The 125045-nt window shown below is 39.3% G+C and overlaps 3 protein-coding genes across 7 annotated transcripts; 2 read left to right on the top strand and 1 right to left on the bottom strand.

The window, feature by feature from the left end:
* The first annotated feature begins 5199 nt into the window (after positions 1-5199).
* On the top strand, positions 5200-42075 carry LOC104550607 (RCC1 and BTB domain-containing protein 2). Of its 4 annotated transcripts, XM_061994646.1 has the most exons (13): positions 5200-5274; positions 15007-15070; positions 17999-18157; positions 18623-18773; positions 20700-20866; positions 21553-21711; positions 23202-23309; positions 25954-26096; positions 27702-27892; positions 31973-32099; positions 34343-34479; positions 35097-35227; positions 38946-42075. In XM_061994646.1, the coding sequence occupies exons 2-13, from the start codon at positions 15029-15031 to the stop codon at positions 39084-39086; spliced, it is 1656 nt and encodes a 551-aa protein (XP_061850630.1). In that variant the 5' UTR covers positions 5200-5274; positions 15007-15028; the 3' UTR covers positions 39087-42075. The 4 variants fall into 4 exon arrangements, with proteins under 4 accessions (XP_061850630.1, XP_061850655.1, XP_061850639.1 ...); XM_061994655.1 differs by lacking the exon at positions 15007-15070 and having other exon boundaries at positions 5240-5274; XM_061994663.1 differs by lacking the exon at positions 5200-5274 and having other exon boundaries at positions 15008-15070; positions 17968-18157.
* Positions 42076-43805: 1730 nt separating this feature from the next.
* On the bottom strand, positions 43806-117509 carry RB1 (RB transcriptional corepressor 1). Of its 2 annotated transcripts, XM_061994692.1 has the most exons (27): positions 117305-117509; positions 116992-117109; positions 109892-110004; positions 107784-107918; positions 105259-105297; positions 104541-104608; positions 103011-103121; positions 100640-100788; positions 99838-99915; positions 97226-97335; positions 96184-96261; positions 92280-92367; positions 91444-91560; positions 90700-90756; positions 90580-90611; positions 90423-90499; positions 89990-90192; positions 53469-53587; positions 52882-53027; positions 52209-52354; positions 51182-51286; positions 50100-50213; positions 49842-50008; positions 48628-48658; positions 48138-48280; positions 47621-47670; positions 43806-45822 (listed from the first exon to the last, which is right to left on the bottom strand). In XM_061994692.1, the coding sequence occupies exons 1-27, from the start codon at positions 117394-117396 to the stop codon at positions 45749-45751; spliced, it is 2760 nt and encodes a 919-aa protein (XP_061850676.1). In that variant the 5' UTR covers positions 117397-117509; the 3' UTR covers positions 43806-45748. The 2 variants fall into 2 exon arrangements, with proteins under 2 accessions (XP_061850676.1, XP_061850669.1); XM_061994685.1 differs by lacking the exon at positions 51182-51286.
* Positions 72422-75357, top strand: LPAR6 (lysophosphatidic acid receptor 6). The gene has a single exon (XM_010195856.2). The coding sequence runs from the start codon at positions 73039-73041 to the stop codon at positions 74059-74061; it is 1023 nt and encodes a 340-aa protein (XP_010194158.1). The 5' UTR covers positions 72422-73038; the 3' UTR covers positions 74062-75357.
* Positions 117510-125045: the final 7536 nt, after the last annotated feature.

Raw genomic sequence — 125045 nt, forward strand, 5'->3', positions numbered from 1 at the left:
TAATCCTAAAAGTGGAAAGGGCCTCAACAGGTCATCTGATTGACTTCCATGACTTGAATTCAGATCAACAAAAGTTACTTTATTTCTGATATACAATCTCAAATGATGGAAACTACAACCTCACTCGGTAATCTATTTCTAGCTTCATTATTGTTACTGTGAGAGCAGTTTTCCACATTGCCAAAGCTGAATCTCCTTTACTTCAATTTTTCTCTTGATCACACAGGGAAAAAAAATCCCATTCCTCTTTGTGACAGAATTTTAGAATCTTCAAAATGTTCTTTTCCCTCAGTTCTTTCTTCTTCAGAAGCCCTATTTCTTCAATCCTTCCCCATCTGTTTTAAGCATTTATTCAGTTTAACTTACCTTGAACTTTTAGTTCCCTTATAAATTTCTCGAAATACAACTTTCCACAACTGTTCCATAACTTTCTGGACCTCCCATAACCAGGAGTAACATTCCTGTGACATTTTCTCTGAACCCAGAAAAGGGCAATGCTTCTTTTCTATCTTAAGATACTATTTTTAAATATCCTAGTATGATGTTTACCCGTTTTGTAATGACATGATGCTACTGTACTACCTAAAATCAGACTGCCTTCCAGTACACTGACCGAGCTTCAAATCAACAAAAAACGTAATGAGTATCATCCAGGTCATTAATGAAAATACTGGAAACAACTGGACACAATTAAATACATTCATTTGGATAGAGAAACGCTGCCAACTTCCATGACCAACGTTGTTGCCACATATGGCAATGAATTTTCTCCTCCTATTAGTTGAGTAAGATCCAGAGCTATGAGCATCTATAATGAAAGATATTCTGATGTGAAATGTCCTACATATTATCAGAAGCTATGGAATTTCTGTGAAATATCCCCTCTCCTCTATATTTCACTGGTGTAGCTGTCAAATTATAGAATCATAGAATGGTAGGGTTGGAAGGGACCTTTAGAGATCATAAGTCAGTTAGCAGGTTAGAAGCAAAAAAAATTGAAGAAAGGCTAGCACTGCTAATTTTACATACTATTATCTTTGCTACTTTTGGTTTAGTTTATGGCAGTGAGCTATTAACAAGGCATCGATTAACAAGGCAAGCAGCAAGGAACAAAGCAGGGTAGCACTCAGATAATGTAATTAGAATTTTAAGGGTTGCTTGGATCTTGGTCAAGTTGAGAAGAAAAAAAATACTAAAAGGCAAAACAGTCAGCTACTTAACCACAGTAAGGCATTTTGTTACAGCAAGAGTACATGATGTATTGATCCATAGCAACGATAAGGTACTTCATGCTCAGATATTTCCTTGAAGAGAAGCAGGAATGTGGTCAGGACAGAAAACCAGACTTCATGATTTTGAAGTGGACCCACCAGCATAACTGAGGCTTCTTAGCCTTTATCTGCTATGACGCTTTTTGCTGTCAGGAATGGAACCAATCCCAAAGCACATTCAAATGTTTCATTGCTTTTTTGGATCTTCGTGCTACAGATGAAGACAACTCTTGCTAAGTATCTGCTTCTTGGCAACTTCCCCGTTCTTTAACTTGCTTTGTCTGCTTCAGTTCTAAGAACTTTATATAAACACAGTTCTAAATCTCTCAAACTTCCTCTCATCTTGCATCAGTTGACAGAAATTAACAGCCTACAGTTGCCTTCCATTTACATCATTTTGCTTCCACAAAGGTTAAAATGGGCCTCTTGTGCTATCTAATAACTCTGCAGTCAGCAGCAGTTTCCCTTGATGTTCATAACTGAATGTCACTCCCAAAACCCACAACACAGATAATGGGGATGCTGCTACTGAGTTCAGAAGCTGATTTTATTTGGACCTAAAAGGACTCCTACCTATCTCCTGACAGAGAACTGTCTAATAACATAACAAAAGGTTTACTCAGCACCTTTATTTTGCAAACAAATTTAACAAAGTCTGTACTTCTGCCACCTCTGCCCAGTAGTGCAGTAGTTGGGCTCAAGTACAGAATTGTAACTATTGAATAAGAACTATGTGTTTGTAGCAAGCTCCAAAATGATGTATCAGTCCAAAGCTTTGTCATCTAGGAGATACAGAAACCCTTCCCAAAGCTTCAGGGAGATCGGTTAATGGATGTCAGTTAAGTCTGTTTGTAACCACATTTGACAGAGCTGGATGGATGACAGAGACAACATTCACAATAATATTTTTGATGTGCTCCAGCCTGAATTCTATTGCCAATTTGGAGCATCAGATTACTATGAGTACAAGATGATAGGAGAAGGTGATGACTCTGGATGCTACTGTGGGGGGACAGTTTGCATGTTAGAAGAGCTTATGTTACCATTCAGATGCTGCAGATAATTTTATTAAATGTTTTTGAAAAAAACCCCAACAAACGTTACTTCCTTCAAATATTTTCAGTTTAACCAACTGGGTCTCTAAAAACACCTTCTCTGCTCTCTGTTTCCCCTCTTTGGCTTCCTCTGATCCTTAGTAGTAATCACTCCATACTTGTGTTATGATTACAAGGTGTAGCAGATTGACTACTGTAAGCCAAGTGTTTGGATGCAATATTTCTCCTGCCCTGAACTACATGGGCTAAGCCCTTCCTTTTATTCCTAGAGAAACACATGGCTATGCTCTACGCTGCATCTGCTTTTGTAGTCACAGAAAAGCATGATCTTCAAAAACACCTGGCATGTATCTGTAGCCTCCTACATGGGAGGCTGCAGCACTTGTACTACAGCTCAAGCCGGCCAGAATATCTGCCCAATGACTGCTGGGGGACCTGCAAAATGCATGTTCTGTGAAGGCAAGCAGTCCCTGCTTAGAGAATTTGCCTCCTGAAACATTGCTGCTGTGCTGAACTGGTGCTTAGACACTGAAAATATAAACAACTTCCTACTAAAGACATGGTACTGAAGAGAAGCAACTGAAATCACAGAATCACAGAATGGTAGGGATTGGAAGGGACCTCTAGAGACCATACAGTCCAACAACCTGCTAAAGCAGGTCCACCTAGATGAAGTCGCACAGGAATGCCATCCAGGTAGGCTTTGAAAACCTCCAGAGAAGGAGACTGTGCACCCTCCCTGGGCAGCCTGTTCCAGAGTTCTGTCACCCTTACAGCAAAGAAGTTTTTCCTTAAGTTTTAGTGGAACTGTTTATGTTCCAGCTTTTGTCCATTACTCCTAGTCCTATCACTGGACGCTACAGAAAAAAGTGTTGCCCTCCTGTGCGGAGTACTTTGGCGCTTCAAAGATAAGTCAGTTCACTGATTTACAATTGTTTATGATTCCTGCTACATTCTCATTTAATGTCTAATTCTATTTTTACAGTGTACAAAATAACCTGATGAATTAAAGTAAAATAAATATCAGTTGATCAGAAGGGACAACCAGGTCAACTTCAATCAAGTTATTCTGAAGAGCATGGGGAAACACAAAAATTCAAAAATTAAGAAAGAGATAACAAAGCTCCAACTCCTGATGCCAACAATACATTGTCAATGGGAAGATGCAGTCCTGGTACCTGCCCACAAGAATGCCAGCAAGATAGGAGAGGCACAGATTCCCTTCCATTCAGTGTTGTTGTGTTCTAAATATGGCGTTACATCTAGAAAAGAAGAAAAACAAACTGGAAGCAACTAAAATGAAATGGAAAAAAAAATGAGAAAGGTCCAGAATAAGCAGCATGTAAGGAAAGGCAGAAATAATTGGATGAGGTTTTCACTTGAAGACACAAAAAATGGAAAACACTTTCCACTTTCACTGTCAGAAATTTGTGCTCCATTTCTGATTTAAATTCCTGTGCCTTCAGTTTCTCTCCAGTGCTGTTTCTTATAGTTTTTTTCCATTAAATTAAAATGCCACTCAGTACCCAGTGGTTTTTCATTGTAAGGGACCTATAAAGTGTAATCACCTTTACACTGTTTTTAATAAACTAAATAATCCTTGTGTTAACTCTTAGTTTCAAATCATTTATCATCTTCATGTAGTCTACCCCATTTTCAACGTCTCTGTCAAAATGTATAGCTGCATTATATGCAGTGTTCCACTAGCTGGCTTAAAATACTAATTACTGGGAGAAAACTACCTTTTAACTACTCTTGATTCCTCTTTTTATACATTCATGAATGAGATTAGCTTTTTTCACTTCTACATCCTCTGGCATTACACCTGCAGTTGTTCACTGACCTCAACTCTTTAGCTAAATGTTCCAGAACACAATTTCTCTGCTTATAGACTTACATCCACTGCATCTAGATTCAAGAAGGTCACTATATTAAAAACTGTTTTGTTTCAGTCGGTCAAAGACACCATGTGTTCCACTGATTCTAAGTGTGACCTTCAGCCTAACACAGTGCACAGTGTTAGAGCTGAGCTACAGGGCATAGCTTCTAGAAAAATATCCAATACCCTTTTCAAATGTTCACTTAAGAATTAATGAACAGCTCGTAGCCAAAGATTAAACTTGTTTTAGGGGACAATTACTCTTTGCATTACTGCCAGTCTGAAAATGAATAGCTTCAACTTCCACTGGGTTTTGTTACCACTGTCAGCTTCAATTAAGCTATCTGGTATGTTATTATATTTCCACACGGATCTTGTTCAAGAAAACAGGAAACCGTGAAAGGAACATGGCAACAGACAATAAGTTGCTTTCTGTTATGAAGTGATTATTTGACTCTGGATAAAGAGAAAACTTTAGGAAAACTTTTCAGATCTATCCTCTTTAGGAGAGCTTAAACATAACTCTTAACAGAAATAGAAAAATCCCTACGTCCTTTCACTTGCCCGGGGAAAAATATTTATTCTAGCATGTTGGAACAGTGTAGCAATATCTGACGTTCCCTTAGCAGCAGAAACAGTCTTTGACCACTGCCCAGGCCACCGCTTTAGGCTTAGTGGAAATCAGTGTCATCTCCCTCGATGTCGTGCTCGCTCTGAGCATCGAAGTGTTCCCAGAAAAGTACCACCAAAAGACACAGTCCTTGGCAGAGAAGATACAGACGAGGCGCTCTCGGCCTCTCTTCGCTTCAGCTCAGGGTGCAGCTCTCTCTGGTACAAAGCCAGACAGCATGCGCCCAGAGCCAGCTGCCCTCCCTGCGCTGTGCTCTGCGGCCGGGCGCCGCAGCCGCGGCTGCTGCGGCAGGAGGTGGATCCCTGGGAGGCGCTGACCCGCTCACCCCCTTCCCTCCTCCCCGCTCCCGCCCTTCGCGGCTGAGGAGGCGCCTGAGCGCGGCGGCATCTTCCCGCGTCTCATCGGCAGGAGGAGGAGCCGCCGCCGCCTGCGCGGAAGGTAAGCTGCGAGGGAAGGGGATCGTCGCCGCCTGCGCCCCCACCCCGCCCCTCCCGCCTTCCCGCGGCAGCGCCCTACGCGCCGCCTGGCTGAGGGGAGCGGAGAGAGGCGCGGCGGCCGAGCTCGTCCCGCGGGGCTCCGGCCGATCGCCCCGCCCCGCCCCGCCCCGCCCCGGCAGCCTGACCACCGGCGGGGGCGGCGGGGGTAGCGGGCGGGTGCTTATCGCCTGTGTCTGGCGCCGTTGGCTGCGCCCGTGCGGCGGGGTGGGCCCGCGGCCTGCGGCAGCCTCGGCTCGAAGCCCGCCTGTGTGGGGCTACGGGGGCTTCGCGGTGCCACCGTCCAGCCACCCCGCTCGTGGCCACAGGTGGGGAGGGAGTAAGGGGTGAGGAGGGGTGCTGAGGCCTGTGCCGTGTTCTGTGCTCCGGTGTGATGCCATGTTCCCCCGGGTTGCGTTTCCCAGGCACCCGGTTTATAAAAGGCTATAAAAGCACAGGGTGTGCAAGTTTTGTCAGGAGTTAAATTTGCATGGCGTTGGAGAGCTCTGTCCGCAAGTGTGTGAGGAGGTGTGAAGCTCACAGTGTGCTAGGCGAGCCTGTCTGGATGGATAGTTACAGTTTTCAGGATGGGAAAGAGCGTTTAGGAGACGTTAATATGTGGGACATGGGAGGATGGCGTTATATTTCCTTGTGGAGGTGAAATTTCTTATATGGGTGGATCAAACAAGAGGGCACAACTAACAAAGAGATTTCATGCCAAGTTATGAACTGATTAAGGTCTGTAGACAGTTGTGTTTGTGCACTCTCAGAAAGCATTTGGGCTGGAATAATGTTGAAGGATGTGAAAACAGACATGGGGTAAGGAAAACATGGGCAAATAATGATCCTGCCTAATGTGGGCTAGGAGAGCTTAACCTATCCAGGTATAAGAAATAAATGTGACAGAATGACGTGTGATATGAATAATGTGATGGACTGTAAAGTAACAGGAAGTGGTTGTGAGGATAAAAAGAGAGTCAAGCGTGTCAGTTGCTTTGAGAAAAGAGAATTCTAAGACCTTTTAATGGTGTCCATCATACACCAGAGGAGTTGGATTTTGATAAAGGTACCACTTACTGAGAGATGCTATCAGAAATAGGCCACAGCTGTATTTCTTTCTTAGGTAGAAAAAACAGCATCATTTGGAAAGGACATAGAGCAGTCCAGTTGTTCTTATATACAGCTGGTGTAAGGTTACCAAACAAGCACTAAATTGCCTTAGGCTTACTCTCAGTAACTAGTCTGAGAATTTCTGAGAAGTGGTGGTTTATTAATCAAATTGTGATCTTGGATCACATTTTGAAATACATTAAATAAATAGAAATAAAATAGAGGGCTAAACAGAGACAGGTTTGAAATTCTCAATTTTAGAAGGCCAGACTGAAAAATCAGGAGAAGTTAGGTGTATTAGAGTCGTATGGGCCTTGGAATCAAAGAAGGTATGAAGCTCTTTTATGCCAAGGTTAGAGTCTGTTTGGAATTTATGTCCAAGAAATGATAAAAGGTCTATTGAAAAGAACCTTTGTCTCAAAAAGGATTTTGGGAATAAATGTTAAAAAATGGATGGATAAGCAAAGAAAAATATGAAGGATGAAATGGAATCCTAAAGTGAGCATTTGCAAAAGTAATTCTGAGTTGATTTTAGGCTGAAGCTTCTTTAATCAGGTAAGTAAAAACAGGAACAGAAGTAAGATCACTGAGTGATAAAGTTGAGGTAAAATAACCTTGGCATCATGATGCATACGACCTGTTGCAGTTTGGAGGCAGCTACTACAGTGGGTAGGTTTATTCTTAGATGCTTAAACTGATACTACTAAGAATAACCTTTTACCTCTTGTTTTTTAAGAGTTGGGAAACCTCTGTGTGTTATGTCTAATCCAAAGCACTTGTCACTTAATGTTAGTCAGTTCCGGTATCAGAGGACTGTTAAAAAATACCCAAATGGATGGTTACACAGTCAGAGGAAGCAGACTGACTTTTCTTCCGTATGTATGTTATATTTATGTTGTATCTCTTCTATAACACATGATACCTTCTTATGCAGATAGATATAACTATACAATTTAAGCAATTGGAATTCTCGGCTTCAGATATGTAATACCTGTTGTGTGAGTGTATGCATATATTTATATATTTTTAGATATGCATTTATGTGTCTGTATTTGATGTATTGTATCCAGGCAAGTTCTGACTTTGTGTCAGGGAGAGATTGCACCCCAGACCCAGGCACTGTGTGCTGGGCTCATGGGAAGTGCTCTAGCAAGTGGCCAGTCTTACAGGGAAGTGTAGCTTCAGCGAGATTCATGTTAGAGCCGTGATGGTCATCGTCTTGATAAAACTTCTCTCAACATGTAACCTCCTTAACTGTAGGCAGGAGCCCTTATCCATAGACCAAGGCTCCAATGCACAGAACAACTGTGCTAGGAAGATGTGGTTTGGTAAGGCTTAGAATGTTTTAGCAGATACGTTTTATAAGGTAAAGCTTTTAGTCTCGCTGAGGCTAGAATGAACTTCCTTGAACATCTAAAGAAGTGGTTAAAGCTTAGAACTTAGAGACTGTGAGTATTTCTTCTTTAACAGCAGACCGTGAGGTCAAAGATCCAATAGCTAGGCCTGAGCTAGGCTCGGTGTTTGGCAGGGTCAGGTAACTACAGACTGCTGACATTTTAGGCTATATCAGATCTACTGAGTGGAGGCATAACAACATGTGTGCCTTTGTGACCCGTGTTTCTGTGAACGCAGGGTAGTATTTAGGATTCCACAATCACAGAAGGGGTTCTTACCGGGCAACGCTGTTCCTGTGGCATTGAACTGATGTCCAGTCAGGCTCCCACCTGCAGGAGCAATGCCACCCAACATCTGAAGCTTCCATGTTGGTTTGTCCTGAACAACTTGATGACCTGTTAGTTTCTTAAATTCTTAAGAGCTTTAATAATTTCTGTACTAAGACTCTTTAAGTTTCTAAAGATACAATATCCATTTCTTTCACTTATTTTTTGCATTATTTGGAATTATTTTGTTCTCTTACATAGTATTTTTAATAAAATTCTTTTCAAACCAAATTTTTTGAATAGTTTTTTTTCCTAAAGCTGGTTCCTCAAACTCTCACGTCAGAAAGTCAAAATGAAGAACAACCTTCAATTTTACCAAATCAGTTATATGATAAATTAGATTTTACATAGCATTTGCAATAGACAAGAGCTAACAGTTGCATCACTTGTAGTTTATTATGTTTGTGTGTACAGATTACAGGAACTGAAGTATCTTTAGAGTTTGACTAACAATTCAGCAAAGAGAAAGATTTTTTTTTCGAGTCTGTTTTTTGGTTTTTTTCTTTTTTTAAATCTTATATCAGCCACATTAAAAAAATAGAAACAAATGTTTTTCTTCAGCATCTCAGGTTAGGTTTAGGTTACATTAGATGATGTTAGGTTAAATTTAGATACAGGAATGACGTCCTGTTCCCAAGAGACTGTCTAGCAAAATGTTTGATTATTTTAAATGCATTTCAGGATCTAGAGATAATGCTCATTTTATTTTCTTTTTATTACTGTAGAAGGAAACCACAAATTATGTGAAAATGACTCCAGCATTCTCCTATAATGCTTTTCAGGACTGGATGTAGTTCTTGCATTGTTTCCGTTATCTGAAACACTCCATTACCTTCAAAAGGAATTTTTGTTCTTCTAGGACAAAGTGAAAATATATTTTGATTGACACCTTCTTACCAGTTTTTTTAGCTGCTGGCCTAGACATTTCAGTGAGTCTATCAGAGGCATAATTTTACTGTAAACTTCACTAACATTTCCTAATCTTCCTATTTCTGTATTTATTAGTTTGCTACATAGTTTCTCTTTCCTGTCAGTTGTAGTTGTCTTATTGAAATCCTTATTTTTTTTGTTAAGTAGATGGATAGTCGAAGCTTTAAAATTATTTTTTTAGAGTGGCTGTAGAGTTCGTAGAATGAGAAAAGAATTTGGGATTGTTTTTATTTTCTTCTGCTTTAAACCTTTTCCCTCTGGTGAATGATGAAAAGAAAAAACTATTTCACCGTGAGGGTGACGGAGCAGAGGAACAGGCTGCCCAGGGGAGTTGTGGAGTCTCCTTCCTTGGAGGTCTTCAAGACCTGCCTGGACATGTTCCTATGCGACCTGATCTAGGTGACCCTGCTTCTGCAGGGGGGTTGGACTAGATGGTCTCTAAAGGTCTCTTCCAGCCCTTACCTACCATTCTATGATTTGATGATTCTATGATGCTTTTTTTTTCTGTCACTTTCACTCTTGTTCCTTGTTGGTAAACAGTACACCATTTTCCATCGCTGACAATGACAGAGAGCAGCTCTGAGGGTGAAAAAAAGTAATTGGAATTGCAGAGAAACAAAGAAGCTTAATACGAGCAGTGATGATTTTATAAAAATTAAATTAGTTAAAAGATCTTCCTAGCCCAAAACCCCAAGTTGTTTTTTAGAGGTGAGGGAAAGGTGTCCCAGGAGTCTAAGTACATTTTTTTAAAGCAGTTTTGTCAGGACAGAAGTTTCACACCAGACCCTAATGCTTATTTTGAAACCATTGGAGAGTTGAAAAGTTGTGCCCTCCGTTTTCTTTCCCATCTTCTCACTTCTGTCAAAACATTTTTCCCTAATGTATTTTCTCTTTATCACAGGGGAGTTGAAACTGTATTGAAGAATAGCGCTAAGCATGAATAGCAGAACAGTATTCACACTGTCTTCCTTGTATTTTCTGTGCTTGTGTTTTCTATTGTGTCATCTTTGTATCTTATCCTGATTCGCTTTTGTCTTTAGACACTGATTTCTTTTTGGGGGTGATGATGTTACTAGAAAAACAAAACAAAACAAAAACGCCCTTGTGAATAGATTTCAAGCATCTAGCTCCATTACAGCTTATAGAAGACTTCAGTGGGGCCATGCTGGAGATCCATCCCTGGAGCAGTCAGGTGGAATTGGATGTCATGCCAAAAGAGAGGTGGTGTATGACAAGATGTTGGTTAAAGTTTTGTGTCTGGAGATTGAGACAATAAAACTCTCTTAGCTCAGATAATATAAGAAAAAACTGTTTCACTGTGAGGGTGCGGGTGAGGGAGCCCTGGCACAGGCTGCCCAGGGGGGGTTTGGAGTCTCCTTCCTTGGAGGTCTTCAAGACCCGCCTGGACATGTTCCTATGTAACCTGATCTAGGTGAACCTGCTTCTGCCGGTGGTTTGGACTAGATGATCTCTAAAGGTCCCTTCCAACCCCTACCATTCTGTGATTCTATAATATCAATTAGAAATTTATATAGCAGTTACCTACCTTGCAAGGTCAAGGATATCAGCCTTTCAGACTGTAAATACTCCAGTCTTTCAGAGTTTCTTGAATCTAGCCTCTAACTGCATGGAGATTTGCTCTTGCAATTAATAGGCAGCCAGTGGAGCTTGCAGATGGAGCCAAGAAGTCACAGCCTGGTGTCAAGAAGCAGGAAGGGAAGAAAACTATGCTTTCATTGGAATTAATAATTTTTCAAACAACTACTTACTGTTTCTCAAGGCCTGTAATATTTTGGTAATGGAAAATGCTGCATCAATGGAAAAATGAATGACAAGCCGAGTTCTGTCAATTTATTGTCAGCACTGGATGGAGTAGTAACATTTCACTGTACAGGAAGAAGATAATTTTTAAAACAGCCTTCCTAGAAAGGGAAATGTGACTTGTTCAGTAGGAATAACTGTTGACAATGTTATTGGTCTGTCCTTTCCTGCAAGATCATTTGAATACTTTAGCATCATTTCATGACTTATGCAGTGGAAGACTGCTGAGAAGTCAAGAATCTCAGCAGTAAGGATCCTTTCCTAAAGGTTTAGGCAAGTCTCTTTTTTCTGTGGCTTTTTCCTCCTAATTTTTCCTGAGACTGTGATTAGAGTCCTTGGGGAAGAAGCTCCAGACAGACCTTTGTTTCATCAGATGAGATTAATACACACTCAAATTAAGTGAGAGGAAATAGTAAGTGGAGTTCTGAAAATTTTTGTTTGTTTGCCAAGTTCCTAGAGAGAGACTCTACAATAATATTTACATTTTCATGAATCAGTGAACCTTGTTAAATATTTATGATTAAATGATCTTGGACCTTTAAGGAGAACTTGACTGTTAGAACTAGTCTTCAAGTTCCTTAATCTTATCTGTACTGCAGAAGTCTATGTGCCTTACCCAAAGATCTGTCATGGTCAGACTGTAACGAGGGTTGGAACTTTCAAATTCCAAAGCCAAAACTCAGACTGTATGCTGTCCAGTTTCTTAATTGTACTTGGATTCCAAATAAGAGATTTGTGAGTGTTTAATATAAATATTTCTGTATTAAAGTGCTGTGCACTTCCTCAAGAAAGAAATATTTACAACAATAAAGTTTTCTCCTTTAGATCTACATTTTAGAATTATTTTTTTTTGGAAACAGAGCTTTTGGAAATGTATATTAAGTTTTAATACAGGAGAAATATTTCTTGCTATGTATTCGGAGTTTTATGTAACAGCTAGCTATTTTTAAAGTAAGGTTTCTTAGCAATTATATGCAATTATATTCATTAAATTAAATGATATGTGTTAAATCATTAACATTTATATTTCATGTATTCTTTATCCTTGGCCTAGGTCTTATGGCATGAAGTCTTACATAAGAGGCATGTCTAATAGTGAGTCAGGTAGTGGTATAAAGCTACATTTGATACTTCTTTTAGTGTACTATTCCTCTGAAAATAACTGAGAAAAATTGAAGGCTAGAGCCCTTCTGGAATTAAATTTAGACAGGGAGGTTAAGGACAGTAATAAAGCATTTTTTAAGTACATCAGCAGCAGAAGGATGACGAGGGGGAATGTGGGCCTGCTGCTAAACACAGAGGGTGCCCTTGTGACCAAGGATGCAGAGAAGGCCGAAGTATTGAATGCCTTCTTTGCTTCAGTCTTTACGGCCAAGGCGGACCCTCAGGAAGCCCAGACTGGCAAGGATAACAGGATGGCCAGGACAGCAGAGGACTTGACCTGGGTGGAACAGGAAGAGGTTAAAGACTTGTTGGCCAAGCTTAAGGCTCATAAGTCAGTGGGTCCTGATGGGATGCATCCAAGAGTGCTGAGGGAGCTGGCTGATGTGATTGCTAAGCCTCTCTCTATCATTTTTGAACAGTCATGGATGACAGACAAGGTGCCTGAGGGCTGGAGAAAGGCCAGTGTCACGTCAGTCTTCAAAAAGGGCAGGAAGGACGACCCAGGAAAGTACAGGCCAGTCAGCCTCACCCCCATCCCTGGAAAGGTGATGGAATAACTCATCCTCAATGTTATCACTGAATATAGGAAGGATAAAATGGTTATCAGGGGGAGTCAACATGGCTACACCAAGGGGAAATCCTGTGTGACCAACCTGATAGCCTTCTACGAGGACATAACTGGCTGGCTAGATGAGGGGAGAGCAATGGATGTCATCTTCCGCAAGGCTTTTGACACTGTCTCCCATAGTATCCTCATCAGAAGGCTCAAGCAGTGTGGATTGGATGAGTGGACAGTGAGGTGGATCGAGAGCTGTCTGATTGACAGAGCCCAGAGGGTGGTGATCAATGGCACAGAATCGAGTTGGAGGCCTGTGGCCAGTGGAGTTCCACAGGGATCAATTCTGGGGCCAGTCTTGGTCAACATCTTCATCAACAACCTGGATGAGGGAATAGAGTGTACCCTCAGCAAGTTGGCTGATGACACCAAACTGGGAGGACTGGCTGATTCCCCAGAAGGCTGTGCTGCCATTCAGTGGGATCTCAATCGGCTTGAGAGTTGGACAAAGAGGAACCTCGTGACATTCAACAAGGACAAGTGCAGAGTCCTGCATCTGGGAAGGAACAACCCCATGCACCAGTACAGGCCGGGGATTGAACTGCTGAAGAGCAGCTCTGCAGAGAGAGACCTGGGAGTCCTGACTGATAAGCTAAATATGAACCAGCAATGTGCCCTTGTGGCCAAGAAGGCCAGTGGCATCCTGGGATGCATCAAAAGAGTGTGGCCAACAGGTTGAGGGAGGTTCTTCTCCCCCTCTACTCTGCCCTGATGAGGCCTCATCTGGAGTCCTGTGTCCAGTTCTGGGCTCCTCAGCTCAAGAGGGACAGAGAACTTCTGGAGAGAGTCCAGTGCAGGGCCACCAAGATGATCAGGGGACTGGAACATCTTTCATGTGAGGAGAGGCTGTGGGAACTGGGGCTGTTCAGTCTGGAGAAGAGGAGACTGAGAGGAGATCTTATTAACATTTACAAATACCTAAATGGTGGGTGTCAGGAGGTTGGGACATCCCTTTTTCCTATAGTAGCTAGTAACAGGACAAGGGGTAATGGGATGAAGCTGGAACACAAAAAGTTCTACTTAAATATAAGAAAAAACTATTTCACCGTGAGAGTGACAGAGCAGTGGCACAGGCTGCCCAGAGGGGTTGTGGAGTCTCCTTCCTTGGAGGTCTTCAAGACCCACCTGGACATGTTCCTATGCGACCTGATCTAGATTGTCCTGCTTCTGCAGGGGGGTTGGACTAGATGATGTCTAAAGGTCCCTTCCAACCCCTACCATTCTGTCATTCTGTGATTATATGGTTTGTTTGTTGGATGTTACTCTGCTTGTAGTCAGAATTTTACAGACATTTAATTTTGATTGAAGAGAAAACAGATTTTTAGCATTGGCTGAACTAATGTACCTCAAAAACAATTCTGTGTACAACTTTCTCACTTGTTGAGTGAAAGAAGCTTGCACAGCTTCACAACTGTTTACTCCTTTTTATAGTATTACTGAAAATGTAGTTGCGTGGCTTTGTCTTAGGAAATAATTTAAGGATAGTAGAGTTGTGCAAAGTGAAATCTGTTTCTATTGGTAATGCATGTCATAGAAATTATACAAGTAACTTACCAGGTTTGCAACATTTTCTGAAGCAGAGTGAATATTTCAGCAATTCTCAGTAAACCTGAAACGACTCAAATGTTTTTCTGACATTGTTTTTCAGAATGAAACTGGAATAAGAGCATTTGAAGGCTTAAGCCAGAGATGGAAAGCTCTAACGAGTGTACTTTTTCTTTGCTGAAAGAAATGTCTGGAAAAATTATGTCAGCAAGATTCAACTTTTATAGTTACTGACATAAAAAGACATTGAAGTCTTGTGTTTGATAATGCTTCTCCCTTTGCAGTCAGCCTGATTAATTTTAATACTTATTTTTTTAAAAAACACTTTGTCCAAGAATTATTTTAGTTAAGAATACCTAAAGAAGAGGAGCAGAGTCTGTCTTAACTTGTCACTATACAGTTGAATATAAACCTCAAATTGTCTGAGCTTTGTATTTCTTGTTTTTTCACCCCACAAGCAAATAGTTCTGACTTAATATAGAATCATGGAATCATTTCAGCTGGAAGAGACCTTTAAGATTACCAAGTCCAGCCTTTGTCCCAGCCCTATCAACTGTTAGACCGTTTCCCTAAGTGCAGCATCCAACAGTCTCTTGAACACCTCCAGGGATGGTGACTCCACTACCTCCCTGAGCAGCCCATTTCAATACCTGACAACCCTGTCAGTAAAGAGATTCTTCCTCATATCCAGCCTGAACCTCCACTAATGCATATAAAGTGTGTTTAGGTCTGTAAAATGTTGTTGTAGCAATATGATATGGTGATTTTAACCACAGTTCTGTCTTTGCAGGGTGACACAAGCACAAATCCATATGGAGGATGAATCTCCTCCATCTCAAGGAGTCAGTGTCAAGGTCAGAGTCTGAATTTGTATTGAGAATTGCACACTACTCTACTCAAAAGGATGAAGCTTAGTCTCATTTAGCAGTAGCTTAGGACATGTTGGTAGCTTTCAAGATAAACAGAAGACCAGAGGTATAGGTATAAAAATCATACTAGCAAAAGAAATGTTTAGTGATCCACAAAATATTAGACAAACAATAGATTCATTTTAATTAGGTTGTATTGTTCCTTTGGCTTACAAGGCTCATTTTATTTGGTATTAAGTTCTAAAGTTAATTGTTCCAGCCTAATGTTTCAAAACAAATGCTAGAATTAACTTATATAGCATAATTTGAGACTAAAGCTTCCTCCCATTTTTCTCTTTTCTTTGAACTTTCTGCATGTAAAACTTAATGAAACATCATTCAGAGTCTGAGATTAATGATGATGCCTTTTAAGGTGATCTGTATGACATGACTGGATAACCATCTTTCCTATTGATTGTTGAAGTCAAATGTAAATGTTGTAGGAATTCTTGAGACATAATTGATACACCTTTACGATAGGGAGCTGCACCATACGAAATCTCAAATGCTGGTCTAATTCTGTCTGTTATTACTTTGTGCAAGATAACGAGGGAACTGATCACATATGAGACATTAATATTGGCAGGCTGATAGTTAAATCTGTTTTTCATATTTTGTGGACAAAATATAATGTAAAAGAGTTGAAGGGGAGAAAATATGGAAAGTTGCAAGAATATCTCTTACTGAGTTGAATATTACTAAGAATTCCCAAGACAACATTTAGATGGTGAATATTTTTGTTCTGATAAAATTTCCTGTTATTTCTTTCATTTAAAAAAAAATCAGTATCCTAACTGTATCCTCAGGTGCTTTTTACAATGGCAGTTTTGGTTTATTCCTTTGATGTATTATTTTAGCATTAAGAACTGCTACAGTTTGGGTTTTGTTTAACTTGTTAATTATGAGAGTGGAACATGAATGCTTTTTAGAAAGAGGTTACAGAAATAAACCTTTTCGATTCAAGATTAATGTAGTTTTGATCCTCTGTGTACTTGGAATTTACAGCTCACATTTTAATGGAGCCCTGGCAAAGGCTGCCCAGGGAGGTTGTGGAGTTTCCTTCTCTGGAGGTTTTCAAAACCTGCCTGGATATGTTCCTGAATGACCTAATCTAGGCAAACCTGCTTGAGCAGGGGGGTTGGATTGGATGATCTAGATGGACTAGAGGTCCCTTCCAACCCCTACCATTCTGTGATTCTGTACTAAGTTATTCCAGTAAGGGAATCTGTACAATTGAAGGACACCCAGACTGTCCTTTTCAAGGTTGAGTCTTGAACAAAAGTGGAATGCAGTTTTCCTGATGCAAATGGAAGAGAAGTCTGTGATTCTTTCAGTATTCATTAGCATATTTTAAAATGCCTAGAATCCTCCCTAGAATGAATGCTAGTCTCTTGACATGAAACAGATTGTTCTGCAAACAGCAGATGGATGATGCCCGATTCCATTTAGATTCATGTCCTTTGTCTGTTAAAACCCTGCTATATCTCATAGAGGACAGCATTTGCTAGGACTGGCTTGGACCTACTTGTTAGCAGATTTATTTTGTAACATACATGTCTGATTGTCTGTCTGCCTTCTGCCCAATGGATTGTGGCAGTGGGATCTTACTTCTATTTTACTCACAAATTTGGCTGAAATTGATCAGTTACTTGGTGCGAGGAGATGGAGAAAGAAGTGGTGTGAGCAAAACCACAACTTTTCTTTAGTGGAGATAACCAACCTTACTGTCCCTTTCTCAGGAGTATACTATGACGAAATGTGTGATTAACTGCTATTTGTTTAAAGATGTTAATCCAGGATTAATTTAGGGTTTATTATTGTATTTTCAAATGTTATCTGTGTCTCTGTATTTTCTTGTAGTAAGTGATACTAATCAAAAAAACAATATCCTTGTAACTGATATAACGTGCTTCAAACTAGAATTTATTCACAAACTAGAGTTTATTCACATCTTTGTTTCAGTCAGAGGTGGAAAAAAATAACACTGGTGCACGGTGGACTGCTTAGTGTCTGTGACAGGCAAAGTCTTTTCTTGCTTGCCTTCTCATCTGGCAACGATGTTTCAGGTCCAGAGCCTGTACATCAGTTAAAAAAGTTCCATGCATGCTCCATGCAAAATTTACTATCAAATTTTGATACTGCAAAGTTATTCTGGCTTATGCCATACTAAAACAGTAGAAATGTTGCATGAGATGCAGACATTGGCTTGATGAGTTTTAATATCTGGAGAGACCCATGACTCTTAACTATAAACTTGCTGTTTGTCCTTGGATAATCTGGAAAATGGTCAATTAGCTTTTTTCTTTTATTATATGTTTACTTACATAAAATACAGATATTCTTAGGAAGTCCCCAAAGATTCAATAATTCTTAAAACCCAGAAGAAAGGGAAAATTTTCTCATATTTTCTCAAGTTTTCATCTTAAATGCATGATGAGATGGGAATATTTTACAAAGAAAAGTTTATTCTTCAGCAGATTTTTTTAAAGTTTTCTTCTTTTAACAATAGTTTTAGCACCAAAGGAAAAAAACCAAATTATTTTCAAGTTTTGGATATATACTTAGCACTTTATATTAGAATCCTGTATGTTGAATTCTAGAAGCTAGCAGTTATGTAGTATGAATATAGTGAAAATATTACCTCAACATTTAACTTGTTTTATGGTACTTTACTTCATACATATAGATCCTTTCTTTCTGGATCATGGTGTAGTTTATTTGTTTATTTTATGTGTTCAAATATTGTTCTAGATTAAAATACTGATTTGTGTTTGAAAAAGATGATGTTTCTCTTTTTTTCCCCCCTTTTTACTGTTCAAAGGTATACATTTCTCTCTGTCTAGGTATTTGATACCATTTTTTTAATAATATCAGGTCTTGGATGCAACATTATTGTCAGCCCTGAAGATGCTGGATGTTGGGAAATGGCCTATTTTTTCTCTCTGTTCCCAAGAAGAGCTCAAACTAATTCGTCAAGCCTGTGTATTTGGCAATGCTGGTAATGAAGTGTTGTATGCAACTGAAAATGATGAGGTAATTGTCCAAGAGTGTGTATGAACATGACACGTTTAGTCGTTTATGTATCAAGTTATTTTGAAAGCCAGTACTATGATAATATACCTAGAAAAAGTTGCATGTAAAATACCTGATTCTTTTGATTACTACTGAAGGATTTTCACTTCAAATTAATGTCTTCCTTCTGCAGTCAGAGGATAGTTAGACATTTCTTGAAGATGCATAGTTACAGGATGAGAGGCAATGGACATAAACTGAAAGATGGAAAATTCTGATTCAGTATTAGGAAAAATATTATTATGACTTGTTTAAATCCTGGAGGGATTGTGAGAACTTTTCTTTGGAGGTGTTCAAGATTCAAGTAGACGTGATCTGGGGTCTACTGCCTCTTTAGACCTTTGTTGAGCAGGAGGTTGGACTAGTTGAGCTTTGAAGGTCCTCCATTACAACCTAAGTTATGATTCTGTGATTCTTCTATAACAGGTTTTTGTGCTTGGCATGAACTGCAGTGGGTGTTTGGGAACAGGTGACATGCAGAGCACTATTGAACCAAGGAGGTTAGATTCTCTCTGTGGTAAAAAGATAGCCTGTCTGAGTTATGGAAGCGGCCCACATGTCGTTCTTGCTACAGAAGGTAAGACATGATCTGAATATTGCTTTTTCAGATAGTCCACTTGAATTAGTCCAGTAGATGTGAAAAGTCTGAGCTGGTAATGTAAGAGAGAGTTGGAATGGACATTTCAGACTATCCAAGTCCAACATATTTTCACTGGTGATTATGACATATCAGCTAGCTCTGTTCATAGTTCTTTTCAAAAGTTTTTCAAGATCTGTTTTGTTCTTGTTACTGCTTTCAGAAGTTTTTTTTTTTTTACTTTACAGTAAAGTTTGGAACTTCTGATTGTTTTTGAAATGCATTAGTGACTACATTAGCCCCATATGTTCTTGTGCCAATATTGTCCTTTAGCTCAAACGCGTCTTTTCCTTCCCATACCTACTTTGGCTATGCTTTAAAGATCAGTTATATTCCCTCTGAGCCTTTTGTTTTCTGTTGTCTCATTGACACTCTACATCATACTATGGCCTTTCAGTTCATAATCATGTACATTATTCTCAAAGACAAATGACTAATATTGTGTTCTCAGTTACATTCCACCATTTTCTCCAGTCTTCAAGGTAGATCATTCTGTATGTTTTTTATGTATGAGTCTGTATTCTTCTGAGCTTTGTTGCTGCCATATCTCACTGACATGTTCACACTTCTTACCCAGATGGTGAACTGAAGTATCGCTAAAGAACAGGTCTAGAACTGATCCTTGATGATTTTTACTCATAACTCCATTTGCATGAGTAACTTCCATTCATCACATCCTCTTTTAACCTACCTTTCAGACAGCCATTAAGTATCTCACAATTCTTGTGTTAATTACTGTCATTTCCAGTTTGTTGTATGTTTCTTTGTGGCTTTTTCACCTGTTTACTGAAATGTGTATTCTTGTACTGGTGAAGCTAAAAGAAGGTTGTTTGCTTTTGCCAGGATGAAGTAATTTAACCTGTTATTGTAGAGAAATACTGGTTTATTGTAGCACATTTTACCTTTGTAGTTCTGAAGGAACCCTTCATAGGGATGAGTTAGTGATCTCTTCAGAAATCTGATGGACTTGTACGTCAAACTTAGCTCTCCTGCCATAACTGTGTAATTTGGGTTAAGAAAATGATGATGATGAGAGACAAGGTTAATGTAGGACAGCTATTCTTCAAGTCCTGCACTACTGTATCTAGAGAACACTTGATTTAAAACAAAGGAAAGTGAGTAGGAAAAGTTGTTAGCATCACAGAAAACAATGTACATTAAAGAGATTGGGAAGTAGCTGGTAATAACTGGACCCTAGTGATTGTAAATGCTTAGGAATTGCAAAAAGTGACCAGCCCCATGCTTCCCTTAAACAGCAACTTTTTTTTCTATGGTAAGTTGGAGAAAGACCAATGAAATTGTCTTGTGTGAAATTCCAACCCAGTCAGATGTCTCTTGCATTTTTAATTTTTCTAGAATGTTTCTCCAAATGCAGGACATGAATAATACGCTTAAATAATAAGCAAATAACAGTATGGTTATTAATAAGTAATAATGATGTTCTCTTACAAGCATCTTCATGTATATTGTAAAGCAATGAAAACTTGTTATTTTCGTTTTCCAAAAAGTGGGAAACAGAGTTGTGACATCGACAAGAAATTTTGATTGATTGTGAGTAACAGAGAAACTGAAATGGGGACTCCTGACTGTCATTTCATCGTTGTCACTTCTGTATTGCACTGTCCTTTGAGATTTGAGGTCTACACCATGTGAAGTAGCATTGGTATGTCCATGGATTTAAGAGACCCAAAGGACACACACACACACACGTATATATATATATATATATATATATATATATATATATATATATATACTTAAATATGTATATTGTTATTGAATTTGACTTTTCAGTTTGTAACTTTATGTACACAGTGGGGAAAAAAAGAGATAATTTAAACCAGCTTTTTACTTTTTTTTTTATAGAAGGAGAAGTGTATACATGGGGTCATAATGCCTACAGTCAGTTGGGCAATGGTACGACAAATCATGGTTTCATTCCCTGTCAAGTCTCTACTAACTTGGTGAACAAGAAGGTCATTGAAGTTGCTTGTGGCTCACATCATTCTATGGTGTTAACATCTGATGGAGAGGTGAGAATAGCTGGAATAAATCTCTCTTTTCTGTTAATGAAATTCACATCTGTGAGAAACAGAAAAATGTTCTGCACTAAGAGCATTAGACCTTGCTTCTTGCCATCCTTACGGTGCTAACGCAACACAAATGTTTGATAAACCTCTTAGGGTCTATCCACTTTGGAGTGCATGCAGAATATTGATTTCTGTGCAACATCTGCTTGTAATAACAGATTATAATTTCTTTAAAGAGGGCAGCCAGTTCCTTCCTATACTATACTCTACTGTCAATGCTTAATTGCCTTAAAGCTGACATTAATCTAAGTCATGTTCATGTAAGGAGTTCTACCCACCAAAGTAAAAAGATATCTGTCGTTTGCTTTGAGGTGCCATTTGTGTCCAGTTAGCCATTCTGTTTTAAATTCTGGAAAACTAGCAATGGATTCTTGCAGCATTACTGCAGCTGTCGTCTTTCTTCTTACCTTTGATTGGAGGACATAAAAGAAGGGGGTATATAAATACTATAAGTGGTATATTTTTTATACAAACAATTAAACTGTAGACCTATGTATCTGCCTGGATCTTTAAAACAATACATCCACTTGTACTCAAAATGAATTTTTTGTGCAGATAACTTTTTTCTCTCTGGAATATGAACCTTATATGTTATATAGCCTTCTTTTATGACAATTCTCTTACAACAGGTATATACATGGGGCTATAATAACTCAGGACAAGTTGGGTCTGGTTCAACAGCTAATCAACCAATTCCTCGAAGAGTTACCAGCTGCCTACAGAATAAAATAGTAGTTAATATAGCTTGTGGACAGATGTGCTCTATGGCCGTGGTGGAAAATGGAGAGGTAAGAAAGTGAATCTTCTGACTGAATTTTATTTTATGTCATATTGTGGGATCTAGATAATATCAAGCCTGTCAGTAATTAGCTACTACTCAGAAAACAAGTATACCTTTCCAGGGTCCCTCAAATCTACCTGCTTATACTGCTTATAAAACCCTTTTTCAGAATCTTGCACATTCTGACATATTTAAGCACATGTTCCTATCTGTGGTGATTATAGTTTCTTCTCTAGAAAGGAGGTAGAGTGAGACAGGGAAATTTGTTCACTAACATTTGGTTACTCCTAAAATTTAGCAGCTATTACTTTTCATCAACCGTTGAAGTTGGCTTTGAACTGAAGGAATTCAAGTGTCAAATTTCAAGTTTACTTGAAAATATAATACTGATGTAAAAATAGCAGACTTTTACAAGTTTGGATATTAAATAATATCTATGTATATATACTTAAAATTTCACGCTAGCTTCATTTTTTCCATATGAAAACAACCAAGTATCACTGATTTACTTGTTTTTAGAGCTGCTATTACATTCCACCAAAAATGAAAGTGCTGATTAATATGTCATCTCACTGCTGCCTTTGTCATTCATAGAAAAATTAATCATTGTCTATACTAGACTCTTATTAAATATTAAGAATGTGAGAACAATTAGTGATGCTATTTTAACCTTCAGTGCTCATACATGCATGCCTCATCTCAAGAGAAAACAGAAAATAAAAGTATATTACATCTATTTCTTCTATGCTGGTACTTGAATCCCTCTCATAATTTTTTTATCCTCATTGCAAAGATACAAAGAGGTTGTACTGTTATTGTAGTTTTATTTCATATAAGCTTAAGCTTTGAGGCAGCCTACATCCTCTCTAGCTCCATGGCTCCAAGCATTTCACTTTACCTATTTAATGTACCTATTGACTGCATTAGAACCTATGTCATTCCAATTATCATAGCTCAGTATTTTCCCCTTTTCTTATGTTTAGAATAAAGCTGTTAGCAGCCTACTCCAACTGTTGATCATAGCTTCCAGTTTATACTTGTTTCAGTGTGTTTTCTTTTCTGTTAGAGGATTTTTGAGTGAGAAATGAGCTCTTATAAAAGGAATTACTCATGCTGGATTTGTTCTGTGCTGGGAAACAGCCGCATGAATCACTTATTTTCTACTCATATTCAAATATTGTAGTCTTGCATTATCCAACTCTTAAAAGAGCAACACAAACAGGGAGGTTTTGAATTTTAGATGAGCCTGCAGTTGATATTTTAAACAGAGGCAGCATCCAAAATTTCTGGCACAGGAAAACATACACGTGTGTGTCTATATGTACGTATATACATATGTATATACAGGTACGTGCATACTTGTGTGTGTGTTTGATCCTGAAGTGTGGGGATGGGAAATACTAAAGTAAAGTATGATTGTAGCTCTGAAGTTGTTCAGTTGCTTTCAAAAGGGGCAGATAGTAAGAAACAGTTAACAGCCCTGTGTCTGTTTTGAAGGTCTATGTCTGGGGTTACAATGGTAATGGGCAGCTTGGACTGGGCAGCAGTGGCAACCAGCCGACACCGTGCCGAATAGCAGCTCTGCAAGGCATTCGCGTGCAGCGGGTACGTGCCTGATGCTCCACCTCAGGTCCTTTCTCAACAACTCAAAACGTGCTGGGACAGAGTCTGCATTTAAAGGAGTCCTTTATCTCTTTGTTTGAAAAAGGTGCCACTTACCAGAATGAAAACATGTGTCTTAATCTGCAGCAGAGAAACTGTGACCCTGTGGAGTTCAGTGGGAATTTTGCCATTGACTTCAGTGAGATCAGAATTTTCCTCAAAGAGGACTAGGCCATTAGAAATGCTTGGTCTTTTTTTTTTCTTCCTGTGAAACTGAATTAAAACGATTTCCTATTACATTAGTAAATAAGAAACTCTTCATAGGCAACCCTCATTCTTCATTAACCCCTGTCTTCTTTTCTGGTAAAATGCTGCAGTTTAGCATTTTCTCTTTCTGGCAGACTGAATATCACTTTTAGAATTGCACTCCAGCCACAGTGACTCACTGGTGTTTGGAGTCTCAACAACTGCTTTTGATCAACAGTTGGTAAGATTCCATGGTTAATCTTAAGCTGGGGTGGTTATTACACTTTACCAAATAGGTGGGCTGCTGTTGGTGTAACTAGCAAACTGATAACTTCTTTTGACTGAAAAGAAATATTTAAGGTAACTACAGAAGCGATACATAACATTTTTAATTGATTAATCCAAAATAGGAGATACTGTTGGGAAAATAGCACATTCTGCTAGAAAATGTTGGGTTTATAACCTAGTGAAAATTTACAGGAGTGTTTTGATCTCTGGATCCTATTTATTGCATTTACTCAGGGAAGTTATGGATTTTATAAAACTTTTTAAATAAACTCATTTAATTACCTAGTTTTATGTTCAGTCCCTACGGTGTAGGCAGTAGCTTGGAAAATAATGTAATAAAGTTTATATATTCCGTATCATTATTTTATGGATTTTATATTATTTTTTTACAGTTTATATTATCTTCCCTTGTATTTTTCCTCCTATTTAGAGAGTGTGAGTGCTCTACTAAGTTTGACCTAGATGCTATTTCAATCCACTCCATTTTGCTTGATATCGATTAATACCAAGCTCTAGACCTCCAATCAGTAAATAAAGATTTCTTTCATTTAAGGCACATCACATGTTTCATGGATGTCAGTGAACTCCAAATACTTATGGTCTATCTGCTTTGTGGATTGTATCCACAAGATAGGTGAGCTAGTTCTGAGGGAACTAAATTGGTTATTGGTAGCCATCTAGCTATAACAGGTTACATTAACTCAATGCAGAGTTACATCAACTCATTACCAGACTGTTGCTGGTAATTTTGCCACTGTGTATCCACATGTGCTGCCTGTATAAACTGTGAAGTGAATATTCAAGTAACCTTATGGGGTGTAGCAGAATGGGTAGCTCAGCGTGACTGGGTGGGTTTCCACAAGAGGGTACGAGCTGACACAGTTGTGTGCTGCCGTCAAGATGGGGAGTTTCATCTCTTCCCTCTTCCATCTCTCCCCATTGAGCCAGCCCTCGTGCCCTCGTGGCCAAGAAGGCCAGTGGCATCCTGGGATGCATCAAGAAGAGTGTGGCCAGCAGGTCGAGGGAGGTTCTTCTCCCCCTCTACTCTGCCCTGGTGAGGCCTCATCTGGAGTCCTGTGTCCAGTTCTGGGCTCCTCAGCTCAAGAGGGACAGGGAAGTGCTGGAGAGAGTCCAGTGCAGGACCACCAAGATGATCAGGGGACTGGAACATCTTTCATATGAAGAAAGGCTGCAGGAACTGGGGCTGTTTAGTCTGGAGGAGACTGAGGGGTGATTTCATTAATATTTACAAATATCTAAATGGTGGATGTCAGGAGGTTGGGACATCCCTTTTTTCTATAATAGCTACTAACAGGACAAGGGGTAATGGGATGAAGCTGGAACACAAAAAGTTCCACTTAAATATAAGAAAAACCTATTTTACTGTTCAGGTGAGGGAGCCCTGGCACAGGCTGCCCAGAGGGGTTGTGGAGTCTCCTTCCTTGGAGGTCTTCAAGACCCGCCTGGACATGTTCCTATGGGACCTGACCTAGTTGGACCTGCTTCTGCAGGGGGATTGGACTAGATGATCTCTAAAGGTCCCTTCCAACCGCTACCATTGTATGATTCTCTTTCCTGGCTGGCTGCTCCTGTTACGTGCCTTAGGCCCATCTTTGTAGAGTTCCCTTCTGGTGATGTAAGTTATTTCAGCAGAGGGTCTGGTGAGCACTAGAGCTGGCCCAGGGAAGGGGCAGTTTGATGTGGCCGGCAGTCAGGGAAGAGAGATGGGGAGCAGATGGGGAGACCCTTCCTGGTTTTACAGCACTAAGCAATTCACATTGCCCATAGAGCAAGGTCAGTGCAAGACAGATGATCTGCCTTTTTTCTGCATTTTTTCTGCAAACTGTTCATATTTGTCACACAGCTTTCCATCTTTCTCAATTTCTAGCTAATCTTTTTCTGTACTCTTGAAATGACTTATCCAGGTTCCTCACTGATACCTTTTTTTCCCCTCAGTTAACCTCATCTACTTTCCTTGCCTTTGTAATAAGCTTATCTGTATTTGTAATTTTTACACGGGTATGGAATCAATAACATGTAGCATAACGTGTCTGTCTGTATTAACTTTCTGTTACATAAAAATGAGATTTTTCTTTTTTATTATTCCTTATAGGTTGCCTGTGGCTATGCACATACGTTAGTGCTAACAGATGAAGGTCAGATTTATGCCTGGGGAGCCAATTCATATGGCCAGTTAGGTACTGGGAATAAAAATAACCAATCTTACCCTACAACAGTTTATGTGGATAAGGACAGGTAATACTTACAGTCTTGCAGTTAGACATTAGTTGGCATGCTCTTACAAGAGCTACAGAAAATTCTGGCATCTTTAATCTGCTTTTTTGGAAGAAATAGCCTATAATTTTTTTGCAATGGTTCTTCTGCTAAATGTGAACAGAATTTTCACTGAAAGTGCTTGAATCTGCCCCATAACCATCGTTGTGAAAGAGAAACTGGATGTTCTGAGCCTGAGTGTACTATTTTCTGCTTCGGCTCATGCTGTACTTTACAGGCCTTAATTGCAATTTCTTTTCAGTTGTATAGTTTCATTGTTTGAAGTCAAAGCTAAAAGCTTTATTGTCTCTGAACATAAATTAGATTTTAATATGCTACTTTTGACAAGGAAATACACACAGAAAAAGTGAAGAGTGGACGTCTGCAATTTGTGTTGTTTCTGCTATTAAATCTGGCTCATAACCCAAGAGAGAGAGAGGGGAGTTCTTTCTTGGAATTATTGCCTGAAAATTAAGCTTAGATTTTTTTACAAGTTAAACTTTTTCCTGTAAGTCTTTGATGGACTTAAGGAATTTATTTCTACGGCTAATGTAAAGCACTGTATATATGTAGCCAGAAATTTGAATCTCTTTCTTACTACTGAGGTCTTGATTTTGGATTTGTTATTGTGAATAATAAGAAAAGTGAGAAGTCCCTCTTCAACTTGTGTCTGTGTCTGTAAGGAAGAGGCAACTCCTCTGTGGTGATGAGGCACAGCTTGTTTTTGAAGGTTGCTGTTTCTTTGTGTGCTCGTGCTTTTGCTTAAAATGCAACTCAAGTTTTTCCAGGCCCTTTGGCTGCACTTAAAATGTTACCACATTTTAATCCAAGTTTTAATGTTGTGTGCTGCTTTTCTCTTTTGTTGTATGCTGCTTTAAACAAATTGTTTCCCAGCTCTTTTCCCTAGGCATCTGGGAAAACAAGTAAACAAGCAGCAGTTCAGTCTGCAAAGCAGTGGATTGTGTAATGTTGTACATAGTGGGAGTTTTGAAATCCTGAATCAACTTTAGGATTAATGAGGTGGCCTCACATAGATAAAATATGTTTAGAAACAGCTTTTAGAGCTGCTTGACTCTGATTTTGGCTTTCAAAATTAAAATCTGTTAAATTTGGCATTGTAGTGAAAAGAGGTATATCAAAATTTTTCCCTGTTTTTGAAGCACTGCTTCCTTGTTTCCTCCTTCATCTTCTCCAATTACTTGTTCTCTACAGCTTAATGCAGCCACTCACCTCACTGCCCTGCACCACCGAGGATATCCAGAGTCTTGAAACTCAGTGTAGCCTTGTTTGAGGGACCCAAGGGAGTTCGTAGAGCATGTGCTGCAGCAGATATACTGCTCTGCTGCAACAGTGTCTCCTCACTCCCAAGATGGTTTTTCACTGAGAAGCTTTCTAAGTGAAGAAACTTTGATGGCCTTTTCAATTTTGCTGTGCATGATAAGAAAACGTTCCTGCAATTGTAAGCATGTGCACACTTACAAATAGCTTTTGCACCAGAGGAAGACAGGAGGTAGCGAGCTTCTTCACTGCATTTTGTTCTTAGGAGAGTGACTTGCTTTTTTTTCTTTTGTTTGCTTATAAATTCAGAGTTATAGAGATTGCAGCCTGCCACTCGGCTCACACGTCGGCCGCCAAGACGCAGAGCGGGCAGGTGTACATGTGGGGCCAGTGCCGGGGCCAGTGCGTGGTCCTTCCCCACCTCACTCACTTTGCCTGCACTGACGACGTCTTTGCTTGCTTTGCTACCCCTGCTGTCATGTGGCGCCTGCTCTCAGTAGGTGAGCTTAAATATTTCTTTGTTTTAACATCTTCTAGGTAGGATCGTTAGTGCATAAAAAACACTCGCATGTATTTGAAGCCTAAACTTAGTTTTTTGCAAAAATGTGTACTGGGAAGCACAGTTGTGTATGACATAAGTGTAAACAGTAATGTGGATTTGTATAAATTCCTAAGGCCTGATGTCAGTGTTAAATGATTGTCTGTTTTATTGGTGTGGTTTATTTCTGTGGGGAAGTGCCTTGGGTTGGGGAGGGGTTTTTCTTTGTGTAACCACTGAATGTTACTGTGCAATGGCCATGGGTAGAGAAACTGAGTTTTAATTTGGAGACTTGAGGGAGCCATGGAGAATGTTTAGGAACCCAGAGGCATTCTTTGATGCCTTTAAGAAGACTACGAAGAACTGAGGAAGCCAAATGCCCATGTTCAGAACTGGCCACAGGCACTTTGAATCTCATCACAAGTGATCGTGACCTGGCCTTCTGAAAAGACAAACTGCTGGATCTCAGATATTCCATTAAGGTCAGTCTTCCAGGCCTCGACTAGAAAGAGTTAAGTATTTAGCACTGTATAACTGAGAGCTCATTCTTCAGCTACAAATTCAATTCCATATTGGTTGCTAATGAAGTTACCGGCTTTGCTGACCTAATCAAAGATGAGACTCTTGAGGTTGTCTGTAGGTGTCACCTGGGAGCTTAACTTGAAAGCTAGAACGCAGCAACTTGTTAATTTGTAATTTGAACTGTACTGAGACCATCATGCTTTCATTCCACTTCTGTATTGCCTTTGTAATTGCCTTTGTGTTGCTGTGTGCTTTTGTCTGACAATTGTAGAACAGTCTTTGCTCCCTTGGTGCCTTTGAGATGCCAAGATAAGGAAGTTCTGTTAATAAGCATTTCAACTTAGAGAGGCTGGAACATTAAATGGAGAATCCTGTTCTCAGGAAACTGCTTTGCCAAAATTCATGCTTTAGGACATGGTCCATGGACTCCCATTTTCTGTAGGTTGAGGCTGTTGTGCTCTTTAGGGTGGCTTGTTCAAAACTGTAAGATATATGCTCAGTTGCTGTGGAAATTCTTAATAGTCCTAATATTTGCCTGTTATGAATTAGATGTAAATTGTGTTACTACACTAAAATCCCAGGTGATGGGATGGTTCACTCCATCTAAATACGTATTTGTCAGTTGTAGGTTCTACATAACTGTATCTGTACTGTGTGCAGATTTTTCTTTCATAAGAATTGGTTATTCGATGAAGGAAATAAGGCAAAATTAGTATATGTACCTTAATCATAAATTCAGTTACATGTATTTTCTTATGCACATTAGCAGGGTTCTGGGGCTCCTGAGCTTCCGTTTCTTCTTTCATAGTTGAAATAGTACTTCACGCTATCAGAATTTCCCCTCCACTTTTTCTCTTGCTTTTTCTTCTCAGTTTAGTGCAGAGTATTGAGAATTTTTCAAGGGAGAATGGAGGAAGGCAAAAAGCAAAAACTACCTCTTACCTTATTTTGTTCCTCACGGGGAAGGCAACAGCTTGAGCGAGACTGAACCTGTTACAGTTTTTCAGTGCTCCTTCCTGTAAATTCACCTTTTCTTTTCTTCTTTTACAAGTGCTGGTGTAGGTCAGAAATATGGTGTTAGGACAACTCAAAGAGTCCTGAGTGGGATTATACATGATCACTCATGCAATTTTCACCTTTATGCTGAAAACTTCTGAGTAACTCATTTTATTAATCAATGTGTTGCTCAGTAATACTTAGAGATATTCAGTCTTTTTGAAACAGCGTGGTTAAGACTACTTGCATAACTATTTCCCAACACATCTTTTATCCCCACCTTCATTGTCATGGCAAACAATACACCCAGCCTTCTTGCACTGCTTCACACCTTGGGAGTCTTTTCTGACTGTAACAACTCCTTTTATTTTGGGGTTTTGGCCTTGACTTCTTGGTCCCTTTGGGAATAACATTGCAATGCTGTAGCAACATTTTACCAGAGCTCAAGGTGAAACCTTACAGGAGGAAGAGGTTATTTTATTTTAAAACAAAACTAGTTTTAGATGCACTTTCAAGGCGGTGTTCTCGTATGTGCCAAGTGGTGTATTCAGATGGTCTGAGCTGGGATCCTGGTGATGACACAGGATAAAGGATGCTGGCTATCAGGCACTCGTCATGTCTTTTGTATTCCTTTTAGTTAGATGAGTCTGTGCTGGCTTTGGATGTGCCTTTTTGAATGCTCTAGGAGCTAAGAGTGACTAGTCTCTCTATCCTGTCCCACCTTGGTAGGTCATCAGGACTGACTCTTTGTTGGTTTTCCCCTCATCTGTATGTGGTGAGCATCATTAGGCAGCTGCATCCTGGCATCTTAACATGGACATCTGGCATGCTTACAGCCCTTCTCTGCCCGTTGTGTTCTGGTGTTTCCACACACAGACGTTCCCATTCACTCCCCGTTTCTGGCAGTTCCAACATTTCTATTACAATTACCATTGGCTGCTAAGGAGTTTTCTTGGCTTCATGCCTTGTCAGTGTGAACTGCCTCTTAATTTCCTTTCTCTGGTTCCCGTTTCACAGCTGTAACAAATAAAAGCACCTGCTTTCCCTCTAAGAATTTTCTAAGTGACCATCACTATATTCCGTTTACCTCTGTTGTCTGTAGAGGTTGATTGCAGATGTATATTGGTGGACATCTGAATTGCCAGTTAATATTTGAAGAAGAGCTTCAGCTTTGCTTTGGTTGTTAAGGTTGTTGCTTATTTGAAGAGTAGAGTTCTGAATTAAATAAGCCACGTTATACAAAGAACTAACAAAGTATTGTACAGTAGCATTGTTTCAGAAGGAATTTTGATTGTTATTACATTGGATTTCTCCCCTCCCTCCCCATCTTTTTACCTGTAATTCAACAGCCCTTGATAATTATTGCCCTGGTTGGGTATAACTGAACATGTGACATCCTCTAAATGAAATGAAAAATAATTGTGCTAAGCAAAGTGTAATAGGAGCAAACTGTTTGTGTGTGTGTGTGTGTGTGTGTGTTGTGTGTATGTGGGTTTTTTTCTAGAGCTTGTGGTGCAGGTCTTTCTATTTCCAGCAGAATGCTTTGCTTATTTCTAGCTTGGTAGGTTACAGGACCTACCATTTATGTAATTTTCTGTACAGAACAGCTCATTACTGACCCACAAAGTTTATATAAACCAATAATGTGTATTTATATGGTAAGAAGACAAAATGCTTTCTGGGTTAAGAATGAGATTTGAGGGGTTTAATTTTTTTAGTACTTACAAAGAAGATAGCCCTCTGAGACCACCAAATATGATGGAGACTTGGAAACAGATCAAGAGACAAAAAATTGCATGCAGATAATGGATGATTTTTCAAAGCTGGCTGGTAACTTTATAATGGAAATATCACATGCACAGTGGGATACACTGTGACACAAACAGCAATGTACAGACATTCACACAGAGTGCTTCTAACCCTGTGAGTCTAGAGAAAACACTCTTTGAATAGCCTTGTAACTATGGTATTTACCTTTAGGGATACTGTACTGGGCAGTTTGACTGCAGCCAAGACATTGGTTACGTAATACCTTTATTTTGGCTGTAAGAGACTGTGTCCTCATGGGAGTATTTTAGAACATCTTATTGTGTGAGCTTTTGAGGGGTTTTTATTGACCTTTTGGGTATCTTATAGTAACTATCACTTTCCATTTACAATAATTTTAACTAGTAACAACTGATAGAAGTGAATGGTGCATCTGACAGCAAACGCTAAGACTCTGTTAAATTTTGTTTTCTGGCCGTGTTTAGATGAGTCAGAGGAGTGAGACATTTTTTGTTTTCAATAGAGATATTTGTTTGGATCAGGAAACTGCAAAGAACTGACGCAAGGTGCAATTTCTTTGCCTCTCTGGGAGTTCATGCTGAACACAGTCAGTTGAGTTGTTTTTTTACTAGCCTTGAAGTGATGTATTTATTGTAGTTTGTAGTAGTTTTGAGAGTGTTAATTGCTGACAGATACCCAGGATGGTGTCATGGGAGATACTTGCACTACTTGCTATTAATTCCCCTTTTTATTCTAGAGCCTGATGACCATCTGACAGTAGCCCAGTCACTAAAGAAGGAATTTGACAACCCTGAAACTGCAGACCTGAAGTTTCTAGTGGATGGAAAATACATTCATGTTCATAAAGTTCTTCTCAAAATTAGGTAAGGCACAAACTGTATAGCTTAATCTAAATTAAACTGTATAGTGTAGTCTACTGTACTAATTACTGCTCAAAATTCTTGACTTGCCCTCAGCTGTGGGATTCATCTGCTATTCTTCACTATTACTCTCATTTTCTCACTGCTTGGAATTACCAAACACACTGCTTTCTGCCAGCCCCTTCATCATTTCTCTCTAACGTGTGTTCTCCTTTGTGCTACCTAAATAGCATTCACCTGATATCTAATAACCTTTCTCAGCTGAGGAAAAGGCTCACCTCTTTCTGCTGCCTTTCCAGTAGTTTGAATCAGTTTTTCCCATTTAGAGGCCTGGCTCTTCTCTGCTGGCATGGTTTGAGGGTCTTGTGTTTATTCTTGCCTTTCTTTCTTTCTACAGGACCTTCCAGTTGTTTCAGCATATGTTTTGGGGTTTTGTTTTTGGTCAGATTTCGTATCTGACTTCTTTTAAACCTTATCAGTGAATTGAAATTTTACGATGGCTTCTCGTGTTGTTTTTACAGCTTTTTGCAAGTTAACACCACTTCACAGTAATTTTTTTTTATACACATCTACAGAGTAATCACATTGTTATAAACTTGCAGAGATTAGTTATCACTGATGCAGTTTTTACTGGGATATTTTAGAGACACTGCTTCACAACTCTTCTGTCTTACTAACTGCTTCTGCTTCATCCTCCTCACTATTACAGTACTTTTTTTTTCTCTTTGCTATTTTCTTTCTCAAAATGATTGGCTCTCTTGTTCTGCTTTACCACCACTTTCATCTTCCTGGTTTTGCTCCTGAGTCTCATTAGAGATTTCTTTCCCCTTTTTGGACGTTTTTTGCTCTCCTCTTAGTATTCCAATGATTTGTTACTATTTTCTTCCTTTTGCTGGTTTCATTGCTTTTATGTTCTTTAAAAATTTAAAGGGAAAAAAATACCTTTAATCAGTAAAATCAAATGAGAAAAAGGTAAATTAGGTGGTAAAATACATAATAATTTTTAGTTTGTATCTAAGTTATACTGTCTTTAACATTTGCAAATATCTATAGGGTGGATGTCAGGAGGTTGGGACATCCCTTTTTTGATGGTATCTAGCAACAGGTCAAGGAGTAATGGAGTGAAGCTGAAACACAAATTTCCATTTAAATATAAGAAAAAACTATTTCACTGTGAGGGTGATGGAGCAGTGGAACAGGCTGCCCAGAGGGGTTGTGGAGTCTCCTTCCTTGGAGGTCTTCAAGACCCACCTGGACATGTTCCTATGTGACCTGATCTAGGTTGACCTGCTTCTGCAGGGGCGTTGGACTAGATGATCTCTAAAGGTCCCTTCCAACCCTACCATCCTATGATTCAATGATTCTTTGCAATGTAGACTTGTTCTAGCATCATTAAAAGGAAGCCCATCTATCTTTTACAGGAGCGTTTTAGTAAAAAAGTACATTTTGATGTGCGAGAGTTAGAAAGCAAGTAGTGTGGTATAAAAGAGTTCAATTAAATTGTGACTGCTATTGGAAAAGTTACCTGAGATGGTGATTTTATTTCCATCAGCAAAAATTTTGAAACCAATTCAAATGTTACAGGATGATTTTCAGGGAGCAGTAAGTTACTGACAGTTGCAGAACACAGACGCTAAGGTGGTGCTTTGTCCTTGTGTGTGTGTCTTTCCTCACGGAAGTATTCAGACTTAGAAGGAAAAGGTCATGAAAGGTTTGGATGAGAGTGTCTTCACTTTAAATATTTTCATCCTCAAGTATATGGATTAAACCTAATGCTGAATTGTGTATGGACTCTGGGGATTAAGCCTACTGTATGGATTCTGACACTGGAATAAATATTATCTAAAATATTACTAAATTCTCTTCTCACTAGATCATGCTGGAGGAAACAGGTTGAAATGTGAAAATGGTCTGACTTAATTGTAAACTTTATCTGTTATAAGCCAGGTAGTAAAATTGATAGTTAATGTGTAACATTAAGGAAACGACATCAAAACCACACGGATGATCCTTAAAGATACTGTAAGTAGAAGTGAAGCCTGCTCTAGAATGATAATAACAGAGCTAAAGGAACATTCTGAATGTTATATATAAGGTTGATAAGCCTTAAAGAAATAAACATCTTCAGACCAAAAAATCATGTAGCTAGGTTTCATGATTGTGTGCTTAGTCTGTTATGACAGATTCTTGCTGCAGCTCATCTTTCAAGCTTAACTCAGTGTACAATCTTTGTCCATGTTTTGTAGGTGTGAACATTTTCGTTCCATACTGAATAATGATGATGAAACTATAGAAATGAGTGAATTTTCTTACCCTGTTTACCGAGCCTTCCTGGAGTACCTCTATACAGACAATATTAGGCTCCCTCCTGAAGATGCAATAGGTATTTGTCATCAACAGAAATAACTCTAGGGGACTGTTTCTGAAAAGTTCAATTTGTCTATCGTAACAGGGTGAGGAAATCGGGTCTTTAGTTTTATTTGCACTTAAATCTTGAGTTTGGCAGATGTCAGGAAGAAGGAAACATGCAGTAGCAGGAAACATGCCCCAGGAGAATGAGTGCTGAGGATGCAATAAGATCAAAGATGCAAAATGTTTAAAAAGAACTCATTGTTTCTCATATTAAGAACTTTGGGTTTTCTCCTTAAAAGGGCACCAGTGCTATCCTAAAATATTCTTGTTTGGGTAGCTGTGGCAATTTCAGCATGAATGAAAAGGGACCTGTTCCCTGCAGGAATTGAAGAGAGTGTAAGTCACTAATTGATACCTAGAGAGAGATACAGCACAGTGAACAAAGAGACAGAACACTTGGGTTCAAAAAGGATTCTTTTTTGATATGTCTTTTGGGAACCTTTAAAAATGGCACACATCATCTAGGGGGAAAAAAACCTGACCAAATCTCTGATCAGTTCGGCTTAGAACAGTAGGGTAATTGATTCATTTGAGAAGAAATGAACATGTTTTGTACCAGGATACTTAAAGCTGTATGGATTTTCACAGGCCTGCTAGATTTGGCAACGCTATATAGAGAAAACAGATTGAAAAAGCTTTGCCAGCAAACGATCAAACAAGGCATTTGTGAAGAGAATGCCATCGCTCTTCTTTCTGCTGCTGTCAAATACGAAGCTCAGGTAAGGAGTTCTCTTCAGGCAAACAGTTGTTGTCAGAGCCGTGAAACTGTTTAATATAAACATAACTGTGTTTGACCCATGAGGCACGATTGCTGCCACTTCCCCTTCTGGCTTCCCAGATGTTTGTGTTTCCCTTTTTAAGCTATATTTAAAAAAAAGAAATACAGCTACTAATGTTCTCTTCCTGACCTTTTGACTCGCACCTGTGAGTCAGGAGTCTTAATCTGCTTCCTGCTTTGTCATCTGGCACTGGCTTGGCATGCAAATTTCTCACTGTCATTTACTTCTGCACCTTTGGATTTTGCATTGCTCGTTCACTTCCCAAGCTCTTCACCTGCTTCATTTGTCTGCCAGTCATTCTGGTACCACTTTTTACAGGCAGCAGGAGAATTTACCTGCAGAGTCCCTCCCTGTTTTATGTTTGTGCTCATCTAAAAAACCCACTTTCCTAGTGTTGTTTACAGTAACTGTGCTGACACACAACAAATTACCTATTGTTATTCCTCTCCCCATATCCTGTTGTCTGGTCTGCCCTTGGCTCTGGAATGTTTCACTAGTGCTCAACCAGTTCTCAGCAGTACTGCAAGTGCTTTTTTTTTTTTTGGTAGACAGACAAATACTGACAAAGATGCTTTTGTTTTCTCAACTTCTTAGTGCTAGGCTGAGTGTAGAAATAATGATGTGGGGGGGTTTATTATTCAAAAAGTCTACATATGTATTTTAGACTCAGTGGCCATTGTTGCAACTCAACATCTTCCTGTTCCAGATAACTTCTGCTTTACAAGAATAAAATTAACATAGCCAAACAGAAGGTCACCTATTAGAAGAGCCAAAATATGTAGCTGGTAACAATGTTTTTTAAAAACACTTGATTTTTGCTTTTGCCTGGCTGTGAAGTGTAGGATAAAGTTTTAGAGGGGCGGCTAGAGGCATAATGATGGAGTGACAAACAGCTCCAGGTATAGGAAGCAAGTGGAAAGAAAGGATTGAAACAAAATCTGAGGTAAAGTTGTTGTAATAGTACTAGATGAGATTAATTTGTGTTAAGAGTTGTAAAGAGGAGCCCAAAGGCTGTGGGTTTTGTACTTTGAAAGAGGAGATAATATCAGATTAGGTGATAATAAGATCAGCTGCTGATCACCAGGCAGTTGTAAACAAGATATCACTAATGGAAGGTATGAACAGCTGAGGGGAAGAGGAGTTGTATTTTCAGTGTGTTGTGGTGGTAGAAGCCCAGCATATGGGGGAACACTGGAAAGGGAGGGAGGACTCAATGATTTCTCCTTACAGCAGAAGCTTTCATTAGGAATTTTCTCTGGAGTTTCTCCTCTTACAGGCTTTTCAACAGGTTTGAACATCTTCAAAGCACAAGTACGTTTAGTTGAACTGTGTCCAGTGAAGTAGTTAAAGAGGAGTTAAAGATACATTTAGGTGTATTGAGAAGCAGTAAAACTAGCCTGGACAAAGTACTAGAGTTTATAATGGCTGAAACACAGTAAAAGGGATGGGCTTGATGACTAAATGTATGTTATACTCATATTGTATCTATGATTCAGTGTTTTATTCCGTATACACAGTGTTCTTCCAAAGCAAATCACATTTTAACATGACCGTCAGATGAAGAATTGCTTCACCTGCCTCAAGTGCCCATAGTGCCAAACTCAGGAGCTCACTGCTGTCCTCCTTCCCCACATCCACAGCTCAGAAAGTGGAACTCAGAGCTCAGTATAGCAGAGGTGCTTCAGAGAAGCACAGCAAAGCCTCCTTTTACCAAAGACCTGGGATGGTCTCACTCTAAGGAATCAGGATCTTTTAGTCTACTCCATTAGTGTAGCAAAAATGGGTTTGGGAACCATGTGCAGCATACGAGCACTTCAGCAGAAAACTGTCCAAAGGTTTATGAACGAGGGTTCATATTTTGGAAGTTTGAAAAGATGAAATTCAGTTGTGTGTCATTAAACGTGAACACTTCAAGTGAAAGATTGTTGTGCTGTATCATCTGACGTTAACGTATCAAATCAACTGAAGCCTGATGGCTACAATATGCATTCTGTCAGGATTAAAATTTGCTTTATAATAATTTATCCTATCCTCAGAAATACAAAGGGTTGCTGATAAAAGTTATTTTAAAGCCTATTTATCATCTACATTGTAGCAAAATTTAGATGAATAGTCTTCTGTGTCACAGAATTAAAAGCCAATGTTTCTTGAAACTGCAAAATGACTGACCAGGATTCTAGGATATCTATGGTCCTCTTCATAGCTCAGTACCAGAAAAGGCTGCTGCTGTTCATTTCTTGTGGTGTAAAAGTTGGCACATTGACTGTAAAAAAACCCAGGTTCTGGCAGTAGCATTTCAGAGGTCACTGAAACAAGCTGTCAGTGTCTTTGATGTACTGTTTTTTCCTTCTACTTTTTTATTCCTTCTGTTCTCTTTCTTTTTCTCGCCTTCCCAGTACTTATTGATGAGGTACAATTGTTGCTACCTTATTCCTTTTTCAAGAATAATTTGTGCTGCTTGGCCTCTGTTAAAACTTTAGCTACATCTTGACAGAGGCAACAGATAAAACATTCAATCTAAGGAAAAGGTTTCAGAGGGAAATGCACAGATTTTCTGCTGAAGAAGGTAGATTTAGATAAGATATAGACAGTGAAGATGATGAGGCACTGACACAGGTCACCCAGAGAGGCTGTGGATGCCCTTTCCCTGGCAGTGTTTAAGGACAGGTTGGATGGGGCTTTGAGCAACCTGGTCTAGTGAAAGGTGTCCCTGCAGGTGGGTTGGAGCTTGGTGATCTTTAAGGTCTCTTCCAACCCAAATAATTTCACAGTAAATTCCTTTCTGCTGTTAATCCCTGGCTGCAACGTTTGTGTAGTTAACACAGAATAAAACGGGCATGGATTAAGAGACATCCTTTTGCTGCATCCCTTGAAGAATTTATGGGTCATAGTGCCAATGTAGATTTACTTTCCTGCTGGATCCAGAAAGTAATTACTTTTCTTTCAACAGCAAGTTGCTGCATAGGAACCAGCCAAAGGCAACTGACCCAAGGCATGGAGAGGATTGCCACTACTGTGAGGAGTCTCAGCAGCCAAAATTTGCTGTGTGAAATCACAGTTGTATGGCTCAATGGCTTGTATCTATCCTCTGCTCAAATCTGAACAGCCTGTTTCAGCAAGTCCAGGAAATGACAGAACCATTTTTGCTATCGAGGAATCCCAGTTCCTAGATATAGGGACACAATTCCTCAGCTTGCCATGAAAAGCACATGGAATCCCAACATCCAGTTTGTGTTTAACGACCATCATGGCATGGTGCATCGAATTTTACTTTTATTTTGGGCAAGGTTAGGATATCTGCTGTTTTTCACAAGACTGCTACTGAATTCAGTGCAGGCAGGAAAAGGAAGGAGTTACTGATGCTGTAGTAGGTCAATGTGGGGAAAGCTGATGGTTTCACCTAGTAATAACTTTTCTATGAGCTCAGTAAATGTGAGGGAGTTGTAGTTGATTGAGTTGGCTGCTCCTGTTTTCTTGGAGGGCGTTTATGAATAGTTTAGGTGAACAAATTTCATCTCATCCCAATCACACTGACCAGAAATGGGATTGGTCATGGAAACAACCCAGTATATGCTCTGCTAATCAAATTACAGGTTTGAAACAGAAAAATAATACTGTTGCTCTCATTCATATTACAAAGTGCCTTATTTGTTCCTAGGATTTGGAAGAATTTTGCTTCAGATTTTGCATAAACCATTTAACTGTTGTAACGCAAACTCAAGGCTTTGCAGACATGGACCACGACCTCCTGAAAAACTTCATCAGCAAAGCAAGCAGAGTGGGAGCATTCCGAAACTGAGGTCTGACTACCAACCACGCTGAAGAGCACATCCTCTTCCCTCCTGAAAATACTTCTGCTTTGGACAACTTACCCATGGTCAGAATGCGCAAAGGTTTGGAAAGAAAGACTCAGTGTCCATCAGTTATGGGAAAGTGTAAATGTCTGTTACCAACACCTTTTTGGTAAGGACGGCTACAGCATCCATGTGTGCTGAGAGTTCATTGCCAACAGACAGAATTAAAACAAAAATTGATTGCAGTAACTACCCTCTCCCATTTAAAGTCGAGTAAACCAAGCTATCAGTATCTTGTCTGTCTTTTCCTTTTCTTTATTTTCTTGGTTGCTTTGGGTTTTTCTTTAAGAACTTACATTTGGATATCACAGGATGGTGACTTTTTTGCTGCTAAAACTTTCATAGTACACTTTTCTCACCAAACTACGTGAGCTGCTTTGTGCCTGATTTATCATCTGGTGAAGATGATAAATCCATTGTTCCATTGACTGGAACATCTTTCATACGAGGAAAGGCTGCAAGAACTGGGGCTGTTTAGTCTGGAGGAGACTGAGAGGGGAATCTCATTAATATTTACAAATATCTAAAGGGTGAGTATCAGGAGGTTGGGGCATCCCTTTTTTCTATAGTAGCTAGCAACAGGACAAGGGGTAATGGGATGAAGCTGGAACACAAAAAGTTCTACTTAAACATAAGAAAAAACTATTTCCCTGTGGGGGTGAGGGAGCCCTGGCACAGGCTGCCCAGAGGGGTTGTGGAGTCTCCTTCCTTGGAGGTCTTCAAGACTTGTCTGGACATGTTCCTATGTGACCTGATCTAGGTGACCCTGCTTCTGCAGGGGGGTTGGACTAGATGATCTCTAAAGGTCCCTTCCAACCCTACCATCCTGTGATTAAGTTCCACGTGAGCTTTGTTTATTCCTGTCTTACTACCTATCCCCAGATAGTTCACCTTAAGAAAATAGTTTTGAAGTGACAAAAGTGGATCTTAAATGAAATCATGAGCGACACATTATTTTCCCCATGGCAGTAAGGACACCTTGTCCACGGAACAGCACTCCAGGTTCTTCTCTGGTCAGTGCTGCAAGGTGACCTTAACACTTACCTCATGTGCCTGCTTTGGGTGAGAGGAGTTGCCCTTTGGACATGGTGCCTCTCTCTGAGGGTCACTGACCATTGAAGGCACTGATGTCCAAGGCAGAGCAGTTGCTTAATTTCTGAGTTGAGATGAACCTCCCCGCGCCAAGTGCTGCACAGAGAGTGGTATTTGCCCCATTACAGAAGCTGCTGAGCTCATGAAGCATCAACTTAAACTTTGTAATAGGCAACGGTGAATTAACTCTGAGACATAATTTCTCTTAAAATTTTGACTGAGTCAAGTGGCTCTAAGTATCTTGTGTAGTGTTTTACAAAGAGAAGACAAGAAGCTGAATGGCCAAGCTCCATACGCTGATTACAATTAGTCACATGACCTGCCTTCAGATACATGCTGTGTCAGCCCTGGATGACTCCTCCTAATCTGCCGATGTGGTTTCCAAGAACCTAATTCCCTTAAGTGACCACAGCCTAATTTCCTCATTTCTAAAGTAATAGTAACAGTTCCTTATTACCGTGGAGGATGATGTCTCAAACAATCCTGTTCCTTGAGGAGGAGGAAAAGGAGAAGCACTTCCTCAGAGATGAAGATAAGTAGTGAGTAGTGCCTCTCTTCGCATCTGCCCCTGTGGGTGCAAGTGGAAGAATGAGGGATGCAGACAGTAGAATTTACTTAGGGAGAGGGCCATAAGCAAATTAATTTGCAATCTGCTGTGGTAAAAAATTACCTGTGTTTGAGGCATTTAGAAATATACAGAAATAAATTAGGTCATGTACTGCAAACAAGCATGTTCTGCCACCCCCTCAGTGACTCGTACAACTTCCTCCACCAGCTTAAGCCCATGCTGCAGCAGCTGTGTCAGTATTTTTTATTCAAACAGAGATGGTAAAAAACTTTCCACTATATAATGCAGCTTCACCAAAACCATATCCATATAACATAACACTTCCCTGGGGAAAAAAAGATCAGTTTTGGTAAGTGTGTGTTGGAAAGCACACTTGACTCAGGCACATAGACAGGGGTTCATGCAGACAGGAAAACAATACTGTGGTAGAGCACTTGTCTGCAAACCTTGTATGACACAGCCCAACACTGACCATGCCAACACATAGACATAAGGCAATTCTTCATAAGCCAGGGCTGGGTAATTGTAGATTTAGGGTAGGTAGCATTACATTCCTAGAGGCTTTTATTTATTTACTTGTTTTAAACTTCCAGTGCATGCACTTTTCTCAACACTTAAAAGTCGACATTTAAAAAACCATATTGGCTTAGGTGGTTAACTGTGGATGTGTGTGTGTAGCAGGAGGTGCTTGAAAGCCCATCCTGGGACATTTTAGAATAAATCAAGGATGCCTTTTACTGTTTATACAGGTAGTTTGCAACAAACCAACGTTTGTGGCTCTTGCAGGTAAAGTACTATTTGAAGTATGCTAACCATCTTTTCTGGTTTTGGACAGCAGAGACAAAAAGGTCTTTGTTAAAAAGTGAAAATAAGGTCAAGCATAAACTGTATCTGGGGTTTAAACAAAGGAGGATGTTCAACTTTACAGAAAGGGAACCAATGGAATCTGAAAGAAAAAGAATTGTCAAGGGTAGGGTCATTTAAAGCTTCTCTTCAGGTTACTGAAGCTAACAGCCAGCATTGCATTGTCATCTAGTAGCCATCTCTAGAGTTTTGTTACAATGCCTGATAGCTAAGCTGCTGGTTTTATATGATCTGATGTTTCCTTGTAACATAAAGCATTTATTTACCCCACAGAGGCAGGACTCACCAGCTACCACCTACTGTTGGAAAACATTTACAGCCTGAACATACAAAATATGTTTTGATTTCTTGTTTCTTTGTAAACGTGTCTGGTTTTAATAAACTATTAATAAAAATGCTGTAATATTTAACAGGTGGGATTTTTTTTCCCCTCTCTTTTTTTGATAGAAGTGAAGAAAGTCTGACACTTGCAAACTGAATTGAATGTGTAGTTAGTACTGTGGGGGGAAAATATAAAACAGAGAGAACACTTCAGAGAGATATTTTAAAGGCTACTTGTGTTCTTCAGGAAATAACCACCCTCTGATAAAGTTATTTGTAAGCAGAATGAAAAGTGAGTCTGCAGAAAAAAACCAGAGCTGGAGAAACTGCATATGTGTATTTCCACCTTTCAAAGAAATGAATGCCCTAGTGACTTCATGATTGATAAAACTGTCCTCAAAACACCAAGAGGCAAGTATACATTGTGACCAGCTTACATGTTGAGATGTTTCAGCTTGTACTTTGCACCAGTATCACATAACCTTCTCCAGCTGTTTCACAGTTGGCACGAGCATCTTCCTGCAGCCACTCCTGTACCTGTAAACATTCTGTGACGCGTGAGAACCATCAGTGTCTGGAAGTGGGGGACAGCAAGAGATTGAAGTACAAAACTGCAAATAAAGATGGAGGTTATCTTTTCCTTCACATCAGTGGAAAGAAACATCCATCCCCTTGAGGCCATTTGCCTGACCTCATTTGACATGTGCAGCTCCCGTGGAGGCAAGTTTTCTCCACAGCTGTTTCACTGCTGTGATTGGAAGCTTTGGATGAGTGGTGCAATCCTTACCATCAGGCACCCGAAACACCTGTCCCACTTTGTCCAGCTCCTCTGCTCTGATTCTAATTTGCTTTTTACCCAAAGCAGTTTGGGTATTCTGTCCCATTCCGAACACACAAGGGCTCACTGTAAGAGAAATACCCTCAAACACAAGATGATTTCCAAATCTCATAAAAAGACACTACTCCCATTGCACAGGTGTTTGCATATGTATCTGCTTAAAAATAAGACTCTGAAAATGTGGTTTTAGAAAGGGCAAAGATGGGCAGGACAGCCAGTGCACTCAGTGCTCTAAGCCCTCTCATGAACACCAATGCTATAAATAGCACTGTGAATTGCCCAGAGTCCCCCCTGAGCCACAGGCACCTATAGACTGACAGAGGCAGGAGAGGGAGCCTTGCGAGGCTGATGGGCCTGCAGCCAGAACCCCAGCCCAGAGAGCCACGGTGACACCTTGGGCTGTTTCCAGAAGCTCCAAGAGCAAAAGAATTGGTTGTGACAAGTGGGGTAGTGAAATGATGGGAACATTTCCAGATGCCAACCCTTTCTCTGGAATAACTTCTCAGGTAGCTCTGCAAGGACAGTGACAGTGACCCAGACCACCATACAGGCCTGCACTGGCCAGAAGCCATACTGGTGCTGAACCTGGAACAAAAGGAGGGGAGGCTCCTTCTCTAGAGGTTTTCAAAACCCACCTGGACATGTTCCTGTGTGACCTGATCTAGGCTGATCTGCTTTAGCAGGGAGGTTGGACTAGATGATCTCTAGAGGTCCTTTCCAATGCCTACCATTCTGTGATTCTATGAAAAGGCCTGGTGAGAATGTCGCCAGAATGTCCAATGCAAACTTCTGAAGGTAACTCTTTGCCCAACAGTGAAACTTTCGATCTCTGCACCAGTAGGGAATCACTGGGATGGGGTGACCTCTTGCCTGTACCAGCTGCAGAATCCTGGTGGAAGTGTGATACAGCAGGACAATTACCATGTTACAATTACCATATGGAGTCACCTTCTATCTAATAAAAGAAAACTAACAACTCTGTATCTTTTAAAAGCTATTTTATTTATTTTAAAAGGAGAGAAACTGATTAGTTGTATAAAATATTATGGTACATTTGATGTAAAGCCTTCAGTCTGTTTGAACAAAAAGACACAGAGTCGCCATAAGGAGATAATAAATGTGCTTAGGTACTGGGCTCTGTAACCTCACCCCTCAAGGACAAAGGATCACAGAAGAACTTCGATGGCTCTAACAGAGCTTTCCATCAGTGTAACCCAATGTTAACGTATATTCTGTCTGTAAAATACTGCAAAAAGTGAGAAAATAAACATAAAGTACTCATAACACTTCGCTATCTTTTTCAGGACAAAAGGTGAAGCTGTATTGAGACTAAAAAAATAATTCATTCTTATTTTCAAGTTCATTGACTAATCAGTGTGCTGCTTGTAGGATTTTTAATAGCTGTAGGATTAGCTTCCATTCAACTCAAGAACTGATCTCTAAAAATGTACCAGTGTAAGCATTCTAGGTCCAGCTAAACAATCTCTACGTAAGCTGCCTGGAGAAGGTGCGGTTTAAAAATCTGTGTGTAACGGACAGCATGCTTTTCCATTCTGTTTTAAGCAGCTGCAGAAGCTAGATTTCATTAAAAATGGGTCATCTTAAAGCAGAACATCATTTATTTACCTATATGCTAATTCACCAGAAGTAAAACATGTGCTTTCCTTGTCTGGCTCTTTTGCAAAGCCTTTATCGTTGCAAGGAAAATTCCAGTTTCTGAATCAGTAACTTAGAAGCACATCCATTGAAAAAGAAGTTTTGGGTTGCTTTGGGTTTGGGTTTTTTTTTCCTAGTTGCAACAGTTCACAAGTTGCCTATTAAACTCTGCCTCTTCAGGAAAATAAGGCAGAGTGATTTTCCCAAGGCGGGCTCAGCAGGTTCAGCTTTTGTGCAGAGGCTGCAGTAAGGCCAATGGAGATGCCCTGGGGTGCTCTTACCTGGAGCCCAACTGGAGACACTCAGCTTTCAGCTACAGGAAAGAGGCCTGGTGCTTGTTTCTCGAGCTATTTGGCTTGGCTACAATTAGGTGAAAACGTGAAGAAATCAAGAAAATTCTACATCAGCAGAATTTCAAAGTCTCGAGTGTACCAGGTGGGATTTGGGTTTGGGGCTCCTTTTTCTTTTAATTATTGAGATTTTCCAAGATAAGAATATGCACCCATCAAGGGGGCTGCATCAGGGAAGAAGCTGCGGCTTTGGGGAAGGGTCTGTGTGGGATTCTGGGAGGAATCTCTGTGGGATTCACAGCCCATGAAATTCAAGGTGATGGATAGTGTCACTGCCCTCTGATATTACACTGAGGTGAGAGCTGGGGAAGGGAAACTACAAATGGCCAAGTATTGGTTTCAGTAGTACAGCTAGAAAAAGGAGTTTGCCTTGAGCTCAGGTTGCACTTGTAAGGTGAAACTTTGACTCAGCAGGCTCTGTGGCTGACTGCTGGGCAGTTCAACCTCCTGGGAATTTGATGCACCCAGTTACACACAGAGACAGGAATCATTGCAGTATCTGGCCCCTCATTTTTGAATTCTGCAAGTAATGACGAGTCTAAAAACAAACTCTAAGAAACAAAATCAGTGCATCTCAAATCGTTCTATCTAACATTTTGGCTTTAGACTGAAAAATTCAATCCAAGGGGATTGAATTGGCTTAAGTCAGTAATGTTGCAAGAGGAAACTAAGACACCTTCCAGGTCTGTTTTTAAAATCCTCAAAAAATAGATATAAATTAAATTCAGTGGCTTACATTGTATATATGCTACATCATAAGTATCATGAAAAACATTTAAAAACTTTAAAAGTCCAAATGCTTTCAACTAGCAGTTCGGAATAAAAAGCAACTAAAAAAAGCAACTCAGTTAATGAAGGCTGTAAAACAAAAACAATCCACGAGGGCCTGCAGTGCAGCCTCTGGTCCTGAGAAGATTCTCACTTTTCTTCACTGGCTGAGGTATCATTTCCATCGTTCAGTTTCTGCTTCTGCATTCTTGTTCGAGTGGATGCTAAACAAAAACAAAAATACCCTTTCTTCAGAATTCCTTTGGGCATGACTATTGATTGTAAACATTTGTAATGACACAAGGAACAGAAATACACTATTCTAAATAATAGTTAATAATAGTAATAGTTGATAATAATATTCTAAATAATATCATAAATAATAATAACAACAACACTATTCTAAGTAATAACTCTAAATGTTTGTCTTCCTTATGAGGAAAGGTTGCAGGAACTGGGGCTGTTTAGTCTGCAGAAGAGGAGACTGACGGGAGATTTCATTCATATTTACAAATATATCTAAAGGGTGGGTGTCAGGAGGTTGGGACATCCCTTGTACCCCTTGTACCTAGCAACAGGACAAGGGGTAATGGGATGAAGCTGGAACACAAAAAGTTCCATTTAAACAAAAGGAAAAACTTCTCTCCTGTGAGGATGACGGAGCTCTCATGGCACAGGCTGCCCAGGGAGGGCGTGGAGTCTCCTTCTCTGGAGGTTTTCAAGACCCACCTGGACATGCTTCTATGCAACCTGATCTAGGTTGACCTGCTTCTGCAGAGGGGTTGGACTAGATGATCTCTAAAGGTCCCTTCCAACCCCTACCATTCTGTGATTCTATGAAATAAACCAAACCCCTTGTTTTAGAATAAACATGTAATTCTGAGTTGCTTCGGCAACTCTTGCTTAAATCTCACACAGCTTAAGAAATTCATTCCACCTGTTCTCTCAAGCCTCTCCTTGTTTTTCTGTACCCTCACTTTGTCTGTTCTCACCCCCAAGGCAGGCAGATAGACTGCATCATGAAGGGATCTTGTGTTGCTGCCAGGCAGATGCTGTGGGCTGAGCAGTCCCCACATCCCAGGGTCAGCCTGCCCAGGAAATGCCTTTTCACCCCAGTGACACACACACTAAACTAACACAACTGGATATGAGAGAGAGAACATCCTTTCTTAACCCATGCCACAAGTAAACACTGGAACATTTTCCTTACCCTAAAATCAGTGAGAGTGCCTGGGTCTGTACACATACCTATCTTGAAAAAAAACCTCCACTTGCTAGGTAAGAATTTTTAACAGGCAAATCTGCTCAGCTCCAGAGCTCAGATTCCAGCAGAGGGTGAGAACACCTGCTCAGACCAAGCGCCCTCCTTCTCGGGAGTGGAAAATACAACTCAGAGGTGGGCATGGGGCTGGTTTGCTTTTCATGAGGTAAGATTTCAATTTTATGTGAAAACCAGAAAAGTGTTCCCAAAAACATCTGAAAGAAATGCTGATCTGCAGGAGAAGAAAAAGCCATCTCAGGCATTTTAGTACACGAGACAGCAAAGCAGCTTACAAAACCACATACAATTTTCCTGCTTTTATAATTTCCTTTTACTATACTGTAATCACCTAAAAAGGTGTTCTGGTCAACTAAATGCTGCTGCAGTTATTACTGACTTCTACCTGCGAGCTCTCAGCTAAGTTCCAGTCTGGCACTGGAACTACAGTGAAAGCCTTGACAAGCATTTAATTCTATTTCAAGAACTGTAGTGTTTAGGAAGAATGTGTCATCCTCATCTTCTTATTCACATGTAATATGGCATCTTCTATGCTGCTGAGCCATTTAACATCCTCAAAAGGGCTTTTGAGGATTTCCATTTTATATTTTTTTCAAGATTAAATGGAGCAAGTACAAAAAAAACCTGAGCAAGTTACTGAAATGACATCAGCACTGAGCAATGTTTTTATCTGAGTGGCCACAAACTGTTTCATCCAACGCACTCTCTGCTGTGCAGTTAATGAAAAAGTAAACAATACTCACTCATTTCTGCAAGCTTTTGTTGGAACTTGGACTCCTGGGGTAGGTGTTTGCTGCAGAGAGAAAGCAGGTCATTAAGCAAAAGTTTAGAAAGCATAGCTTTATCCTCACAGCTTAACTCTACATCAAGGTTAGTTCAGTATAGTGCTTCAAAACCTTCGCTTACAAAAATCCAAACTCAAAAGTCAAACTTTTTTTGGCCACGCTGAACTCAAGAGTTGCTTGATTTCTCACGTCTAAAAGATTTGGGTTTTGTCTCTTAAAAGACTGACTAAAGACCTCAGGATGGTTCAGCACTCAGCAGTAACACTGGGATGCTGGATGTACAAGCAGTGGATATATCCTTGCTTCTGACATTGAACCCTGTAATTCATAAATGTGACGCTACCACCAGTCATCTAAGGTATTTCTTAACGTTCACAAATGAACAGAAGTCAGGATGTCAGGAAGAGGTTAGGCAGGAAGGCCTAGGGAACCAATTCTATGTAAGATTACTGAAAAGCCACGACCATCCTCTCACCTTCCATCTGCCTCATCTTGCCCTTCTATGTCGAAGCGCAGCCTCTTGAGCGGCTTCGGGGCAGCGCTCCCTTCAGCGCTGCGCTTCAGCTGGCACTCGCTGTTACACACCATCTGGTTGATCTTCTGAAACTTCTCGGAAGTCTGAAATTGTGAGGAAAACAGGGAAACATTTGCCAATAAATCCTGAAATGGCTCAAGCTTTCCAGAGCAACCACTAACAAAAGAATAAGTGAACTGGTAAAACTCAGCAGCGCAAGAGTTCTGTCTCCTATCAAAGCTATTGGAATAAAATGCAAAACGTTTGGAAAGTGAAGTCTGGATATCTGAATGGAGCTCACAGGACACCCCTGAAATCTTTGTGCTTAATGATTCCATAAAATACTACACTGAATGAGGGACAAGTTCTATGTGTGTCAGTCAGCAGGCTACCACATTCCTCCAAAAGCTATGTGCATTCAAGGTCAGACATTACAAATGTTAAAACTCACCCCAAATGATTCACCAATTGACACCAAAATCCTGCCAAATGAAGAAGAAAAGTGTTTAAGGTTAAGCTGTATTTAACACTATTGATATCCACTAATTTGTGCAGCCTAGCATAGGACACCAACAAAGTGTCTTCCTCTCTCTCTGCGTTACCAGTGCTAACCCAGACCATGTTTCACTGTGTGACAGTGAGACACAGGGGACAAGGAATGCTGAATGGCCAAACCAACCATCCCACACAGATAGAAAAGAAACTTTAGATTGAGTGCAGAGTCCTGCATCTGGGAAGGAACAACCCCATGCACCAGTACAGGCAAGGGGTCGAACTGCTGCAGAGCAGGTCTGCAGAGAGAGACCTGGGAGTCCTGATTGATAATAAACTAAATATGAGCCAGCAATGTGCCCTCGTGGCCAAGAAGGCCAGTGGCATCCTGGGATGCATCAAAAGAGTGTGGCCAGCAGGTCGAGGGAGGTTCTGCTCCCTCTCTACTCTGCCCTGGTGAGGCCTCATCTGGAGTCCTGTGTCCAGTTCTGGGCTCCTCAGCTCAAGAGGGACAGGGAACTTCTGGAGAGAGTCCAGTGCAGGGCCACCAAGATGATCAGGGGACTGGAACATCTTTCATATGAGGAAAGGCTGCGGGAACTGGGGCTGTTTAGTCTGGAGAAGAGGAGACTGAGGGCAGATCTTATTAACATTTATAAATATCTAAAGGGTGGGTGTCAGGAGGTTGGGACATCCCTTTTTTCTATAGTAGCTAGCAACAGGACATCCCTTTTTTCTATAGTTGCTAGCAACAGGACAAGGGGGAATGGGATCAAGCTGGAACACAAAAAGTTCCACTGTGTTCCAAAAAACTGCTTTCTCTTTGAACAAGCATACAAAGCTCATCTATGCCTGTCATTAGTGTCATCCAGCCGCTGAAGCCAACAATATTAGTAACTAGATCAGAAAACTCCTCTTGGATGTGACTATTCTAAAAAAATGAAAAATACTTAAAACCAAACCCCAAAACCACTAAAGTCCTTCAGCACACTGACTCAACTGACACAGAAAGCATGAATAAAGGTTCCAAATACAGGACACAAACTTTTAACCAGAAAAGATGTAGCAACCGCAGAGTACTGACAAACTAGACTGCACGATTTCAATTTGCTTCCACTAAAATCCCTCAAATACCTTTTAATTTAGTCAAAGAAATTCTTGTCAACAACCTACCTAGACCTCGGAGTCATCTTTGTGGGCGACTGAAATCCATCAGAGAATTTGTATGGGCTCTTCAGGGGTGAGATGTAGATGTTATTGCCAGCGGGGACACGCCGAGGGGAGTTGGAGAACTGGTACGGGCTGCGAGGAATGTGTGGGATAGGTGACAGAGTGGGAGGCTAGCAAAGCAATAAAACAATCATCAGGTTTCATTGCCTCTGTATTCCTACTCTGTGAAGTACTGAATACTGAACACAACTCACAGCTTACCCTGTTGGAGGCATACTGCAAAATGTTCGTTTTCAGCTTCTGCATAAACACTAAGTTGTAGAAGACTATAATGGAGTCGTACTGTTCTTCCCTGATGAGAACACGTTTGAAAGTCTACACAGAGTGGGAAAATCATACACAGGTTAGAAAACAGAGAACAGGGATGAAAATTTCACATTTGACAAACTCTCAAAACCATTCATAATGACAAGTCTCTGATAGGTAAGAGCTAAGATGGGTATTTGTGCAAGTACTTGTGGAACTATTACTTAAAACTGTTCTAAGTGGATGTGGGTTTTTTCCAAATATGTATCAACATCAGTAGAAGCATCTACTTAATTAACTGTCACAGTCCCTTAAACTCCATTTAATTTTACACACACACAATTGTGGCTACTGTGCACTCCTTGGAAGGCTACAAAAGTCCTCACTGAACTGATGAGGATGAATCTGTTTCTTTAGGCTTGGAGGCAAGATCTGGAGTTTAGCCAAGATGCACAAATAAACCATGAGAAATTCTACTACTAAAAGGATGTCTGCACTTTAATTACCTCGTTGACAGTTTGATTTTCTATTGATTTAATTATCATTTTGTGTGAGAATCTAAGTACAGTAAGAAAAGTACAAAGAAAGGAACTTATTAACCTCAGAATTAAGCCTGCAACATACACATGTTTGATATATAACCCCACATCTCTGTGTGGTATCTAATCTGCTTGTCTCTCCTTAATGCCCAATGGGAGTTAGGTAACTTCTTTTAAAAGAACTTGGATTGCTTTTGAAAATCCCATTAGCAGTACATCTGAGTCTTTCATAAAGTCCACAAATAGAATCACCACAAATTATTTACTATCTTTAAGCAAAAAAAAAATGAATGAAGTTTGCTTTCTAAGGAGAGTTACCAAACTATTTGTGTGAGATGTTTAGAGAGGCATTTAGAATCAGAGCCAGTTTTCTCCTCCACAAAATGGAGATGCAGTGAGGCAGAAGTTTCCTTTGTCATTTGGATTTTTTTGTTTTGAACAGAGACAATCAGTTTATAACATTTTTTATGGATGCATAACATTAAAGAATTTCCATACCTCTTGATTTGTGTTGGGAAGCTCCTTGTATGCTGAAACTATTGTTTTAAACCTCAGATCTACATTCTTTACTTTGCATATGCCATACATGGAACACATCATGATCTATTAAAGAATGAAGAAAAGACAACTGGAAATGCAGAAAATTAATTCAGCTCCTTCATTTCAAGTTAAGAAATCAACTGATGAGCTTTCTATTACTGATTGTGCTCTGTAAACTAGCATGCAACTCAACTTCTAGAATATAAGCCAATCATTGTTCCCTCCGTTTCTGTATAGCAACCAACTAATTGGAGCTACTAATATCTTCTTAAACGTGTTTCAAATGCTGCAATTGTAGGGCAGAAAACAAAACATTTACCAGTGACATATGTTGTCTTCCCAAAGAAAAATCAGTATTTTCTCATGCAAATTATTACAAAATGTGGTGTGTCCCCATTATTCTGAAAATAGCTGAAAATGGTATTTGGAGATCTCATAGTAAGCAACTGCCAGTACTTCAAAAAACTGAGATGACAGGCTTAGCTCTAAATTAATTTCTCCTTTGAGTGATCAACAGAGAAATAAAAACTCAGTTTACAGTTTCTAATGGCTAAAGACTGTATAGGAAACATTTTGTTGGCTGCAGGAACTGGGGCAGTTTAGTCTAGAAAAGAGGAGACTGAGGGGAGATTTTATTAACATTTACAAATATCTAAATGGTGGGTGTCAGGAGGTTTTTCTATGGTATCTAGCAACAGGACAAGGGGTAATGGGATGAAGCTGGAACACAAAAAGTTCCACTTAAATAGAAGAAAAAACTATTTCACTGTTGAGGTGAGGGAGCCCTGGCACAGGCTGCCCAGAGGGGTTGTGGAGTCTCCTTCCTTGGAGGTCTTCAAGACCTGCCTGGACATGTTCCTATGCAACCTGATCTAGGTGACCCTGCTTCTGCAGAGGGGTTGGACTAGATGATGTCTAAAGGTCCCTTCCAACCCTACCATTCTGTGATTCTCTGATTCTATGAAAACTGTTCTGTGAACATTACCTGGTCCAAGTGCCTGTCTCTCATAAGCTCATACTCATTTTGCAGTGTGTGCTGGAAGAGGGTCCAGATCAAGGGTTCCAGGTCAGGATGTTCAGAGAGAAGCCGAAAGAACAGGGTATGTAGTCGATTATAAGCCAGTAGATACACTTCAGAAACAGAGAAGAAAGCCACGCTGACATTTTAATAAAAGAGGTACACAAAATAAAAGGAACATGATGGAGGATGGACAGGAATTGACCTTCACCATCTCCCACTATAAAAACTAGGAGTCACCAAATGAAGGCAGTGGAAAATGGGATCAAAATAAATGGAAAAGATTCTTCATCAAGAGGCAGTGGACAGGAAAGCATTGAGGGGAATCACCACATATGCTTGCCCAATTCTTGGGCTTCCCATGACATCTATTTATGGTCACCTCTGGAAAAATGATGCTATGATAGAAAAAAACCTTCATCTGAGCCCATGTGGCCATTCTTACAACCAGTAGGTAAGATTTCAGTTTGAACTCACAATGTGTAGAGGATGTGAACGTGCTTGCACCATTTCACTCTTTCTTCCCAAGGCAGCTGAGGGTTTGCATAATGTTTACTAAGAAATGTTGAGCTCCAAAACCCATAAAGGATAAATAATGAGAGAAAACTTTGCAATTTCAGCACATATAGAAGGGACAAACCTTTTTTGTAGAACAGAGAGAGAGAGGTAGATTTCTGTGGCTTCTGTGTTTGAGGGGTCGCAGTTGCCTGAGCATCTGGAGTGGAAGTAGCACTTGGAGGAGGTCCAGATGTTTTCTTCTTAGGAGATCGCACAGGAGAAAGGTAGCTGGAGATTCAACAGATATTAAGCACTTAACCTCACAGGAAAAAAGAACAATTTTATAAGAATAATACTTGTAGGAACACTCCCCTCTTCCCCCATTAGAAGAAATTCATTGCTACTGTAATCTGTTATTCCCATATCAGGAATTTTAAGGAAACCAAACAAGTTATTGATCAAACACTTTATCAAGGCAATTTATTTAGTTATTCTTAGGCAAGAAAGGTAACAGTTTGCAATTACAACTTTCATAGGGCTTGGGAAAAAACTGTTTCAGAATTTGACTTAGCTAACTTTATATGTATAATAAGTAGCAGCAAATATAACAGTTCAACATAAATAAAGTACCAAGCCTAACAGGAAAACAGAATGCAAGTGACTTTAAATACTAAGGGTGATTGTATTAACCTCTCACTTCACTAGAGCTCAAGCACATGTGTCACTTACAGATCTGCTGCAGTGTGATTATGTTGGAGAGGCAGATTGAGAGTGCAAGTGGACTCAGGCTGATCAGTTTGGCCTTCCCGTTCTTTTGACTGCTTGATAAGATTGAACAGAGGTGACCCCTAGAAAGTTGACAGTAACAGAACATGAATGACACTGAAGAATGGACAACCACACTGGATGGCTTTTGTTCCTCATTCACTAAAAAACAACCCCAAAATATGATCCTACAATGAAGATTAACGCTTTGAAATACTTCAGAATGCTCTTATTTTGCCAGATAAATTTTAACTCTTTCATTGACAAATTTTAAGTACCCCAGACACTTTTTCTGTTTCAATAGCAGTCCATTAGATAAAGGCTAACTGCAAAGTTGAAACATAGTTGTACTCTAGAATCTCCTACTAGTTCCTATTAAACAGCCACTCCTGAAGAGTAGATAATACAAGAAAATACAGAAAAGGTCACATTTTAAAAGGAAATTAAATAAACAAACCCCCCCACTGGTGACTGAAAGGTACTGCTGTCCTAATGTCAATCCATTTCTGCTACAACATCTACTCAGTATTTTACATGTGATGAAATACAAACCATGGTCATAACTCATCTAAATTGCACTAGGGAATATTTCAGTCTCTGGAGAATCACATCCCAGAGAAACCTTTGCCACGGGTTATAGTTGCTCTGGATGCTTTAAGTCTCTGTCTTCATGCCCCAAACCTATCAAAAACTACTTTGATTGTAGGTCAATTATCAGTACTTTAGGCAAGGAAGCTGGAATAAATCTGAACCTCCTAAGAGCTTGAGGCAGGAGGTGATGCAGAGAGGATGTAAGTGGAATAGAAAAGGTTCTAGCTGAGGCAACATTAGCAGTACTGCTGACAGCAGCAATAAACAGCAGTCTTGCAGAAATAAAATCTCAGGCTTTTGCTGCTTGTGTGTCACGTACAGAGTAGAATTAAGCTGAGACAGCAGGACTGCATGGGAAAACATTTGGGAAGCATATTTGTAATTAATTTTTAAAACACAGGGGTTTTATCTGCCTTCTCAGGATAAAGCAGTGTCCATAAGACTGGGAATAAAGTGGGCAAAACCTGACATTCAGCATTTTCCTCCAAATGACCCCCTAAAAGACACCAGTAAAATCAATTGGTGCTACACGTAAAGTCTATAATGCATCATCTGATTCACCAAAGTGTACTTGATCCTACAAATGCATGTAATGTATTAAAAATATATAATAAACAAATGCATTATAAATATTACTAATACATCATAAAATATGATGGCACATGTGACAAATCTGCAGGCACAACAGGAGCACAGCATGCACATAAAGCAAAATGCATCATTTGGCTAAGGCAATAAGAAAAGGTGTAGTAAAACTAGACTAGATTTACTAGAACTAAAACTGGCACTAAGATTTTCCTCATTTAGCCTTACTACTGAAAAAAAGAACACTTTTCTTCTGAAGTGCATCAACTAAAAGTTCAGAGCAACAAGATGAGAGTGACCTGAGATTTACAACTTTTCACACTGTGTAATATTTAAATGATGACTTCTGGCAATCCTGGAGCTGTTCCATCCATAACAGAAAAACATCAGTTACTGACTCATAACCACATAGTTATTTCTCCATCATTTCTCAACTAGATCAGCTCTTGGGCTGGTTTACATCATCTTTCCCTGTACTTAGGAGTACACACACTTCTCACTTGTTTCTTTCAGTGCTTCCCTTGCTGGAAATGCAGACATATGACCTTCTCCATTTCCTACTTTTCTGGCCACTTGGCCTCTTCCTTTCTATTATTCCCATCACTGTTTGACTATGCTCTGAAGAATCAAAGTTTCTTTCCCAGAGTGGATCCTGCTTCTTTCATTTCATGTTTTAGCTATTAATGACTGGGAAAGTATTGTTTTTAATGAAGCATCAGTAGGAAGAAAAGGGGCTGATAAAGCAGGTGTCCTAGCCACAAGCCTGTTAGGGGTTTTTTAAGTGCAGTTTTCTCATGTTCCAGTTTCTTATAAAATAAAATCATTACTGCATCAAAAAACTAATAACTGCCCTCTGTTCTGGCACACAGGACCCATTGTGGAAACATGGAACTGATTTAGGCAGTCTCTAGTGTATATACTTACATTTTTATATGAAATTAAGCCTGTCTAATAGCAGAAATGAAGATTTCCTAGCAAAAGTTATTTGAAGGCCTAGTGAAAAAGGAGGTCAAATTTCTTTGGTCAGAGAAAGAAAGCCAGGTCACCACAGAGAGTTTACACACCTTAAACTTGTGTTGCTATAAATAATGCAACAAATCCATTCTCTTTGCATTTTTGCAGTAATCTAGTCTCCTTTAAAAGCCTCTGGAAAGACCTGTCTAACCTTGGAAGAGTTCAGAAATTATTTCAGGATCATGGATATTTTCAACCCCTCTACTACCAAACTGGCTTATCACCAGATGGTTTAATGTTAACCAATTATCTATGGTTTACAGGGTGTTTTACAGGGCAAAGAACCACAAGGCCACCTCACTGCTTGTTCCAGGCACCTCAAGCCATAGAATCATAGAACAAGAGAATGGTAGGGTTGGAAAGGACCTTTAGAGATCATCTCGTCCAACACCATTGCAGAAGCAGTTCCACCTAGATCAGGTCACACAGGAACGTGTCCAGGCGGGTCTTGAAGACCTCCAAGGAAGGAGACTCCACACCCTCCCTGGGCAGTCTCACAAATCAGTCATGCCTCACAAATTCTCAGGTTTCTTATCTATAGCCATCAACATATCTTTGAGTGGGGTGATCCTGTAGGAGACCTCCAGATCTTCAGATTATCAGAGCCTGTGACAGGCTCCTTCAGGTAAGGCTCTTCAAAGAAAGTGCTGCCACAGGGCAGATGGCATTGCACATACTGGTGGATACTGAAAGTATGAACAGTCAATTTTCACAGTGGAGGGAGGTTATCAGTGAAGTCTCATGCTCTCTGCTGGGACTACTGCTGTTTCATGATTCAGCATTCACAAATTACAGGGAAATGTGGCAGGGCAGGGAAGTGAAGGTTGCTAAAAGCACAAAACTGTTCAGTTTTAGTAAAAAGAAACTCACTGCAAAAAGATCTCATGACTTTCAATGACTGGATAACAAAATAGCTTTTGATAAAGCAAAAATATTGAATTGGGGAAAACAACCTTAACTTTGCATTTTTAAGAAGTGCTCTACCTTTACCACTAATTTGGTTTTCAAATTTAAAAACAAAAATCAAAGTCAATATAATTCTGAAAACACCAACTCAACACTCCAAAGTCAAAGCTTAAAGAATTACCAGCAAAATTGTAAAACAGAGTTATCATTATGCCAGTATAGTAGCCCATAGGTTATCAGTCACCAAACTGAATTATCAGGCAACATGACTGAATGTCAAACCCAACAACTGTATTGTACAGCCTGAGCGTTCAGCTGTGGAAGGAATTGCTACAAAATGTGAATGTGGAAAACCTACTCTGCTTCAAAAGACAACTGCACACAAAGCACTACAGAATACCATGATCCTTACAATGTATGTTTTGCTGAATATTATTGAAGAAAATAGCATAGTGGGCTCGTCCTCCACTTTTTTCTTCCCCCCAGAGTAACTGCTTCAGGCCTCTTCCAGATGGATCTGTGGTCTGTACTGGTGGTAAAGAAACAATCTATAGCTGAAGTAATTAGCATGGTTATTACCTATCTCTCCAGAGGTAGAATCGTAAAATCATAGAATCATACAATGGTAGGGGTTGGGAGGGACCTTTAGAGATCATCTAGTCCAACCCCCCTGCAGAAGCAGATTCACCTAGATCAAGTCTCATAGGAACGTGTCCAGGTGGGTCCTGAAGACCTCCAAGGAAGGAGACTCCACAACCCCTCTGGGCAGCCTGTGCCAGGGCTCCCTCACCCTCACAGTAAAATAGGTTTTTCTTCTATTTAAGTGGAACTTTTTGTGTTCCAGCTTCATCAGGTATCAGGCTTCAATATGACTAACTCTTGGGCAAAGCTTACTTCTCAAGATTTTTAGGTGAAAACCAAAGGTCTCAAAGACAAACTGAACTGGTATCAGTTTCCCTCCCCCTCTGCACAAGAAACTGTGTGCAAGACATAAACTAAAATCCACGTATTGTGAACCATTTGACTATCAGAAATGATAACATGTCAGCAACAAAATGTCCTGCCAAAAATCTTGAGGTTGAGAACTCTATCAACATCCTTCAACTGTGAAAATTCACACTACGGTGCGAAGACTTTTTCAGTACAGGAAGTAGAGGAGAGATGCTCCTCTGTAGAGAGTTGTAGAGGACCATTACAGTAACTGACATCACACGGTTTTAAGAACAATACTTCTAGAGTTATTTCCAAATATGACACATTATTACACTCAGAGGCAAAACAGTCCTCAAGCACTTACATTCTCCAGAACTTTTGGGTCGCAAAATACCTATCGCGGTAAAGAGAAACTATTTATGTATTTAATATTACAATCAAACAAGGTTGTCAAGGTACCACATCAGTTTTGTTTCTAATTGACTCACACAGTCCCAGTTCCCAGAATAACAGTTAAGAGCAGTTCCAGGAATTATTTTTCCAAGTACAAGTAGAGACACAACAACAAAGTGCTTCTGAGATTTTTGGTTAAAGCCACTAACTCAGCTTCCAGTTTTGTGTTCTTTCCAGTTTCTCATTAGCTGGACAAATTTAGGTACAATGCACTATCATCAGTTCTCTTAATCCAGCTAAAAGTAGTAAATCTGCTAGGAAATTTTGTAGACAGCAGCTTTTGAAAGAGCAAGACAGTATCTTTTACCAACATAACCAAAGAGTCAGTAAATTATGATTTCAACACAAAGGGTACGACAGGTAATCTGCAGAGGATGTGGATGAGCTGCACATACAGATAAAAATAATGCTTCAGAAAAAGTAATATTACCTACAAGATGGTACACGTCCTGAAACTCTTAAGAACAGACTGCTCTATGATATTTAAAATAAAAAAGGAGTAAAAATATCTCACAATGTGCTTCATATAATCTAAAAGAGAAAAAATAGGACAAAGAAACTGGAGTTCCAACAACAGTTTGCCCTGTTTCATAACCAAATATGGCAACAAGAGCATTAAAACTGTTTTATGTGTTGGATTTATCATTGACTTTTAGAAAATATTTCCATCTGAAGAAAATTACACATGACAAAGAAGAAAAAAACCCTAAAGCTATAATAAAACCATCAGTGTAACAACACTTTTGGCATAGACCCATGCTTTAAGCAGAGTTTTGATACTCATTCGAGCCAATACTTTTGTCACTGCAATTCCAGAGTAGCTCAAGTTCAGTTACCTTGGTTTATTATTAGTATTTGCTCATGGCAAAACCTGGTAGCCATCATGTTGTGCTTAGCTTTCAAAACAGAAGTATATGCAGAGCTTCTGAGCAGTCAGTTGACAGAATTTAACAGATGTCTCCAGTTAAACATTTCTGCCCTACAGTTATTTAACAATCAGACAAAACACGGTATAATAGAGGTAAGGAATAGTGCACTGCAAATCAGATTAATAAGAAAAGATTCAAGAAGTCTTAAGATATTGTTTGGTCTTTGTTAAAAATGCATTCCTTCCAACCTGCAAATACATAATTTAAGTGTGGTACAGAACAGTATAAAAATCACTCAAAAGACCTCAAGCTTTTCAAATCTGACACAAAAACTTGAATGGCACCAGGATCTATTTTTTTTATGTCACTACTTGCTTTTTAGTAATTTTACAAAGCTAGTAGTTTAACATTTACTACATGGTTTTTCCTACTGCCTTCTCTCAATGTTTTGCAGCTGGTTCTGATGGAGGTACTACAGTGCTTTCTACTAAAAAAGGTGCTGATCTCCTTACTGCCACAGCTTTTCTCTGGTTATCCCTTCACTCCCCCCTCTCCAATCAAGGATAGTTTCACTGATCTGCAGCATTAGATGGCTTCCTTAATCGGAAACTGTAAATCTGGATAACCATACCAGCAATGATTCTAAAATTGTCATGTTAGCATTAGCTTCTCATGGATCTGAGATGGCAAAAAATCAAGTAGCAGTCAAACATATGGAGTATCTTACACTAAAACATGTGGAGTATCCATGAAGTTACTCTAGGATCCCTAAAAAAGACTAAAGAAACCTTAACAAAATTAAACATATTAGCTTTAATTTTTTCATTAGAATCTGAGCTAGCAAAGAAGGGCAAAAACACTAAAAAGGGGCAAAAACCCCTAAACATCTTATACAAGATCTCAGCAAGTGTGTCTATGTGGTAAACCATAGCTACAGCTACGGTCACTTGGATCTTAGCAACATCTGCAAGCTCAAGCTAGTGTTTCCCCAAATTAGGCCAGTGTTATTTTTCATAAGATAATGCAAGACATGATATTCAGTGCCTGTGTTGTCATGGCCACACATAAAAATCATTTTGGAAGACTGATCAGTGAAGACGAGTTCAGGCTCTGGAAAAACATGATGGAAGGCAGGACATTTTCCCTGTAGGTATTTAGAGCAAAATGATACAGGACAAAAGTGATCTATGGTGCTTTAAAACACTTTGTTTCCAGTTTATGACATAAGGTCAAGCTTAAATGGTTTTTTATGTAAATACAACAGCCTCATTCACCATGTCTGATTAGTGGATGTCATAAACAACAATTTATATAAAATGATGTCTGAGCACCTGTCTGCCCATGAAAAGTGGGGAATTAATCCCTTACTTTGCTTGTGTGCACAGCTTCTCCTTTACCTATTATGCTGCCTTTATCTCAAACCATGAGTTTTCTCCCTTTTCTGATTCTTTTCCCCATCTCACAGAAGGGAAGAGTGAGTGAGCAGATATGTGGTGCTTAGTTGTTGACTGGGGTTAAACCACAACAGATGTTTTTTGCTTGATGCTCAGGTACCCCTGAGCATAGGGAGTAGTTATGTTTATGAAAATCAAGACATTTGCATAGCCTCTGTTCTCCCCTTCCTCTGTGAAACACTTGCTCCTTGACCACTTATCTTTCAGTTGTATTTCTATTGATCTATAATTAAAAACTGCAACACGTACAGAAAAGAATGTGACTCTTGCTGAAGTAATAAATCAGTGAAATTAGGCAATACAAGGAGAGCACCTATCAACAAAGCTGTAAAAGTGACTTAGCTGACAAGGTATGTCAAATTACAAAATTATCAAAACCAGTGTTTCCCTTGATCTGATTAAATTACAAGTATCTTCCTCTTTCCACAAGAAAAATCTGAAATCCTTCAACAACAAAGTGCTTTTCTGTTCAAGGCACTCTGAATTTTTATTGTGGGAAACTGTCAGTCATTTGTAAACAGCGCAAAATCAAAGTTTGAATGTTTCTGATGAAACTACTATGTTTTATGTCCTATGTTGAGAAAATTGAAATATCTTGCTCCCAGTTTTACTTCTTGAAATTTAAGAAAACTAGCTTCTCTTTTTCTTTTAACTCAGTTTGCCTCTCTGAAAGAAATTTCACTGAAACGTATTCCCATTAAAACCTTACATTTTGCCAATACGTTTTCCAAGAAAGATCATTTCAAACACTTTCTGCTAGTATTACAATCAGGTTGTGGCATCTCTTTCAGTAATTTCAAAATAGAAGCTCACTGATCAGTGTTTCAAAAGGCATCATACTAATTTTAGCACTTTATGCTGCATTACAACTCCAGCTACCATGGTATGTGCACGACTTAACTGAAGTATTTGAACTTTGTTTCACTGAAGTTGCACACAACCATGTTGAACTTGGCACCATTTACTTTCTATGGCTTAAGCAGGTGCAGGAAAGTTGGGATGACTTAGGAGGTTTCCTTGCCCTCCAAGGAATTTTAAGCCAGGCTTAGAGAAGTCCAAAAGATTTCTCTTTAGCTTTCGAACTCCAGAGTGTGTAAAGGTCACACAATATGCAGAGAATGATGCAATTCAAAGTCTGTTGAATTTTACAGCTTCTCCTATTATTTGCACTTGAAAAACAAACCTGAACTGCAGCTTAGCCATTCCTCCTAAACCTATCTTCCACATAGTTTAGACTTTGATCATTTCCTGTCATCAGCACAGGGTGCAATACTCCAACTGCATAGATGTACAGTAAAACCTACCTCTTGCAGGCATGAAGACTTCAGCTACATCTATGGCCTTAAGCACAGCTATGGCAAAAACAACTAAAAGTGCATTTTGACTGACAAGGTCTGCGCAGGAAGAACAGTGTGGATGCACAGCACAGACAGAACAAACAGTTTTCAATCCCAGTTACACAGATCCTCAAACATCTTTCTTCCTCTCACCACAAATTGAAAATCCTTTTAAAGAAAGGCTGAGGGATGGAAATAAAGTGTTTAATTAAAAAAACAGACACAACTCTGCTATAGAGGTGAGCTCTGAAAGGATTACTTTGAAAGAAGTAAAATTCCCATGACATTAACAAGTCGTAGCTACCATAGATTTAGATTGTATTTGAATTAGGAAAACCTGCCTGCATCAAGCAATTTAGAGGATAAAAGGAAGACTTAAAAACACATTGCTTCTGGTAAGGAAACAGAACATTTTCACACTGACTTAGGTATGTACATTTAAGTTGTCCTGTGCATCTATACATATCAGTGTTCTGCTATCTCAGAGGAAGATAAAGAAAGCATAGAAACAGCTGTGAAATTTAAAGGAGTTACTTTGTTCTGGATGCACTTTTACTCTGCTGTCTTCACTCTCTCTGTAGAGAAAATGCCCATTTCTGCTTTTGGTTAGTGTGGTATCTGTTATGGGCAGCTCCACTGACTTCACTATAAATACACTGATACAAAACTCACATAGAAACAAAAGCAAATATGTTAAATATTCCAGTCTAACGTGTGCCCACAAGCACAGCAAAACAGCAGACAGAAGCCTTACATATAAACATCCCTGACTATGAAAAGCTTGTTCCATCATCTCAAGTCAGATGCAACAATCTGTAGGAGTTTTGCTATGTAGATTTCTCTATTTTTTTTAAGTATCTTACAAGTTCCTCATTTGTTATTCAGTGGGTATTTTCTGAAGCACATAAACCAATGACTAAGCCATAGTAAAAACAATACAGGTTTTACCGTTCCTTTTCATGAAACGTGAGGCTGCAAATTAAAGCATTTCTGAAGTTAAACCCACAAATGTCAACCTCAAAGAACCTGAATTTATCTCCCTGCTTCCCACTCTCTCTTCTGTCTAACTGCAGGTGACATAAGTACCTGTAGTGTATTTGTCTACAATTTTACAACTCTCTAGAGCAGTTGACATGAGCCTTTAGGCTGTAATATAACAAAGAAAATGGAAACCAAGACCAATATTGAAAACAGTTGAACCAAAGCATCTACCACCCTGAAGTCAGTAAAAAAATTGACAGCATCTTCAGTGGAATATGGATCATATATTTAAAGCTGTGATGCTTTATAACTTTTATTCATCTCAAACAGAAAAACTTGACTATGCATGGTATGTTTGCACTACTGCTCATTTTTATCCTCCTTTGTCGAAATATTAATCAAGCATATATGGCTTTCTTTTATTATGTTGTAAATACCACTATTTCAAACCACCTACATGAAAATTAATTATAGGGTAGTAGACTAGAAGCACAGATCTCACTCTTGAGCTTAGCAAAGGCTTACAAACCTCACACAGCCAACAGTAAGTTAATGTCTGGCTGAGACTCAAAACAATAAAGATTTGAAAACACACCACAGTTTCACAATTAAATCAGTCTAAGTGCACTGGTGCTTCTTTAAGTTCCACACTGCACTTTCTGCTTCATCCCTTACTTTAGCAGTAGCACACCTATGACTGTGGAAATTACATATGTCATAGAATTATAGGATAGTAGGGGTTGGAAGGGACCTTTAGAGATAATCTAGTCCAATCCCCCTGCAGAATATCTCTCTTCCTACATGACATTTTACAAATTCCTTCCATCCCATTCCTAGCCATTGAAAATCATGTTGCTAAGACTGTTTGTTGATCCTTTTATCCATTTTCCTGGGAACTGCTGAGGAAAGATTCTGTCCCCAATGCAGATACTTTTTCTGAAGCTAAACACCTTGTTTCAGAGGATTCATGCTCCTCTAGCAAATGATAAGAAATTCTTCATAACAAGAAAGTGAGTTCTTGGCTCTACAGCCTTCCCACTCTTGCCAGGGTCAAAGACAAACACCCTGCCCCTTCCAGGAAGATTATTAACACAGATTCAAGTGAAAATTGTCCTTTTGTGACAAATGTTCTTTCAACAAACCTCTGTAGAAGCTTACTTAGCTGAAGGAAAACTGGCTTTTACTTCCTAATGTATACTATGCTGTTTGCATTTGAGAGTCTCACTCTAGTCCTTCCAAGATTTCAGCAGAAAAATCTTAAAACATCATGTGAAAAGGCTGTCCTTTTGTCCCTCCTCCCAAGTTTTGACTTTTTCTTTCTCACCTTTTAGGTATTAGCTGATTGCCACACTTTAAATGTAACCGTTGAGCATGGTCAACAACATAACTAAAAAGTTCACAAAGTACTGAATTTGCTTCACAAAACTTCAGAATACAGGCTGGAAGGAAAGAGCAGTTGTAGGGGAAAGTCAGCTGAAGTACTTAAAATTGCTGTACTAATGTACTAATGATATTCTAAACAATCATTTAAGTGATCTTACCATGCAGAATTTAAAGAAGTTATTTGCTGGCTTACACATTTAGAAAGTAATAGCTCTTCACATCAGTCGAGTTCAAGTTCTGTTTTTTGGAAGCAGTTCTCCCCTGACAAGCATTTTCATGTTAGTATTTATCTATACTAATTAGCTTACCAGCTTGAACAACTCTTGTGAAACCTTGTTTTCCCCTAACTTCTTACATTCCGGTTTTTGAAAGAAACCAAATTAATACTATAGGATTTTTTAAAAACTACATGAATTTACATAAATCTTATGGAATGACTATGGTGAATTCCTTCAATAGCTTCACATTCTTATCCTCTATAATAAAGAGAACAGGAATGTGCTGTCTCTGACAAGCAGAGGTTAAAATCCTCTACCACATTCAGAGGCCTCTATTTGGCCAAAACTGCAAGAGGCTGTGAGCACTTGATGCAGTAGCTGCAAGTAATTTGGCATGGAAGTGAAATACATCCTCGAGAAATATGTGGATAAACACCAGTAATCCTGACAGGATCAATCCTGGCCAGAGAATACATGTCAGGCAAAAACTAAGAAATCTGAAAAAGCAATTGCCTTGGAACTAAACAAATTACAAACATCCTTCTACAAGTTCTGTTCCTCTGACCCATTTCATCCTGTATGTTTTAAATAGCTTTCAAAGTGATTCACGAAGCTTCTTTCATTTCCTTCCTATCATTCATAGTATTTGCTTACTGTAGCAGCTGATTTGTTTTTTTAATATAAAACAGTCATGTTTTGCACTTGCAAAGTATTTTGAGTAACAATTTTTAACCATGGAGCATTTGGCAAAATTTATGTCAACTCCAATGAAACTTTGACTTTCTAACCCTACAACTAAGAAGGCAAAAGTTTGAATAGAGCCAGAATTTGCCATGGTACTAGGGAAAAGCCATTTAACTTATTTCCTGCATATAAGGTGAATAGACACTTAAAATACTGACATTGTTTCAGCCATGTTTGCACAGTGATTGAAAAAAATGCTTTTTTTTTTTTTAACTTAAAAAAATACAAATGAGTTCAGAAACCCTTTTGTTGCAATTAACATAGAATCATAAAATGTTAGGGGTTGGAGGGGACCTTTAGACATCATCTAGTCTGAATCCCCTGCAGAACATCTCCCTACATGACATTTTAGAAATTCCTTTCATCCCATTCCTAGCCATTGAAAATCACATTGCTAAGACTGTTTATTAATCCTTTTTTTCCATTTTCCTTCCCTCTGAACAATGCCAATGTCCATTTTTCAAGTTTTTCATCTTTATGATCCTTTACTTTGCTTCTTAGCCAATCCCTTTTAAACTACTCAATCCATAGATTAAAGCTCAAAAAGATCTCGTGTTATCTCTCTTTTACTAGCCTTTGGTAAGGTCAGCTAGACTTACTTATATGTCATAATCATCTGATGTCTAACATACACTTCCAATGCACAATGCCATGTTGCCTCTTTTCCAGAAAATATACCGGGGCGCACACAAAAAAGTTTTCCTGAATTAATCTATAAACTCTGAATATCACCTCAGGATGTATCTGGACACCTCTATAAACTGCCAATTCTCCCTGTCACTTTCCCTAACAGTCTACTACATGTATGGCAGAGCTTCTGTGAAATACTGTACTACACAGCAGCAGAACCATCTTCAATTGTCTGTCAAGAGTTTCTTGTCTTGCCAAATGGGCTCATTAAATTACTCCAAAGATGCAATGGAAACTGATTTGTTCTTCATGCAAAGAAATTTCTCCCTTCAGGTGAGACTACATAACGGGTCAGTCTTAAATCAGCAAGCCCTACCATACACACATGCACACTGTTCATGACTACAGAAAACTAAGAATTTAAAGTTGACGGTGCAGGTAGCGGTAAGTAGGTGTAGCATTTCTTACCTGCTCTTGTGGCATATATTAGAGGGAGGTGGAGGACATCATTTTAAATGTATCAGATAACAAATGGACGTTTTGATAATATCCAATTACTGCTTGCTCCCTCTATATGGCCTTATAATCATATTCTCAGAAAAATTTACTTTGCACATCACATTTGAGAACGTTAGCAAAAACTGCTTATAGGACTTTCTATGAGTTACACCAAAATGTGACTCAAGAACCTTCATGCAAGTATATTTGTTAGTCATCTGATAGCGGCTTAAAACACTGCTTTAACTGCTCATGTGTATTTACAATCCAACCACCCATCTGCATATTCCAGAATATCATTTACATAATTCCAGCTCAGCCTAACATGTTCATTAGCATTAACCGGACCTCTGAGATAACAAAGCTTCTTTTACCATTAGACACTGCACTTTTCTATCAGTATTACCACAAAAACTACTTTCAAGCTTGCAGTATTGTTCTTTAAATAAATTAATCCCATATTTTCAGTCTCTTTCTCAACTATTGTGGTCAACAAACCGAATCACGTGAAAAACAAACACCAGAATGTATTTTCCTAAATTAAATACTCTTAAAAATATCCCAGGACAGTTCTGCACTTTTCTCCACCACTATGCATGGGAAGCTTTTCCCTAAACCTTGCCCAAAAACTTTTATGCAGAATCAAAATGAAACAAGAAAAACAATGTCAAATTACCAGTACTTTAAAACATTCTCCCATTTTCTCAATCTCTTAAGAATTTCCCCCATAACTTAAGAATATTCAAAAAGTCTCAAGGTTTTCCTTTCTGCCTGCATCAGCTTTCACACAGTACTCCTCCAGTAAAGACATGTTCTCTGTAGTCCACTTCGTAATACTACATATATAAAGGACAGTATAGGAAACTATAAGGGAGGGACTTCGTAAGTGATTAAAGTGATGCAAAAAACCTGCTTAGACATACATTCAAAAAAAAACCCATGGACATACAACAAATAGTGTGAACAAGTGTTTCAGAACTGGAATTTGACTAAAATGACATTTCTTAAAGTATGATTGTTAACATTCATCACCCATATTTTAAAGAAGCACCAAAGCAATCCATTGTTCATGAGTTAGAGAGACAAACATAAAATATCACAACAAAATACCTTTGCTATACATATATTTGGGGCTCTAAAAGAATCTCCTTTCCATGAATCCAAGAGTAGTGGGGAAGAAAAAGAATTCTAGCAGCCTGAATTTATACAAACGGAGAGAAATTGTTTCCTCTTTCTGCACAAGAGGAATAGTTGTGTTTCTTACAAACAAAACTATAATAACTCTAAAGCTAAAAGAGAAGCATTTCAAATGCAAAAGAATGAAGAACACTTGTTTCGTTCTCAGCTTCCTTTTCCCTTTTTACACACATAGATAAATTATTTTAACTTAGAGAACCTAAGAGTCTCACAGGCCAAATGCTTTAGCTTCTCTCTTTTTAATACTTGAAAGATTTTTGTCAACTATGTATTAGAACATAGCTAGTAAAACAAAAGCCAATCAGGAAAACAGTTCTAGAAGGCTAGTCCAATTTTCAGTGGAAAATATTCACCCTTTTCTTTTAATTTTTACTTGTAATTTGTATATGTAGCTTTATTTGCATTAAGCTACAAACTTCCTGATATGGAGAAGTCATTAACTAGCTCTGCAACAGTCATGCAGGCTTAGTCTGATTATATACAAATAGCTTTGTCACCATGAGTCTTATAGTGCTCATGTAAAGACCCGCCTACTACACTGGAAAAATTTTAAGGGAGAAAAAAGGGAATTTTATGTGCACTAACTACTTATCATAGAATTCTTTTGGTTGTAGAAGACCTTTAAGATCATCAAGTCCAACCACTAACCACACACTAAAAAGCCTACCACTAAACCATGCCCCTAAGACTAAACTATGTTCCTTCACACTGTCTCTGTAGGTGGACATCATCATTGCATTTTAAGAAAGCAGTAAACCACTCACAACAAACAGTCTTACTATGACTTACGAGTGCCCGAGCAGGCAGCTCCTGAAAGGTAGCTGAGAAGGTCAAAGTTCCAGCCCTCTTTCTCTGTACCTACTTCCCTATAGACTTAGGGAGTTAAGTGAAGTCTCTTAATAGATCCTTTTGCTTGGCACAAATCTAATCCAAAAATACAAAATTGTAATTTTTATCCCATTTACTAGCCACTGTAATTATCTCAATATCATATTAATAAATGGTTCACCATCCAAGGCCTTCAAACTATATTGAACAATTGAGATGGCCTTGCATCACAGGGAGGAAGTCAATGAGCTGTTACATGAGGGAAGCTAAACCATGAAGTCATAGAAAACTCTGCCAGGACTGGAACAGAAAATCTGTGGCACAGCCAGAAACAGACTTCCTGGCTCCAAGCCCTACATTCCCACCATAATAAATTCCTTCCTGTACACACACATGCTCAAAGAGAAACTCTGTAAATGGACTTAAAATTCTAAACCCCGTGAAATTGATTGGATATATAATAACAGGGCAAAGAAAATACTGTCCTGCCAGGGTTTGTCTTCACTGTTAACAGACAGCATAAGTTCTTTTGCATAAGCTTGTTTAATTGAAGTAAGAACAAATGCCTGTACAGTCGTGCCTCAAAAAGCTAGTAAAACAAAAACTGAAAAAAAAACCAAAGCTCAAAAAGCAGTAACATTAGTTACAGAATAATGGAATTACACCCAGCATTTTGTACACCTGAGAACCTTAATTTGCATACTCTGGCTTTGGAGGTACAGTAAGAGTTTATTATGGTGCTATTAACATTATATTTTTTCCTCTAACTTTTATTGGTAGCATCAACATCGGACTAAATGTGGTACACAAGACAAACTCAAATTCATTTCACCTTTGGCTACAACTTCTGTTTGATTCCAGTGCTGAAGACTAGGGTAACACCAGAGGAATACATGACAGTGGCCAAAATGACTCTGAAGGCTTGGAAAGCCTGTTTTATTTCAGTGATGTATTTCCTCACCATTCAGTTTGGACTTCTGAATTGAAGGGACCCTGCCTCTCTGTTCTAAATGAGAACAAGTCTCCAACTCCGTGGCAGGTAGAGGAGGGTAGGAGGAAGCAGAAGCTGTGGTGGCAGAGGGACCTACAGCTGCTCTACTAGCACACTGACAGGGTTGTAAAGGCTTTTCCTTCTGACTCCATGTTCAATACTGGAATAGGTTTGCCACACAAATCCAAGACCACTCATGGGTGTAAAGAGTCCTAGCTATCTGAAGTCGGGTATCTAAACTCATACAAGCAGAGTTAAGTAGAAACCGACTGAGGAAGTGTATGAAATCTGTTCAGTGCTGAAGTGAGAGATGATTTCAAGCATCTCATCAGCTCTTAAGCCTTAAGAAGCCCAGGCTCATCCTGCCTTCAGTGCCTCTTCAAGTGCCACAGGAATCCTGTTGATAGAAAGGCAGTCTTTGCTCATCTAGCACTGGCAACAAATGACAGGTCCTAACTCATTCCCATCTGATGCAGAGAAGCAGACAGACTTACATATGCATCTCTCTGCAGTGGCAGCATCACTTCCTTTGGAGAAAAATACCCTTCAGCATACAAAGCCCCCCCTGCAGCTGCTTCCTCCTGTCTGTGCACCCTCCCTATCCCAAAGGCAGATTGACCCTTGGTGAAGGAGCACAAGCAAGGTCATTACCACATCAATTTTTCCTCCACAACATTTTTTGAAAACAATTATTAGTTTTTAAAGCATTAGGCTTACAGAAGGCTTTCCCAAATCTGATGAGACAGAGCCCAACAGCTCAAAGCAAGATCCAACAAAAGGAAAGCGTGTGATGGAGTTTCCTCCCTGCTTGTGCAGAAGAGAGGCTGCTCTCAACTCCTGTAGCTCAAGGTGTACTAATGCAAGTTCTTCAGCTCAGAGAAGCTGACTCAAAACAGTGCTTGGTAACAATCAGCCACATCTAATTTAGGAAAATGGGTATGCGATTCACCTCTACCATTCATACTTTTACACTAAAATGAATCAGACTGCCCGCTCAGTCATATATCTACTCGCTGAAACAAGACATGAGGGAATAACCTGTCAATTTGGGGTTTTCAAATATTCTTCTGCATATGGGGAAACCCTGCAGCTGAATGCTATTTCTGGAAGTGTACAAATACCACTTAGTTCTTCAGTTAGTGTAAGGTGCACATACTGTTCTGTGCCAAAAGGTGCAGGGGAGGCAAGAGAAAGTCCTAAAGACAACAGAAGCATATGTCTAAGCCTACAAAACACAGCTCTAAGTATCACCCACATTAGTAACGGGAGTGACAACACAGGCCACAGCAAGGCATGGAACTGAAGGCTGAGTATGCACATTCATGATTGCTATGAAACACATCTACTGTGGTAAAATGGACAGTGCCTCTGGTCAGATTTGCCCACCCTTTCTCTGTGCACGCAACACTTTCATCCAAACAGAAAACCAAGTACTGATAAATAACAGAGACCTACTCATTTTCATTCATTTCTGTCTCTAAACATGAAATATCGCTTGAGGTTTTGACATGTGGTGTCAAATTTATGGACTTCAGGGATTTTCATTCCAGTAACTGAGCCCACCCCACACACTTTTCCTGTGCAAACAAAGCCAGAACAGGAAAACTGATCTCAGAGCTTGATGCACAACTGACAGATTCTTGCAGGAAAACTCCTCTTTCACCGTGCAAGGCTGCCAGGAATGGAAACAAAATTGAACCACACGTGATGACTGCTTTTGTGAGGTAAGCCAGGTAAGGCCACTTTATGCTAAGGTACAAGTTAAGCTGGACACACAAAAGACCCTGCCAAGTTCACATTTCCATTTCTCGTTGACTTAGAAGTGGAAAACAGGCTATGCTTTATGGTTAAATATGAATTTCAAAAAGACTCAAAAAGGCTTCTTGTGGTTATAGCCTATTGAAGTGAAACTGCTTGATTTCACCTCAAAATCAAGGTGAAAGAGTTTCACAGAAGAAACTTACAAGAAATCTTGAAATAAAATAAGCAAGTCTCATTTTTACTTTTTTTTTTTCTGAATTTTGTCTGACAAACTTTACTGTAAGAAACTATGCCAAAACCCCATGAAGTGCTATTATTCACTCTCCTTTGCAGCAGACTAGAAAGGTTTTGCCCAGAGCCTTGCTTAGGTACAACTGATTAAAATCTAGTTCAAAAGAACCATGCCACCCAGCCAGATATGAAGAGACTTGTTATTCTAAGACTTCAAAATAGACTGGTTTTGATGCCAGAAGTGAACTTATCCAAGTTGTTGTTAAATAAATGAGTCTGTCTAAACTGAGATTTATCTCATATCAGCCTCTAAAGGCAATAAGAGCTGGTTTTTTTAATATTTACTTAATTTAATTAGTTACAACATGTTTTCATTTCATTAATCAGTGACTAATGGGAGTATTTTGGACTGTGTGATGATCTCGAGAGGTCCCTTCCAGTCCCTACCATTCTGTGATGTTGTGCATGTGAGATAACTGGCTCCCTTTAAATTGTCAGAAACAATTGCATAGTGCAGCATTGACTTTGGTATATTAATTCTGTGCTTACATATCGAAGAAAACTCCTTCTGTACCACATTTTTTTTCCCACGTGGCAGTGTATTGAGTTTTTTTGTGAAAATAATCATCGTTTCTGATTAGAAAGAGAGCTTGGGATACACTTTGTAATACAGAACAAGTTAAAAATTTCTCCTCCCACTGCAACATCTCTCAGTCCTGGGGATGTCCATGACCAACCCACAGTTCATAATCACTATGCCTCTCTCTTTCAGTAATTATTTGGTGAAATTATTTAATTACCTATCATTGTTACATTGCCCCTCCTGAGGTCTGTACTGGTGTATTGAGGGAATGAAGCCAGAAGTACGCAGCTGATTTCTGGTGATTAATGTGTTATCTATCACCAACAACGATACCTAGTAAAAAATGTAACATCATTCAAGCCTATATAAAATGTAAAATCCCACAATTAGTACTATCTCCAAAGAGAAAAACAGGAATTTTAAGTCACGAGGGTTATTCAGACACTGAAAAGTCTCCTCACAACCAAAGAAAATACTTTGTGATATCCCGCAAAAAAGACGGCTCAGGGAGTATGGAAAGAGTTAACCGGAGGCTGCAGCTGCAGCACTGCGCTGGTGACCATTTGCCCGCCTGCAAGGTACAGTCCCAGCAGACACATTATCAGATTAGGGGAAGGCAAACAAACTGAATTGAAACCATTCTTCAGCCAGCCCGACCTCTTCTTCCTGTGATGTCATGCTACAAATTGCCCGAGCTCTTTTTGCTCCTCTCCAGAAGGAGCCGGGCTGGCGAGAGGCTGCTGGGGCGCAGGACGCCGGGGCTGTGCTCTGCAGGAACAAACACGCTCTGGAATTTCATTTCTGCCCTCGCAAGCAGCTCGCTTCCCGCCCCGTGGGGCGAGCCACAGCCAGCCAGCGCGCAGCCAAAGAGCTCGTTTCGCAGAAAGAAGACTGAGAGAGAAACACCAAGTGCCGATGCTTTGCAGCGGCCAGGAAATCGTCTCCTAAAGCACACCTTCCCCAGCACATTCGGATGGACAAGGCTTCACCACCACGAGCTGCAGCCAGGAATAAAGCAGAAAGTTCTCCGACGGCTTCACTGAACCGACGGGGAGAATGGAAGTAAGCAAGCGCCGGGATGACCTCATCTGCCACAAATGACATGTTTTTTGACTTTTGAAGGCTGGCTATGTGATTACAAATAGCACTTGGAAGAGAAGAGTGACCTCCTGGAGATATACTTCCCTGCTTACAGAGCTGGTGTTCCTCCTCTGAAGCTTTACAGTGCACCAAACTTACCAAAGCACACAGTTCAAATACATCTGTTCTTCCGGAATCAAAACAAAAGTTGCAACAAAGATAGCAGAGAAACCTCCAAATCACAGGAATTTTAAGCATACCATTATAATGGTAAGCTCTAATTGTTCCACTGAGGACTCCTTTAAATATACTTTGTATGGGTGTATCTTTAGCATGGTCTTTGTTCTTGGCCTCATAGCAAACTGCGTTGCTATCTACATTTTTACTTGTACGTTAAAAGTGCGAAACGAGACTACGACTTACATGTTGAACTTAGCAATATCGGATCTGCTTTTTGTGTTTACATTGCCCTTCAGGATTTATTACTTTGTGGCGAGAAACTGGCCGTTTGGAGACATTCTTTGCAAGATTTCCGTCACTCTCTTTTATACAAACATGTATGGGAGCATTTTATTCCTGACTTGCATAAGCGTGGATCGCTTTTTAGCTATAGTACACCCCTTTCGATCCAAGACTCTCCGGACCAAAAGGAACGCAAAGATTGTGTGTGCTGCAGTGTGGATAACCGTGTTAGCAGGCAGCACACCAGCGAGCTTCTTCCAGTCCACGAACCGACGGAATAATACCGAACAAAGAACGTGTTTTGAGAACTTTTCGGAGGACACGTGGAAAACCTACCTATCCCGGATCGTTATCTTCATCGAAATAGTCGGGTTTTTTATCCCTCTCATCTTGAACGTGACCTGCTCTAGCATGGTCTTACGGACTTTGAATAAACCGCTTACATTAAGCCGGAATAAATTAAGCAAGAAAAAGGTACTCAAAATGATTTTTGTCCATTTGGTGATATTCTGCTTCTGCTTCGTGCCTTATAACATTACCTTAATACTTTACTCCCTTATGAGAACACAGACCTGGATTAATTGCTCGGTGGTAACTGCAGTGAGGACCATGTACCCCATCACTCTGTGCATCGCTGTTTCTAACTGCTGTTTTGACCCTATAGTCTATTACTTCACGTCAGATACAATTCAAAACTCGATTAAAAAGAATCGGTCCACTAGAACACGGGACATCAGATTCTCCGAAACGCCGGTTTCGGAAAACTTCATTCAACACAGCCTTCAGAGCATAAAAATGAAAATATTTGACAGTGACTCTACCATATAAACTGTATTAAAAGACTAGTGGGACTAAACTGGAATGAGAAGCCTGCACATTTCTTCAGCTGTGGAAACATATCATGACACGTTAATGTTACACTTCATATCAGAAAAGTCTGTGATAAGACTGTAAAAGTGTTAAGCGTAATAGTACACAGAAAAAGTATTTTAAGAACTTATGGCAAATGTCTTGCTCTGACAGGTTGTATGTTAGAAATGAACTTTTGCTTTTGGTTTAGGTTAACTAAAGTCCAGAGACCGTCTGTCAAGTCAAACACAAGAGAAAATGTGGGTTGTTTTTGTCCTGAAGTTAAAGCAATTGCTCATTTCTGATGATTATATTAGCTTCCCAGTTACTGAGGATGGTGGTGAAACTACATGGTTTACACTGGAGGATACAGTTGCTGAGGTAAACAGTACTATATTGACCATATCACTGCAGCTACTGTGCCTGCTCCCAAGTCTTTCCTCCTCTCTTACTCCTCCCTCCTGTTGTTCTCCCTGCACCTTCCTTCTTAGGGATCATTACATTCACAGGAGGCTTTGATCAATGGGCTACAGGAACTTCATTTCTCCTGGGGTTTATCTGATGAAATATATGCTCTCTCCACAAGCCTGGCCCCCATAAAGCAATTAAATATTCTGGTAGTTTAGGGCATCTGGAAACAACTCAGACAAACTGGTTTTTCTTCTCACCTCTGTCTCAGATGTCTGTGTAATTATAACAAAATAACCTCTGACTACTAAAGTTAGTGCTTTAGATACAGTACCACTTTATTAAACTCTTTTGTGAGAAGTTCTTCAACTTGACTTGACGTTTGAGCAAAACAACAGCCTCCAAATAAGGAAATTCAGTCTCAAAGTCGTAGTTTCTTAGAAAAACAAGACCTTTACTAACTAGAAATGAGCATGTGCATCAACCCAAACACTTCTTCTAGGAAGCTATTTGGTGTCCTGTAAAGAACTCAAGACACAGTGATTTTTAGAGTGAAACTTCCTCTCAATCTCTGTCTCCTAGAAATACTTTTAATGTGAACACTTAAAACTTCAAATGCTATTTTCCTGTAAACCTTATAAAGTATAAACATAAATTATGCGGGGCTATGTGCTGGCAAAATTACACTTCAAAAAGTCAAAGCCAGGTAAAAGGAGAACTCTATGTGTATTACTGTTACAAACAGGAAGATATAGGCAATAGTGCTTTAAAACATACTGCTGTGTACGTTTCATGGCTGTTAGAACATTGTGTACATTTTTCTCAAGATTAATTTAACACTGCTGTAAAATTGAATAAATATTTTAAGGGTGAATACAAGGAGTAAGTGTTGTTTCCCTCCCCCCCCACAAAAAAAAACAGTGGAGTCAAGAATAAGGACTGAGTTAAAATGAATCTGCACTTTAGAATTAGGGCAGTCAGTTGCAACACAGACATAGCACTGAGGCATTTTTACTTCAGGGCACAATATGAAACTGTGCATCAGTGTTAGAGAAAATGCATATTGAGCTGTCAGAGTATACGATATGTTATCTGGTTGAGTTTACTTCCCTTTGCAAAGCTTTTGCTAAAGTGTTATAAATCAACTGTATATTGCCCACTACTACTGGAAAACTGAGTCACTCAAAGGCTGCTAGAAACTAACACTGACGGAATTTTAAATTTAACATCATTTTAAATCTTTATCCACACAATTTATGAAGGGAAAAATTAAATAGGATGAGCTTAAACTACAGAGATAGCATATATAAAAATGTCTGCATAATATCTGAAAAAAGGCAACTATCTTAGTTGGGAATCCTAAACTCTTCTGATTCATACCCAACTTCAGATAAATGCACAAACCCTAAAGCACGAGTAGAAATTCTGTATGGTTTCCACATGCTACTGAAAAATTCAAAGCTCAAAAGCCATATATGCACCTCTAACATTTCAATGCATCTCTCTCTAAAGATTCTGTTTAATATTAGACTCCCTCTAAAGGCTTTTGAGACTAAAGCCCTTAATGTCACTGCTGGGCTATGTTTCTAGGCTACTACCCTCCCAGAGCTTGGCAAAGCTGTTACTCTGTTGACAACTCGTTCAGCAACGCCCCTGCATTACAGAGGCAAACAGTCCAGAGCCTCACCCTGGTAAAGGGAAGCTACACTTTCTGAGATTACGACACTGCAGGGGAAAAAAAACCCAAATGACTGGCTTAAAAGTAGAAGCAGCAGATAAAAGTCACATGCATGTGTGCTCCCCTTTAAACCAGACTTTCCTTGGTGTATTAGCTGAAAGAGTCCAGGCAAGCATACAGAGCACTTCTTTCTGCCTCGCACTCACTCTGCAGGGCAGCACCTTCTGGTTTTTGTGACAGTGCAGTGCATCACAGTACAACAGCTTTCCACCCAGTTAACAGCTTAGTATCTCAAAACTGAGGGAGCTTTATATTTTTCACTATTAAAGATACTACACTCTTTTCAGAAAAACAAACACAGAAACCAAAAGCAAACTCCAAAATCAAAACAATAAAAAAGCACAGTAAAAAAAGCAACACCTGTAATTTTGAGACTCTGACCATCAATTGAGAAATTCCTGATCTGACTGATTCAGAAGAGGGGGAGTGAACCTGTACCTCCCACAACAAGCTGATATAAAGCCAAGCTACCAGTTATTCAGGACTGGATGAGCTTTTCTCCACCTTTTCTGGTTCTGCAACAAGATTATCTCAGAGAGCTGTGGACAGAGCAATGTTCTCACTCCTACATTCCTGAATAGCTGCACTTTTCCCCCTTCTCCTGCCTTTGATACCAACTCATCTGTTCCTCAGGTAAGAGTTTATGCCAAAATTTAAATCTAGACAAAGAATTATGCTCCTAAGTCATGCCTAGGCATCTCAAGTAAGAGAGGCTTACATTGTCAGAGCTCCTGAGCATCTGCACGTGTTGCATCCAGTACTTCCTACAAGTACAAGATTTTATTCATACACTCGTCCCCATTTTCATTCATATGAAGTTACCAGGAGTTCGGTTTTAGGATCACAATTTAAAATTTGGTTTTTGTAGCCTAGTTTCTTCATCTATGGACTGCAAATGCTGCAGATTTACCACGAAAATAAAAGTAAAATATTAGTTGATTCCAAGCACTTTTAAAAAAATATTTAAACCATCAAGGCAGGCAGCCATACATAACTAGATAATTAACCAGCAGTTTCAAAAGACAAAGAAAATCATTTTCTATCAACACCTCTGATTTACCTCAACGTACCATTACTCAAAAAGTAAAAGACTTTATTTTTTATATTCAGCTTGAACTTTTAATTTCTGGCTTTCTCAGGAACAGAATGCAAGTCAAAATTTGTTTATACATGTCTTTGATCTTTAAAGAAACACCAATAGCAAATGTGTCCTTATATTTCTCATCTAAAAATTATTTAAAAAAAACCCCTGAGATGATGCTTCAGGCAGGTAAGAAACATAAGAAACCCTTAAACTGGAATCAACTCACAAAGATTAAAAGAGAGCTCTTGAGATCAGGTAGAAGATATGAATGGCTGTACTGGATCAGACCCCAAACATTCAGCTAATCTACAATCCTGCCTCTAACAGTGGGCTACATCCACATGCCTGGGGAAGAAGATAACAGCTAAATATGTATATTCTGTGAGCTTGCCCTGCCTCCCTTTAAACTTGTGTAAGCTATTTAACATCCACAGCATTCTGTAGTAAAAAGTTTACACTGTGTGTATGTGTGAACAAAACTAAAAATAACAAACCTTTTGATTTAAGACCTACTTGTTGCCCTACTGCCTCCTCAATTCTTTTGGAGGAGGGAAAGAGCACTTGGTTGTCATTCAGTCTTTCCACATCACTCCTGATTATACAGTCTTCTGTCATCTCTTGCAAAGGACAGAGTGATTCTCATTTGTAATTTCAACAAGCATCACTGCCAAAGTTGAGATTTTCAAAATTACATAAAGACCTCAGCTAAAAATTACAGTGAACCCAGCAAGACTCACGTTAAGACTAATAATTTTGAAAATCCCACTTGAGCATAGTATCCTTGAGCATTATTTATTCTTCCAAGCTATTTTCTAGGTGTTTTCACAGAATCATAGAATAGAATCATGGAATGGTAGGGGTTGGAAGGGACCTTTAGAGATCATCTAATACAACTCCCCTGCAGACGCAGGTTCACCTAGATTAGGTCGCATAGGAACAATCAATGAAGAGTAATTTGATCATACTTTTCTGTCAGTAAATGTAATATTTTAAGGTTCTTGCATCTGAGCAGACCTGTAAATCCTGACATGTTCCCTTTTCTGTTAGGTTATTGTCATATACATCTCAGGGTTACTGGTATTTAAGCACCACTGACAAAAGGAAAGAGGATACAGTTCAGAAGCTCACACAAAATGTATATCAGAATGATTCTAAATCTAGAAGCTGCAAATGTCAGGACTGTGTTTGTTATCCAGTTATCAGAGTGCTGAAAAAATTGTATCAATACAACTGACAATCACTGAATTAGGATGTTTTCAGAATCTACTCGATAGGGCTCATTTAAGATGAATGCTAATTCAGGAAGTCATGCTTGCACAGTCTAGTATTTCTGCAAGTTGGATGGAGAAGTTTGTTCTAATCCTCTAATTCTGCTTTGACACTGAAGCCTTTCATATCTATCGCCTTGTCTCCATCCAGTTCCCATTACACAACTGCTTATAAAGCAAGTCCAGTTTTCCCCATGAGAAAACTGAACTCACCACAAAAATAAAACAAACAGAAGACCCCTGCACACATCACCCAATCTTCTGTAAAATCTACCATTTTGTTGGAAAACTAAAAATTCCAAAACTGATAGTTTAGATTTAAAACTACTTTTTTTCATTTAAGAAGCAGGTTGTCCACTCTTATTATAATAGAACTAAAAGCTGTCCTGCACTAAGAAATGACAAATCTTCTACAGTTTAAACATGAGACTCAAATCACAAGCAATGCAAAGGAAAGTCTCTAGCAAGTTCCAGTCTTTTTATGAAGAGATAAAAGAGTACTTTTTTCACAAAAGCCTAAAGATTTCCCCTAACTCCACCTTTCTTAAGCAGCGAGTTGCTGCCTTAAAGAAAAAAAAAAATCTTCAATAACAATGCTAGTAACAGGAGGCATACAAATTAATGCTGTTACCTTGGGAATATTATTAAATCTATCCCACATGGAAACAACTGTGGCTATGTTAAATCTTCTGCTTTTCAGATGAATTCTGAAACAAAATGCCACTTTATGAAAGGAAGCTAATTGTACACATCAGTTGCAAGTATTCACCCTCCTGCAAAATCAGAACTACTACATTTTTAAGTTTGTCCTTGTAAGCATTTTCTAAAATCAAACATTAATGTAATAAAAGCCGAAGACACTCCTGGTCACTAAGGAGTGATACTGTATTACAAAAAATTCATCACAGTGTCAAGAACTGCACTTGAGTAAAGTTGAAAGTATCTATAATAAAACTTTGATGCTTTTAGAAAGTAATGAAAAAAGCACCCACAGCATTGTGGCTATTTCTTAATGAGGAAATTTGGAAGTATATAGCAAAACATGGAATACAGTCAGTGAAACAAGTAGCAAAATATCTGTCTTTTCAGTCCAAACAATAATATCTTTCGTTAATGAAACAAAATGTGAAAACTCTGAGTCCACTTGTTTACTTAAGTTCTTTAACACTTTTTATGTGTGAAAGAAACTTTACCACATATATTGCATGCTCACATAGTGTTTTGCATGCTCACACTGTGTTTCACATACCCCTGTGGGGTGGGTGAGAAAAACCCCCCACTAAGCCAGCAGCTATTTATGTCTAGATAAGATCTGTGAGTTACTCTGAGCTGCAGGAGGGTCCAACAGGCACAGATTGCGCATACGAAGCACAGGCTCTGTTCTGGACAAGCTAACACCCGAATGGGAAGGACAAGGTGATGACAGTTCAGATATTTACCTAAGCCAAGTTCAGACTAGGTGCAGTCTAACTGGGTAGGCCTCAAGTCTCTGCTCAGGGGCTCAGGAGAAGCCCATGCACAGTGCTCAGCTCTATCACAGGCACTTACTAGCCTGTGTCTTATCCATTCTACCAAGCAAATCCAACCTCAGTGAAGAGCTATAACAAAAGCTAGAGAGATTAACTTTCTGGAGGGCACTGCATGCTGGGCCTTACTCAGCAGCTGTGAACAGGATCCTCAGCCCTGTCAAGGACTTTGTATTACTGTAAAGTTACTGTAGGACATACGCTTGGTGACACAAACATCTAATGGAAATAGCACACATTTATACAGTATAAAAGCAGGGATAAAAGTACTTATTTGGCCCACAAAAAAAACCCTAAACTAAACCCCATGTATTTATGCCTATTACAACTTAAAGAAAATGCAACAAGCAGATAAAAACTTACTTCTAATGACATCATTTGGCAGTTTGAGTTCGATAAGATAGTTATCTACTTAAGAGCTTGAAAATTGAGCATACAGCTGTAAAAATACCTCCACATTTTACTGTTTGTATGGCATCTACTTCGCTTCCTGACAGAAGCTAGTTCTATGTTCCATAGAAAAGTTAACTATGGAATGGCTCAAATAATATAGCAATAAGGATAGAAAGAGCAATAAAAGCTTATAACAGTTATTCAAGACTGTGGTTCAGATAAAATATGACCAACAAAAAAACCCCAAACAACCGAACAAAACAAAGCAAAACTTCATTCTACTCATTTCACTAGTTTTGTTTCAATACAAAGACTTACAAAATCCCAACCAAACAAGAAGCAGCCGAGATATCAATGCAGAATTTAACTCAAACATTATTCTTGTATTCAAGGAGACAGTCACACCAAATTTGCTCCAATTCAGCAAGATTTCACAAAATCAAAGAATTGCAAGTATATCTCCCTGCATTCTAATACATTTTTTCCTCATGGACAACCTTAAAACACTCCTACAAACTATCTGCAATGCAGATTTGTAGTGCTGCAGGATGAAAAGATATTCAAATTGTCTAGACTAAAGCAGGACTAAAACACAGCTGTGTTATGAGCACAAAAACACTGAACAATACAAAAAAAAGAGAAACTTTGAAAAGTAAGGATTTCTGGAAAACTATTCCACTATTTTTTGTTACAATGTTACTAATAATCAGAGCAACCTTAAGGAAAAGTATATCGTGTTGGCCAAGTCTTATTTCTGTTGCTGACTCTGTACTTGGGACCAGCAGAGACATCGGCAAGATATCTTTACTAAGCTGCAGGCTTCACTGAGCACAAGCTGTAAAACCCAGCTCCCTATTATAGCTGTAAATCTATAGCCAGAGAGATTATGTCTGTGCTTCTGTAGCCACACTGGTAACAGTACATGACCTCCGCATGAACAGAAACCACAACAGCGACTGTAGGTGAGATACGAAGCACAAGTGGCCACCTAAAGCAAAATTAGGCACAATTAAATAACGGCTTCTTGCTAATGTTTCAGTGCTGAAAGGAATGGTGAAATACAGTCATGAAAACTAGTAAGTATATGATTCACTTTTACTAACCTTAACAGACAAACATTAAACATCTAGTTTAGGTTTGTCATCGAGACAGATGCTGTGTACAGCCAGTGGAGAGAAGCATCTTCAGAAAGTTAATAACCCTGTTGTAAAATACCTCTTTATCATAAATAAAATGAATTGCTTTCTGGGAAGTGCAGCTCTGTTTCAAGTATAGAGAGTGCCTAAATATCTAAGCTACAGAAGTCTAATAATGTAGGACTCATATCCTCCTAATAAGAGAAACTCCACACTTTAAAGGAGTAGATTAAGTAGAGAAAAACTGAAATCCTTAATCAAGAATGGCATCAAAATTTCACTGAATGAAAACTCTGCATAGCTGCTATGTCTTAGGTAATCCCTTTGGTCATGTCTGTACTTGAATCAGAATAGCATCTTAAGGGTTGGGCTGAGTTAGTATACCTGCAACAGATAAATCCATTACTACTGTGCAACATAACCAGTATCTTACAAGTCTAGTGGATGTTTTGTACACTTAGTGAGTTTCTACTAAGAAGTGAACACATAGCCAGTACAGACAAAAGCAGGAAACACAGAACCTTAGTTTTAAGTGTTCTGGTTTCTCTTCCAGTAGCCTAGAGGATTTGCTTGGATGGCACCACCCAAGCATGAATAACAGCTTGAATCATCTTCACGATAAATAGGAGTGGCAGGGAAGATTTTCAAAGTGATGGTGCAGACAGTGAAGACTATAATTCAGTATTCTTCCTGGTTTTCAATTTGCCTTCAGCTGTTAAGGCAGATAAAAGTTTCAAGCCTCAAAAAGCATAGCAGGATCTCTATAAAAAGAAACTCTTTGGGAGTACGAGAAAGCCATGGGACTAACACTCTTACATATTTTATTTATGCATTTATTAGAAGTGTGTGTATGTGTATATATATCTGCTCAAATTTAAAAAGCATATAAACATGCATATAGTCACATGAGACTAAATGGTGTATTCACAAATACCCAAAAATAAACCATCTTATGGACTCCTAAGGATGCACCTTGCATGATAAAGGCAAAATCACAAAAGGCTTTCCAGCCACAGCTGTGACAACTTTAGTGTCAGAGCTAATTCATAACCTTAAATAAAAAAGCACATGCAGCAGAACCATTACAATCCTTTAGCACTATCACGCCTAGCAGCGGTGGTGGCAGTGGCCTCTCATCTCATGGGGTTCTGGAACACACTCATGATGCAAGCAGAAATATATTTAGCCTGTACAGACAGAAAACCTCAAATCAATTCTCAGTTCCTTCTTTAAGGCTAAAGTTGCACCCTCCTAACATAACTTTTTCAAAAGGAGCATGGCAAGCACGTGAAATGGCATGGTTTGGTGACCCTAAGCACACTCCTTCTCCTGTAAGGAAAACCTGAGAGAATTCCACATTAGAAATCATTGTCCATAGCAACCTCCACACTGACACAGGATAACAGGTGCCTAAAATTCAGAAGATCAGAGGAGATGGATGATGTCTGCAAAAGCAACCCAATGCCTACAGTTCCTGATGTGTCTCTCCTTAGAATACAGTGAGGTTCCCTAGGTGGTTCACATCTTGCCAGTGAACATGCTTGCAAATGCTGTCAAACACCTTTTTGTGCCTCAGGCTGTCCCTCACTCACAAATCAGGTACTTCTATACCTAAGGAAAGGCAAAATTTAGTAGGCATGAAAAGAGTACGTCTGACATATGCTAGCTTTTCTGAGAGAAACTGTCTGCTTTGCAGAAACACGTAGGACTCCTGAAGCCTAGAGGAGAGACAGTAATGCAACGTGTGACTCATTTGCCAGTGCTGAAGTCACTCATGTGGTTGAGCCCACGACTGTCTGTAGTAGTTAACACAACAAGCCACAGCCTGTTCTAAGGCCTTGAGGGCAAGTGGCAAAGCATTGCTTGCACCCACACAGCTACTTTCTCTACTTCTAATCTGTACCAGCAGTTGAAAATGGGCCCGGAGCTGCATCGTGCCCCAAATCTCGCCTAGGCATTGTCCAGAGGAGTGCTGACAAACATCAAAACATGCCAGGGAGCACATTACTGATGAAACACCACTGATGGCTGTGGGACAATACTCAACTCCAAACTATTGTCTCTTTGTGGCCAGCAGTACAGACACAGCCCACAGTGCCAGTACTTGGTTCTTGCTGGCTGGCCTTACTTGGCTGCCTATCAACACGGTTTTAGGGGCATTCTTCTCATACAACAGGAAACCATTTATCCATTAACCTGTTGTATAAAATGTTGTCAGTATGATCATTCCTAATTCTTCTTGGTTTAAAAAGAATGACATAAGACATCATTAAATCAAAGAGAGATGTGTTAAAATCAAAGAGAGAACTTCAAACTGAATGTAGACACCTACCTTCAGAAGAGGTGTAGGGCTTCAGATATAAACCTAACAGGAAACACCACGAAGAACGATACATATCCCAATAGAGTACACTAACTCCCAGTTCCTGGGTGCTCAGTTCCTCCTTACAAGGAGCTCAGAAACCTAACTTGAAGTTGTACCCTTCAGCCAAGGAAATAGGCAGAAAGCAGCTCCACAATAACTGTTCTTCTACAACCCAAAGACTAGGAAGCTGCATAGTTAAGCTTGTACTATACCAAAGGACTTAGGAATACTTGCTTACCTGTAACTTCTTACAGCTTTATCCCAATTTCTATTTGTCTAACATTACCTAAGCAACTCTTAAACACGCTTATTTAATATTTTTCTCCTTACTGCATGATCAAAGTAGGTCTGCTGTTATTCCAGCTCAGTGAGTTTGTCACATTAATGCAATGAAATATATTCTTTGGGAACACAGTTCTCCTCAGGAAAGCATTTTTGCCACAATGAGCTGTATAATTTAAAACAACAAAAGTCTTTGCTGTGGGATGAGGTATCTGAGTATAAACATATACACAGTTGACAAATACATATTGCAAACATGGAGTTATGTTAAGTCAAATTCAACCGTATGTGAATTTACAGTATCTGTAAATCTACAGTACTGTAGATTTCATTGCAAATTTTCCATTAACAATAAAAACCACAAAGAAGAAGGAGCTGATAATGGGGAAGCATTATAGAGCACAGTTTAGGCAATGCTACAGGGAAGAAGTTATAAATAAAAAAAAACACATTTGCCTATTTCTGACCATATTTTAACCGTAAGAAGTAAACTTGTAGAGCCACCTTTATCTTGCATCAGTCATTAAAACTCCAAACTGCTTTATAACTCTAAATTGCAACACATGTTGATAGTGATGTTCCTTTTCCCCTTGAAAAATACAAACCCCAATTAGGATAGCGATATAGTCAAGGAAGGCTACAGTATCAGTGTCAACTGCTGCAGTGCAATGTACTTCTTTGGTTCAACGTTTGTCTGACTCTTTCGCCTGCCACAGTAAACCTGCACATTCTGTTCTGGGGTGTTGTGGGTGTTGTGGGGCTGTAGAAAATGACACAGCTGTCTCTCATCCCTGGTAACAGCAAAAGCTACCACATAACCACTTAAAACTGCAGTCCTACAAGGAATACTCCTTGGACTGTTAGTGCTTATGTTAACAAGTTAACAACAGAACATTTTACTTTCTGCAGAGCTAACCAGAAAAGTGTGTCGGTGCTTATTTCTATAACTCACCTTACTGAGCTGGCCTAAATTACCTTATGTTTGGAGAAGGTTGCAGTTGATCTACAACTACAGTTCAGAAGAACAAGACCCTTTCATTACTGCAGTGCTGGGCAGATGAAGTTGGACAGAGCAGAAGTGCTTCACTCAGCTCTCGCCAAACAAAGGCTGGCTTCCACATAAAGTATTTTGTAGCACGGCTAGAACTATTTCTTAAGTATGTCAAATGTGATAATTTAGAAGGTGTATGCTTCACACTCTTTATCTACTGTACATGTGAAAAGGCATTTGTGAACAAAGAATATTCTCTAAGCAGTAGTATGAAAGAAATCCAATATCTTGCTTATTCCTCCTCATTCACAGCTTATGAGCAGATTGCAAGCCAAGAGGCAGGGAAATACAACTGGATTGCTTTGCAGATACGGGTAACAAAGATGGATACTCCCTAAGTGTTTACTTTCTTCAACAATGTAGCAAAAAAAACAAAGCCATTCCAATTTTAGTCATGCTGTTCCCAGAAACAAACCTATCTCAGATATTACAGATATTTCACTCTTAAAATAGACTCTGAATACTGACAGACTTTGTATTGTATTTGCTTGCACTGAAAACCTGCTCTTCCCTGTTTCTTCCTAAAGCACTGCAGCAAGCAGCAACACTTTAGTCAAATACGTGACATGGCAGCTGACAGGGCCTTCTCTAAGGGAAATTCAGAGACTGCGGAATTTGTTCACACAATCTTCATCTGAGATATTCCAAACAATTATGCCTTTAGCTGGCCAAAGAGAGATGAATTGAACAGAATTATGGAAAAGGCTGAGCAGGAACTCCCAGTCTGTCAGGTAACAAGCTCCCTTTCACAGGGAACATTTTAACTATGCCACAGTTTAAATTATGTTTATATAAACATGATAAAAATGAAGCAAAGGCTATAAACACTTTTATTTTTAAGTCTAAAGTAACTTCAGTTCCCTTTATTTGAAGTCACAAAATTAAAATAGTGCCCAAAATACTGTAGTAACATAAAGCACAAATGTTCTGCAGTAAAGAAAGAATATTGTATGGTATGTTTCTATTTTGCCCATAAAAATTATGTAGCATTATTCACATAGTCTAAACTGATCTTCACATAAAATGCATCTGAAAGCATCACAACCTCACTGGTAAAGAACATCTGAGCAGACAAATAGGACTTCTCCCTTCAGGGTTCAATAAAGACTTAAGAAAAAGGAAGCATTTTCACATGATTTAGTGGTATGGACACTTGCCCCCTTTCAAAATTAAGAATTGTCCAGAAGGACTTTTTTCAACACTTTATTTTGTCTGGCTGTGCTTTTTTAGCTAAAACAAAGGATGACCTAAAAAAAGTTTCATCTCCTTCCTAAAGTACAGATGACTAAATCAGCTAACTATGCAAAAGCAGTAAACAGATTCACAATGACTAGCAAAGGAGTGATATATTATCTTCAGGTACCATTAAGAAACAGAATCCTTCACATTTATTTCATACAGCTTCCTAAGTCAGATAAAGGTCAGATTCACTTAGTTTTTTTTTCTTCAGATAAACTATGCAAAGCATTTTTCCTCACAAAAGCTGTGACAATAAATTCAAACTATTCAATTGCTCAGTGTCTTTAAATCTCATATTGCAATCAGGAGAATGAGGAGAGGCTGAATAAATATAGACCTGGCTTTCCAATGAGCAGATAAGCCTTGTAATGAAATGTTCTACCTATGAGGGAAGATAAGAACTAAACAAAAATACGTGGCAAAAAATTGGGGGAATCAGTTACATTATGCAAATACTTGTAAATAAACATTTTTCAAATGTTTCTATTCTTATTTATCAAGCTGGATTTTTTTTTGCATAAGCTTTACTCATTCCATGCTCTTCATTTTACTTCATTTTAACACTTAGAAAAAAAAACCAAAAACATCTTCTAACCATAGTAGGAAACTTGAACTTGATTCCATTTTTTTTGTGAATTATCAGGTCTTTTGTCTAAAATTAAGCCACTTAAGGTGAGGGTTTTCTTTGTGACCAAGCAGTCACCTGGCTTTTCTCTCCTCCTTTACTGAGTGTTTAGAGCTGTGAGATATTTACTGGTACAAACTACTCTAATCATCCCTTCTTTAGGGAATTACTAATTGAGCAGATGCTTTGTACACCATTAAGTGGAGGCAATATCCAGGTAAGGAGCTGCAGAAGAATATGGTAAACCACTTCTTTGTTGACTAGCTGAACCTTTCTTGGACACCTCACCTCAATGGCCTTGCAAGTCAGGCACAGAAGCATTTTCTCCTGTTGCTAAGAAGTTACACTTTTGAGACTGAATTAGCCAATTTTCAGATGTGAGGCACTGGTGGATTTTCTGCACTAGGGGACTCAAGGCTTTAGGTTTCTGTGCGTAGCCTTACCATGAACAGGCCTCAGGTCCTTCACTGCAGTTGACCCCCAGACTCAGCAGACATTTTAGCATAGATAATGTCTCACTACTCCTGAGCCACCACTATGCAATCTGCAGCTTACAACTGGCAGTCCTTCCCTTAGGGGAAAGTGGAGGAGGCAAGGGAGGCCAGTGCAGCACTGCAGAGTGCCTGCACAGGGGTTCCAACTGTCTGCTGCTGGCTGCCACAACTTCCCTCAGCTTTGGAGGGCAATCCTGTTGTGTCCTCTAGAGACAAACCTCTGCCAAGAGGAGACTGTGCATTGGGGAGATCCAGGGGAGACATGGCAGACAGGTCAATGGCACAGAAGGGCCTCTGGATAGGTGTATTGCACATTTCTTTTTATCTCCTCCACTGTGCTCTACTTCACATATGTGACTGGCACTAGATGATTGTCACAGATCCCTTCCAACTGAATTAAGCTGTTCTGTTAACACTCCAAATCAGCTATACAAACCACGCCAAAACAGTACCAAACATACACCTGTAGCAACTCAAGAAGACAGACTCAATACATTAAAATACACTCAGAGCACTGAGAAAATTAGAAATAATGCTGTACCCATTGTTGACGTTGTAATCTGCTTCACAAAAGCCTACAATGGCACCTGTAATTTTTGAAAACACTATGCTTTATATTTTCCAGCCTGAAAGTCCAAGTCCAGATCTCATTATCTGCGTGTGGTGCTTGAATTACTGGCTAGAAACTGGTAGATATGGGTTATTGCTGATCAGTAAACTGACTTCAAACTGGTTTGCAGAAAGTAGCAAGAGCCACTTCTGACTTGTAACGAGTCAGTCTTGGGTTTCTGTACCTCTGCCTTTAGTCTTGTTAATGTTACAATTCTCAAATAAGCACTTTTTATATGGCTGCAAGCTGCTTAAAATATTGCCTGGCTCTTGAAATACGGCCATATATATATACACATATACACACACACACATATATGTACATATATATACACACATATATATACATATTCCCTGCTTCTGCAGGCTCTGATAAAGTCTCAGCATCATGTGCTTTCAGGCAGTCTTAGTCAAAGAACAGTAAAACCACAAAGAAATTTATACAGCAACATAGAGGCTGTGTGCATTTCCCGAAACGCAAAACATGCAGAAGCATTACAGAAGGAAAAAATTTACACTCTGATTCATTGTACCAGAAAACCTGGGGAACATAAAGTGCTGTGGAGATGAGTGTGGTCCTGGATATCCTGTGCTTGGCTTCCGCAATGGAAAGGTGATCTTCATAGTGGGGCGTATTCAAGGAGCTGCAGGACACGTCCTGCATGTTGGCAAAGGAAATCAAGTGGCAAGGGCTGGCTGGCACAAGGCAGTCCACCAGATTCAGTCTGAAGCACGGCAAATGCTTCCATACACCTCTGATATGAGGCCAGCATGTATCTCCTGAGCTAGGAATCTGAACATAGATGGGCTCTTGCTGCTCGGGCACAACAGCGTCCCCAAAACCCAGAAGTACAACCTCACAGCCTGATAAAGTATCACCTGTACTAGAAAATGGATGACTTTTCATTCTGAAGTCAAACACAAACCAAACACAGGTTACCCAATAAAGAAAACTTGCTTCATGGTTAAACTAACCAATTAGCTATGGCATGCTGCATTTTTCAAACTTCCCAGAACTGTAAGTTACAAGATGAGTACTTAAAAAGCTGCTTTATGTCTCTCTGGTCAAAATTAGCACTCTTTATTTAGTCTCCTGTTTTGTGGCATTAATAGCATATTTTCAGTTTATAAGTAACATACAATATAAAGCAGTGATGTTTGATTTACTGAGATCCAGCCTAAAAAAACAACCCAACTTCCCAGCATTTTATTTTATTGGCACGCAAAAATACTGAAGCAACTGAAGTGCAAAGGGCAATGCGAATCAATGTTTTAAGTGCCATTAACAAACATGTCAGATGCACAGAACTAAGGCTCTACTGCCAAGTAGGAACAGTAACTGGATAAAAATTAACTTACTAATAAAAGCAGAGAATTTATTTCTTTGGTTTTGGCACCAAAATACCATTTAAGGGTATTACCCTTAAGATTCATGCCAGACTGTTAAGATGATGTTGGCTTACAATCATGTAAATCACCAGAGCTATGCCAACTTCTTCCTCTAATACATTCCTTTTTTTCCAAAACCTGAAGACATGCCAAAACTAATCTTGTTTTGCTCTTGCCATTTATTTTGCTAGAAATAAATCTCAGCAAGACTAGCTCTTATTTTATGAAGCTGGGTGTGATTTTCTCTTTCTAGATATGCATGCTATACAAGGACAAATACTACTTTAAAGTATTACTTACAGACTGCCAAGCAAGAGACTCCATAATTCGATGTTCACAGCGTTCCAGATGCTTTATCATTTCCCTTGTTAGGCTTGGCTCCGCTTTAATAAAGCTTTCAATCACCTTGTAGAAGTCAAAGGCTTTTAAATCAAATACACTGAGAATCCATGGGAAAGACAAGTTTGTTTCAGCACTGGTACCATCACTTTGTGAAGCATTTCCTGCAGAGAAAAGAAACTAAAATTATCAAGACTTGATTCACTTCTGATGGGGTTTTTTTCCCCTTTTTTGTATTTTTTGAATCATTGCTGGTTCAGGAATTTCAGTGAGCACTCTTTTTTTCCTGATTACTATATTTTATGTCATAGAACAAACTACAATAATTATCAATTAAAAAAAGCTATTAAAAAAAAGCAACTAAAAGCTATTTAGGACTTTAGATTCAACTTACTGACATATGTGGCCATGACAACCTCAACAGCACATGCCAGAAGAGATGTATGGAAGATGTTATCATTCAGAAGTTTGCTAAGGAGAAAGAAAGTTATTAACACTTGTTCTTAACACTAAAATAGCAGATACTAATACAACAAGTTAGGGGCACACACCTGAAATTCTGCACTGAGAGTCGTTCTTCCTCCTGAAATATATAAATCAAACCCAACTTGTGAATAGTCTTCATATTTGTAAATGCAATGCCAGTACTAAGCTACCAGTACGAAACCTACCGACTTTAGCATAGATTCCATTACTCTGTAATACAGACGTACTCCGAGCTTGTATCTCTGTTAACAAAGAAGAGATTCAACAACATTACAAGAGGTTTTAACAGAATACAACAGGCAGACTCTCATGTTTTAACTGTTCAGAACGTTGCCATTTTTTAAAGAGTTGCTATAAAGAAGTCACTGTCCCCAGTTCTATTTGCCAATAGCACTGGAAAGGCCTCAAAGAATACCAAGGTTTGTGACTACCCCAACCACATGAAGATTTAAGTGTTTATGTTGATTCCCAGCTACCATGACAAAAAACAGGGCTGACAGAGAGGGGACTGTCAAGTATAAACTTGGCTGGACTTGTTTTCCGAAGTCCTTGTTGAAAGTACAGCTGGCTTACTGTTTTATATGGAAGTGAGTCGCTTCTGCAGTTTTAGGCTGTTACCTTAATGAATGCAGATATACATTTCACTAGATATATTTTGCCCAGAAATTCTCCCATTCTTAATTAAAGTATTTCCAACATATCTCCACACAGTTTCCATCATTCCTTATATATTAGGAATAATTTGTGAACTACTGTCTTTACAGCACCTTAGAAAAAAACACACGTCCACTCCTCAAGGTGAAAAGAATAGTGTTAACGTTTTACCACTATTGAATTGCACTGAAGAAGGAGAGTCGGTAAGTCAGGTCTCACATGAGCTAATACCAACAGAGTTCAAATGAGTAATATTCAACTAAAATGCTAGTTACCTGTGGGCCAATTTCGGCACAACCCTGCCCAACTGCTTCAGCAAATTTCTTTTTGAAGATGTGCTCAAGATTTTCCACTCTTTTCAGGATACTATCCTTAGGGTTCACTGTGCAATTCTAATAAAGTACAGGAAGGAGAGTGTGAGAAGGAAAGGCAAAGAAAGGACATTTTTGTTCACAGACTCACAGAATCTTAAGGGTTGAAAGAGATCTCGAAAGATCATCCAGTCCAACTCCCTTGCCAGAGCAGGACCACCTAGGGTAGGTCACACAGGAATTCAAAAACATTGTAATGATTTAACGACGTGTCTTGCTTTACTTTGCAACATCTCTTGATCAGTTCATAGGTGTAAAGTGGAGTATTTAGAAAAAGACAGAATCATTGTAGATCTTCAACAGTTTCCAGTAACTGCAACTTCATGTCTCACATGCAACTAGCTGCAACTACCTCAACTAATGTGTGAGCAGTACTATCACCATTAACATCTTTAAAGCTAGAAATATGCTTAAGCTGCTGAATGTGGACATTCTGAGTACATTCTTCTTCTTTGTCTCCCTTTTATAGTCCCTTCTTTTTAAATCTGATACATACATAAACAAATCTTAATATTTAATGCAGTATTAAAAAGATTTAAGAACCAAGACCTTCCAGTACACATTAGTTAGAAGTGCTTTCTAAAATAAGTAACCACATTTAAACCATTCCAATTATAATGTACTTCTTTGAGAATCAGTTGTTAATAAAGGAGTTTCCCCAAAACATGTGCACCAGGAGTCTGTTTTACTTGAGTGATAATTCCAAGAACCTTTAACAAATTTTCCTTCTACTCACGTACATTGAAATACATGATGAGAGTATCTGATGGTTTATCAGTTGCTGAGTTTAAAATCATAATCAATTGCTGAATGTTATTCATTGCAGCTCTGAAAAAATACGTAAGAATGCACAACAAACGTTAAGGTTGGCTTCATAGTTTCCAGAAATCAAATAGCAATTCTAAAAACAGCTACAACAAAAATTATTGCTTTAGTTCTCATACTAGTTATCAACAGCCAACTGGGAAAAACTGTTGTACTGTGTTAACCATTATGAATTCTAATAATCTAATTTTATGTAATAATCTAATTAATAAAATAACTACAATCCATAAGCAAATAACCAAAATAACATAAAATTTAAGTAACACACACTAACAGGCATTTTTAAAAGCAGTAAAATGGTGGAATTGCAATCCTTCTATGTGAAAATATTCAGTTAAATCAAGCAACTCACTTATTTAAAAAAACTCTCTGGCTTTTGTACAAAATTATTACAAAAGGCTGATGAACGAAGACAGCTCTTATGTTTCAAGTCATCTGTTCACAAGTGTAATAAGTAAGACATATTAAAATATGGCTAGTCACAAGAAAATACAGCCTTTTTAACAAAGATGCTTTGAAAACCCCACATTTTTCAGAGGCTATCAATATTCCTATCAATATTCCTACCAGCAACTGCATGAGAATACAGTCTTCTTCCTCCCTGAAGCTGAACACAAAAGTCGCATAAGAACTTAAATCCTTACTTTAACTCAAATTCCTTCTACTACCAATACAAAGGCTCCCATCTCTGTAATCCTTATTCTATCTGCTGTAGCTGTAGCAAGGTTAGAAGGATCTTAAATATATTATCTTCCTAACTTTTGAAGTGTTAAGGGTGGGGAAAAGACTGTGGACATTAAAGAAATTTTTCAGTGTTCCCAAGAATACAAACAGTATCTTCTTTAAAAATAGAACAAAAATTTTTATTGTCCAGATGAAAAGGAGTTTAAAATATGAATAATATCTTATTAACTTGTGAAATATGCCTCCATATGCAATCTTACTGGCATTGTTTTACAGATACAGAGTAAAAAGAAAAACACATTGGCACTAAAATTACTGTATGTCTACTTCATGCCTACAATTTTCTTGCTAAAAAAAGATTCAAAACCACAAGTAACAGCCACTGATTCATATGCAATATCTTAATACAGAAAACTACTAAAGCTAACCCAAGTAACAGTAGTATTTCAGAAAAGCTGTAATAATTTAGTGAATTAAAAATAGTTTGAAGCCAAGTGCGTGATCCTGTTGTTTACTTCACAAAAATAAATTCCTTGTTAGGATGAATTTATAACTCTCTGAATCATAGAATGGTAAAGTTGGAAGGGACCTTTAGAGATCATCTAGTCCAAAGCCCCCTGCAGAAGCAGGTTCACCTAGATCAGGTCACATCCAGACAGGTCTATGAAGACCTCCAAGGAAGGAGACTCCACAACCCCTCTGGGCAGCCTGTGCCAGGGCTCCCTCACCTGAACAGTGAAATAGTTTTTCCTTATGTTTTTCCTTATGTTTAAGTGGAACTTATATGTTCCAGCCTAATCCCATTACCCCTTGTCCTGTTGCTAGCTACTATAGGAAAAAGGGATGTCCCAGCCTCCTGACACCCACCCTTTAGATATTTATAAATGTTAATCAGATCTCCTCTCAGTCTCCTCCAGACTAAACAGCCCCAGTTCCTGCAGCCTTTCCTCATATGAAAGATGTTCCAGTTCCCTGATCATTTTGGTGGCCCTGCGCTGGACTCTCTCCAGCAGTTCCCTGTCCCTCTTGAGCTGAGGAGCCCAGAACTGGACACAGGACTCTAGATGAGGCCTCACCAGGGCAGAGTAGAGGGGGAGAAGAACCTCCCTCGACCTGCTGGCCACACTCTTCTTGACGCATCCCAGGATGCCATTGGAATAAAGTCTTTTTCAGTTTCTTTTCTAGAACAGAAATCCTAATGACAAACAGTTTTCATGACTTTCAGAGAAATAATTATTTGAAGACAACAGAACATGGCTTCTTCTCAAACAGCATGTACTATCCATGAGGTGACTGGAATATCTATAGGTGAGAACACAAAAATGATAATGATCTTGTCATATAAGGGAAAAAGATGTGTGCATGAGTTAGCAACTAAACAGTCTGCATTGCCAAATTTTTGGGGACATCATGTATTGTTCTGCTTATAAGGGGTTCTGCCTAAGTCTAGTCTAGTTTTGGACTAGGTGATCTCTAAAGGTCCCTTCCAACCCCTACCATTCTATGATTGTATGATTTTCTGTATTAAGTCAGAGCGAGTCACATATACACTTTGCAGCCTACACTGTGATCAAAGCTTTGCTGCCATCTACTGACACTTCCGTAGCTTTAGGAAAAAGGTACCACACCCCAAAATCACTGCTAGTGAATAAGCCTTCATTTGAACTGTCTTAAACGGCATCGGGTTTGGAAAACTCTGAGAAAAGCCCATGTGTGGTGGAGAGAATCTATCTCACTAGGCCTCCTCTCAAGATCAAAGCCAGTTTAGCACATTTCAAATTTTTAGCAATGTAGGAACTTGGTACTCCTGCAGTTTCTTCCTAAGAATTCATGTCAATAACATCTTTAGAGAGTTTTAATTGTAGTATAGTTGAAAAGTGTCAATAACTATCTGTATTTGTCAAAAATGAAATTTTCTGTCAGTGACCTTCTTGTTGAATACATTGTATTTTATGGATGGTCCAGTCCCCAATATTCTATCTGAAACTGAAAGGCAAGCTTGATGCCTTCATGGCTAAAAAAGCATTGCTGGTAGTTAAAGACTGAAGGATAAAAGAGACCATTAAGGCAATCAAATAGAGCCTTTTGCAGTCACAGGCAATGAAAAGTTCTTTCATATATTGATCAATATCTATCTCAGCTGTGTGTCTCCTTTTTTCATGAAGAAGCTTTTCAGAACCTTACTGCTCTGTTGGCTCGAAAACAATTAGTTTCTGCAGATGGCATTTAGTAGATTTGTACTGGATACAGAAGCCCAGAGACAAATTCATTCTTCCACAACACTGTAAAAATGTTTTTAATAAAAACAACAATAATTGTACTAATTTGAGAAAACTGGAGGAATAATTAGGAGTACAATATTTTAACTTCTCTCATCTCTATGGCATGCTAAAATAAATAGCATTTGTACAGCAATCATAGAACAAGAACTTCACTGTCTGGTTTTATTAAACCTGACATCTTAAAAATGACTGCCTGTGCAGACACTTCTCTGTTTGTCCACATAGCATTGCAGTGACACAGTTCCAGGTATTTTTAAGCATCACCAGGCAAAATCATACTGATTCCATCAAAAATCTATGTGCTGCAAGGGAAAAATGGTACATGCAAATCTCCTTTCCTTTGGTCAATTGAATTTAAGCTTGTAGGTTTTCTGCATTTGACTGTAGATCAAATCATTTCCAATTAATATCACATTTTTACCATATCTGTCTATTTTCTCAATAGATCGAAATATGTTGGCACTCTGAAATGTTCATATTCCCATGTAGAAAAAAAACAATACTATGAAAAAGATCATGGCAAAAGAATTGCATGTGCATATAAATTCGGTACCAAGAAAGGAAGACAGAAGATACAGAGCTAGAGGAAAGATGGGAAAGTAAGATGGAAATATCTTGCATTTCTTAGACAAGTCAATAAAAAGCTTTTTCTGCTTCCCAACAACTTCAATGGGAACTGAGAGCATTCAGCACTCCTCACTACAGTTTGCTTTATGGAAAACAAAACCAAACCAAATCAACAACCAACCCAAACACATCAGTTGCTTTAAAGTTAAAACAACTACTCTAAAGATGAATATTTCTAGTTAGGATATTAAACAAAACAACACAACTTAAAAGAAAAGCCTCATACCTAACAGGAGTCTGTGGAAGTATAAGATTAAGTTCCTCATCTGGACTGTTTTTTAGTGGTGTCCTCTCCAACTGTGAACTACAGAAATGGAAAACAAACTTATGAAGAACTAATGTAATTCCAAAAAGAATGTTTTCTATCAATCTGAAGAGAAAATCACAGACCAGATTTTTAGAAGCTCTGGACATCCAACCACTCCAGTTGTTAAAACAATGTAATTTAAATTCCCAAGCAGATCTGCTTTGAGCGGGACATTAGAGTAGATGCCCTCCAAAGTTCCCTTCCAACTTATTTTGTTAGAATTCTATTTACAGCAGCTTAACTTATATATGCAGCTGATATCAGCTCCACTTTAAGCCAATTTAAAATATATGTGTTTCCCTAGCAGACTCACATCGTGAACTCGAGTTAGAAGAAGTTGTAGAAATGCTGAATTGCCAGGAACCACTGAAATTTTAGAGTACAACTATTCAAATACATGTATATTACTGAAGAGCACCAGTGAATGTTAATGGCCACTGGTACTTGACTATTTTTTCTGCTAAACCGTCTGTGGCATATTTCTGTCCCATACAAACTACTTGTGGGTACAGGTCAGAAGGCAGATTGGGCTGGCATTCAGCAGGCGCCTTCCAAATGTCACCAGCCATTTAGGAAAGAGGAGCTGGACAGTGGAGACCCAAGCCATTCCATGCCAGCTGGCCCCAGAGCTGTAACATCACCTTGGGCATATCTGATCAACTAGCATGACATGGCCTCAGCCTCCTGCTCCCAATTCCTCAGCTTCCCCTGGAAAACTGGGGTTTGCACTGAGTGAGAATTAAGAGTAGAGCTTCCAAATCATTTCAGTTACAGTCACAATAATATGTTTTCTACTTATTTAAGCTACAAGTAAAGCAAGACAGAAACATCTCAGCTAAACTACAAACCTAGCAGATCAACAGGATAGAGAGATCTTCATTGAAAACATCGGGGCAAAGGGAGAAATCAATGCAAGGTCACATTTTCTATTAAAAATTAAAGCAGTAAATGGAGATATTACCATGCTATGACATCAGGCTGTAGAGTTTCATCATGATCCAGAAATAATCTTGCATCTATATCTTTGCTGCTGAGATAGAGCTCATCGTACTGTTTTGACAGAACCTCAACCTCAAAAAAACATTGAAAACCACTTTATTTTATAGGAACAATTTTGTCAATTTACCAAATAACATAAGCTAGTCCTACCTCATGAACACAATGCTGAAATGCCAAGAGAATGACCTTGGAGCTCACAAAGTCACTTCTTACACAAACAGCTGAAACATACTTAAGAGGAAAATTATCGTTCCTCCCATGCTAACAAAGATATTAGTTTAGAAGAGAAAACAATTCAAGCTTATGATTCTTTTTTGAAGAAATGGAGGTCTTGACACTGTGACACTGTAAAAGAGCTAAAAATAGCTGCAGTGGGAGACATAGACCTGCAAATCAAAGTAATCTTTCCAGGCTTTTAAATCTTTCCTTCCAGAATCAAGAAGTGTCTCTAAGAGCAGGAAATGTAGCATGAGTGTTCTTAGAACAGCTGCCAGGCAACCCTCTGGGTCGGACATGAAGGACAAGACACAAATTCAGACTCTCTTCCTCTGAGTGTAATATTCCATATTAATTTTGGTCATGGTGTAGTTTTTCATAGACATGCTTATTTCTACAATGACATAGGCTGCTATTTCATACCCACATATATATTGATAAAGGTTTCTTAGTTGTTTAGATCCTATAGTGATATGACTTCATTTTACATGGAAAATTTGGTGAGTTTTCAGTTGTTTTTTGTTATTTTGAGTGACTAACATTAACTGGAAGTCTGGAATTGTTTTTTACCAGAGCCAGATACTAGCCTCCACTTCCAATCTGCTGCTGTGCTCCTACAGAAGTAGGCAGATGTTCCCTCAATTATCTGTTCCCTGAGTCCTTAAACATGCTAAATGATGCTGTGTTCTGGCAAAATCCTGGTACAAAACCAGGTGATAGTGCATATGAACTCAAATTAGTCCTCTGTCAGTCCCTATAAGAAGCAAGCTGCAAATACTTCCTACACAGCTTTCCTCCTCTTTCTCTCTTTTTACCTTTACTGAATGAATTTGCTCCAAATTGATCTTCTGGCTAAAACTTTGAGATTAGGACTACTAAATCAAATATTATCTTTTTTAAATTTAAAAAGTTCCTTATCTTTTCATTTTTAATTACCTTCCTAATGGCTCATGTATTCTTTTTGTCTAAAACACTGCAGTTTTCTCAAACTTCTAAGAAAATTCAGATTCTCTTTGCAAAAAAACAGCAACTCTTGGACAAAATGGCTGTACTGGGCTAACTGGTAAGAAACCTCCTGTCAAAAATAATAGTTCTAAATCAATCTGTTCATCAGTTCATAAAGCCTGACCATCAAACACACAGTGAAGACAAATACCAACATTAAGTCTCAAAAGCTTTGATTGTTTTGGAAACAACATTAAAATTTGCCAAAAGCACAGTGGGTTTTTTATGAAAACAAAAAAGCAATCTAAATATCCCATATTATTAGCTATTGTACTGATGATCTCAGCTATGACTGATGCTTAGCTGGACTACACATATGAACTGACTACCTCTGAAATATAGCTGTAGCTTTCTGCTTTGTTTTAGAACATCCCCTCAGATACTCAAGTTTCAGAAGCAGGGATTGTGTGACTGGACTTTTCTTCAAATTTTCACTAGCAGTCTTAGACTGGTGATTTTGATCCCGTGCATAAATTGAATAGCCTTGGATAAGAGCCTTCACTGAAATGATCTTTGCCTGGAGGTTCATACAGGGCTTCCCGACAATTTATATCCAGAAATTTAAAAAGTCTAAACAGACTGCTGATATCCTGAAATTCATTTTGGAAGAGATACAGATCATTAGTGGCTCTTGTATTTTGTCCTGCACTCAACACACTATGGAAATGAATAGAACGTATACTTGTCTGAATCTTGCAGACCTTTAGTCTGACAACCTTCAGAGCTGCTTATTTTCAGGTTACTACATCTGCTGGTGATACACACCTAAACCTACTCTTTTAAGAAAGACAGATGTAAATACATTGCAAGAAGTTACCTGCTAAGGCACACTCTTGCACACGATTGCCAGAGGTGGTCTGCTGCTTCTAGGCAGTAAGATAAAGGTAATAAAAGTAATTGCAGTCCAAACTCTGCCAGTTGGGAAACTGAGCCTAATCTTTTGGATATCTCTCCAACACAACTACAGTAACATGTCTCAATTATATTTAAATTAAGGTGTGTAACTTAAGACTGTAGACAATTATAGACTGACTTCAGAGACCTGATATTGTAATACCTGTATTTTAATGATCTCACTAAGGTCATGGATATGCAAAACTCTTATGTCATGTTTTGCTTTGAGCAAAAGCACTGGTTCAGCCTCATGAAATTCATTTATTAAATTCAAATGTAGAAGCTAAATATACTCCATGAATACCAGAATCCCTACTATGCCATATTCCTGAAAAACAATGTATTTTTCTAGATGACTTTAGAAGAACCTACTAGAACTTCATCAATGTGTAAAGGGAACCTTGAACAATTTGCAATGAAGTAACGCACTGTTGAACTGTTTCAAATTCCTCCAATTACCTCTGGTAGTCCATTTGAAGCTACAATACCAATAGAATTCAAGAAAGGAATAAAGCTTGTGAAGTACACATTTTTGACCTAAAAAAATAAGAAAAAGAATCCACATTAGCAATGTACAGAGGCAGCCATGCATACATTACTTTCACGTCTTTAAATTAAGAAACTAAATGAGCCACTTCTGTAACCTACTGTGTTTTGTTTTCAATAAAGCAAAAATGAAATTGCTTACATATCTCAAACGTAGTGTTATGTAAGCATTCAACACATAATCCATTGCTGGAACATTAAATGACTGAACTGGGAAAGAACTGCAGTCTTCCCAGTCCTCTTTCTGCTTCCATCATCTGCTTGGATATTCAAAAAAAACAGTCCTTTTTACACAAATATAGATTTATCAGCAAAGGGGAATGGGGTCTTTAAGATCCCACACAGCAGCAGGTGCTTGTTGTGTACATTTTCTCATCACGGGACGCAGCTGTGAAACCCCATCAGAGCAGCCCTGCAACCACATGCTACATGCTGTGATCAGCCTATAACTTCATACTGCGTTCTTCACAGTTCAGTTTCCCTGGCAGAGTTAGCATCCATACAAAAGGGCTTGGTTTTTTTGTTAATTTATTTTTGTTTTTAAACTACCCACTAGAGGAACTACAGAATGCTCCTTCTTCACTACTGAACTCTCTTGAGAGAATAGTTAAGCAAACACAAATATTCAGATTTTTAAAAACACATTTAAATAAATGCATATTCCAGACTGAGGTTTAGCATCAAGATCTAACAGACTTTAAAACACAGGCATTACCTCATCTAAATTACAATCATGCTCTTTACAAAGGACTTCAATAACTTTTGTATCGGTATCAATTTGCTTTGAAGTACGTGTACTCCTGTTCTGACCTCTTCTTGGAGTTCGGGCTGAACCATTAACAGTCACTGTAGTCACAGCAGACTCTGAAAAGACAGTCAGAACCCTCACAAGTTTAGAGTCTCATTAAGAAAGAAGAGATTTAAATTTTTATATAATTGTTCAGGTTCTTTTAAATATTTCCCTTTTCATCTGTTCAGCTCAGTAAGAAATCTTCATTATAGAAAGCCTATTCCAAAAAAAACGCACCTTCGTTTTTACATTCCTGTAACAGTATTTGGACATTTTATTTCTTTAAAAGCTACTAAACACAGAATGTAACAGCACTTTTTGTAAGTAGCTTTGAATAAGCATCTGTTTTGCAAAGCTAAGAAAGACTTATCTCTTCACAGATTAATAACTATATTTCCTGTTTTTACAGAAGTGTAAAACAAAGACCTGAAAGAGTAACTTCACTCTGTGTCTGAAGGTTAATGAAGTCAGCACAGGACTTGAATGCCCCTGGGAACTCCAGGAAAACAATTAGGTACAAACAAGTTTACCTCGAAGAAAGTGCCAAAAAAACCTTAATCCAGTAAGGTAAAAACGTTTCATTTTATTCAGCTCAAAGAACATGGCTTCACTATTGTCAGCTTGAAATACGTGAATGCTATTAATAACACACATTAACATCATTGAATACTGTTGGCTTAAAACTGACACTCCGATCAGTATGCCATTCTCATCCATAACTTCATTTGTATTTCATAACTGTCTGAGAAAATCTGACAAACTACACTGCTCGGGTGGTGGCACCTTAATCCCCTCAGCCTTAGTCAGATCATAACGCTTGACATCACTCAGCACAGCATGAAGCCTCTGGGTCACGAGGATTCGAACAATACGTTGTGTTATGTGCTAGAAGAATGAAGCGCTGTTTGACAGTTTACACGGCACCTGCACATATCACACAGTTTCAAGTTAAGAAATCTAATGCTTTACAATCATCACAGTGATACCCATATTTGCAATTTAGTGGCAGCTTTTCTTTTCCAGGTACAGAGCAAGGAAACAAACTGTTTCTAATAATGAGCTCCTAGTCTTCACAGTTCCACCAAAAACAAATGTATCAGTGTGAATACAGAGCTCAAAACCGGGCAGTTTCAATTCAGTGCTCTTTGGAAAAGATCTGCTTTCTAACATTGCAAATTAGCAGTAGCATATGTCTATCCTACTATCAAGGACAAATTTACATTCAAAATAGTACTGGAGGAGGGCTGGGATTTGCTTGCCACAAGCCCATCTCTTCCCACTCTTTATTTGTATTGACATTAGAATAAAAGTAAGGTTATTTGTTCTTACTGGCAACAAATAATTACTAAGTCAGATGAAAAACCTCCAAAACACAGAATTTAAAGAATACAGCAGTGAATACATCATCTATTCCTTGACATTATACATAAATGGGTATCTAGTTGTGAAACAAAGAAATAAAGCAACTAGATTTAGGCTATAAATACTAGTGTTGCATCCAAACTACTTAGTACCAAAAAATTGTTTCCTACATACTGTGGCTCCAAATACTTCAGTATATTGATTCCATAGCTTGCAGAAGAAAATATTCAATGAAAACAGAATTCTGTCTTTGAAAATTACCATCAATGCTTTCTTTCCTTGCTTTTTCAGCGAGGTTTTCCAGGTTTTAGGTATAAAAACGGAATGTACAAAAAGATACTGCTGAATGGAAGTTTCTATACTGAAGACTCATTACATTTTTACTTAAAGAGACACTTGCTAATAACATCAGGGATTTAATAAAAGTGAAGCTATCTACTCTACTTTTCTATTTTGAGCTACCATTGCAATTAAGTTTCTCTCCACTGTATGTTTCTTTAAAATGTCTGTATAGTCCAGTATCTTGTACATTTCTGTTGTCATCATACTGTTATATGTCAACCAAATAATAGTCAAAGAATTGTCTTTTTTCTCTTGTAACTCAAAACAAACCTAAATAACAGTTCTCAGTCACTGTCTACCCAGAACTTGAATTCTTTTACCAAAGTAAAATTGTTGTTTTAACAAGCCCCTAAACAACTTGTATGTGCAGCAGACATAGCAAATGGATGGTAGGATAAGGGAAAAAAAATATATAAAAAATACACTACCATATTCAAGTTCACTATCACCTAAATTGAAATAAAACATTAAAAAATCAATTTTAATAAGCTTAAGAACTTCTATTATGTTAAGGGTAAACGTTAGCATGACACTAATAGAAACTTAACCAATTTACTTTTTAGTTCAATGCACAAAAGAATAAAATCCTTACTGTATGGTTCTTTGAGCATAGCAGGAGGTGACAGCTTGATAAAATAATCTAGGACACACAGCAACAACTGGAAAGAAATCACCAAGTCATCTTCCACTTGCAACACTTTACCTGCAAACATTTAAAAAGGTAAAGGAAACTTTTGTTGTTTGACTTCATTTTACTAGTAATTTTGCAACATAAAGATTTGGAAGGTCATTTAATAGAACTCTACAATTAGAATTCAGAAAGCATCATACAGGATGTAAGTGTTCTCTAAAGGCTATCGATTTTAAAACTCATGGTTCTCATGAGGTTTGCTGCTTTAGAGATAACATACATATACATAAATAAATGAACTGTGCACAGAATTCCTACCTCTCAGTGCTCTTTCCTGATTTCTTTTGCGTTTTACTACAGTGGAGTAACTGTATAGACTATATTACTTACATATACCTCTAATTTTTCCTCACTTTCTTGTTTGTGATCTTGAGCAAGCTTTGTGAAAGTTGCTAAGTATCCAGAAAGCAGCAGTTGCTAGTATATAGCAAAGAGGAATTAAAAACATGCAATCACACTGACATATTATTATTAGCCAATATATTAAAATTATTAGCCTAGCTAATTTATATGAAAAAAAACATAAAAGTCACACAAATATTAGTGTGAAGAGCACTTTTAAAACTATATTAACCCTGCTGTTCCCAAATTTTAACTCACATGGCATATAAGACCTACAGGGCCATTCCAAGATGGTGTGCATCACCAGGAAACAATTGCAAATCCAACAGCAATACAGGACAACTAGAGGCCACTACTTGTCCTCTATTTACATGTGCTATTTCTGTATTTATGTTCTACTAAAATTAGCAAGCATCATCTAGGCTCTCCTGTGAAATCAATTATTTGCTGCTAAAATTTAGCTTTCCTTATTCTCAAAGAAAAAGTAGGCTAGAAAAACTTTGTGGGTTTTGCTTTATGCTTATGCCTGGAGTAATACCATGAGACAGGACTCCATGGACTACTGTAATTGTTTCATCACTCAGCTTTAACTGCAACTTCTGCTTTTTCAATGAAAAATCATAGCATTCAAAGGATATAATTTCAGGGACTTACTATAATAGTATCTTATTATTACATTTATTGTGTTTCTTTCTATATTTTAATTGCTATTTATTATGTATATAAGCCTACTTTAAAAAATCCACCAGTCTTTTCAGGTAACTATCCATTACTAAAATACTGGCACACTACAAAGAACCTCAGAATAGACTCAAATACAGAATACCAACTTTCAAGGTAGAAAAATCTGAGAGACCTTTGAAAGATATGTATTTATGTGCATGAAGTAGTATTGGTGAAAAAAACAGTTAAATTGCATAAAAAGAATTGTTTCTGAGTGGTTACAAAAGCCACATAATCAAAACATTATGTGCCTGTGCTATGTGTATTTGTAATATGGATGCTAGTCTCATATTGGACGTGAAACAAACCCACAAAGTTACTTCAACAATACCAATTAAAATGCTCATTAAAATAATCATACTTCACCTTTTGCCAGCAAAAAAGTAATCCAGTAATTTTTTAGGACTAATACAGAACTGAGTTCAGCAGAAATTCTGTAGAGACACAAGAAGAAACACTTTGGATTAACAGTTCCATAATAAGTTGAACTGTAACTTCTATAAACATGCTTCAGTCTATGAAACAATTTAAGACAACATGCAACATTTCCCATGCAGTTAAGTCACAAGCATATTAAAGCCATTCCATTCCCTACAATTATGGCTACTTATTTGAAAAAATAAAGTCTCTGTAAAAAGAATACAAATACCTATATCATCCTTGGAAATGAAAGTGAACGTAAGTAATTCACTTCACTGTTACAAGTTGTTTTTTCCCTTGTGCCTTTGACTAATGCCCTATTCTCCAGTCACAGCATGAATTCAAGCTCATTTGTGAGCTGCTAAGGTATCCACTATCTATTCATCCACTGAATTATTGCTATGATTAGGAAGCTCACTCTCAAAATGTTCATTTCCACCATACTGAGACACCCACCACTGGGTGATGATCCTTCTCGGAGGAAGTGATCACATGTACGTCACTTCTACAGCTCTCATCATGTCACTGAAACTCAAAATCCTCACTAAATTTAAATTAAGCACACGACACTATGACTTTGGTTAATCTTCATGGGTTAAAGACAAAACACTGACACGTTTTCCATCTTATCTTGACAAACACAATTTGGGAAAGTCAAACTTACTCACTACTAGGTTGTTCCAGATAAATAAGGCCACAAGTCCTAGAAAATAAACATAAATTCTTATTTTTAAACATTTTTCTGACAGCAAACTATGCCATTTCTTTGACTTCAATGCAGGAAAAGATACACCAGTTCACAAAACATTATGCTAATTTTAGAAATTCTGCTTCTTGAAGAACGGATTATCAACAGACCAACTGCAGTCCTGCCAGAGCTCTGACATAAGCATTTGCCATGCTTATCATAGAATGGTAGGGTTGGACGGGATCTTTAGAGATCATCTAGTCCAACCCCCCTGCAGAAGCAGGTCGAACTAGATCAGGTCACATAGGAACATGTCCAGGTGGGTCTTGAAGACCTCCAAGGAAGGAGACTCCACAACCCCTCTGGGCAGCCTGTGCCAGGGCTCCCTCACCTGAACAGTGAAATAGTTTTTTCTTATGTTTAAGTGGAACTTATATGTTCCAGCTTCATCCCATTACCCCTTGTTTCAAAGTGTAAACAGCAAAATAATTTTAATTCAGTGTAATAAAATCTGTTATTGCTTTCTTCCATAAAGACAAGATTTGGATGCACATTGGTACTCCAGTGGCTTGTAAAACACTACAAAGCACATGCCACAGCTGCACAGAACACTCCACAAAAGGACATTTTAAAATCTTTACTATTTCTGCAGTGTCACTTCAAGCCTTGTGCTGTAACGGAGCTTCCTAATTGTTCTAGGTATGTCAAGAAATCAGTTCAGTGTGTTCTAAACCAAAAAGGAACCAAAAAAAAATTATTTCAAATCCTGTTTGAAAAAAATTATTCCCGCGACTCATGTTTTGAAAAATTAAGCAAGTAAAAAGAAAGAGTTGGAGAAGGAAAAAAACCCAAAATATGCCTGCACAAGTTTACAATGGCATTCTTATAGCCTCAAAAATACTTGCAATGAGTAAAAACAAATTATTTACGTCTTACATAGAGCTTCACAGCTTTAAGGCAACCAAGAACTTTTCACAAATATTAATCTACACATTAACCAGGATAAAAAAAAAAATGTGATTGATTGGACTTTGAAAAGACAAAACTTAAATCACGTTCATGCCTTTAGTCTAGAAATTAGCAAGGGGTGACCTGTTACCCCCTTCAAGGCTCATTTAAGGGATATTTGAGAGTCTCATCTTCCTTATGAGGAAAGCCTGCAGGAACTGGGGCTGTTTAGTCTGGAGAAGAGGAGACTGAGGGGAGATCTCATTAATATTTACAAATACCTAAAGGATGGATGTCAGGAGGCTGGGAAATCACTTTTTTCTATTGTAGCTAGCAACAGGACAAGGGGTAATGGGATGAAGCTGGAACACAAAAAGTTCCATTTAAACATAAGGAAAAACTGCCCAGGGAGGGTGTGGAGTCTCCTTCCTTGGAGGTCTTCAAAACCCACCTAGACATGTTCCTATGTGACCTGATCTAGGTGAACCTGCTTCTGCAGGGGGGTTGGACTAGATGATCTCTAAAGGTCCTGTCCAACCCCTACCACTCTATGATTCTATGACTCTTGTGGTTTGTGGCCAAACATCACAGTGACTCAAATTCCTGTTGGTTAAAAATACCACAGCATTCTGGCACAAAAGTAACAAACAATACACCCATCATGGAATGATGCTTCAATGTCTAATAACATGAACCAGTTTTATATTGGCTATAGGGGATTTCACAGACTGATTAAAATTGCCTCAGATCATATCAGATCTTGCCAATATGCATCTGTGCTAGCACACACTAGCCTGTAAAAGGATAGAAAGCCTTTATGATTTCTGTCTTCATGTTAAAGCACAAAGTGCAGCAACTTAGCAACTTGGGGTAAAAGCAACACAACAAAACATCCACTTGATAATCTGTTTTTCAAGTTACAGACAGAGAGCTCTTAGCACTCTGCCATAAGTGCATTCCATTCATTCTGTACAAAGAGAATGCCCTTCGATTTTCACTGTATGGTCTGCTAAACCACTTGGAAAGGTTTACCTTGATTAAAAATAATAACTGCTAATAAAGCAGGTTCTGCAATGCTCCTGAATGCTGGACCAAACAGCCTTCCATTCCAGATTTGGGAGAAACTATCTTATTTGCACTTTTTTTCTTTCCAATGTTCCTTAGAAAGAGACTCTTGGATCAGGATTTGGGAAGGGGTAAGCAGGTAGAAATGACAAGTCCATTAAATTAAAAGGAAGGAAAAAAAGATAATAAAGCAATCCTCTTTATATCCATAAAAAGCTTAATGAAAGGACTAGCAACCACTTGTCATGCTACTCATACTATTGTTTGTACTGCAACAAGAAGATTGTTTAACAAAGAACTGTAATAGTTATGGAGTAGAATGCAAGATGTGTTTACTCAATGCATGTAAACTTATCCATTTCACTGTTCTGTAAATATTAGCACACAGAGCTTAAATAGGCTCTTCCAATACAGAGTTTGAAAAATTCAAATACTTAAGTGTTAACAGCCATAAAGAATTCAGAATTTCAATATGAAACACATATTACCTTTCAAACTTGTGGTATAGTGCAAGTAATACATCATATTTCTTTTTCAGCCTTGATACAGTGCTATCAACTTTAGTGCTTACAGTATCCATGTTAACATCCACCTCTTTCAGAAACTGAAAAAACGTGCACACGCTGAAAAAAATGGGAAAAGATGACAGATTATTGTAACTCTGAGAATCAATATTCTGAAACAGCTTTAAAAAAAACCCAAAAAAACAAACCCACCAAAATCCATTGCCTTACTTCACTTGACTCAGGCATATTTTTAGTATAACTAGCAGTGACTGAGAACCTTGCCTTAGGAAACACTAGTTTTTTACCTCAAGCCCCACCTTTACATTTTCCACAGGTAGGAATACTGTTCAATTATGCAGCAGTGGCATCTCGCAGTATGTGTCCTACTACAGAAAGATAATTTTCTTGGCTAGCACAGTATTATCTTTGGAAGTCAGAATTTGCTTAATCGTACAACATCTTTCTTGCTCCAAGAGTAAAACCACAAATATCCAACATAGACACCTCAATTCTTTTGTTCTACCTATAAGTTTTAATTCAATTGCTTCAAGTTCTCATTATACTAAGGGAATAAGCTTTGGCTTCATCTATGCTAAAGAGAGACCTATGAATGAAAACTGAGACGAATGCACTGAATTATATAGAATTTCAAGTCTTGCAACAGGTATTGGTGGTAAAGGACACTCCCACCCTTTGGAAATACTATTACACAGGGGACTAAAGTTTTCCCTACTCATCCATGGAATATTATGGCCATCAAGAAAAGCATCTTGTTGATGAATACATTTTTAAAAATTAACACGGAGGAAATTATCAAATATATTCAACTATTTCAACTGTATCAAACATATTCTGAACTTTTATTAGCATATGGTATTCTGATCTTGTTTTTAATCTCTGTCAGATTAAAAACACAGAATATAAAACCAGTCAGAAGTTCATTTAGGAATTCTTTTATAATGGAATGAGAAATATTTCCAATATATCTGTATGGCTTTAGAGGATAAGATCACTCTGCCAGTTTGACCTTATAGCTGACAAAAAGCCCAGGACTAATGAACAATTGAGCACCACTAAAATCAACACCACAAGAGTAATAGCTTACTCTTTGAAAACCTAAGGAAAAAACTTTCTTTCAGGCTGCAGTTGGTCTGTACTTGGGTGGAACACACCGAATGCTGCTGCATGAATGCAATTAGATTTCATCCACGCGGTTCCAACTCAGTCATGACTAGAGAGATTAAATCGAAACACAGAACCTGATCACTGCTCTGGGAGATGACACGAGGTAGAAGAGACACAGACAAGTCTAATCATAAAAGATGATTTCCAAGAAAGTGATATTCAGGGCAAGTCTGGGGCTACTGCCACGACATGCCCGGTATTCTGCTTGAGCCTCCTGCCCTAGAGCACCAAAAGACTCTGCTCCTGCACCTGCTTTCGAGACATGGCACAGTTATTAAGCAGATGGCATTGAACTCTTTCCTTAAATGAATCTAAAACAAGGTATGTCTGTTGCTGTTGCCACCTAAATTTACCTTAAAGGCAGATACTATCATATAATCTTAATTTCTGCAGTGTGATCTTGGTGAATATACAATGTAACAGCAACAATCCCCTAGCAAAATGCATGTACAAAAGTACAAAATTTAGACTGGCATTAAAATATTTGAAAAAGAGCAGCATGCTCTTAGAAAGCAAACTAAAGAGGGATTTTTTTTTTCACTTCTTGATTTAGCCTAAGCCTAATGTTGGAAAAAAGGTTTTATGGAAAATTCCGAGAGAGGGAAAGAAAGGAAAATATTTTAAGTGTAATTTACACCAACTTAAACTGATGAAGACTTTAGGTTGAGCAAGAACAATGTGTGATATGATCACAGATAATGACAGTTGAATCAAACAAGTAATATTGCTTCCTCAATCAAAATATGATAGAAAGGCTCCTAATTTACCAAAATATTCAGAATTCCCTTGTAACCCTCACTTTAAAAACAACTAGACTGATATGTGCAAATATCCACAGTACTTTAAAAACATTCTCTTTATTAAAATATCAACTGCTTAACTGTTGAAATCATAAATTCACTTACCTTATGTTTATACTTTTCAGAAGCTCTGTGAAAGTGAATGTCACTTCATCCAGATCAATTGCTACAATAAAGATACAGACTCCCCACGTTTCCTTTTTCTTTTCATTATAAGCCTTTCAGAAAAAGAGAAAATAGGGCTTATTTTTATTATGCAATAAAAGTGGGTAATCTGTGGAAAGCATTAATTTGCCCAAACTAGATAAGAGATGGTAAAACAAAACACCCTCGAGCAAACATTTGACTATAAGTAGACAATTACTTGAAAACTGAAAACCATTACACGTTTTATGTTACAGATGAAAGACCAAGCACTTCAACTCTTATTCCTAGAGTAACAAGATCAATTTTACCCATACAAATCAGCAAAGCTTTGAAACAGAAGCTTAGTTCCCCAAATCGTTCGTTAAAGCAGAAGCCATGATATTTTTTCTTTTTGAAGTTACTATATTTGATCACAACAGATATCGAGTACTGAAGAAGCCAGAGAGAAGCCTTAAGAAAGAAATATAAAATCATTGCAAGAACACACAATAAATCCCCATGAACTTTTATTCTCCAGAGAGGTTTCAACCATTTACCACACCTGAAGCACAAACTCAACTTTCTGTTTACTAAAGCGTGACAGTAACAAGCACCTTCAGGCATTTTTGTATTACACATCTACATTTAAGGTCTGCCTTCTGTTGCTTAGAAGTAAGGTATAAGGTGTAACTGATCACACTTTACTTAAGAAAAGCCATTCCGCAACGACAGACGAGCCATCCACAAGGAGTCCGCTCTTGACGGTTCACAAGCCAGCTGCTCGGAGTTGGCCAGGAATCAGTTTCAGTGTCATTCCACCAAAAAAGCTCTAAAAAGTGATGTTTTGCAGAAGGCTAGAATAAAAAACTTCAGCAGGTATATCACAGGTTTTGGAAAAAAAGAACTAGGACAACAGAACTAGGTGTGGATGCAGCCCTGCAAGGCTCCTAAGACAGCAAACTTGTAAAATACTCTTCAGACATTTGGCATCCTTGTAAATAAATGTCCAGCACCACCCAGGCTGCTCCAGCAAAGGAGTAGCATTTCAATACATCTCTCAAAAGCTCTATGTCAGAAGTTACACTTGTTAGAGGACAGAGGTGAAAGAGCCCCAGGAGCAAGCGAGCCAAACTCCTGTTCCTTTACACTGTTTTAGCCCACTCCCTGGTTGACTTTTTTTATTCTTTCCCCGATCACTCCACCTAGCTGCCTCACAGACAATACCAATGCAAACCAGAGGGGTCAATTCATCCTAGAAAATACTCCCAAAAGGAAACAGGAATAAAATTGCACTAGACCAGACTCCCTCCACCTTACGAGGTCTTCTAAAACTGCCTCAAAAGGCCTTGCATCCTCAGCACCCGCTAGTGTCCTTGCTTACTCAGCATGACAAATAGCTTGCTATATCTATAAATGATACAACAACAATTTCACTAACACTACTCAGCATTTATTTTGTTTTGCAATTGCTCTGCTTGTTTCTTGGGACCAGCATTTATTGATTCAAGAAAATTTGCTGAAGCTTCCTCCAACTAATGAAAAGTTGCGTTGGTTTTTGCAGTTGACAAGAGATATAGTACAGGCTTGAATGCTAGATAACCATCCACCTTCAACAACGTATTAACTGTCCATTATTTAAGTTACTGCCTTTTTCCTGCATTACTATTTGAGCATTTCTATGAATTATGACACCTTGTACACCTGAAAATTACTTTGAAAGAGGCTGTTAACAGACTGAGATGCATTTGATGATACACAGAGGAATGGATAGTAAAGTCAAATGGTCACTGTCTCTTTGTTTATTGCAAAAGCTCACTTCTTAGATATTTTATGTACCATCATATACTACCAGCAAACTAAAGCTAAGATAAAAAAAAATTGCTCTTGAGGAGGTTTTGCACAGAAGAAAGGCTCTGCTAAGAGATTTGCTCCCAACGCCTCAGCCAGTGCCAACAATTCTTTGCTGCCAAGTACAACAAGCTGTCAGGCACGCAAGAACAAAAAACATCTTGTGGGACACAGGTGTCTACTTTGCAGCATTAACATGTCTGTGATGCACTGTAAAGAATCTTTAAGGTTCAGGCTAGCTAGTGACCTACCAAGAAAAAGGATGACTACTCTGCCACTGGAGTCTGATGACCTTGGTAACTATAAAGCTACCATCACGTCACACCCCTGCAAACCAGGACCATGACATAGTTCTGTAAATACTAGGAACAATTGCATCACTTCATAGCAGTCAGTCCTCTTGATCTATGAGAGATGTTGTATTTACAGGATTCTAGGGAACCAACTCTCTGACTTTGGACAATGTAGGTTAGTGCTGCTGAATTAATACAGCTTTCTGTAGGAAAAGATCTAAAACTTTTACAAATCCTTTCAAAATAATTTATGTCTCATCCTGGGCTCACTATTACTACTACTTAATCTATTTTTAGCAGATCAGTTTGCCTAAATCTTAGTGAAAAGGAATGAGAGTCATGGGCTTAACATGTTCATCAAACTCAACTATTGATTCATGCCTCTCTTCTTCCCAGTTGTTGTTACAAAGTAGCGAAGGCACTGAGAGAAAGAACTTTTTTCCCTCAAGAGGTTCTCCAGTGCTAAACCAGTCACAAGGAGATGGTCACAGCAAGTCTTAGTTCTAGCTTGCAGTTAGAGATGTTTATTATTCTGCCAACACTGACAACACTTTTGATGACAGCCTACAAAAGTGATCCAGGAATAGAAACTTCAAATGACGTTGTGCAAAAGAAAGTCAAGAGAAATGTACATGAGAATTATACAAACACAGATGGGTATTTGAATGAAATGGAATATAGGATGTCATACTGTAAACACCAAAAACCTCATTTTTGAAAAGGAAGTTGTGGAACTTGTTACCTTACTAAAACCTCAGCCACCACACATCCTAACCAATATGAAGAACTAGCTAGATAATACAAGAAACACACACATAAGTTTATGATTACATGGGGAAAGATGGCAGGGAAAAAGAATGAAGAAGCATTCACGATAGAAAACTGTTCAGAATTAAAACTTGCAAGAATAAATTCCTAGGGAAAAAAATATGATAGTGAACACTGTGCTTTGTACAAATAAGAAGTCTTGGGTAAAAACAGTGAGATGCTCTCTTTTTTTGTAGTAAGACGTTTTCTACTGAACAGTGTCTGGAATGAAAGATCACTCCTCGCTCTCAGCAGATTAAATCCAATTCAAGTGCAATATTAGCCAAAAGTAATGGAAGTCAATGGAATGTTTTGAACTGGTTAAAATAGTTCTTCTGACACAAAAAAGTCCCATTATTTTTTTCTTGAATGTAGCAAGACTGGGGAGGGGACACCAATCTTTCCCCAGGATGGGCAGGAGATGAATAATAAAAAAGAAACTGTAAGCCGATGAGCTGTGCTACTGAAGTACAAGGGCATAACATGCACGTGCAACGCATCTGCTACTAAGATAACACCACCAGAAAGAGGCCGTGGTGATGATTTTGTTTGCTTTGGGCCTTTCAAGTAGCCCTTTGTTTTTTGTTTAATTACAGAGGACCCTAAAATAGCTGCAATTTTGCTCATCCATCCAAAGCTTCAGTGGATTCAGATGCAGTTTAAAGTTCTAGAAATAGTAGACGAAGCTCCCTTATTAGTTCATATGTGTTTCATAGTTTTGCCAAAAGCAAGAAGCTTCTGAACGTCTTTTAAGAAGAGGAGGTGGCTTAACACCTACAATGTTTTCTTTTTCAGCAAGAAAAAACAGAATCAAAAGGAAGTGATTTATGTAAATGTAAATTCTGTGAACTAGGAACACTAACTTTTTGGTCTTTATAGAGTAACCTTGCTATATTTAATATCTCATTAGTTCACTCCTTCACTTAAGCTACAGTTCACCTTTTAAGTCTTCTTCACAAAGAACACAGTCCAACTCCTGTGCAAACCAAGTGCTCCCCAGCACCTGCACACCAGTGTAAGTGACCCATTGGAAAGAATTTCAGAATGTAAGATGAGCAACTGGAAACTATGGGAGATGACAGAAACACCTTCAGATGCTACAGACTTTCTGGGGGTTAAAAAAAAAAGGAGAATGAATATAAGTTTACAAGGAACTTGTGCAGGAGTTCACTAGATATCGAAAGAATTTAAAAATGAATCATCTTCCTGGTCGTGTATCAGACTCCTTCCTTTACACCATGCACCAACAGCATTTCTGGGACCAGTGTTTGGAGTTTTGTCCAAGAGTTTTTGAGTTATGATTTTACTGTAAAAAAGTGCAATTAAACTCTGGCTGTCACAGAGGAAAGCTTTAACATTCTCCAGCTACGCAGGAAACCGCCACCTTATTTAACAGACAGTTGTAGTGCTTTGAACAATCTTTCTCTGCAGGTCTAATTTTTCCAACTACAAGTAAGTCACATTTTCCAGAAAGACTGTGTAACCATCTCTCTTCTGTCACCTTTCTCCTCCACATCTCTCACAGGGGCCCAGACATTTCAAGGATTGAAGGCAGAGCTGGGATAGAGTGCAGCTGTAGATCCTTGACTCAAAATGCTGCAGAAACAGGTAAGTTGAATCACAGAATGGTTTGGAAGGAAGGGACCTTAAAGATCATCTAGTTCAACCCCCAAGGCTGAGAGCACTCTTAAGCTACAGTGAAGAACTGTGCAAGATAAGAAAGGTGAAATTTCAGAGAGAAGTACGATCATTAGTAGCTCAAAAGACTCAAAATAATAACTACTAGTGTGGGAAGCTGTGACATCCTGAAGGGGAAAAAAAAGCAACAAGTCAGTCAGTTTTGGTGGTGTCGCTGGCTTCTGCAGATGTTGGCAGAGAGGATTCATTCCAGGCAGCAGTGGATACCAACATTTCTCCTCCTGACTGATGCCTCCTGACATATACCTAGTTTCCAGAGTCTCTTTGCACGTTCCATATACTCTAAATGACCCCAAAAGGACAGTACTAATGAACGTATTCACTTTCATTCACTAAACATTCATTGAGCAGAGTACAGCAGGTGTTCAGACTAGGTCCAAGATCACATTTGCTCCCTGAATCTCTGCCAGTTACCACAGAACCTAATGTTTGGACCACATCACTTCCTAGTCAGCACTTCAAATCTCCTCCATCTCCTCAGAGGTTTAGCAGGCACAATTCTGAGATCAACAACAAGGCCAGTGTGCCAGGGAAAGTAAGGTTTCCAGTCTTTATGCTCTGTAAATGGCTTGAAAGTGGGATGCTATCTCTATTTCAATCAGTGGTCTGATGACTTAAGTTTCAAGTCAAACCAACTAGAGGGTTAAACAGAAATGATCTGGTAGGTATTTGTCTCAACTGGTGTCCTGCTATTTCCCTTTTTGCTTGAGAACAGAAAGCTGTTACATAAGCAGCTTCTGTTCCAGTTTCAGACTGAACAGGTTAGCACTGAACCATGCTGCTTAAAACATACACAGCAGGACAAACTCTGGGACAGCCCCTTCAGCACATGACCAGCACAGGGGAGAAAGGGGTGGGCATTTAAATACAGCCTCCTGAAAAGTTGCTCCTCATACTAACAAGCTAGACTTGGAAAGAGAAGCTGTTATCAGCTAGGCTGTTAACTGGCTTGACTTCACACTCAGATAAAGCTTGCACTGGTCTCAGCTAGAAGGAGCAATTCCAGTGCCTGTCAGGTCCCCATGGAGGCACATGCTTACCACCTTCCTAACTTCAACATCTTGCTGAATTAAGAGAAAGCTCGAGGAAAAAGCTTTGGATTGAACCACAATGTAATGTGGACTCATTCCTATGCACTGAAAGGCTCTTAGCATAGGCCTTAACTGCACTTCAATTGCGAGACAATAAATATTAACTGTGTATCATAAGAAAGACATAGTCATTGTCCTGTTCTGAATAAAAAGGCCATCTTCAAATGCTGAAGGGAGGGGTTTCCAATGCCATGGGTCTTATTTAAACACTGCTAAGTAAAGAACAATGATAACAAAACATCACCTGAGAGTGAAGGTTGCAGAATTATGCTGAACACTGCCTTGTTTTCTCTCACTCAATAGAACTGACTACTCCTGTTTCATTTGATACAGAGGAGCTCAACTATGCTTTTAAGTAAATGCTCCTTGGCAACATCCACAGCCAGAAACAGCATCTGTTACCAAAAGAGCTGTACAGTCTCTCTCCCACACTGCTACTGTATCATGTTGCGAAACTCCAATGCAGCAAGAGCTGGTATATCCATACTGTGGTTTAAAAACCACAGATAACAAGGTATTAGTAGTGGCAGCATAGCTGTGGCAAGTTAGCTCAAGTTGCAGAAGAAGCAGCAGCTAAGTCACAGCAAATGCATTGAGGGTAGCCTGCACCGTGGGAATAACACCTCGGCTAGGTAATTTATATCTACTTCAGGTCTATATAACAAAGCTTCAGTCATGATTTAATTGTATTGTAGCTGTTCTTGGGGTGAGATTGTTGAGATGAAAGCAATACACTGAGAAGGAGCGGGGAAATCAGGAAAGGGCATAGCATTTTGATCTGTTTACACATGCCCAATGACTAACTTTGAACGGAAATGCCTCAACGGTAAGTACATACAAATTGACGTTATGCAGCAGAAAAAAAAGTGTAATGGACAAACATCTCTTTCTCTTCGATAGTCTTTTCCAGACCCTTTCTTCAGCTTCATAAAGAAGGATGCACAGGGAAGAAACACACAGAAACACACAATGAGGTGACCCATATACAGCTGATTCAGGCATACTTCAAATAACTTGTGGTTCAAAGAACTGGCTGATAACATGGTGGTGTTTTCTACCGGCATTTATTAGCAATCTGAAAGAATTCCCGAGCCTGTACCTTTATTGGAAACCATTAACAAAAAAAGGGAGGTATCTAGAAACCCGTTTATATAGACACGCACACTGCAACATCCAACTGCGGTCTAACGGCACTTGGCAAAAAAAGACAGAGCCAAATCGCACAAGCCTTTGGCTGCGAGACACACGGCCCCGGGACGGCCAAGTCACTGCCTAGCGCTTCAGTCCGGGAGACACACAGTAAGCGCGGCACAGGGATGCGTTACAAGAGGCAGGTACTCACTAGAGCTCCATCCGCGGCCGACAAGCTCTCGTACGTCTTCCACGCTCTCTCCCTCACGCTCTCCGACACCTTCAGAGCATCGCAGAGCACCACGAAGTCCGCCTCGCCGATTTCGAGCCTACGGGACGCAAATGGCATCACCAGCGGGGCCTCTCTGCAGCCACTCACCGGATCGCCGAGCTACGGGCGCACGCCGGCCGCTGCCGGGGGCCCCGGGCTGCCGCCGCCCCTCCCCACCGCAGAAGAGCCCGGGCAGAGGCACGGCCCGCACTCCCCGTGCACAGGGGCAGCCCCGCCGCGTCCCGGCGCTTACCGGGGGGCAGGGGGCGGCGGCGCGGAGCCGCCGTCGGGGCTGGCGCGCTGGCTCCTGGCGGCGGCGACCCGGCGGGGGGGCTTGGGCGGCATGGCGGCCCGCGCGCGGGCGTTGGGCCCCGCCGGCGGCGATAACGACGGGCCGGCGGCGATAACGACGGGCCGCCGGCTACCACTGCTGCCGCCGCCGCCCGCGGGAACAGCGCGTCACCGCCAGCCGCTCTGCCGTCACTTCCGGGCCGGCTGCCGCTGCCGCTCCCCCTCCCCGGCCGCTGGCGGCGAGCGGCGGCCGCGCCCCCGACACACACCCCGGCGCCGCGCCGAACCCGGAACGAGAAGCTGCCCGCGCCCGCCGCCCCGCCAATGAGCGCGCTCCTGCCCCTGCGCTAAGCCAATAGGAGGCGGCTCCGCTGCGTGCGCCCAAGCAACTGGAGCGAGGGCGCGCCCCGAGGCGGGAGGGGCTCGGCTCGGCCTTCCCCCGAGGGAGCGGCGGCGGCAGCAGCAGCGTCCGGCCGCCGGCGCCCTTCGGCCCGGCCTCGGCTTTACAGCTCACGTCGGTCAAAGCGGAGTTGGCGGTAGGAGAAGGAGCGGTGGCAGCCGCTTAGCTCAGCCATAGGAGACTGCGGGAGAAAGGACGTCCCGGTGGGGAGATCGGCGCCGCTTCCTCACCAAATGAGCACCTGCAGCCTCGGCCGCTGCCGCAGGCAGTCGGTGCCTTTTCTCTGAGACGGGAAGAATGACTGAAAGAGATACATAAACAGCCCTGGAGGTGTAGATCCGGACAGGAGTAACGCGCTGTACGGTCATCACTCGTTCTGCCATTCACTCGGCTCCTAACCACAATACTGCTTTTAACACTGAGCATTACACTTACATTTCACGTCAGAAATCCTCAGGCTTTGGGCATCTTCTGGATTTTAAGCCAGCGAGGTTGAAAATGCCGACGCCCAGATTCACGGATCTTTATAACATCTGTTTATTCAGTCGTCTGCAGTTGTTTGTCCCCGTTTCAAAGGCAGATCGCTGCTGCAAACAAGCACGTTGGTGTTCAGATTCTCAGGATGACCACTTAGAAAAAGCATGAGTAATTCCATAATAAAGACTCTTACTACTTGCACGTAATTATTCACATGTAAAGCAACTAGATATAGTGAGATTTATTTAAACCCAGAGCTTTGACAGCAAATCACAACTATGCTGTGCAATAAACACTGACTAGTATTTTTAATAGTCACTATTCATTTGTGCAGGATCTCTTTTTAACTCTTTCATTAACTTACTTAAAGAGGAAAGAACCTGTTTTTCTGGTTCATCATTAGAATTAAACCAGTTTTACTAAAATGAACACACAACAAAGGGGATTTCTGAGGCAAATCAAAGTACGGAAACTCCAGATAAAAGTTGTAGATCGTAGTGGGATTTAGATATTCCTTGTTATGATTCCAGTAGAACTGTGACTGTAACTTTACCCTGCTTCTAAGCATAACTAAGTACTTCTTACAATCAGATGATACAGGATATTGTGGAAGGTTTGGAGTCTTGTACAGCTGTACCACTGACAACAACGGACATCTACCAGCTTGGAGAAACAAGCTAAATCCCTACAGCACAAAGAAATCCATTGCTCACTCCTCCCAACTGGCTTCAAGAGCACGGGAGAATTTAAAATGGGAGCAAAGGCTCTCAGAAACCGTGGTTATGGCCAGTGGAGACCCTCCCAGCTATGAGCAAGAAGGAAACACACCCTTCTGGGTAGCTTCCCTCACAGCTGCTTTAACATGCTTTTAGAGCCAGGCCCTAGATCATCCCAATGACAGGCAAAGAATTTGTGTTGCTCTCATAACCCCCTGGGCATTGGTGCTTAGGGAACATCATACCCTTTTAAAGAGCTGACAACTAGCCTCAGTGTAAATACTAATTTTCTAAAAGCCACATTTTATATAACTTCTCATCAAGCAAGGCACTTGGGGTTCCCCTCCATCAGCAGGTACAACCGAAAAACAATCTCAGAATGCTTCAAGTTACAATTAGAGGGAGAAAAAGGGAGGCAGGAGATGAATTGAACTACAATAGCCTTTAATCATCTGTCCTGGAGCCTCAGAGGTAGTAACTCTACATATAAACTGCAGTAAGCATATGCATGTGTAAAATTTTAAGTAAATTGCTGCTCTTTTTTTCCCCCTCCCAATTATCACTTAGATAAAAGGATTAAAACATTCAAATCAGTATATTTTTAAACTTTCTTCTTTTAAAGGGAGGCTTTTGGCCTTTGGAATACAATGACAAAGGAAAGAGAAGCAGCTCTTTTTCAAAAAAAGAAGAAACAAACAAACAAAAGCACTGCAAGGTCAAATAAAGTATTAATGGTAATTTCTCAACTGACCTGACAGTATCTTTATTCTAAACATCTTGCTACAACAGCTTGTAAAGTGTAGGTCATAGACAGATGGCAATCTGTGAAATATTGCTCAAGCAGGCAGCCCTGACTCATTGTTTACAGCTGCTGAACAATCTTAAGTAATTTTATTCTTTTCACTTAAAACTGTTGCTATAGTTTCATGGTAATTGCTGGTGGGAATAGAAGTCATGCTTTCAAGGGAAATGAAACCAAGCCTTTTTATTTTGACTCTTCCTCCTCGGATGTGATAGGAGGTTGCTACTTTTTTAGTTTTCATGCAAATTAAATATTTGTGATGGGGAAGCTTGATGTAAGTGCACCTCATGGTCCACCAAGACTAGTTGCTTGTTTTTACATGGTCACAGGCCTCTACTACTTAAGTTAAAATGACAATAAAATCAGTTTTTCTGGAGGTGCATGACAGAAACCTATGTAGTAAAACCACTACATTGGGAGCTCATGGATGTTACTCTAAATACTAGATATTTTTTGCTTGAATAAAGCCCATAGACTATGAGATTACAGAATCACAGAATGGTGTGGGTTGGAAGGGATTTCTAGAGATCATCCAGGCCAACCTCCTGATAAAGCAGGTTCACCCTTGATCAGGTCACCCAGGAACATGTCTAGGTGGGTTTGAAAACCTCCAGAGGAGACTCCATACCTTCCCTGGTCAGCCTGTGCCAGGGCTCCCTCACTCTCACAGGAAAGGGGTTTTTCATGTTCCAGTGGAACTTCCTGTGTTCCAGCTTGTGCTTGGTTACCCTTTGTCCTGCTGCTGGGCACTCCAGAAGAAAGACTTACCCCATCCTCTCCACACCTTCCCTTCAGTAAAGTGTTTATAATGTCTCTCCTCAGTCTTCTTCAGGCTGAAAAGCCCCAGATACGGCAGCCATTCCTTGTGTCAGAGATGCTCCACTCCCTTTATCATCTCAGTAGCTGTCCACTGGACTCTCTCCACAAGTTCTCTGTCATTCTTGAACTGGGGAGCCCAGAACTGGACACGGTACTCCACATGAGGCCTCAATGAGGCAGAGCAGAGGGGTAGAACCTCCCTCAACCTGCTGACCACACTCTTCTTGATGACAATTGACTCCAGGATACCATTGGTCATAGTATTGATATTGGTCATACCATTGGCCATGAGGGCACATTGCTGGCTCATGTTCAGTTTGTAAACAACCAGAACTCCTAGGTCTGTCTCTGCAGAGCTGTTCCCCAGCACGTCAGTCCCCAGCCTGTACTGTTGCATGGGGTTGTTCCTTCCCAGATGCAGATTTCTGCACTTGTCCTTGTTGAACCCCATGATGTTCCTCTCTGCCCAACTCTCAAGCCAGTCGAGATCTCACTAAATGACAGCACAATAAAAAGAACCAGCCTTTTCCGCCTGCCCTAGTGATGCTGCCTTCCAACTGTCCTGCCCTCAGATTTGCCTTTGAAGCTGGAAGTAGTTTAGGGGTGTTACAGGTTGAAGCTAGCAACAGTTTATGGGTATGATAGAGTGAAGCTGTCTGGTTGTACTCCTTGTTGCTGAGCCCAGCCACAAACAGCATTGTATCCTACATATAGACTCAAGATCAAACTTTTTTTAAATCAAATTATAAAAACCATTTATAAACATTAATATTTTTACAGTGATGCCAAATCCATAGTGACCACAACAAACCTCGGCCCTTTTCTCCCTGCAGAAAGAAGTATTTATTAGATGTTGCCTCCTCTAACAGTTTAAGGCCTCTCTCTGTATTACATGTAATTGAAAATTTTTCACTCCACATTTATACACATCTGTGACTTCGCTCCTCTCCCAGCATTATATAGTGCACTGCTCGAGTCATAGATACTGCAGCAAAGAATTTAAGGCAAGAATCTCCATCAATAAAGTATTTGAACAAATTGCTAGCGGGATCTGAAAGTACACTACAACTATTGTTGCTAGATGGAGAAATCTCTGCGTGGCTATGATGCTTGTATGCAAACCCATAGATTTGTGATAGCATTGAGGACTAGGGCACTAAAAAAGAAAAATCCCTGCCTGATGTAGTTTATCGCATGAAGCTTTAGTGCAATTACATCAGAAAAAAAACCCTCATCATTCCTGATACAGCTTTCCTTGCTTGTGTAAAGTGTCTGGTCATTACTATAAAACACACCTCTGCAAACAGTTGCATCACACCATGTGCTTTGTCACACATGTACTGTCCTGTGCATCTCCAGAAGGCAACATGCTTCTAACTCCAGACACATTCTGCCCCTGGGGTGTGCAGGGTAGTTTGTCTTGGTTGGTACTGCCAAATGATAATAAAATATGAGTTCAACAATCAAATAACCCACAACCTTCTTGTCACTAAAAATCACAGGGCCACATTAATGACCTCGCTGTGATCTTTCCCTTCCCGTCCTGCTGGGTCCCAGATTCTGCTTCCTCCCACCGCGTGAGAAAGTGTGCTCTGGCCTGACAGGGAACACCTTGTGCTGCTGCTGGCTGTCTCCCCAGTGAGGACATTTCCTGTGCCTTCTCTTCCAAGATTTCCTAGGCTGACATGAAGCAAAAGACACGCTACTGGAAGTACCTCTCAGGAATCAAATTAATCTCAACCAACAATCAGAAAACAAACTGAACATCAGCATCCGTAGCCAACAGCAAACTGGCACAGGCGTGTCTTTGAACTACACCAACTCACGATCTTTCTTCTCTTTATTAAGAGAGAGCCAAAGATGATGACATTCTTTACCAAGCCATGACAGTGAAATACCCTAACGAGGTGAAAACATTCATGTATAGCATTCCAGAAAAACTCACAGTATGACAACAGTGCTGTAGGACCTTCTGTGTGGCTTCCTCCACAGCAGTAAAATACCGTCATGCAAGTAGAACAAACGGTGCCATTAAGAATACAGCTCTGCCCATATTTCTAAACCACTGACTTCTGCTAATACACACGTGTCAGGCTCCCATTCTCCCCCACAACTTACGCCAACAAAAGTGTGCACTCATCTTTCCAGAGGACAACACTACTCTCAATTGGCTCAAAAACAATGCCTCTCAAAATCAGATGGCTTTGATAAACCTTTTGGCTTCCACGGTACTGATTCAGCTGGAAACAATCTTGTTCAAACAAATGAATCCACCCCCTACTTTTTATCTCTGCAAGTGCAGCACATCTGTGCAGGTTGCTTCAGGTAACCCTGCAGCTCCCCCTTCCACCCAATAACTCAACTCTCGCATTTTCTGTCTTCCATTATTTAATTAATGCAAAAACTTCTGTGGCTCTTTACTAAAGCTGCAACAGTTCAGCTAGAGAAGGTGAGGAGACCTGGATGGAAGTTTCATCACACTTTGCAAGTCCAGATCAAACACATTGACTGGTCACAGCAGTGTGTGCAAGGACCTACCCAATATCAGAGACAGCAACACAGTCACCTTGGCCAAATAAACACGGTGGCACAGGACAGCAGCACTTCTTTGCTTTGGCCACTTCTGAGACAATATCCAAGCATTAGGATTAATTTTCTTTCATATGAGAAGTCTTAAAAATATTTGCAAAGACAGCTGAGGTGCAATGAGGTAATTTTAATACTGTCCCTTTTCTGGTACTCATTGGGCTAGAAGTGTTGTTTCCTTCAGTATAGCACAGTTACATTTGCTTCTTATAATATTTTTTGCATCTAAAAACCTAACAAAAAAATTTTAAAAAGCCAAAGAAGCTCCTAAAACTGCTTTTTTCCCCCCATTGATTTGTGTCCTGTGCTTCATTGACTTTGTCTACGAGGGCAGAAGTTCCAACAGGAATGTTTCCTGCGCTCAGGGTGTATTAGGTCTTCCCATACCAACTGCCTGGTATGTGGAGAGCTTTCCCTTGGTGCCGTTCAGTTTCCCCCTCCTTCCCCACTCTTATTTTCATGCTACTGACAGAAGTAAATTTCTTTCTGCCCTCCAACAGGCTCAGAAATGTAGGGACACAAGCATGCAGCATGATCAGAACAAATCTATTTCTTCCCCCTCTGCTACCCCTTCTGCAGCCTCATTTGCTGGAATCTGTTAAAGGACATACCACAGGAAGTTTCTTCCTGAGTTTTGTTTTGAAAACAAGTTCAAGATGATGCCAGGCTCACAGCAAAGAGGATCACAAAGCTCACAAAAATGCAGGAAACATGCTTAAAAGCACTTAAGCATGAATCTCCTGTCACACAGGGCTCCGAAGAACGCAACAGTAACCCTGTCCTGACATGTATTTGACCTTTATTACAAGCACACAACTGCAACATCCTGAACGTCTGTAGTTGAAGTTTTCCCAGCAGATTTTCCACTTTGCTTATGTCTACACATTAGCTATGAGAACTTCTGGAGAGAGTCCAGTGCAGGGCCACCAAGATGATCAGGGGAATGGAACATCTTTCATATGAGGAAAGGCTGTGGAAACTGGGGCTGTTTAGTCTGGAGAAGAGGAGACTGATCTTATTAACATTTACAAATACCTGAAGGGTGGGTGTCAGGAAGTTGGGACATCTCTTTTTTCTATAGTAACTAGCAACAGGACAAGGGGTAATGGGATGAAGCTGGAACATGTAAGTTCCACTTAATTAGAAGAAAAAACTATTTCACTGTTCAGGTGAAAGAGCCCTGGCACAGGCTGCCCAGAGGGGTTGTGGAGTCTCCTTCCTTGGAGGTGAACCTGCTTCTGCAGGGGGGTTGGACTAGATGATCTCTAAAGGTCCCTTCCAACCCTACCATTCTATGATTCTATGTAAATATAACCTACACATGAGCATCTAACCCCAGTCTATGTGAGGTCTTACCTGATGTTCGTGACTGTCATGCACCAGGGTTTAAAATCTCAAGCTTTCAGAAAGTAACAATTACACTTTTCAGTTTGTGTATAATGCAACTACACAAAAACTCAACTGTCAGTTAGGCCAAATGCAGACGAATTTTTTAAGTACTGTGTACTTCCTTTAAAACAAATTATTTTATCTCCATCCAAACATTCACAATAGCAGGAAGCTGGATGATAGCATGTTTACAATTGTATGATGGCTCCAGAACCAGTAAAGCATCCTCCCACTATACTAAAAAAAATCCTTTAAAAGATGGGAAAAAAAAAAAAAAAAGATATTAGCCCAAAGCCTCTTGACTGGATTAACCTAAGACAAATTATTTGGACATCTATAGCATATACTATTTAAAAATCGGTTTAAACAGGGTTTTGCAAACAAATATGCAAATATTCTCAAACATTCCTAGTTTCCTGATGAATCAATGGTTAAAATTTGGTCAGAAAGATGAAGCAATTTTCATATCATGGAAGCTTTGAAGTGGATTTGGGACAGATTTTCCAGCCTTATT

Source organism: Colius striatus, chromosome 1 (genome assembly GCF_028858725.1).
Source record: "Colius striatus isolate bColStr4 chromosome 1, bColStr4.1.hap1, whole genome shotgun sequence".
In the NCBI taxonomy this organism is placed as follows: domain Eukaryota; kingdom Metazoa; phylum Chordata; class Aves; order Coliiformes; family Coliidae; genus Colius; species Colius striatus.

Bases quoted from the DNA above. Each gene is read 5' to 3' on its own strand.
- LOC104550607 (XM_061994646.1), top strand. From the start codon at position 15,029: ATGGAGGATGAATCTCCTCCATCTCAAGGAGTCAGTGTCAAG. The intron at 20,867-21,552 runs GTGAGAATAGCT...CTCTTACAACAG, and splicing joins TGTTAACATCTGATGGAGAG to GTATATACATGGGGCTATAA. The intron at 23,310-25,953 runs GTACGTGCCTGA...TATTCCTTATAG, and splicing joins AAGGCATTCGCGTGCAGCGG to GTTGCCTGTGGCTATGCACA.
- RB1 (XM_061994692.1), bottom strand. From the start codon at position 117,396: ATGCCGCCCAAGCCCCCCCGCCGGGTCGCCGCCGCCAGGAGCCAGCGC. The intron at 90,193-90,422 runs GTAAGTTGAATC...TTTTCTCTGCAG, and splicing joins TGTCATGGCCACATATGTCA to GAAATGCTTCACAAAGTGAT. The intron at 50,009-50,099 runs GTAAGCTGTGAG...TTGCTTTGCTAG, and splicing joins TGCAGTATGCCTCCAACAGG to CCTCCCACTCTGTCACCTAT.
- LPAR6 (XM_010195856.2), top strand. From the start codon at position 73,039: ATGGTAAGCTCTAATTGTTCCACTGAGGACTCCTTTAAATATACTTTG.